The sequence below is a fragment of the Podarcis gaigeae genome (genome assembly GCF_964106915.1).
Source record: "Podarcis gaigeae genome assembly, chromosome: 8".
Taxonomy (NCBI): Eukaryota; Metazoa; Chordata; class Lepidosauria; order Squamata; family Lacertidae; genus Podarcis; species Podarcis gaigeae.
The window spans coordinates 73,493,642-73,636,524 of record NC_139684.1 but is presented as its reverse complement, the minus strand read 5'-3'; the positions used below and the strand labels follow the sequence as shown (position 1 = coordinate 73,636,524).

The 142,883-nt window shown below is 42.9% G+C and overlaps 4 protein-coding genes and 5 long non-coding RNA genes across 12 annotated transcripts in view; 6 read left to right on the top strand and 3 right to left on the bottom strand.

Moving 5' to 3' along the window:
* The window catches only part of USF2 (upstream transcription factor 2, c-fos interacting), a 22,559-nt gene extending 11,742 nt beyond the window's left edge, over positions 1 to 10,817 (bottom strand). The window contains exons 1-2 of one of the 2 annotated variants that reach the window (XM_083754152.1): positions 10,317 to 10,817; positions 981 to 1,027 (exon numbers count right to left, since the gene is read on the bottom strand). In XM_083754152.1, the coding sequence (XP_083610278.1) occupies positions 981 to 1,027; positions 10,317 to 10,369 (100 nt within the window). In that variant the 5' untranslated portion in view covers positions 10,370 to 10,817. The remainder of the gene's footprint in view (positions 1 to 980; positions 1,028 to 10,316) is intronic. The other variant, XM_083754153.1, reaches the window with a different exon arrangement.
* Positions 10,818 to 18,582: 7,765 nt separating this feature from the next.
* Positions 18,583 to 21,491, bottom strand: LOC310851318 (uncharacterized protein C8orf90 homolog). The gene is made up of 2 exons (XM_083753542.1): positions 21,304 to 21,491; positions 18,583 to 19,775 (listed from the first exon to the last, which is right to left on the bottom strand). Exons 1-2 carry the CDS (start codon positions 21,350 to 21,352, stop codon positions 18,940 to 18,942), a joined length of 885 nt encoding a protein of 294 aa, XP_083609668.1. The 5' UTR covers positions 21,353 to 21,491; the 3' UTR covers positions 18,583 to 18,939.
* A 10,075-nt stretch (positions 21,492 to 31,566) lies between these two features.
* Positions 31,567 to 33,817, top strand: LOC310851802. The gene is made up of 3 exons (XR_014567823.1): positions 31,567 to 31,701; positions 32,947 to 32,970; positions 33,760 to 33,817. It is a non-coding gene; the product is annotated as an uncharacterized lncRNA (long non-coding RNA).
* Positions 33,818 to 34,956: 1,139 nt separating this feature from the next.
* On the top strand, positions 34,957 to 41,799 carry LOC310851798. Its single transcript, XR_014567817.1, has 7 exons — positions 34,957 to 35,029; positions 36,946 to 36,993; positions 37,795 to 37,827; positions 39,090 to 39,170; positions 39,861 to 39,890; positions 40,198 to 40,224; positions 41,776 to 41,799. It is a non-coding gene; the product is annotated as an uncharacterized lncRNA (long non-coding RNA).
* Positions 41,800 to 42,269: 470 nt separating this feature from the next.
* LOC310851642 (uncharacterized protein) lies at positions 42,270 to 68,735 on the top strand. Its single transcript, XM_083754249.1, has 29 exons — positions 42,270 to 42,293; positions 43,386 to 43,418; positions 44,397 to 44,423; positions 47,611 to 47,628; positions 49,507 to 49,533; positions 51,102 to 51,122; positions 53,379 to 53,402; positions 54,775 to 54,798; positions 55,765 to 55,794; positions 57,659 to 57,685; positions 58,594 to 58,620; positions 59,398 to 59,448; positions 59,534 to 59,572; positions 59,651 to 59,683; positions 59,947 to 59,979; positions 60,068 to 60,097; positions 60,754 to 60,786; positions 60,992 to 61,024; positions 61,287 to 61,319; positions 61,405 to 61,437; positions 63,299 to 63,331; positions 63,651 to 63,683; positions 64,350 to 64,382; positions 64,468 to 64,497; positions 64,580 to 64,609; positions 64,695 to 64,839; positions 64,924 to 64,956; positions 66,950 to 66,990; positions 68,490 to 68,735. Exons 7-27 carry the CDS (start codon positions 53,379 to 53,381, stop codon positions 64,941 to 64,943), a joined length of 774 nt encoding a protein of 257 aa, XP_083610375.1. The 5' UTR covers positions 42,270 to 42,293; positions 43,386 to 43,418; positions 44,397 to 44,423; positions 47,611 to 47,628; positions 49,507 to 49,533; positions 51,102 to 51,122; the 3' UTR covers positions 64,944 to 64,956; positions 66,950 to 66,990; positions 68,490 to 68,735.
* Positions 68,736 to 68,852: 117 nt separating this feature from the next.
* Positions 68,853 to 71,338, bottom strand: LOC310851832. Its single transcript, XR_014567856.1, has 2 exons — positions 71,272 to 71,338; positions 68,853 to 70,286 (listed from the first exon to the last, which is right to left on the bottom strand). It is a non-coding gene; the product is annotated as an uncharacterized lncRNA (long non-coding RNA).
* A 6,912-nt stretch (positions 71,339 to 78,250) lies between these two features.
* Positions 78,251 to 85,242, top strand: LOC310851806. The gene is made up of 3 exons (XR_014567829.1): positions 78,251 to 81,332; positions 82,523 to 82,534; positions 85,227 to 85,242. It is a non-coding gene; the product is annotated as an uncharacterized lncRNA (long non-coding RNA).
* A 4,725-nt stretch (positions 85,243 to 89,967) lies between these two features.
* Positions 89,968 to 113,621, top strand: LOC310851780 (uncharacterized protein). 2 transcript variants are annotated; one of them, XM_083754463.1, is made up of 13 exons: positions 93,628 to 94,147; positions 94,188 to 95,563; positions 96,422 to 96,439; positions 99,294 to 99,320; positions 100,179 to 100,196; positions 100,619 to 100,645; positions 101,505 to 101,522; positions 102,228 to 102,245; positions 103,258 to 103,275; positions 104,563 to 104,583; positions 106,697 to 108,873; positions 109,960 to 110,395; positions 110,895 to 110,921. In XM_083754463.1, exons 2-11 carry the CDS (start codon positions 95,406 to 95,408, stop codon positions 106,716 to 106,718), a joined length of 345 nt encoding a protein of 114 aa, XP_083610589.1. In that variant the 5' UTR covers positions 93,628 to 94,147; positions 94,188 to 95,405; the 3' UTR covers positions 106,719 to 108,873; positions 109,960 to 110,395; positions 110,895 to 110,921. The 2 variants fall into 2 exon arrangements, 1 of the variants encoding a protein (XP_083610589.1); XR_014567813.1 differs by lacking the exons at positions 93,628 to 94,147; positions 94,188 to 95,563; positions 96,422 to 96,439; ... (3 more) ...; positions 101,505 to 101,522; positions 102,228 to 102,245 and adding exons at positions 89,968 to 90,002; positions 111,771 to 111,797; positions 112,152 to 113,621 and having other exon boundaries at positions 106,697 to 110,395.
* A 263-nt stretch (positions 113,622 to 113,884) lies between these two features.
* Positions 113,885 to 125,142, top strand: LOC310851287. 2 transcript variants are annotated; one of them, XR_014567689.1, is made up of 8 exons: positions 113,893 to 114,791; positions 116,079 to 116,099; positions 118,218 to 120,394; positions 121,481 to 121,916; positions 122,416 to 122,442; positions 123,292 to 123,318; positions 123,673 to 123,693; positions 124,767 to 125,137. It is a non-coding gene; the product is annotated as an uncharacterized lncRNA (long non-coding RNA). The 2 variants fall into 2 exon arrangements; XR_014567688.1 differs by having other exon boundaries at positions 113,885 to 114,791; positions 118,218 to 121,916; positions 124,767 to 125,142.
* The last annotated feature ends 17,741 nt before the right edge of the window (positions 125,143 to 142,883 follow it).

Sequence of the window (142,883 nt, the reverse complement as noted above, 5' to 3'; positions counted from 1 at the left end):
GACTGCGGCTCTGCTTGGTTACTGGGGTTTCCTCCCGCAGGGGAACCCACCGGATTTCGGGGGGGGGGGTGCAACAGTCCAGGCCACACAACACACTCTTGATCTCAGTCATGTAGTGGGTTTATTTATACAACCTACCACTCCGGAATTTAAAACCCTGAACTAGCTTCAACCTCTCTTTCATTTATGTCGTTCTAGAAAACTGCATCCTGTCTGCAAAATGTGCCTTAGTGCAGGCTGCTACTTAGTACACGGTCACTACCTTGTGGGAAGGAGAGCTATTTTGATAACGTTAAATATCCACCAAAGGCCAAGTAGTCAGTTTAGTGGAGAATATGAAGGAGCAAAGAGTATGTTCAGGCTGGGCTCATACAACTTCTATGAAGTGACCTCAGGCCACCCACCCTCTCAGCTGAACCTACCTCACAGAATTGTTGTGACGACAAAAGTGTGTTTGTCTGTGCAAGAGAAAGAGAGAGAGGAATCTCTGTGTATGCTTCCCTGAACATCTTGAAGGAAAAGGAGGAGAGAAATAACAACATCAAGGTGGTGGTCAACTGAAACCTCTCTGGGGCAGGGACCTTTATTTCTTGCTAGCAAAACTCTGTGAAGTGAAAATGCACTAGGACGAGCCCTGATGTACGAATGGCAGGAAAGGATTTCCTTCCCTCCTCTTTCTCTCGCCACACATCTTGTGCATGATGTGTATGAGTGAAGGACAAGATGCTAGAGGGGCTCTAGGGCTGTGTGGGTCTGCAGGGGGTCGGGGAGATTTGGGGTTCCAGCTGCCAACACACTGCCCCCGTGGGATCCAGACAGGAGGAGGCCAGAGATTCAGCTTTGTTCACAGACAGACATTTCGTACGCCTTACTTATCGGGCGGTGCCCTGGCGGTAGAAATCCCTCCCCGAGCGGGGGCTACAACTTGCTCACGCAGGTTGGCTGGGCATTTTCTGGGCCAGCCCAGGACCCCTCCTCACCTTCCTGCAGCTCGACTCCCTCTTCACCTTCTTGACCTTTCTCGTGGCTGTAACACAAAGGGAGGTGGGGGAGAGAGAAGAAAAAGACTGTCAGCCGAGATGGGATCTAAGCCTGCAGAGGTCAGCTCTGGGCCTTGTTCCCTTCTGAAAGCTCATTCAGAAGAACTGTAGTCCACATTCATACCATACCTTTATAGCACTATGATAGTACTTTGAACAATCATAGCTTTCCCCAAAGAAATATGGGGAGCATAGTTTATTAAGGGTGCTTTTAGGAAACCCCTAATCCCTTCACAGAGCTACCCATCCCAGAGTAGGTGAAAAAATCAACCCCTCTTCGCAGGAAGCTCTGAGAATCTTAGCTCTGTGGTTGGGGAATGCATGACACCTCCTTATGATTCTTTGGAGAAAGTTGTGACTGTTTAAAGTTGCATGATGCTGCTTAAAATGTCTGTCGCAAATGGGACCAGAGGAAAATGTAGGAGCAAGAATTGCGCTTTTACTCCCGCAAGATTGAATATAATGCATTTGGCTGTACATGGGGGACAATTCCAAAAAAATTCCACGGTTATGTCCCTGTGGAGATGGCAGTACTTAATCGGTGGTGCATGTCCTTCTGGCTTGCACTCTTTATAAAGATTTGAGGAGTGAGGTTATCACCCCTCTATTATTGTCCACTCCGGGTCGCCCAACCACTGTTACAGTGTCCTTTCTCTTGCCAGATGAGCAGGTGACAGCAAAGGTTGCAAGGTTATTAGCCAGGGCAATTAGAGTAAGAGCCATTATTTCACTATTGACCCAAACCCCCAAATGCATTTTATATAATTGACTTTTTACCTTTATCCTCTATAGTATAGTGTATTTTAAAATGAGATTTCAGAGTTTTTATGTAGTTTTGTAGTAGTTTTATGTAGTTTTTCAATTTCATTGTTCTGCATGGGACAATGACAAAAAAGATATCGTATATACCGCATTTTGATTATTGCTATGGCTGGTGGCTGATGCAAATAAAGATTCATTCATTCATTCCCAATTGCAGAATAGAATTGCATAAAATAAAAGGAATAGAATTGCATAAAATAAGAGGAATTCTGCGCAGACGAGACCAACTTTTATTTGCACAAGACGCTCCAGAATTCCACTGCCTTCCATGCAGAATTTTAACACTGCCTGGGCAACAGAATGCCCCTGAAACATCCTCTGCCAAGCTCTTCTCCCACTGATTTAACAGCCCCTGCAAATCTCTCTCTGTGCAGAGCCTATAAGCCCAGCCCCATTCTCTGGAGTGGGCAGCAACACAGCCTCACTTCCTGCTCGCTATCGGTGACAAGGAAGCTTGATATTCAGCCCGCGCGTTCCTGAAAGCCAGAGATCCCTGCGCTGATGTCTGCCACGAGGGTTCAGTGTTAATATCCTCTTTTTGCTTTGACGGAGACAGGATAAAGGAAGGCACACACCGCCCGGCCTTGCAGCTATGGAGGCGCTGCAAAGCATTTGGCTATCTTAATTCTTCGGGCTGGCAGAGGGAGATAAGGCTCGTATCTCAGCAGGACGTTGGCGCAGAGCAGGAATGGCATCGAGACGCCAAGGGAAGGTGCCCAACGCAGAGGAGAAAGGCTGGGTTAAAGAGTTCAAAAGCCACCTCCATATCCTTCTTAAGGGTTAGGGTTCAGGGTTGTGTTATAGGTATACCATGGACGTGGTGCAGGGAGATGCTTAGGGGCCAGTGACTCCTAGACCATGGTGTTGTTTTTCCTAGACTACACCTCCCATCAGTCCCCGTCAGCATGGCCAACGGTCACTGGAATCTGGACAGTCAACGTGTGAAACGAAAAGGGTCTACATAACGGAAGACTTGAGATGGAAGTGTGTGATGGGCCTTCCTAGGAAGGGAGTGCGAAAACAGTAGTAGAATCATAGAATCATAGAGTTGGAAGAGACCACAAGGGCCATCGAGTCCAATCCCCTGCCAAGCAAGAAACACCATCAGAGCACTCCTGACATATGGTTGTCAAGCCTCTGCTTAAAGACCTCCAAAGAAGGAGACTCCACCACACTCCTTGGCAGCAAATTCCACTGTCAAACAGCTCTTACTGTCAGGAAGTTCTTCCTAATGTTTAGGTGGAATCTTCTTTCTTGTAGTTTGGATCCATTGCTCCGTGTCCGCTTCTCTGGAGCAGCAGAAAACAACCTTTCTCCCTCCTCTATGTGACATCCTTTTATATATTTGAACATGGCTATCATATCACCCCTTAACCTCCTCTTCTCCAGGCTAAACATGCCCAGCTCCGTTAGCCGTTCCTCATAAGGCATCGTTTCCAGGCCTTTGACCATTTTGGTTGCCCTCCTCTGGACACGTTCCAGTTTGTCAGTGTCCTTCTTGAACTGTGGTGCCCAGAACTGGACACAGTACTCCAGGTGAGGTCTGACCAGAGCAGAATGCAGTGACACTATTACTTCCCTTGATCTAGATGCTATACTCCTATTGATGCAGACCAGAATAGTAGGGAACCTGCGACCCTCCAGATCCCATCATCCCCAACCACAGGGATGATCATGACTGCCGGGATCTTGCTGGGATGCCAGAGAGGGCCTTCTCTACGGCAGAGTCTAGGCCAGGACTAGCCAACAGGGCGCCCTTCAGACACCAACTTCCATCAGCGGTGAAGGACAATGGAGTTGAAGACCAACGACATCTGGAGGGCCAAGCTTGCAGGACCCAAGCTTGCAGGACCAGTGGTCAGGGATAATGGGAACTGTAGTCCCAAAACAGCTGGGGACCCAAGTTTGGGAAACTCTGCTCTAAAGCCTGGGTGAAAGGTAGCAAATGTGGTACCTTCCAGATGCTGTGGACTACAGCTCCCATCATCCCTGGCCACTGGCCAGACTGGCCAGGGCAGATGGGAATTGGATTCTGCAATGCCTGGAAGCCACCATGGTAGCTAGTCCCAGCCCAGACTCTGCCATGGAGAAGGTCCTTTCTGGTAGCCCAGGAATGCAGCTCAGATGGACAACCAAGGAGATTCTCAAGGAACAGATGGGTACTCTGGCCTTGCCTTCCTTGCTCTCAGATCCCAAGATGCTCTTAGAATGATAGAATTGTGGGGTTGGAAGGGACCCGAGGGTCATCTAGTATGACGCCCTGCAATGCAGGAACCATCCCATGGTGGGCTCAAACCATCAACCTTCTGGTTAACAGCCAAACACATTGACCCATTGTGCCACAGAGGGGGCACCAGCAGAGCAGGGCAAGGGCAACCTTTCCTCCTGGGTGAGCCATAAGCACCAGGCACCCAGCTATTGTAAGCTGCTTGAAGAGAAACCCCTGGACCTGAGGCAAAATGGATAGGAGATATTTTCTCCACGTGTCTGGTGAGAAACTAGCCTAGCTCATGCCTTTCAGTGTTTCTAGCCAATGAACAAAGCCACACCAATGACTGACATTTTATGAAAAGATCTAGACCAGCATTTCTCAACCTTTGGGTCCCCAGATGTTGTTGGACTACAACTTCCATCATCCCTGAGCTCTGGCCTTGCTAGCTAGGGGGGATGGGAATTGTAGTTCAACAACATCTAGGTACCCACAGGTTGAGAAAGGCTGATCTAGACAATAAAGAGGAGTGACACATCCGCTGCCCAAATACGGAACTCCTTGGTTCATTCAAAAACCTTTTATTTTGGTTCTTCACCACTGGAGAAGTGACTTGCTGCTAACCATCTCCCTGCCGCCCCAAAACTCCAACCATTATGATATCCAGGAATTCAGTGTCGGTGTTGCAATGTACCCACATAAACACAATAGGTAGCAGGAAAGGCAGGAGTCCTTTTTAATTCTAATTTCCCCACTTGAGCAGGATGCTGGACCACTCACCAGATCCAGCAGACTCTTCACCCGTCCCCCAATTTGCAACCCTCCAGATGTTGCTGGACCGTAACTCCCATCACCCGTGATCACGCCTGCAAGAGCTGTTGGGAACTGAGAGTTCAAAACGTTTGGCAGCCGCCATCCTGCAGAAGCTGTCCTGCATTGCAGGGGGCTGGACTAGATGAGTCCCTCTTCCAACTCTACAATACTGTGATTCTAGGAGTCATTTGAGCTTCACTGAGACATCATGGCACCTGGGCCTCTATTCCGTCACCCATCCCTACCCCTGGGGGGCCCTGCCTTTCCACTTCTCCCCATCCCCAATATACTCAGCTGAAAGCATGTAGGGCACACGAGATGCAAGGGTGGTTTTTAAAATAATAATAAAGGATTCCACAATGACTAGAACAGACAGAAAATAGATGGAGCCCTTCGTTTTATTACTGCCTGGTACACAACAAGGTTCTAATTATTCTCACCTCCTGTGGGGATAGCAGCTGAGTTTGGGGAGGTGGCCAGGGGGTGAGGAAGCAATGTCTGTGGATAAGATGTGGGAACTCAAGTACAGGAGAAAGGCACTTCCAGTTTATGGGAGGTCTCATTAAAATTGGGTTTATGTGACTGGCACACACGTCTGGGAAGACCGCTGGTGCAGAGCTGACAATGATGTCAAGGTCATCTTGACTAGCCATGGAAACTCAGAGACCAGATGTTGGGGGCAAACCACAGGGATTGTTCTCTGTCTGCCCTGCATCAGGACTGACCCTCTAGATGCCCCTGGACTGCAGCTCGAAGCTGCCTAGCGCTGTACAGGGCCGTAGCTAGGGGGTGGTGAGGTGGGCCCCCACCAGGGAGGCAAGTGATGGGGGCCCCCCAAAAAATTGGCTAAAATATGTCCATAAATATAAATATTGATTATTGCCTCATAAGAAATATTTTTAAATAGAGGCTAAATTGAATGGGTGTAGGGACGGGGGTTGGAGGAGAGGCGGAAAGAAGAGCTAATTTGTCTGAGGCTGGGGGGGGGGGCGCGCGATTTCGACGGTTCTGCCAGGGGCGCAAGATCACCTAGCTATGGCTCTGGCGCTGTCTAGAGTGCCACAGCCAGGTATGTTCGTCAGGGCCTACAAAGGGGTCCATCAGGTAAGATTTTGCCCAGAGCCCCCCCCCCCCCAATCTGGCCAACCCCTCCCCAATACGCTGAGCGCTAGAACTCGCAAGACTCTTCATCCCCATCTCCCTTTACTGCCTCCTCGATCTCATAAGCGCAGTCCCTCTCCTTGCTTTCATGGCCTTCTCTGGGAAAGGGACAGCCCTGGGGAAAGGTGACAGGTCAGTGGCAGAGCACATATTCTCCATGCAAACAGTCCCAAGCCCAATCCCTGGCCTCCCCAGATACTTTTAAGGGGAGAGAACGCCTTCCTAGAACCCAAGAGAGAGCTGCTGCCAGTCAGTGTGGAGCAAATATGCTTCTCAGATGCATTCCACTCTCTATGCGCCATTCCAGGCATTGCTGGATCCCAAGGACCCATTCCAGCCAGGTAAGAACACCCACGGAGGGTGCAAAGCAGGGCTCGTGAGAAGGGTGGCGTTCTGGGGAGAATCCCAAAAAGGGCTGGGAGGAGGCATTTTTCCTCCTCATCGAGGCCTGAGGCTTCCCCACCCCTGACACTACATAAGCAGCTTCCAATGGTTCTCCTGGCATCACCAACAATCACATGAGATAACTCTGGCATCTCCCGTCAAGTCATGCTCCTCTCTGTTCACAACAGGGCCCACCCCTGTCTAGGAGTTTTCTCTCTCCTTATTTAAACCCCAGTAAATGCCCCCAATCAATTCCGGGAGTTTTAAGAAATGTATCAGCAAAGATGGGAAGGGGAAGAAGAAGAATCTGGGGTAGCAACCCCTATTACGTTTTCTCTTATGTCTCACCAACTGTTGACAGCATCTAAGAGATGCCTGCCTCCCTGTTCACCTTCCGCCGCCACCAAGAGCTGAGGAGCACAGAGGTGGCTAACCTGGGTCCCTCCAGGTAATGGTGGGAGTCTCAAATCCCAGCAGCCTCAGCCAACGTGACCAGTGGTCAAGGGTGATGGGAGCTGAGCCTGAGCAACATCTGCACAAATCTGCCAACACTCTGGTCTAGGAGTGGCTAACAGTGTGATTTTTGAGCCTGAAAGTCAGTATGTATATACATGTACGCCTACCATCAGCCATACACACCACAAAAATGACAAATCTGCAAACACACACACACACCTGACACAGGAGCAAGAAGCACCCGGCTCCTCTTTCTGCAGCCCAACTATTCACTTGCATGAAGTTCCATGGATCACCCTCTTATCCTCTTCACCATGCCTTGGAGTAGATTGAGTAGACCAAAAGGGACTGGCCCAAAGGTCACTCAGTGAATTTCGTGACTGAGCGATGATCTGAGCCCAGGTGTCTCTCCAGGTCCAGTCTAACATCCTGAACAACAAACTCAGAAAAGCCGCTTTTCCTCAAGGAAGCTGTTATCCTGCCAGCCTCTGTGCATCTTTTCCCCGGTGTTCCCCCCACCCCAATGAAATATTGTCTGAATGTACACAATGCAGCAAATATTGCTGAAGGCCTGTGCATAGATAGAAGAAAGGTCCAGGGAACTCTACACACACACACACACACACACACACACACAGAGAGAGAGAGAGAGAGAGAGAGAGAGAGAGAGAGTTCTACTGAAGGAAAGCTCTCTGGGAAGAAGTCATGGGTGATTTCAGGCGAATCAACACATTACATCAGGAATAGGGAGGTGAAGAATATCAACCAATCTATACAGGTCAATTTTAAAACAAGTTGTTGAATATTTTGGGGGGAGCATCTCCCCCCCAAAAAATGTTTTGGTGCTTTTCTTGGATTTACTAAGCATTTAAAAATACTAATACAGTGGAAGTTCGGGTTGCAAACGTGATACATGTGGGATGCACATTTGCAACCTGCAGCGTTTGCAACCCACAGCGGCATGTCTGCACACACGCAGGTTGCAATTTGGCGCTTCTGCGGATGCACAACCCCCAAAACCCGGAAGTAACCTGTTCCGGTACTTCCAGGTTCTGGCGGGTCTGTAACCCGAAAAACGCAACCTGAAGCATCTGTAACCCAAGGTATGACTGTAATAATCGCCCTACTTGCCATACATCCGGGTATTTCTGGACATGTTGCCGTTTCAGCAAAAAATCCGCCCAGAATCAGTGGTTCTCAACCTGTGGATCCCCAGATGTTGTTGGACTACAACTCCCATCATCCCTGAGCTCTGGCCTTGCTAGCTAGGGGTGATGGGAGCTGTTGTTCAACAACATCTGGGGACCCACAAGTTGAGAAAGGCTGGCCCAGATGCCATTCAGCAGCCCGATTCCCAGATGTGTCCGGAAAAACCTGGATGTATGATGGCAGCCCTACATAAGGCTGATCTGCATGTGCAGTAGATCAGCAAAGATTTCCAACTCCCAATGGTTTAACAATAGCAACAACAGCAAACTAGGCAGATGAAATGAAGAGAGCTTGGATTCCCAGGGTTCATTCAGTGGACCACTCCTTTCCATATGAACCCTCTCCTCACACAGTCCCAACAATCATCTAGGGACTTTACTTTTTTACCCTCCCAAATGCGTTCACCCAGGAGGCAAATTCCAGGATGCTAATGTAACCGCCCTTGTTTCTCCGTGACACAACTCAGTTTTGCAAATCGATTCACAAATGTTACTGCCTACAGTAGCTCTTACCAGCCTAACACATAGCTCATGTTAGCCATTTATGACATACCCATGGTTAAGCCCCCTCTCTTCTGAATTATGCAACTTTCACTGACTAGTCACCCAGAATCCAGTTTTGCTCACCATAGGCGAGCGGAGCCAAGGGAGGGAAGTGTCAAGGCACAGCACAATTCTGCACTGGCTGTTCTGCCCAACTGCCACGGAGTAGACGGCCCTCCTTGAAGCAGCGCTGCAACCCGGAAGGAAACAAAGACTATTCCTAGGGTGGCCATCCTCAACCCGGTGCCCCTCCAGATGTTTAGGATTACAACTCCCATCAGCACCAGGCAGCATGGTCAATGCTCACGGAGGATGGCAGCTGCAGTCCCACAAGCGCAGGAGGTCACCAAGTTGGGGAGGGTTGTCCTAATACAGACCGCAATGCACTGCAGTATTTTTGGATTTCCCACCAGGTGTGTATCTTTCTCAAGGAAACGCAGCAGCCAATCCCAGTTCTCCAATAATGTCTGCACCATGCACAGTGGTCACGACCGCATGTCGTAGGTGCTCACTTGATGAACATTAGGTGTTCACACAACACCCACAGAAACAGCAACGGGTGAACTGGTGTTTGGTCCTCTGTTCGCAGTGAAGGAACCATGTTGCCAAGCCAGCCAGGCCTTTTTCTTACTTTGTTCCACCTTTCTACTGAGGCAAGGCTGGGGAACATCTGACCCCTGGGCTGCTGTGATGGAGGACTCCCAGCACCCCTCTCTCCAGCAGCCCCAGTCCCATTAGCCCTCGCTGGGGATGGTGGCTGCTGAAGCCCAAAGCAAGGCTACACATTGCCCATGCCTGCACTAAGGAGCTGGGGGAGGAGAATGAGGAACGCAATGTGCACTCCTCCCCCCCATTTTAATCCTAACAGACCAGTGATGTAGGGTTAGGCAGTGAGAGCATGCCTGGGGGTGTCACTCCAGAACATTCAGGGCAACGTCAGGATTTAACCCCGAGTCTCTAACCACTACAACACACTGCTGGACTCTCAACTTAACAACCTCTCCCCACCCCCATCACTCCCTCTCCTTTGAAGCCCCACAATCGCACCCCCACTTTTTCTGATCACCCTGGCAGCCTCCTTCCTGCTCAGTCACTTACCCTTGTCCCCAGCCCTTACCTGCCAATCAGTGTTTTGTGTCCTCCCTCCCCCCCACCAAAACATTGAATGCTTTCCCCACCCCCACCCCTCTCCAAATGCACAAAAACACAAGATTTATCTTCCCATTCACCAGCCCTCCTGACAATGCATTTCAGATCTTGGAGGGTGCGTGTGCGAGTGTGGGGTTGTTAGGTTTTTTTTTGAGGGGGTGTCCCGTTGCTTCTCACCCTACAATGGCACGGAGTCCTCCTGATGACAACCTCTCCTTTCTCTCTCCACACACACACACACTCTTTTATTCCAGACACCCAGTTCTCAGCCCCAGGTCACGTCCCCTGGAATTGCCGTGCCCCCCCCCCCGTCCCACTTCCCCCGTCCCGGAGAGCCTAAGCTCTGCCTCGTCCTCCATTTTGTTCTCCCCCACTCTCTCTGCGCCGCTGCTGCTGCCGCCGCAGGAGGATCATGGCTGGTTCCCTCTCCCCTCCCCCACCCTCGCTAGGCCCGAGAAGAGAAGGAAGGCTGGGTGCCGTAGCGCCCCCCGCCCTGCTAAATGGGGGTGTCGCGGTATCTTTCCCCCTTACCTGGATGCAGCGGAGGCGGTGGCTGTGTCCAGGCCGGGATCCAGCATGTCCATGGGGGGAGAAGGGAAGGGGGGGAAAGGGAGGGGGGAGGGAGAGGGGGTGGGGGAAAGACCCCCGCAGCACCAGGGGGAGAAGGGGGCGGGAGGGGAGGAGGGAGGGGACGAAGTTTAAATCTCACGCCGGATGGAGGTAGAGGGGACGCGGAGGAGACACGGGAGCCGAGGCGCTGATCACGGGGACAAACACTCGGGTCATGTGAGGAGGAAAGAGAGCGAGAGATTCTCTCTCTCTCCCCTCCTTCCCCAGCTGGGAGCCCGGGACACGTGAGGGGGGAAGAGACGGGAGAGCGTGGGAGCCGGAGGATGCGGATTGAAAGAAAGGGGGAAAGGGCGGAAAAGGATCCGAGGAGCTGCTGCTGCTGCTGCCGATCGAACGTCCGCGGCCTGCTTTGGAACGTCGGCGAGCAAGCAGCGGATGGAACGTTGCAACAATCCGGAGAGGGAGAGGGAGGAGGGGGAGGGGATAGAACGCTGCGACGATCCGGGGCGGGGGAAGAAAGAGGCGGCGGCGGCGGCAGCGGTGGAGGAGGGGTGGAATAGAACGTTGCAAACAAGCCGCCGCGGCGGATAGAACGTTGCGGGGTTCGATCGAACGTTGCGGCAGCGTGGGAAGGCGGTGGGGTGTGTGGGGAAGCGTTCTTTGTTGTTTTAGAACGTGGGCGATTGCGGCGGAATGTTGCAACGGCGGAGCTGCAAGAAAGGGATCGCGCGCGGGGGGAGGAAGACGGTATCTACGCGCGATCGGATACTTTTAAGATCGTAACCCCCCCCCCCAAGCTATTGCGGTCCCCAGGGCGCATGCGTACATGCTCAAGGCTAGAGGCAGCTGGGGTGTGCTTGGGACGGGAGTGGTGACAGCTCAAATGGTAGAAGGGGCCCCCTGAATACTACTTGACTGGCGGGGCGGGAGAGAGAGAGCAGATAGGATTTGATGAACCGCTTAGCTCGGCGCAACAACTCGAAGCTGCGCCTGCAAGGCTGCCATCTCAAGCGCGGTTTGCTAAGAATCAAGGGCCATTGTACTCGATAAGACTTAAGGAGTAAACAAGCGAAGGCTCCGGCTGTGCTGCGTTTCGCCTCCCACCCTTTCCTGCTGCCACTGAGCATGCTCTACGGAGAATATTTGCTCGAGCTGCCAGCCTGTGGACGCTTAATCTGGGCGCGGGCCACGATGGACAGAGTCGCAGTTGCTTCCGAGTTAGCGGCCGTGGGGTGGCGGGCTCGGTGCGTGTATACTCGGAAAAGTAGCGTCCACTGCGCTAGGTGCGGGCTTGCTCCAACCCACCATCCGTGACTAGCTCCCGGAATCTGCTACCCAGACGCTGTTTTAGTCTACTAAAATGGAGTTGTCAGCGCAAAAGCCATGTCTTGACCTACTTTCCGCAAATTAATCCGCTGTTACCTCGCGTGAGTCGTCAGCAAAACTCTTTTGTCCCAGATCGGAGCGGGGAGGGATCTCCCCAGAGACTCCTGAATGGCTGCAGGTTCCCCGTCCCTAATTTAAGGCCAGAGAGCGAGCATGATCCCATTCCACTAAAAAGCGCGCGGGGTGGGTGTGTTAACGACGCAGAGAGGCGAGACCTGCTTCTTTTTTGCATGTTTACTTGGCAGTCGATTCTGTTAAATTGTAATAAGCCCTTTTCCTAAGGAAGCGGGCGTGTCTGTCTGCCTTGTTAGGACTGCAGCTTTCCTTCCAGCGATCTCAGGCGGCTCAGATCCTGTAGCTTGACATCCAGCAAGCCTGGCGATTCAGTTGTCAAAGGGCTACAAAACAACCACCGGGGGGGGGGGGAGGCCTCTCTTGAGCCGTGGTAGGCCAGAAGAAGTCACGCGATTAAGACGCATTTACCAATAAAGGCTTCCGGAGGCGGGCTTACTCTCTTGGAGTGGCAGGAGGAAGGGAATTCTTGTTTGCTTGTTTTCAGGCATGGTGAGAGCCAAATTGCGAGCTTGAGTGAGGAGGGAAACTCCATGCAAAATTGCATGTCAATCCCGCGGGGCGGCGGCGACGGAAATTTGCAAACGGCCAACAGCCCTGCTAACAGGAGATTAATGGAAGGGCTGGGGCCACTCTGTGGATATTGTGCTTAGCTGTGCCAGTCCTTGATGCCAGAGTGAAACCTCATAACAGCTTGCTGCAAAGTAGAGTAAAAACAGCGCACAGTTAAATTATGGCATTTGCTCCCTCAGGAGGCAGTGATGGTCACGAACTTGGACTGCTTTAAAAGAGGACTGGACAAATTGCATAGGGTGGGTGGTTGTTAAGCGCATTAACCACTCAGCTGACTTTATTTATTTATTTATTTATTTATACCCCAGAGGGAGCGAGTCTGGCTTCTCCAGGGAGGGAGTTCCGGAGTCTGGGAGCAGCCACTGATTACCATATATATATTTGTGTGTGTGTTTGTGTGCATATTACTTTTCTTCAATGGAACTTGAGGCAAGGTACATAGAATATGCAGATACAGTGGTACCTCGGGTTAAGTACTTAATTCGTTCCGGAGGTCGGTTCTTAACCTGAAATTGTTCTTAACCTGAAGCACCACTTTAGCTAATGGGGCCTCCTGCTGCTGCCGTGCCTCTGCTGCGCAATTTCTGTTCTCATCCTGAAGCAAAGTTCTTAACCCGAGGTACTATTTCTGGGTTAGCGGAGTCTAACCTGCAGCGTATGTAACCTGAAGTGTATGTAACCCGAGGTGCCACTGTATTTTTCTTACAGGCACAAACCCAGCTCCGGCCTTTCTTAGCTTAAGCAACCTTAGTGTAGGATTGGAGTGGGGAACATTAAGTCAGCAGGGGGTGGGGCACAGCTGTCAACTTTCAGATTTGAAAATTAGGGATCAGCAGCCTCATCTGTCCCAGGGACAGTCTACGGGATATCTAACAATCCGGGATAGCAGCGGGAAACGGCGCTGGAATAAGGGAATTTCCCTCCAAAAAAAGGGAAGGTTGACAGCTATGGGGTGGGGTGGGAGGGAAATGTGACCTTCCAGGTCTCCTATCTGACTCAATCTAAGAGTTAACGATTGGGGGAGCTTCTTAATTATTTTTCTCTGTTATTATGTGGTTATTATGGGAAGCTGTCTTACCGAGTCCGACCATTAGTCCCTTCTGACCCCTGGTCCTTCTGACCCCATTAGTCCCTTCTGACCCCTAGGGATGGTGGGAGTTGTAGTCCAACAAAAGTCAAACAAGTTTTGAGAAACACGGCTCTAGGTCAATTTTGTCCACACTGACTGGCAGCAGCTCTTTGAGGACATTCACACCTTTACCTGGAGATGCCAGGGATTGAACCTGGGACCTTCAAGATGCTCTGCCAATAAGCTACAGGACTTCCCCGAGTGGGTCTCTCTTCCCTGCAGTTCAGGACTGACAGCCTTGTGACATCACCTGCTCTTTTTGGCCTGGATCCCTTCCAGTCGGGATTCAGGCCTTATCATGGGACTGAAACTGCCTTGGTCGCACTGGTTGATGATCTCCGGCAGGCTAGGGACAAAGGTGAGAGCTGTTTCCTAGTTCTGCTGGATCTTTCAGCAGCGTTTGATACCATCGACCATAACATCCTTCTGGACTGTCCTGAGGGGCTGGGAGCTGGGGGCACTGTCATACAGTGGTTTCGCTCCTTCCTCCTGGCCCATGTTCAGAAAGTGGGGGGGGGGAATGAGTGTTCAGACCCCTGGGCTCTCACTTGTGGGGTGCCTCAGGGTTCTGTCCTCTCCCTCATGCTTTTCAACATCTACATGCAGCCGCTGGGAGAGATCATGAGGGGGTTTGGGCTGGGTGTTCATCAGTATGCGGATGATACCCAGCTCTACCTCTCTTTCAAATCAGAACCAGTGAAGGCGATGAAGGTCCTTTGTGAGTGTCTGGAGGCGGTTGGAGGATGGATGGCGGCTAACAGATTGAGATTGAATCCTGACAAGACAGAAGTACTGTTTTTGGGGAACAGGAGGCGGGCAGGTGTGGAGGATTCCCTGGTCCTGAATGGGGTAACTGTGCCCCTGAAGGACCAGGTGTGCAGCCTGGGAGTCATTTTGGACTCACAGCTGTCCATGGAGGCACAGGTCAAATCCGTGTCCAGGGCAGCTGTTTACCAGCTCCATCTGGTACATAGGCTGAGACCCTATCTGCCTGTGGACTGCCTCGCCAGAGTGGTGCATGCTCTAGTTATCTCCCGCTTGGACTACTGCAACACGCTCTACGTGGGGCTACCTTTGAAGGTGACCCACAAACTACAACTAATCCAGAACGCGGCAGCCAGACTGGTGACTGGGAGTGGCTGCCAAGACCATATAACACCGGTCTTGAAAGACCTACATTAGCTCCCAGTACGTTTCCAAGCACAATTCAAAGTGTTGGTGCTGATCTTTAAAGCCCTAAACGGCCTCGGTCCAGTATACCTGAAGGAGCGTCTCCACCTCCATCGTTCTGCCCAGACACTGAGGTCCAGTGCCGAGGGCCTTCTGGTGGTTCCCTCGCTGCAAGAAACCAAGTTACAGGGAACCAGGCAGAGGGCCTTCTCGGTAGTGGCACCCGCCCTGTGGAACGCTCTCCCACCAGATGTCAAAGAGAAAAATAACTACTAAACTTTTAGAAGACATCTGAAGGCAACCCTGTTTACGGAAGCTTTTAATGTTTAATAGGTTATTGTATTTTAGTGTTTTGTTGGAAGCCGCCCAGAGTGGTGGGGGTATAAATAATAAATTGTTGTTGTTGTTGTTGTTAATATTAATATTATCTCTGCCTCTTGGCCTCTCTCCTGCCTCCTCACCTGCTTCAGCTTCCGCCTCTCATTCTATACTGCTCTCTGCCAAAGACTCGCCCCGCTCACTAAGCCCTTCAACTTCCCCTTCAACTTCCAACACCACCTCTTCCCAGTCTTCTCTCTCTTCTCCTCTGACCACTCCTCACTGTCCCACCACCGCTCTCCGGGCTCTGAGCCTTCTTCCCTTGGTGGTTCCCCAGCCGGTTCCTCCCACCGATCCTTGGGATCCAACCAGTCTTTGACGCCATCCAGTTTTCCCCAGCAGAGCTTGTCTTGGGCTGCAACATCTTATTCCAAAGGCGAAAGCATCCTCTGCAGCTCATGCTGACCACACTGCCAAACATTGTGGGGATCAGATCACTCCCATCTGCTACAGCTTGGAATCCACAGTGCGAATCTAGAAGGGATGTCCAACTTTGGTGGATACATTTAATCAGTTGTGTGACGATGAGGGCAGAAGAACAAAGAGGATCTATTTCCTGTCCACCCTCCCTCACAGCACTTCTGAATTTTTAAATTTATTTTAAATGTTTGTTGCTTTTCTACAAAGCACTCTTGGTGGTGTGCAGCAAAGCTAAACTAAAATGACCAACGGAAGAAATAGAAAACCATTTACAAAAAACAAAATCCAGCACAACAAGGAAATTATTGGTAAGAGCTAGAGCAAAAAACCCCAAACACAAATCAGCGGATACTTTGTGGAGGGGTTGGAAAACAGGTTTGTCTTCATTTTCTGGTAAAACATGAATAGTAAAGAGAACAAGTGATCTTCTCTGGGAAGATTCTTCCACAATATAGGTTCTACCACTGAGAAGACCCTCCATTCAGTGAAGCCACACCTTCCTAAAGGATGTTACAGTTGCTGAGGTTTCATAGAATTGTAGAGTTTGAGGGGACTCAAAGGGTCATCTAGGTGACAGGACCATCTAAGCTCTGCTTTTTTTTTTTTTTTAAAAAAAAGATATTTATTGAAATTTTAAAAGTTATACAGAAAAAGAAGGGGGGGGGAAGCAATAGCAAAAACAAAACACAAACAGAAAAAATAACAGATAAAAAAGACAAAATACAAAACTAAAAACTATTTAAAAACAAAGTTTCGTTCCCTTATTTTCTTATAACTTATTTCCCCAACCACCTCATACCTCCCCTTTCTGTATTCCAATTTCTAATTATTAATTCAGCAAATCCTCTCCCTTAATTTTCATTTAATTTTTAACCTTTCTTTTCTTTTTACTTAATCATTACAGCTGAAAACCACTTAATTTCTAAACCAACATCATTCTAACATTCAATAATTTTGCAATATTACTTAAAATAGTCCTTAAATTTCTTCCAATCTTCTTCCGCCGTCTCTCTTCCCGGTCTCGGATTCTGCCAGTCATTTCTGCCAGTCCCATGTAGTCCATCACCTTCATCTGCCATTCTTCCAAGGTGGGTAGATCTTGTGTCTTCCAATACTTTGCGATGAGTATTCTTGCTGCTGTTGTAGCATACATAAAGAATGTTCTATCCTTCTTTGGCACCAATTGGCCGACCATGCCCAGGAGAAAGGCCTCTGGTTTCTTCAAGAAGGTATATTTAAATACCTTTTTCATTTCATTATATATCATTTCCCAGAAAGCCTTAATCCTTGGGCACGTCCACCAAAGGTGAAAGAATGTACCTTCATTTTCTTTGCATTTCCAACATTTATTATCAGACAAGTGGTAAATTTTTGCAAGCTTGACTGGGGTCATGTACCACCTATAAATCATTTTCATAATATTTTCTCTTAGGGCATTACATGCCGTAAATTTCATACCGGTGGTCCACAACTGTTCCCAGTCAGCAAACATAATGTTATGACCAATATCTTGTGCCCACTTGATCATGGCTGATTTAACCGTTTCATCCTGCGTATTCCATTTCAACAGCAAGTTATACATTTTTGACAAGTTCTTAATTTTGGGTTCTAACAATTCTGTTTCCAATTTTGATTTTTCCACCTAGAAGCCAATTTTCTTGTCCAACTTGTAAGCCTCCATTATTTGATAATAATGAAGCCAGTCTCGCACTTTATCTTTTAATTTCTCGAAACTCTGCAATTTCAGTTTATCCCCTTCTTGTTCCAGAATTTCCCAATATTTCGGCCATTTGGACTCCATATTGAGTCTTTTCACAGCCTTTGCCTCCATTGGCGACAACCACCTTGGAGTTTTATTTTCCAACAAGTCTTTATATTTAATCCAAACATTGTACAATGCTTTCCTGACAATATGATTTTTAAAAGCTTTGTGAGCTTTAACCTTGTCATACCACAAATATGCATGCCACCCAAAAATATTGTTAAAACCTTCTAAATCCAAAATGTCTGTATTCTCAAGAAGCAGCCAGTCTTTCAACCAGCAGAAAGCTGCTGATTCATAATAAAGTTTAAAATCTGGCAGGGCAAATCCCCCCCTTTCCTTTGCATCAGTTAAAATCTTAAATTTTATTCTGGGTTTCTTGCCCTGCCAGACGAATTTAGAAATGTCTTTTTGCCACTTCTTGAAACACTCCATCTTGTTCACAATTTGCAATGTTTGAAACAAAAACAACATTCTAGGCAATACATTCATCTTTATAGCTGCAATTCGACCAGACAAGGAAAGCTTCAAATTTGACCAAATTTCTAAATCTTTTTTTCACTTCTGTCCAACATTTCTTATAGTTATCTTTAAATAGATTCACATTTTTAGCTGTCATGTTAATCCCCAAATATTTCACTTTCTTAACCACAGTTAGACCTGTCTCATTCTGAAACCTCTCTTTTTCAATAGCTGTTAAGTTTTTCTCTAATACCTTAGTTTTTAACTTGTTCAGTTTAAATCCTGCTACTTGACCAAACTCTTGAATTAATTCTAAAACCCTTTTAGTACTAGATTCTGGCTCTTGTAATGTAAGTACAAGATCATCTGCAAATGCTCTCAATTTGTACTGTTTGGCTCCGACCTGTACACCTTTAACCAGCTGGTCTCTTCTGATCATGTTCATCTAAGCTCTGCTTAAAAGCCTCAAATGAAGGAGAGTCCATAATCTCCCAAGAGAGACTCTTCCACTGTCCCTGGATCTGAGAGCAAGGGTAGGAAGAAGTGGGAGGATGTTCTCCCTAAGGCATGCTAGGCTCAAGACTGCTTAGGGTTTAAAGGTAATTGCAACCACTTTGAATTGGGTCCAGTAGCTTGGTGGCATCCTGGACAGCTGTGGCAATACAAACACCTTCTTTTTGTGGTCTTTTCTGTTGGAAGAATCAGGCCACAAAATTCTATACCAGCTGCCCATCTTCAAGGGCAGCCCCTGCATAGAGCACATTGCAGTAGTCCAATCTACAGATTGGTGTATAGGTATTTTTACATAAAAGCAAGTGACTATTGGACAGCGCCTGCCCCCATCCCAATGATCTCGACACCAAAGCTCTACGGAGTGGAAGACAGAAAGCTTTTTTTATTAATGTCCTCTCTAGGGAGCCAGACTCGGGTTGCAAGGTGGACATCTGTAGCTGTACGCAAAGTGTTTAGCAACTCAGCTGCTAGCCTCAGTTAGATGTTCAGAGCACCAATGCTGAGAAGAGCTGGGATGAAGGTGTTGGGTCTTTTAAAAAGTCTTTAAAATACGTCCTGCTTGGGGACTATTGCTAACATCTGGAATAGTGGTGGTCAACATGATGCCCTGCAGATGTTTCCATCACCCCTGACTAATATCCAAGCTACAAGGGCTGATGGGAGATCAATACCTGGAGAGCACCAGGTTGCCTTCCTTTGATCTAGAATGTCCAAGAGGACTAAAACTGCCCATGGTGCGTGGGGCTCATGAACTGGAGGTTGATGGACTGCATTGGCGCTGAGCTTGGGATAGCTATTGGGGCAGGTTGGATGTTCCTGTGGCCTTTGCCGTCTTGCAGGAGGAAAGGTGGCTCGCCGGGAGCTGCAGCGGCAGCCACGCAGGGCACGCTGGTGATGACCATGATGTCTGGCCGCAAGGTGGGACTCGTTTCTTGCGTCGTGGGCAGCCCAGGAGCGCCGGCGAGGGACGCTTTGCTGGCGTAACTGAGAGCCAGTTGCTCCAGACGCCTCTTCTTGAAGAATGCCTGGGTGGTGGCATGCAGTGGCTGGAGGACGTGAGGGACTGGTTGCCCTGGGTGCAGGAAGAAATCGAAGCCGGAGCAGTCCGAGGGGTCGTATGCCAGCTGCCGGGACGCCTCGCCCTTGCTGGGCCAGGCGAAAGGGAACGGGAGGGTGAAATCTTCAGTGAGCACCCGGATCGCAAAGTCATCCTCTTTGCCAAACTCTTTGTAGGCTCTCTGGATGCTGCGGAAATGGTCCTCCCACCTTTTCATGTCTCCATCGTAGATATCTGGGAAGGAGCCTGGGAGTGTTTGGACCAGCCTCGGGGGTGATGAGGTGGTTGCTGCAGTGGAGCCCGGCAGGCTGTAGACAACTCCGGGAGAGGTGTTGTGTGGAGCCGCCTGGCTAAAGAGATGGGGTGACGGCAGAAGAGGTGGAGGAAGCAGGAAGTCTTGCGAGGGGTTCCCTCCCCCAGGCTTGGTACCACTTCCTGCAATGGGGAGGGGCTTGCCCTGTTGCAGCGGGGCAGGGAGACCTGGGATCCCTTCATCACCTGTGAGTGTACAACCCAAAGGGTCAGGATCGAATGGCAGCAAATCCACTCATTTGCTTGCTGGAGACATCCTACTCTGAGTCTCTGGATACTACAGATATCCTCCCTAGAGATCTCATTTGTGCTGTGATTTAGAGTAAGTATGAAACAGTGGGGAGCTCCTTTAGAACAGTAGGAGAGATTGTCACTTTTGCTGACTTTCTCCATACTCCAGCACAAATAAGATAAGACGCATGCACACACCCACACCCACAACTCTCTCTCTCAAGTCTAGAGGACTTGTTTGAGAGGAACATAGTGACGACCCAAAAGAATGACTAGTTTAACTAGTAAGCTAAACTGACCACCTGTAGATCTCCAGATAGATTGGGCAATAGTTTTGCAAAAAGAAGGAAAGGAAGATCTCTGTAGATGCAACCAGTGCTTTTTTTCTGGGGGGACGCAGGGGTACACATATCCCTAAACATTTTGTGAATCTAAGTTTGGCCTCATTGAGGGGCAGTATTTCAATATGAGTAGGAAAATGAGAGCACCCCTGAACTGTTTAAAAGAAAAAAAAATCACTGGATGCAACATATCTCCACACAAAGCTTTTTCAATAGTGGCACTTATTCTACCCGACAGTTATTACTCCCCACCCCTTTCCAATAAAATTTACTGATAGGTCCAAAACCTTTTACCAAGGCCTTTTAAAGGTGAACTGGATGAATGATAGGCCTTTTCTTACTGGTTTTCGTCTTGTGCTTTATCCTTGAATTATTTGAAGTGTGTTTTATTTTTTTTAGGCAGGATGATTTTATTGGGGAGGGGTGCATTGATGTGTATAGCTGAGGTCAATCCTATTGGGCCAGGCAGTTTATTAAGGATAATAATAAGCCAGCCAACCAGCCATTCGTTCAAACTTGACCTTGAGAGAGTCAAGATGTGTAAGCTTGGAAGTGGGCTTGGCAAGTGAAAGCAGGGGGAAAGATGATGACCGTCAAAAATAAAGGGATGGATGGATAAAGGAACTGAGAGAATGTGACAGATGGAGAGTGGCTGATAGGCAGCAAAGAAGCTGATGAGAAAGGTGAAAAACTTTGACAGTCTACATGGGTCCAGCTTTCTTATGAGTGGCATTGATTTGTGGAGTCCATCAGCCTTTGCAGGCCTGGACCATTCCAGATGTTTAGGGCTGCCACTGCAGCTGCTGGGAGTTGTTGACCAAAACCATCTGCAAAGCTCCAGGTTGGCAAAAGTGGGTCTCCATCATTCCTCTGTACTTCATTTCAACTACTAGTTCTTGAAGATCACATAGTGTTCAACCAGGCCCCTTCTTCTCAAAGAGCTCCACCAAGGGCTTCCATTTTGAGAGCCACCACACCTTCCTCTGGGTTGTCCGTTTAGGGTCAGCCAGCACAATTTAGGAGGCTGAATTGGGCTATAGAACTCCTGGTTCCCGGTCTCAACTCTCTTTTGTTTTTCCTACAGCTAGTTGGGCTCTGGCTTTCCCTCCCAGACCCTGCAATATTCTTCCCAGATCCATCACCTGAAGGCCGAGGTGGGTTATCCAAAGTCTCTGGAACTAAGGAAGCCATTGTAACTCATGGGAGGTGGATACGGAAAGGGGTTGGGGGAACAATTGTTGACTATAGTCGCCTAGGAAACTACAATGGCTCTGTGATGACATCACAACAGGTGAATGGGGACGAAGGGGGCAGCATAGTGATGCAAACAATGAGTGCTGAATGGGGGGGGGGAAATGGCTCTTTGTTTTATTCTGGTGGTGGGGAAATAAAAATATTGAGGGCTGATGATGCATGGGGGGTGGGCAGGTGGAGGAATTAATTAAGGGGTGCACGCAAGTGTTAATTTTGTTATATTATTTAATTTATAACAATATTTATTAACCACCAACTCATAAAAAGAAAACATGGCTGGGCACCATGAAACCACTACAACGTCTTAAAATAAAGAACAAATGACCAACACTGAACTGGATTTATTATCTTAATTGCATACATAAACAATAATGAATATTATCCCTGCAGTCTTCCTGAAGATGTTTGGACTAGAACTCCCAGTATCCCAGACTGGGCACCTGCATGAGAGTCTGAGGCATATTCTAATTGTTCTCTAGCTGGAGGGGAAGAAAAGGGTGGAGGAGGAAATAGAATAAGATAAAGGATATTTCCAAGCCCTCCTCAATACCCTGCAGTCAACTAAAGACAACCAAACATATCCTGCCCCTCGCCCCAACCTCCCTCACTGCCAAGGGAAAACAAAAAATGAATAGAAAGAGAACCTACTCAAGTGTTGCTGACACACAAACCTCCCACATACACTAAGTAAAATAATATAAGTTTACTATACCCCTCTTCCCCCTACCTCTCCTCCCCAAACCTTATACTGTATACAACACTGAGGTTTCACCCGGCATCACCATGACCTGTGCCTGACAGCATAAAATTTGTTTTCATTCTTAAAGGTAAAGGACCCCTGGATGGTTAAGTCCAGTCAAAGGCGACTATGGGGTTGCAGCACTCACCTCGCTTTCAGGCCGAGGGAGCCGGCTTTTGTCCACAGACAGCTTTCCGGTTGTGGCCAGCATGGGTAAACAGCTTCTGGTGCAACGGGACACTGTGATGGAAAGCAGAGCGCACAGAAAGGTCCTTTACCTTCCCGCCACAGTGGTACCTATTTATCTACTTGCACTGGTGTGCTTTCGAACTGCTAGGCTGGGACAGAGCAACAGGAGCTCACCCCATTGCAGGGATTTGAACCACTGACCTTCCGATTGACAAGCCCAAGAGGCTCAGTGGTTTAGACTGCAGTGCCACCCGCATGCCGGTTGCTTTTCATGTAGGTTGAGTTAAACTGATCCTGTAGAACAGAGAGACTTTTCTGACTCAGGCATCACCTTTAGTTCCATCATTTAACATGGGACCTCGTTCTTTTTTTAAAAATGTGTGCCTTTTCTCTCCTGTTTTTCTCCCTTTAGAGGAGGGGCCATACCTAGGATGTAGAGCATCTGCTTTGCATGATAAATAGCCCAGGTAAAACCTCTGGCATCTCCAACCTCTGGAAAGAGTTTTATCCAAAACCTTTTAAAGTTACTGGTTGGGCCAGTGGTCCAACTCAGTTTATGCCGGCTTCTTAAATTCCCTTCCTTGCCAGCTGTGAACACTGCACAAGCACGTTGCTGTTGCGTTATAGACCCTTTCCCCCTGAAATATTCATGCCTCCTTTTCTTGATTACATCTCTGAACCATCAAAAAAATAAAAATAAAACGTCAATTGAAAACCAATTACTTACAATAACAAGTAGTAGCTTGCTAATCTATCCACTAGGTGGCAGTCATAGACCTCTATTTTGCCTCTCCTTTGAGAGTTCTCAATTTCTAAAGTGAGACTGACAGCTCCATTGTCCAGATACAAGACATGTATTTAAATTTGCTCTGTTCCCAAGCAAAAAGGTGTTGTAAATAAAACTGTCCCTTCTCTTCTAAATCAGGCTTTTATTTCTGGTGGGAAAAGTCTTTTATTAAAAAAAAAAAAAAAGCCATGTAATATAAATTTAAGCACAACCCATTGTTCGACTCACACTGGGGTAGCATGCGGCCAAGAGTGACTTACAGAAGATGAGGAGGTGAGGCTGGGATGGTGGTTTTCAGCAACTCTGAGATGCCCAGGGTGGCTTGAGCAGCAGAGCTGCAGGTGTTGTGGCGGCTGCTGCCTGGCCGTAGTTTAGACCAGCGGTTGCTAAAGGGGGCAGTACCACTCCCTGGGGGTGCACTAAAAGGACAAGGGGTGGAAATCTTGAGAGAACAGCTGCTGCCAGCAGGGTTCTCAAAATTTAGCAGGCAGAGGGGTGGTGCTGTGGTCTAAACCACTGAGCTTCTTGGACTTGCCAGTCAGGTCGGCGGTTCAAATCGCTGTAACGGGGTGAGCTCCCGTTGCTCTGTCCCAGCTCCTGCCAACCTAGCAGCTCAAAAGCACACCAGTGCAAGTAGATAAACAGGTACTGCTGCAGCGGGAAGGTAAATGGCATTTCCATGCACCACTGGGATGAGAGAGTTTGGAATTGGCGGGTTCTTGGTTGGGCGTTTCTGGCTGAGCCAGGGCTGCGCCAGCAAAAGCCCCTCCCCTTGGCTGAGCCAGAGATCTGATGGCATAACTCCCTCAACCTGGATCAGAACAGAAGCCGGTATAAGTCCCCAAAGGGGGCATCCTGGCGTGTGTGGTGGAGGTGACCCAAGGACAGCAGAATCTTACACCTGTTCAAACCCTACCAGCTTGATTATGTGACCTGCCAAACCAGAGAAATGAAGCAGGTGAAAAGGGCTGTGTAAATCAAGCTCCTTGTGAACAGAGTTTGGAAGTGGAGTTAAGTTAACCCAACACGACACAGCAGCAGCAAAAGTTGTGCCAGCTTTCTATTGTTAGGATTGTTCTGTGAATATTTAAAGGAATGTATTTGGCCTGGCTTTTTGCTGATGGTGGCATTGTGTGAACACTGTGGGGGATGGGACCTGTGTCCATGAGTACAGTTGTGCCTTGGTTCATGAATGCCTTGCGACTCAAACATTTTGGCTCCCTAATGCCGCAAACCGGAAGTGAGTGTTCCGGTTTGCAAACGTTCTTTGGAACCCGAACATCTGACGCGGCAGAAGCTCCTGTGGCCAATCGGAAGCTGCGCCTTGGTTTTTGAATGTTTTCGGAAGCCGAACGGATTTCTGGAACGGATTCCATTTGAGAACCAAGGTATGGCTGTAGTGGGAATTCCACAATCAAATCACACCTGGAAGTACCCTTAGTCTTCAAGAAACCACAAGACCCCATGGCACTAACTTCCAGATGATGGACACTAGCTTTTAATTTAACTAACTAACTAACTAACTAACTAACTAACTAGATACTGCAAATCTTAAAATTGCTCATCCCTGGATTAGATTAGACTAGGCCTGTGAGTTATTTTGTTAGCTAATAAATGAGCACAGTTGTGCAGGCATGTGTGCAAAAAATTTGGCCGATACTATAGTTCTTTTGAATGGGTCCAGTATTAAGAGTTTCCAATCTGGAACCAATCCCAGGCGGTGTCCTTTTAAAAGAAGGTTGGTTTTCAAGTCTTAGTGGGTGATAAGGTCTAGTTTCATTCCAGGAAGAAAAGCCACTGCTGATTTCTGCAGATGGCATCTCTGATAAGCACATACAAGGTCAGTTACCCAGATTCCACCCCTGCTTAGTTGGCACGGCTACCTAGAGTCCGCTGAAGCCATCAGCATTCAGTGGAACAGGCCCTGTTACAGGTGTCACATAATACTTTTCCCGCTTTTGTAAAGAAATAATGGAATCATAGAACTGTAGAGTTGGAAGGGACCTTGAGGATCACTTAGTCCAACCCACTGTAATGCGGGTGTTGCTGTGGTCTAAACTAATGAGCCTCTTGGGCCTACCGATCAGAAGGTCAGCAGTTCGAATCCCCACAATGGATTGAGCTCCCGTTGCTCTGTCGCAGCTCCTGCCAACCTAGCATTTCGAAAGCACACACCAGTGCAAGTAGGTAAATAGGTACCACTCTGGCGGGAAGGTAAATGGTGTTTCCATGCACTCTGGTTTCCATTACATTGTTTCATTGTGCCAGAAGCGATTTAGTCATGCTGGCCACATGACCTGGAAAGCTGTCTGCAGACAAACGCCGGCTCCCTCGGCCTGAAAGTGAGATGAGCGCCCAGCCCCAGTCACCTTTGACTGGACTTAACTGTCCAGGGGTCCTTTACCTTTTTTACCTATGTAGCAATGCAGAAATATGCAGCTGTCTCATATGGGGATCAAACCTGCAACTGATCTTTCCATGTGGTAGCACCTAATTCATACTATGATAACACTGGTCAACAACAAATTTGTTGTCTGCGTTTTTTCAGTTGATTTAGGACGAACCTGATGTGCTGAATCCAAAAATCACATTGGTTTTGCTCAATCAGGTCACGTTTTTGAGCTATGGCCACATGTGTTTTTTTTTACATTTTTGTTCACATGTACGCTTGTGTGGGGACGCAGGTGGCGCTGTGGGTTAAAGCCTCAGCGCCTAGGACTTGCCGATCGAAAAGGTCGGCGGTTCGAATCCCTGCGGCGGGGTGCGCTCCCACTGCTCGGTCCCAGCACCTGCCAACCTAGCAGTTCGAAAGCACCTCCGGGTGCAAGTAGATAAATAGGGACCGCTTACCAGCGGGAAGGTAAACGGCGTTTCCGTGTGCGGCTCTGGCTCGCCAGAGCAGCGATGTCACGCTGGCCACGTGACCCGGAAGTGTCTCCGGACAGCGCTGGCCCCTGGCCTCTTAAGTGAGATGGGCGCACAACCCCAGAGTCTGTCAAGACTGGCCCGTACGGGCAGGGGTACCTTTACCTTTTACCTTACGCTTGTGTGGAGCATTTTAGAAGAAGTTGGTGGGGGTAAAATGCCGTGTTGAATAATTGTTTTGATTGGAAATGACTATTTTAATGACAAGAAGTATTCAGGTCTGATAGTTCTGGGTGATTATGTCGAAAAGGGATCAGTTTGAAGTCATAAAACCTCGAAATCCTCCATAAATTGGTGCGGCTCCATAAATTGGTGGGATCAACAGATAGAACCGGAGCAGCCTCAAGTATCCTGATCTTCAATCAGCATGTCGTCCTGTAGCTCATTGGGATGAAATTCCAGTGCCTATCTTCGGAGAACTTCCTGACATTAGTGACGAAGATGCCTCCAGTGTTGAAGGACATGAAGAAGTGGTTCTTGAAGATGATGCTCCACATCCATTTTCCCAAAAGGAGTTGAATGATCTAGTTCGCGACCTCAGCTTGTCAAAGAACTCTGCTGAACTGTTGGCATCCAGATTGAAGGAAAAAAACCTCCTCTCTGACAGTGCTCGCATCAGCTTCTTCCGCAACAGGCATCAAGAGTACCTCCGTTTTTTCTCGGAAGAGAAGGACTTAGTGTACTGTGCAGATATTGCACAGCTTCTGCTCAAGCTTGGAGTGCCACAGTACGAACCCAAAGATTGGAGACTGTTCATTGACAGCAGCAAGCGATCACTGAAATGTGTTCTGCTACACAACTGCAACCAGTTTGCCTCTATACTCCTGGCTCACTCGACTACACTGAAGGAGAACTATGAAGCGGTGAAGTATGTGCTGGAGAAAATTGGTTATGATCAGCATAAGTGGTTTATTTGTGTTGACCTGAAGATGGTGAACTTTTTGTTGGGACAACAGTCTGGCTTCACCAAGTACCCATGTTTTCTGTGCATGTGGGATAGTAAGGACCGTGCTCAGCATTACATGAAGAAGGACTGGCCTGTGCGGGAGGAATTGGTGCCTTGCAGAAAAAGGAACGTCATCAACGACCCTCTGGTGGACAGAGACAGAATACTCTTCCCAGCGCTGCACATCAAGCTCGGCTTAATCAAGCAGTTCACCAAGGCTCTGGACAATGATGGTGACTGCTTCACTTACTTGTGCCAGGCTTTTCCAGGATTGACCATGGAGAAGTTGAAAGCTGGCATCTTTGACGGTCCTCAGATCCGTCAGCTCATCAGAGATCCAGAGTTCAGAAACTCAATGAACGAAGTGGAACTGGAAGCGTGGAAGGCATTTGTTCTGGTAGTGAAGAACTTTCTTGGCAACAATAAGGCCAGAAACTACGCAGAACTTGTCAACAACTTGCTAACTGCTTTCAGAAACCTGGGCTGCAACATGAGCGTCAAGATGCACTACCTATTTTCACATATGGCCCGGTTTCCTGAGAACCTGGGTTCAATGAGTGACGAGCAGGGGGAGAGATTCCATCAGGACATGAAAGAGATGGAGACCAGGTATCAGGGACGCTGGGACGCAGTCATGATGGCTGACTACTGTTGGACTCTGAAGAGAGACCTCCGTGCTGCTGAGCATTCCAGGAGTTCCAAGAAACAGAAGTTCAAGCCCTGAAGTTTGAAAAATGGTGAAGCAACATGCAATTTACATGTACTTACCTTTATCAAGAAGTAGATGCATCTACTTCTGCTTCATTGACTATGCAAAAGCGTTTGACTGTGTCGACCACGGCAAACTATGGCAAGTTCTTAAAGAAATGGGAGTGCCAGATCACCTCATCTGTCTCCTGAGAAATCTCTATGTGGGACAAGAAGCTACAGTTAGAACTGGATATGGAACAACTGATTGGTTCAAAATTGGGAAAGGAGTACGACAAGGCTGTATTTTGTCTCCCTGCTTATTTAACTTATATGCAGAATTCATCATGCGAAAGGCTGGGCTGGATGAATCCCTAGCCGGAATTAAGATTGCCGGAAGAAATATCAACAACCTCAGATATGCAGATGACACAACCTTGATGGCAGAAAGTGAGGAGGAATTAAAGAACCTTTTAATGAGGGTGAAAGAGGAGAGCGCAAAATATGGTCTGAAGCTCAACATCAAAAAAACGAAGATCATGGCCACTGGTCCCATCACCTCCTGGCAAATAGAAGGGGAAGAAATGGAGGTAGTGAGAGATTTTACTTTCTTGGGCTCAATGATCACTGCAGATGGTGACAGCAGCCACGAAATTAAAAGACGCCTGCTTCTTGGGAGAAGGGCAATGACAGGCCTAGACAGCATCTTGAGAAGTAGAGACATCACCTTGCCAACAAAGGTTCGTATAGTTAAAGCTATGGTTTTCCCAGTAGTGATGTATGGAAGTGAGAGCTGGACCATAAAGAAGGCTGATCGCCGAAGAATTGATGCTTTTGAATTATGGTGCTGGAGGAGACTCTTGAGAGTCCCATGGACTGCAAGAAGATCAAACCTCTCCATACTGAAGGAAATCAACCCTGAGTGCTCACTGGAAGGACAGATTGTGAAGCTGAGGCTCCAGTACTTTGGCCACCTCATGAGAAGAGAAGACTCCCTGGAGAAGACCCTGATGTTGGGAAAGATGGAGGGCACAAGGAGAAGGGGACGGCAGAGGACGAGATGGTTGGATAGTGTTTTCGAGGTTACCAGCATGAGTTTGACCAAACTGCGGGAGGCAGTGGAGGACAGAGGTGCCTGGCTTTCTCTGGTCCATGGGGTCACGAAGAGTCGGACACGACTAAACGACTAAACAACAACAACCTTTATCAATGCCCACCATTCAGTTTACAGTAAACCTAACCTGACGGAGAGAAACGGATGCCATTTCCTGATTCAGCAGTGCAAAAATACCCTAAATCAGTTGTAGAAATCTAGACAACATTCAAAAAGTAAAAAATTGTTGCCCAGTGTAATCATAGAATCATAGAGTTGGATTGGACCAAGTGGATCAACTAGACCAAACCCCTGCAATGTAGGGGTTTTTGCCCAATGTGGGGTTCAAACCCACAACCCTGAGATTAAGAGCCTCATGCTCTACCAAAACAATACAAGACATCCTTTGAAACTCACTCTTCTCTGAATAAACTTGTGTGGAGCGTGGAATCTCAGCCAGCTTGGATTAATCTCAAATTTCTTTGTAGAGAACCAAATTTCTGTTAGTTATGTATGCAGTTGGCTTTCCTTCTTTTTCCTTTGTCTTCAGACTGCCAGTCTTTGTGCAAGAGGGGTTTCAGGGCATACCAGAAAGTTACTTTTGCACAATTAAAGTGCATTACAGCACTCTGTTACCCTAGCACAAGAAATCCACTTCAAAACAAAACAAAAACCCAGTCATTTTATGGTAAGGAAAGTGAGAAGTGTGAACTAAACAAAGGATTTGCAGGAAGATGTATAAACTCCACAGAAGCAAATTATTGTAGTATTGCCCCACAAACAAATGAGAATGAATGCTCAAGGAAGACCAGACATAACGGGGGCGGCATATCCTGTTTCACCACTTGAGGTGGAACAGGAAGTGCCATCCTAACCTGCTGCCATCACACTTCCTGTGCCACCGCCGCCACCGGTGTTGAAGTGGTGTCGGCACTGGTGCCGATTTCCAGTGAGATCTCGCAAAATCTCATGAGACTTTGCCAAACTCTCATGGGATATTGTGGAGTGCATGAGATCTCACAAGATCTTGGTGAGATCTTGCTGGAAATCAGTGTGGCTTTTCTGCGAGTGGTAGAGGAGGCAGGGTGTGTTGTGCCTTGGGGGCCCTGTTTTGGGGGGCTTCCAATGCCCATAGCGGCTACTTCACCCCATTTCATGGGTGGGCCAGCCCTGTGACATAGTGTAAGCTTTGTGCAAGTTTCCATACAGAATTCAAAGTGCTGGTTATGACCTATAAAGCCCTATATGACTTGGGCCCAGGCTGCCAAAAAGAATCCTAAATTCTGAGTGCAATGTCAATAATAAAGGGTTTCCAATAACCCTTAAAGTTTCTGGGACTATATGGAATCGGCTGAAATGACTGGCAGAATCCGAGACTTGGGAGAAGAAACAATGGAAGAGGACTGGAAGAAGTTTAAGGACTATCTACAAAAACAATATAAGTTGTATGAATGTTAAGTATCTGCACAATTTAGAAAACTTCAGTTCCAGCAAATAGATTTTGTAAAATAGAAAATTAAGTTATAAGTAAGAAAAGGTCGAAATTTAAGGCAACAATATGTTTAAACTTAAGGTATGAGTAATTGATAAAAATTATCTTAAATTTAGAAGTATAATATTTGGAAAGTACAAAATAAGGTATGAAACAAGGTAATAATTTGCTGATATTTTTATTATAAATAATGCAGGGTAAAGGAGATGTGAGGAAGTCCAGTTAGTTATATAAAAAAATTGTATTGAACGGTTGGTTTTATTCTTTTCTTTTTTCTTTCTTTATTTTTTACTTCTTTCTTTCTATATTGTTTTTTGGTGTATTTGTTCTGACTCTTTGGTGTATTATTTTTTGGTGAAGGGATCTTGTATGTATATTGTTTATTATGTATTTGAAAATTTAATAAAATATTTATAAAAAAAATAAATAAATTTAAAATACATGAAACTAAAAATAAATAAATAAATAAAGTTTCTGTTTGGGGTTTTCAGTAAACTAACAACTTCACCAAACTAAGTCGTTTATCTTGCTAATCATAAGCTTGGTCGAGTTTGCAGTTTTTATGTCACTGCAAGTATTAGGTAAGGTAAAAGTAAACGACCCCTGCATGGTTAAGTCCAGTCAAAGGTGACTATGGGGTGCAGCACCCACCTCGCTTCAGGCCAAGGGAGCCAGCGTTTGTCCACAGACAGCTTTCTGGGTCACGTGGCCAACATCACTAAGCCACTTCTGGTGCAATGGAACACCGTGACAGAAACCAGAGTGCATGGAAACACTGTTTTCCTTCCTGCCACAGTGGTACCTATTTATCTATTTGCACTGGCATGCTTTTGAACTGCTAGATTGGTAGGAGCTGGGACAGAATAGCGGCAGCTCACCCCTTCTCAGGGATTTGAACCACCGACCTTCTGATTGGCAAGCCCAAGAGGCTCCGTGGTTTACACCACAACGCCACCTGCATCCCTTTTGCAGGTATTAACTATGCTGTGGTTAAACTGCATTAAACATGGTCTTGAAAATCAACAAAATGTATCTGTCCCACATAATGAAGTAAAAATATTAAGGGATCCAAATGTGGTTGTTGAAGAGAGATTAATATTTCATTACAGGGGCATTTAAGAGTCCACGTAGCAGTTGGCTCTGGAAGCAGGGTGTCCTTTCCGCAAGAGTGTCCCTGTGATGAATCATTTCCTCTGACCTTTCCTTCCAGATAAGGTAATTTGGTGACACTCTCAATGGGCGCTTTAAGTTTGGGCAGTGTGGCTTGTGGTGATGGGTCAATAAATAGCAGCTTCCGAGCCACAGTTCACACCTTTGAACGATTTCGCACCCGGGACGGAAGCCTGATCCCGGGCTAAAATGAAGCTCCCGGTTGTAGCCGCCGTTCTTTTAATCTCTGCACTTTGTGCAAGAGAAACGGATGCACAGGTGAGATGGAAACGGACTTCTAGGAGAAATGCAGCATCATCTTTTAATTGGATGCTAGTGGGGGGAGGTGGAGTGGGGAACCTAAACCAATGTGAATCAAAAGTGTCATGTTATTTATTGACCAGAAGCCCCATACCCAGCATTGCTTGGGAGTTATAAGAAACAAAAATAAAAATTGGAACCAGTGGTTAAAATCAGGACAGTTTTTAAAGGTTCAGTTTGCCCTCTTGATTCAAAATATCATCAGGTCCAAACAGATGAAAACCTGCTCCTTGATCTCAGGAACCATCATGCAAGATTTAGTTATGGTAGCTTAAGAAGTGTCCAAATACATAGCGAACAAACAGTTTGCCAAAATAATTAGTAGATACCTGTGCCTTCCTTCAGTGATGGAAGTCAAGGGACTGTTTATAAAAACCAGAGAGTTTTGAGAGGGCATTTTGCTTGTAAGAAGCAGCAGTGGGGGGCCAGTGTACTAACTCTGCACCCCACCCCACCCCACCCCACAATTGCTGTGTTAGTTGACTTATCTCAGTTTCTCATTTCTCTTTAGCTCAGTTCTCCAAGTAGATTGCATTAAAGAAAAATGTAATTTTGAAAATTCATCAGCATTTCGTTACGAATTTCTCCTAAATTTTACATGTTTGCATGCAATTTCCCCTAATAGACACATTTCTGCAAGGCAGTACCCCTTAATGTAATACATTCTGTATGCTATTTTCACTAATGCTCACACTTTACCCTGGTGTTGTGCATGCATGTTTGTACACATTCCCTGGCTGGTAATTTGGAAGGGTAACTGCATTTCAGTTTGCGCATTGTTTTGGAAAGGGCAGATTAGGATGGTTTGCTTTTAAATACAACCGAGTTGAATTTCGTCCCCACTCCTTCTTGCAACATGGAAGGTGACTGTCTGAATTTGGAGCTTTGGGTTAAAACCTTGTTTTCCCGTTTGTTAATGTCTCCCAATTGCAGACAGGGCTTGAGTCCACATACAGTGCTTCCAGGGAACGCAACAAACCCTTTCGTACTCAGATATGAGAGTAACTAAGGCAGAACTCCTATGCGCACTTACCAGGGTGTAAGTCCCATTGAACTCAATGGAAGTTACTTTTAACTCTGAATAGGAATGAATAGGATCGTACTGTGAATCCTGCATGCAAATAATGGCTTATGTCACAGAGTCTATTTCAAATTAAATTCATGGAAACTAACAGCATCGTTTCAATTGTTTTGTTATATCAGTGGAATCCTGGTTTTGGTGCCTCCGTAAGTACGACACATTTTGTCCATCTGCTTTTGTTATGCTTTCTCTCAAAAAGGATGCTACGAGAGTAGGATCTGCGACAAAACACCCTCACCTGTTTAACAGGACCAGTCCTGTTCTGGGCTAGAATTAGCCATCTTCTTCCTGGGTCCTACTTGATCAGACCAAAGACCCATCTAGTCCAGCATCCTGTTCTCACAGTGGCAGATCAGATGTCTTTGAGAAGCTCCAAAGCAGTGCATGAGTACAACAGCAACTCTCCATACTTGTGATGCCCAACAACTAAAGGCAGTACACAGCCCTTGTGGCTAGTAGTCACAGAAGCCTTGGCCCTCCACGAATTTGTCTAACTCCCCTTTTAAAGCCATCCAAGCTTCTAACCAGCACTACATTCTGTGCTAGCAAATTCCATGCTTCAACTATGCACAGGGTGAAGCATCCTCATGCTGGGGAGAAGAGTGGGCTGGAAGTGTTGCACTCATGCCCCGCTTGTGGGTTTTCATGAAAAATAAAATTTATTTTATATTTTTATTTTAAAAGAAGGCATTCCACCTCTTCACACCCCAGGCAGGGATTATCAGCTTACAGGATCCTATCAAAAGCACTAGACCTGCCTAAGCTTTTATTTTCCTCCTGGAAAGGGCTTTTCCTGGAACAATCAGTTTATGTGCAAATAAATTTCCACGTGGAGGCAGCCAAGGGCTATAGATAGGGATTTTTGGTTTCGTTGTGAGGATGTAAGGCGGGCAAGGACAAGGACTGAACCACCTTTGTCTCTTGATCTTTTACAGGTTGGTTATTCGGGCCCAAATGTACCTCCTCCGCCTCAGCCTCAGCCTCCTCCTCCAGTAAGTATGAGAAAGTTTTCCTCGAATCATTGTGACTCTGTGCTATGGGGTATTAAGCCGCATAGCTCAATATATTAATTGGTAGTACATTATTCAGGGGAGGGTGTTTATCAGAGGGTGCAGCTGGAGCAAGGTCTGAGGTGGTCTCTGTCTTCATTCTGCTCTTTGTTGCTTATACACCATGTATATAAAGCAAATTTAAAGCTCACACAACCCCCAAATCTTGGGAATTGGAAGCATGTTATGGGTTCTGGGAATTGTAGCTCTGTGAAGGGTAAATTACAGTGCCCAGGGTTCTTGGGTGGTGTTGGGGATGTACGTTTATGCAGCCTTAATTTTTTAATGTTGAGGATGTACATTTATGCAGCAAATAAATAATATTTGAATAATATTTGAACAGGGAGGGGATTCTGGGACAGGGAGCCACCACTGAAAAGGTTCTCTCTCTCTCTCTCTCTCTCTCTCTCTCTCTCTCTCTCTCTCTCGTCTTCACTTGGTGGTTCTGCTTGGCATCACTGTAATTTCATTTTGAAGATGTGAGTGTGACAAATAAGCTGTGCATCTCGATCTTTTTCAGGGTCCTTACGATGGCCAAAATTCGGTAAGTATGAGAAACGCTTCCTTGGACACTTCAGAGTATAGGGTATCAGACAATTTCGCTCAACTTATACACCCTCTGATAGCTACTCAAAAGGTTTTCTCTCTGACCTCCAGCCACCACACTGCAGATGGAGGGGGAATCTGGAGAACGACCTTTTCCAAGGCTGATTTGATTCCCCACCTCGTTCCCAATCTTCACTCCCCTCTTGTTCCTGATGTAGATCTTTATTTCTCCCTTGCTTGTCATGTCGCTCTTCACCCACCCCTTCTTCCCTGGCAGGGCAGGTGGGCCATTTTGTGGTTTGGCTCTGGTGGTGAAATGTCTTAGGCCGACCCTGGCTCCAGAGCACACTTCATGCTGAATTATAGCTGTTTGCGGCTCCCTGTCATTGCATGGATGTGCCAGTACTGACAGTGGCTGGCCCCAGTTTTTTAAGGACCTGGACTTGGCTCGTCAATACTTGCTGTGGTTCTGCTTGGTTTCCATTGTGCTTCTGTAGTGGTGACGTCTGGTGGGCAAGAGACAGGACTGAGCAACTTGCTTACGTATCTTGGTCTTTTTCAGGCCTATCTCGGTGTCCAAGCCCAACCTTGGCAGCCTCAACCTGCCTCAGTAAGTATGAAAAACTATTATTTGGAAGATTCTAGGCTCTTTGATATGGGGCGTTAGACTATGCGGCTCGGTTTAGATATCACTTAGTAGTACATGGCTCAGAAATTGAGCATTGAGAAATCAGCTGGAGCGGACTCTGAGGCAGCCTTCACTTGTATCCCTCTCTTCGCTCTCTTAGTTCTTCAGAGTTTTTGGTAATAATGGTAATGAAGGCACCAGGAGGGATTCCCTGGAGAAGGCAGGGAGTCACCATCAAAAAGATTCTCTCTCTTGTCTCCACCCACCACACTTCAGATGGAGGGGTTGTCCGGAGAAACGCCTAAGGTGACAATCTCAGTTGATACAAGAGAAGGCAGGCAAGCAGGTATTTGGGTTAGCGCTTTTAAGGCTAAGAGAAGCACTTTGAATTAAGCTTGGAAACTCATTTTAAATGGAGCGGAACTATGTAAGGATGCTTAAAACAGAGTTCACAGACCTTTTTGCGTGTGAGGGCCACATTCCCTGTTCATCAGCCCTCTGAGGACCGCATGCCAGTGGTGGGCATGGCCAAAACGAAACCCACACAGGTGCTCCAGGTTTCCCTGCTTATTTGGTTTATTTATATTGTATCCAAGGCACTGATACCCCCAGCTTTAAGTCAAAAAGAGTGACGTGCAGCAATCTCCTTCAAAGGCAACCCTTGCCCCCAGACTCACAATCTAAAAAGACATGGCAATCTAAAGACAATCTAAAAAGACCAGAGATTTACAGAAGATTGGAAGAAGTAGATGAATTATTTGAAGAGCAACTGTAATCAACAAATTATGCTAGTTGGACTACAAGAAGTTTTGTAAGGAGAAATATACGAAGTGTTACAAAGTAGAAAAAGATAGAGATATTGGTTATGAGTTTGAAATGTAACAGGGAAAATAAGAAATGCATACTAAGAGATTAGATTGGAAAATTTTCAGACAGGACTGATGGAAGTCAAAAAAAATTGAATAAGATGTAAAAGTATGTTTAATTACTGTTGAAAATGATATGTTAAAAAACCAATAACATTTATATATATAAAAAATAAAATAAAAAGACATGGCACATGAGGAAAGAGGACTGGGGAGGGATGAGGGAAAAGCAAGCTCAAGCACAAGTTCTTCAAGTTACAGTTCCTATAGTTCTGCCCATGAAGTTATCTCAGATAACAACCAGAGGATGGTTATAATGTTTATTTAAACACGGCCCTGTTCTGTGCTAGCTGCCTCACGCATAACTCACACATGCAGTCTGCCTCTAGCTGAGCAACAGCCTCCTGCATAAACTGCACGGCAGGCTTTCATTTGAAATATAATAAACCTCTTAAAGGACTAACACCACACTCCCTAGGTGCAGAGTCTATCTGTCTAGAAGAGCACCAATTCCTCTCCAAGGTCCCTAACAAGAAGACCCTGGGAAGAGCCTGCTGGATCAGGCCCCTCTACTCCAGCATCCTCTTCTCACCAGATGCCTATGGGAAACCTACAAGCAGGATCTGAGCTCAAGAGCCCTCTTCTGTCCCATAGTTTCCAGCAACTGGTATTCAGGAGCAGTTTATGGAGATGTGTGTCAGGCCAGAACTGTGTGTCTTGATCTTTTCCAGAATTATGGCGGTGGCCCAAAGGGTTGCCATCTTGTGGTTTGGCTCAGGTGGCGAAATGTCTTGGGCCGACCCTGGCTCCAGAGCACACTTCATGCTGAATTATAGCTGTTTGCGGCTCCCTGTCATTGCATGGATGTGCCAGTACTGACAGTGGTTGGCCCCAGTTTTTTAAGGACCTGGACTTGGCTCGTCAATACTTGCTGTGGTTCTGCTTGGTTTCCATTGTGCTTCTGTAGTGGTGATGTCTGGTGGGCAAGAGACAGAACTGAGCAACTTGCTTACGTATCTTGGTCTTTTTCAGGCCTATCTCGGTGTCCAAGCCCAACCTTGGCAGCCTCAACCTGCCTCAGTAAGTATGAGAAACTCTTCTAAGTTCTTTCATATGGGCCATCAGATTATGTGGCCCAGTTTAGTAGTTCATGGTTCAGGGTGGTCAGGAAGTGCAGCTGCAGCAGACTTGTGAGGTGGTCTTCCCCTCTCTTTGCTATCAGTTCTCAAATGTCACCTGTGTGATATCAATAACAGTGCCAGGGGAGCCTCTCTTTTAAAATGTGTCGGGGAGAGGAGATTATTGGGTTGTTCTTCTTTTTATTTTGATTATGTGTTTTGTGTTTTTATATTGTGATTTTATGTTGAGAACCGCCCTGAGACTTGCAAGCATAGGGTGGCATACAAATTTAAATAATAATAATAATAATAATATTAATAATAATAATAATAATGGCATTCCAAGGTGAGGAGCTGCCACTGAGGTCTCCAGTAACAGTATTGGATCCAGGTTTACTCTAAGTCCACAAGACTGTTCTTCCAAGGGAGTACAAGCCTACAAGGCCTCCATCTTCTCAGGATTCAACTTCACCCTATTGTTTGTCATTTAGCCCGAAACTAAACCCAGGACACCAGTCCAGGGTTTGACCTGTGGACCCTGAAACCCGCCCCCCATGGGAATATTTGGCCCTCTGTGGTGATAAGTTCCTCACCCCACCATATTTATTTATTTATTTTTATTTCACAATGTTTATAGGACTCTTTTGATTGTCGTAAAACCTCTAGGCAGCTTGCAAACCTTAGGGAAGGCGTGTCCATATATTCAGTTCTGATTGCTGTGGGGGAAAGCAGGATCAGTGAATTTATCTTTTAATTTTTGTAGCAGGTGGGCTTGTACGTTGGCTCCCCTGGCCCCGTGAGTATGACCACTTCTTTGGCCTCCTTGTGTAATATCCCCATTTTAACTTATTTCAGCTGGGTGGATACACTCATGAGCTCTTGCTCGATTTTCTTGGAAGGTGGAGCTTTCTGACTGGCATTAACAATTTCTATCCCCCCCCCCCCAAGTCCAGAAGAATCTGCTTGAGACTATATTCCTTGTGCAGGAATGAAATTTGTGCAGTGGGAATCAGTGTGCTCTGAGCTGACCTGACGCCTTCTTTGAAACGCATAGATTAGTGAAAACACGACACAAAATACGTTCTGCTAAGTAAAATTGTACGCAAACATGAACATTCGGGGCACTAAAATACTGATTCATTTCCACAAGCACTTTTTCGAAAATTGCAAATGTTCAGAACCGAAGTTTCAAAAAATGACAAGCTGATATTGACAGATTTGCCTATCCCGAACTACAAATCCTCCCTAACAGGAATAGGGGCTGGGTTATTTATTTACCATCCAAAACATTTATACCCTGCTTTTCCTGACCAGATTAACTCAAAAGCTGGGCTTGTTGGAACAGGGATGGGCAAGGGAAATGTGTTGGCAACGTCAGGGGACGTTTGGGTTGGCCATGGTCAACAGCAAAGCCAGGCGTCTTCCAGCCGTGCTGCCTTGCCTTGTCTCGCCTCACCCAACAAGCACAGTACTGCCACTGCCTTCACCCCACCACTCACAAGCCACTTCTGCATGCTGGCTTGGGCTGATGGGAGTTGGAGTCAAACAACACCCCGAGGTCACAGGTTCCCCATCCCCACTGGGCCCTCTTTGCTGTAATGGTTTGGTAATAAACCAATCTCTTTGGAGAATCTGCAGTCACCCAAGTGTTGCCCACTGTAAGCCCCATCATCCCTGGCCATTGACCATCCTGAATGGGGCTGCCAGAAGTGAGAGGCCAACAAAATTGGGAGGACCACAGCTTCCCTATCCTTGGCACAGGTGGAAACACACCTGTCCACCAATGATTGAGTGTCATGGGACACCTGCAACAACTTGGGTTTCTGTGAACAGGCTTCTTTTTAATTCGAAAAGGGAAAGAGTATAAATTACAATTAGAGGGAGGAAGATGCATTTCTCTCATGCATCCAAACACGTTTTATACATATGCGTGTGTGTGTCTAGATACACAAACACCCCATCACTAATATTTTCAAAGCTGGGAAGAGGAGGTGCCATTTGTTTTCTAAAAAGAAGTTTGTGGAAACAAAATCAACAATTCTTTCTTTCTTTCTGTAGCAGGGCTCTGGCTACTCTGGCAGTCCAGGGGCTCGTCCTTACCCTCCTCCTCCTCCTCCCCAAAATGGCTACTCTGGCTCAGTGAGTATGAGAAGTCTTTTTCTGTCTTCCCTATCTTTTCATAGAAACCATGTGAGCCATCTGACCCTAGTCCTACCGATTTCCATGTCATCCTTCTGTCCAAACAAGTGCTGCCTAGGACCCCAGCCCAAAGCTTTGGGCAAGGGTCAATTATATAGGCTCACCAATCAGTGTGGTGTAGTGGTTAAGAGTGGTAGTCTCGTAATCCTGGGTAACCGGGTTCGCGTCTCCGCTCCTCCACATGCAGCTTCTGGGTGACCTTGGGCCAGTCACACTTCTTTGAAGTCTCTCAGCCCCACTCACCTCACAGAGTGTTTGTTGTGGGGGAGGAAGGGAAAGGAGAAAGTTAGCCCCTTTGAGACTCCTTAAAGGGAGTGAAAGGTGGGATATCAAATCCAAACTCTTCTTCTTCTTCAGTGATCCACTGGGTTGCCAGGCCAGAAGTATCCCAGACCCTGAGACTTCAGGCCCCAAACCTGAAACCTAGGGGTGGTGAAATATTGCTTGAGGGATTCCATGTCAGCTACAACTCCTAAACAGATCTACCTGAAACCAACAAGCATGTTTAATATGCATAGGGATTGCTTCCAAGAATAAGACTGTGTTTAAGGTTCAGGGCACCTAAGCAGTTTCATTTCTGATGCGGAAACAAACAAGACCAGATGACATTTTGTATTTGTGTTTTTCTAGGATGACGGTGGACAGAGTGTTGACGCATGGGTAAAATAACCTTTATTTACATGAAGTTGTGAATTCTCCTTGCGCCGGGTCTCAAGCGGATGTTTAGGTCTGTGCACCAGGCGCAGCTGAGTCCTGAACCAATTCAAGGGGAACTGGGCGTTGCTTGAGTTGGGCTGAGATAGGCCTGGATGACTGTGGACCTGTCTGGGTAGCTCAAAGCAACCTGGGGTTGTCAGGGGGAAGGGCATCAAGTGGGAAGCAGATGCAAGCACGGGGCAGGGAACTGGCTGGATTTTCCTGGGAGAAGGTAGCCTCTTTGAATAACCAGTGTCTCTTTCCTTCCTAGTGGGAAGAGCTCATCAACAGTGTAGAAGTAAGTATTGAGAAGGGTCTTCTTTCTCTGGCTTTTTCATACAATCTCAGTGCTGAGAAAGAGGTTAGCTAAACAAAGAGAAGTGAAGTTGGCTATTAGATTAGATTGTGTGTTTATTTGAGCCACTCCCATCTAGCAGGTAGCATGCCAATACTTGTATCAAGATTAAAGGTAAAGGTAAAGGTACCCCTGCCCGTACGGGCCAGTCTTGACAGACTCTGGGGTTGGTGCGTCCATCTCACCCAAGAGGCCGGGGGCCAGCGCTGTCCGGAGACACTTCCGGGTCACGTGGCCAGCATGACAAAGCTGCATCTGGCGAGCCAGCGCAGCACACGGAAACGCCGTTTACCTTCCCGCCAGTAAGCGGTCCTTATTTATCTATTTGCACCCGAGGGTGCTTTCGAACTGCTAGGTTGGCAGGCGCTGGGACCGAACAGCGGGAGCGCACCCCGCTGCGGGGATTCGAACCACCGACCTTTCGATCGGCAAGCCCTAGGCGCTGAGGCTTTTACCCACAGCGCCACCCGCGTCCCTAAGTATCAAGATTACCTGGGTCCAAATCTCAGCTAGGAAATTCCCTGTGTGACCTCTTGAGCAGCCGGGTCTACCTCACAGGGTTGACATGATGATTAATAGGGAGGATTAGTTAGCCTGTCCTGAGCTTTTTGAAGGAAGGCAGGATGAAATGGAACCACCTTCTTCTTCTTCTTCTTCTTCTTCTTCTTCTTCTTCTTCAATCACTCGTAGCCGAGTAAGATTGTCTTCCATAAACATGGTTTTAACAGTGAGTCCGTAAGTGACTGTGGAGGCCAATCCTGGATCTACACGTCCTTCCACAGTAAGGATACAGTGGTACCTCAGGTTACATACTCTTCAGGTTACATACGCTTCAGGTTACAGACTCCGCTAACCCAGAAATAGTGCTTCAGGTTAAGAACTTTGCTTCAGGATGAGAACAGAAATGGTGCTCCGGCGGCGCGGCAGCAGCAGCAGCAAGAGGCCCCATTAGCTAAAGTGGTGCTTCAGGTTAAGAACAGTTTCAGGTTAAGAACGGACCTCCAGAACGAATTAAGTACTTAACCTGAGGTACCACTGTATAGGTTTCCGGATGGGAGTTGATCATGGTGAAGGTTTGCCAAGCGTGCCTTCCTCTTAGCACGTTTTTCCCTTTCGTCCTGTGTTTGAGCATCTTCAAAACTCATGACACCTTTGGTAAAGGCTGTTCTCCAACTGGAGCGCTCACAGGCCAGTGTTTCCCAGTTGAAATGGAATATAAGTGAATGGAAACCATCCCTTTTTAGTACTGCTGTTCAGGATTCCCTGGAGCTGTTATTTACATAAGAAAAGACCATGGGCTTCAAGTGAATTTGTGCAATTAGTATTTTGTCCAGTCTCTGGCCAAGGCCCTTAGAGTCCACAAGCAATTCTTTCTGGGGGTATGTGTGTATGAGCCTGAGCTTCTCATTTCTCTTGTGAATGAAGCCAACAGAAACAAATGATGAATTTTTACATGACTACTACTACTACTACTAATACTGCTATTATTTGTAGAACGAGTTTGGCGGCAAAAGACAAGTGAGTATAAATCTCATTTCACCAATTGTGAAAGCTGTAACTTGGGGAGGAAAAACTGTGCATATAAGTAAAATGTCTTAAGACTTTATCGGGCTGGTAAGGGACTAAACATTAAATGAAAAATAATGGAATGGGAATCTTGATGTGGCTGGATGACTTGCAGCCTTCCTTAGATTTGGCCACTGCTCCTGGAGCTGTATGCAAATGGAATTTTTTTGGGGGGTGGCCGACACTTTTTTCAAGGGGGAAGGGGGAGAAAATAATGCACCTCAGACATATTTTCAGAAAATGCATCTTCTGATATATTCTGTCCCAGTTCTATGACCTAAACTTGAAACTAAAAAGCCCATTGTGTGCTTAAGAATCAGTGTGTGCTAAGGGGTCTGGGTGCCTAGGCAGGTTCTTTTCTCATATTGAAACAAACAAGATCAAAGAACATTTGCATTTCCCCCCCTTTTTTGTAGAGTTCTTCGAAGCAGTCAAGCCCAGGACTGGTAAAATACATTTTGTTCAATTAAGGTTGTCATTTCTGTATCAAGCTGGCACTAAGATTGTGGTCCCCTTGATTCTAATTCAACTCCCATGCTTAGAATTGTGCTCTAACAATGCAGTGCTATGCATAACCTCAGAAGCAAGGCTGTCTGCACACTGTACCTTTAAAGCCCATTCAAAGCACCTTCTTTTCCTCAAGGAATTCTGAGTACTGTACTTTGTTAAGGCCTTGCTGGGAACTGCATTTCTGTGAACGGCAAACTGTGGTGTGTTGAGTGTGCTTTAAAGGTATAGTTTGCACACAGCTTAAGTCCCATTGTTTTCAGTGGAGCTTATACTCAGGTCAGTGTCCATAGGATTCTAGGCTAAACATATGTCCCAATGCACAATCCTGCACATGCCTATTCAGATGTAAGACCCGTTGAATTCAATGGACCTTGTTCCCAGGAAACTGAGTACAGGATATCACCCACAGAGCATCAAAGGAAAGCCGCAAGAGGGAAGTATGAGGACTAGGGGTCTATTTTGGTGGAAGAGATGGAGTAGGTACACGCATAAAAGACCCACGGGTACAACCCAACAATAATTTGTGATGAATCCCCATTGAAAAAGCTCTATATACAAATAGCTAAGAGTCCTTTGGTCTTAGTTGTGACTTCCTTTTTGCTGGGCTGTGGAATTAACTGTTTTAATGATCGTCACAGTTTTGTGCTATTGTTCTTGCAAGGGTGCGATTTTGGGAAGGGTTCTTGGAACAAACATGAAGAAATGCATTTACATCTGGGATCTAGCTGACCCCAGGACCCTTCCGCTGACATTGTAAATGGGCTAACTGACCCCCTGCCCTCACCTCTGCATTCACTTGCTGGATGAATGTGGAACCATGTGATATTCATGTGGAAATTGGTGCTGTGAACCAACGCTGTCTGGCCAGTTCAGGTGTTGGATTTGTACACATATAGCGCTCACGAGAGCTCTGACCATTGAGCCAACTGGCTCCTTTCAGGAGGAGCCTGAATTCAGCTTCTTCTTTTGCTGGAGCTGCACAAGAAGATCCAGTCTCTTTGAATAACTGATGTCCCTTTCCCTTCTAGCTTGCAGGAATATTTGGAGGCAGCAGAAAACAAGTAAGTATATGGAAGCAGCTTTTTACTCTCTTTGGCTATTTTGTATAATCTCAGTATCTAGTGAAACAGGGGTTAGCTGAAGATGGAACATAAGTGTACACAAACCATTGCTTTTTACTTGGGGCCTGCTTAAACATTCAGCGGGATCAAGGCCACAGGCATTAATTGCATTTGTGCAATTAATATCATGTCTTAGAATCATAGAATTGTAGAGCTGGAAGAGACCCCTAGGATCATCCAATCCCCTGAAATGCTGTCCCATACGGGGATCAAACTTGCAACCTTGGCACTTTCAGCACCACGCTCTAACCAGCTCAGCCATCTGGTCTTGTTTGGGACTACGCCCCTCAGATGCTCAGGCAATTCTTGCTGGGGATATGCGTTTATGAGCCTGAGATTCTGTGCCATTTATCACATGGAAGCCAACAGGAATGAATAATGTCTATTTTATTTTGGTTTTGGCCCTGACTACGGGTGGCGATGAGCGACAGAAGTCTCATTTCTCTCAATTGTGAAAGGTGTAATTTTTGGAGGGGGAAGTGCACATATAAACATGTTGAAATGTATAAAGATTACATTGGGCTAATAAGGGCTAAACATTTAAATGAAGCATAATGGGATAGGACTTTTGGCTTGAACTGACTACATGTAGCCTTCCTTAGAAGTGCAGGCTGCTACTAAACTGTGTGAAGATGCTAACTTGATATAGAGTAGGGAGATAAATTTACAAAGTGGGCTTCTTTTTCAAGGGGGAAATGATAAATCTCAAAAAAATAATAATCTCATGATAACCCCCCCCCCCCCGCCGAAGGAACTCTGTCTCAGCTCTGTGACCTAAACAGGTTTAATTGGAAGTAATAAGCCCATTTGATTACAAAAAAATAAATGTGTGCTTAAGGGTCTGTGCCCCTATGCAGTTTCTTTTCCCATGTGGACACAAACCAGATCGAATAATATTTTTATTTTTATTTTTTGTAGAGTTCGTCAAACAGAAACCAAGGATGGGTAAAATAACTTTTGTTTTCCTGAGGCTGTGATTTCTGTGTCAAAATGCCACTGAGATCCTAGTTCCCTTGAGTCCGATGCTGCTCCAAAGGCATGTGTGCTTAGAACCATGCTCTAACAATGCTATCCAATGCACATCTCCTGGGAATTAAGTCCTACTGTGTTCAGCAGGGCTTATTCCCAGGTAAGCATCTATAGGATTGCATCCTTAATATATGAATTGCTGCACAATCCTATGCATGGGTGCCTACACAGACAAAAGGCTGCGTACACAACATATATTTAAAGCACATTCAAACCACATCTTTCCCTGTCAAAGAATCCTGGGAATTATAGCTATGTGCGGAGTAAAGTTTTGTTCCCTGGACTCTTTAGTGGGGAACATGTGCTTTAAATGTATGGTGTTCAATGGGACAGCTATAGAATTTCACCCTCAGAGCATCAATGGAAAACCTCAAGAGAAAAACGTAAAGGCTAGTGGTCTGTAGAGCAGTGTTTCCCAACCTTTTTTGGGCAAAGGCACACTTGTTTCATGAAAAAAATCTCGAGGCACACCACCATTAGAAAATGTTTAAAAAATTAACTCTGTGCCTATATTGACTATATATAAAGTAACTCTCTTTAATAGGAATCAAATAAACACAAAGAAAGTATTTTATAATTACTTTATTATGAAATAGTAAGTAAACAGAAATATGAAAAATTATAAAATACTTTATTCAGTGCGCAACCTGGGCCTGTTTGGCTGAACACAAAGCTGCAGAATTCTGCAAGCAGAATAAATTCCACAGCCCCGATGCATTGGCACCTCGTGCCGTTTGAGTTGCAGAATTTATTCAGCACACAGAAAATGGCCTTTTGGGGGGTGAATGTGGATGAAGCAGGAAGAGAACTTAAAAAAAAAAGGCATGCATGAAATCTAGCCCCAAACACACACACGCACACTTTCCCCAAAGTGGTTGATGACGCAGGATATTTCCACATGCTTCAAAAATGCACATTAAATAAAATGAGAGAGAGGAGTGCACGCACTCACCTGCCAGCCTCGGAGCTGTGGAATGCAGCGACATGAAGCAGTCTGTGTCCTTCCAGGCGCCAACTCAGACCTGCCGCGCTGTTTCGTTCCCCCGGCGTCGCTGCCTTCATCCAGCCGGATGCCTCTCCTGCCCAAGGGACGTGTCAGCAGCCACCCGGCGCAGGACGGCCCCACTTCCTGCTGCCCACAAGGCTTTGGGGTGAGAAACACGGAGGGGCAGGAGAGTGGAGGTTCCCTTAATTGGAAAAAGCAGGGAGGCAGGCTGCTTGATGCCTGCTGAAGGGAATCCCGAAGGCGCGATCGCGCACGCGCAGGCCCAGTAGCGAGCGGCGATGGGATGTGGTAGCAGCGGCGGCACACGAAGTCCCCCAGGCAGCGGAGCAGCTCGCCCGTCGAAGCCTGCACGATCACCCGCCGCGGGGAGCCGGGGGCGGTGGCGCGGTTGCCGGGCAGCGGCGGGGGTGGTGGTGGCGGTCGCTGCTTGCTGCCCTCCTGGGCGGAGGTGGGCACGGTGGGCACCGGCACGGCCAAGGGCCCCTGCTTGGTGCCGTCGGATGTGGGAGCTCGCTCGCTCGCCGCCCCGCGTGTGCTCGCCGAGCATGCGCAGGCCCAGTAGCGAGCGGCGTTAGGATGTAGCGAGCGGCGATGGGGCTAACCGGAGAGGGCGAGCCCCCTCCGCTCCGGCCCTAAAAAGGGCAAGCCACGCCCCCTCCAGCCAGCCGATTGCCTGGCCAGGAGGCGTGGCCGGATGGGATTCCCCTGCTCTCGCGGGGGCTGAGATGGGATTCCCCGCTCACGTGGGGGCGGAAGAGAATCCCCGCTCATGTGGGGAAGGGCGTGATGCCCGCAACCCCACCTCCTGGGGCAGGCCCAGTAGCGAGCGGATGCGCAGGCCCAGTAGCGAGCGGCAATGGGATGTGGGAGCTCGCTCGCTCGCCGCACCGCGTGTGCTCGCCGCCGCCGCCCCGCCTCTCACTGCCCGACTCGCCCGCCTCCACGGAACACAAGGCAAAGTTCCACGGCACACTAGTGTGCCGCGGAACACCGGTTGGGAAACACTGCTGTAGAGGGGAAGAGATGTGATAGGGACAGGCAAGAAAAATCCAGAGTGCACATACATAATGAGAAGTAGTGGACACAATGCATCACAAGAAATAAAAGGTACAATGCTTCATGAAGAGCTCCCCTTGTAAAAAAGGCAAAATGTGAGCTTCCTATCTCTTAAGATCTAAACTGATTTCCATGGGACTTAGCTATGACTTCTTTCAGATGGATTTAACTTGCCTTAACTGCTTTGATGATTAGGTGTTAGGTGTTCTACCCGTCCTATAAGACTTCCCCTCTTTGCCCAATGGTAGGGCTGGCCCTGGCTATTATGTGGTGTAGTGGTTAAGAGTGGTAGACTCGTAATCTGGTGAACCGGGTTCGTGTCTCCGCTCCTTCACATGCAGCTGCTGGGTGACCTTGGGCTAGTCACACTTCTTTGACGTCTCTCAGCCCCACTCACCTCACAGAGTGTTTGTTGTTGAGGAGGAAGGGAAAGGAGAATGTTAGCCGCTTTGAGACTCCTTTGGGTAGTGATAAAGCGGGATATCAAATCCAAACTCCTCCTCCTCCTCCTCTTCTTCTTCTATTGAATACAAAGTGGGAAAGCTGCACAGATGAAGACAGGATGGGGAGGCAGGGGCGCCAACTTGAATAAAATATTGTGGGGGGCCAGGTAAACCCCACCCCACATAATCACATGATGCAGTGCACACAAATCATTTGAATGGGAATGCCCATCAACTTTGTAGGGCCCCGGCCACTTCAAATATTTTATGGTGGGGAACAAAGCCCCCACAGCCTGTAGGAGTTGGCTCCTAGGGTGTGGTGTGGGTGCTTTCCTGCCCAAGTGGTTCAGGATATATGAAACCCCAAAGCGAGAAAGGCAGGGGTGGGGGAGTTGCAAGGAAAAAGTGAAGGCAGCAAATAGATGAGAATTCCCCTTTTCCTTGGAAGAAGTTGCCATAGAGGTTCCAAAATGCATGGTTGTGTGAGGCATTTCCCATCTATATGCCACTTACTGTTACAAATAAATTGTGAAGCGGTTTGCGAAAACACACACAAAAAGCCTTTTTGAATAATCTATGTTTTCTCCCCCCCTTCTAGTTGCAAGATTTTACACCAGTAAGTATACAGAAGGGTCTTTTTTCTCTGGGTGTTTCCTATCACCTCGATATCTAATATTGAAACGGGTTAGCTGAATGGAAAGGTGAAGTTGAGTATTGGGCCAAATTACTAGCATGTCACAACTTGAAGGAAGAAACTGCAAAACATGTCACATGTAAGCTGTTCTGGTTAGAAGATTATGATGAACGTTACTAAATGCCACCCATCACCAGCCAGTCCCCGAATTTAAAATTCATAACTTAAAAGCAATTAAGCTACAGTATAGAATGAGTCCTAAAAGCATACATCTCAAGGATCAAAGGCCAAGACGAAGGCATGCATGATTAATCTTAACATATGTGAACATTAAGAGCAAAGCTTTGTCCCCATTTGGCTTTGGAATAGGACATTCCTGGACCAAATCAGACTGGGATATTTTTTTCTCCTTGCTTGGTTGAAGGTGAAGAGAGAAGAAAACTATGTTCTTTGCTCTTCAATTAGGATTTTGTTCATCATGCCACAAGCTGTAATATAAAATCAGCATCATAAATTAATTAGGCAGGATTCTTTGAGAAACAGAGAGTTAAATTGGAATGATCCTCTAACTTGGGAATTGGCAGACTTTAGGCCAGGCTTCCTCAGCCTCGGCCCTCCAGATGTTTTGAGAATACAATTCCCATCATCCCTGACCACTGGTCCTGCTAGCTAGGGATCATGGGAGTTGTAGGCCAAAAACATATGGAGGGCTGAGGTTGAGGAAGCCTGGTTTAGGCTGTTGGGATCTACTTTGTTTTTACTAAAATCGCAGGAGCCACCAAACAGAACCAGACACCCAACGACATGCACTTAGAAATAAATACAGTCGTGCCTTGGAAGTCAAACAATTTAGTTCCCAAATATGTTGGCTCCAAAACATCGCAAACCTGGAAGTGACTGTTCCGGTTTGTGAACTATTTTGGGAAGCTGAATGTCTGATGGGGCTTCCACAGCTTCCGATTGGCTGCAGGAGCTTCCTGCAGCCAATCAGAAGCCAAACTTCGGTTTCTGAATGTTTTGAAAGTAGAACAGACTTCCAAGGTACAGCTGTAATTCCACATCTCAGAATTTGTTCTGAGCAGTAGTGGTCTGTGCAGAGAGGCAAGGGTACCATATTTTTTGCTCTATAAGACGCACCAGACCACAAGACGCACCTAGTTTTTGGAGGAGGAAAACAAGAAAAAAAATATTCTGAATCTCAGAAGCCAGAGTAGCAAGAGGGATCGCTGCGCAGTGAAAGCAGCAATCCCTCTTGCTGTTCTGGCTTCTGGGATAGCTGCACAGCCTGCATTCGCTCCATAAGACGCACACACATTTCCACTTACTTTTTAGGAGGGAAAAAGTGAGTCTTATAGAGCAAAAAATACGGTACTTACCTGACCTCTTATTGCCAGTGTACTTGCAGCTTACTTGGAGACTGCAAGGGAGAGGGGAGAACTGTGTGATGCAAACAAACCAACTGAGCAAACCTGGAGCTCCTGCCAACCTCCCTGCCACCTCAGCCCTCTCCCTCCTGGTAAGACACAGCAATGCCATTGGCAGAAGGTCCGGGAAGCACTGTTCTGCCTCCACTTCTGGCTCCTCCCGGTTCTGAGTATAACTGCGCTCACCATCCTTCCACTCACAAATCCATCCCTGCCTCCCCCCCCCCCATCCCAGCTTCAGGTTTCTTCATTTCAGCAGTTTAAGCCAGGTGACTGTGATAAGTCTCGTTTTTTTCTGGTTGTGAAACTGTATGTTTTGGAGGAGAAAGTGTCACATGCAGGGGGAAATGTGCAAAGGTTGTATCAGTTTAATTTCTCATGCGGAAGCCAATAGGAAAAAAATAACATCTATTCCCCCCCCCCTTCCTTCTTGTAGTTTGGTTGGTTCGGCAGAAGGAAACAGGTATGACAGGTTTCGTTTCTTTGATTGTATTCTCTTCTCCTTGTCCTTTCTTTGAGCCAGCACCTTGAATATGTGAGCTTATGATCCATATTCATGCACATGGACACACACAGAGAATTATTGTGTCCTTTCTTTCCCTCTTCAATTATTGGATCTAAGTTAAGCATGTATAATCCTGGGTACAATGCCTTGTGCTGAGGTTGCTACTTACATATCATAAAAAAAGATGATACAGACCTGCATAATTTATTTGTAGAGTTGGAAATTAGAGATCATTTCTCTAATTTATTTGTAGAGATCATTTATTTGTAGAGTTGGAAATTAGAGATCACAATCTTGGGGAAGATTGTGGCCAGGTGGCCTGTGTGTCTGCTCAGTCTGATGTCTGAGGGCTACTTCAAAATATCTGCTTTCCCTTTTAGCAGTACAGTGGTACCTCGCATGACGAATGCCTCGCTAGACGAAAAACGCACAAGACGAAAGGGTTTTTCGTTTCTGGAGTTGCTTCGCAAGACGATTTTCCCTATGGGCTTGCTTCGCAAGATGAAAACATCTTGCGGGTTTGCTTCCTTTTTCTTAAAGCCGGTAATACCCAGGGAATCCGCACTCCGCAAAACGAAAAAATCGCAAGACGAAGCAACTCGCGGAACGAATTAATTTCGTCTTGTGAGGCACCACTGTACTTTTTCTTTAAACTGGACTGGACTGGTTTGAGAGTCCCTCAAACAGAAGATTGAAAGGCAACAACACAGCAAAAATACAAATTCTGTAGTTTTAAAAGACACTGTATGCAACATATTGCCACTACACTGGTACCTCGGGTTACATATGCTTCAGGTTACACACGCTTCAGGTTACAGACTCCGCTAACCCTGAAATAGTGCTTCAGGCTAAGAACTTTGCTTCAGGATGAGAACAGAAATTGTGCTCTGACAGCGCGGCGGCAGCAGGAGGCCCCATTAGCTAAAGTGGTGCTTCAAATTAAGAACAGTTTCAGGTTAAGTACAGACCTTCTGAACGAATTAAGTACTTAACCTGAGGTATCACTGTATATAGGTCAAGTTAATTGTCCCCCCCTTTTTTAAAACAAAACCCCCCTGAAACTGTAATTTTGGAAGGTAAAAGCGCACATACTAAAGAGAATATGCAAAGATTGTATCAGGCTAGTAACAGGCGAAACAATAAAATAAATACAATAGGGTGAGATTGAAGTTGATGGATTTACTTTTGTAGGCCTTCCTTAGATGCTAAATTAGAGTTGTGTGCAGATGGCCTCTTAAGACTTGATAAAGTGTGTGCAGAAAATTCTGCAAAATGGCCTACTTTTTCTGAGCTTGGGTGGGTGAGAAAAAAATAAATCTCAAAAATGTTCTTGGAAAAAGAATCTTCTGAGGAATTCTGGCTTAGCTCTATGACCGAAACATAATAAGCTCTTTTAATTTTATTGGGGGTTGCTTCCAATAACTAAGAGTGTGCTCAAAGATCTGTACACTTAAACAGTTTCATCTTTGATGGGGAGAGCAACAATATCAATTAACTTATTTCTTTCTTTCTTTCTTTCTTTGTAGACTGACGACAGCCCAAATTGGGTAAAATATTTTTTTTTAAAAAAAATGTACCTGGCATTGTGATTTCTGCATTAAGTTGACACATATCCCAGTCCCCTTGATTTCAATGCAGCTCCCAAGTTATATGTGCTTATAGGTAAAAGGTAAAATTAAAGGATCCCTGGACAGTTAGGTCCAGTCAAAGGCGACTACGGGGTTGCGGCGTTCATCTCACTTTCAAGCCGAAGGACCTGGCGTTTGTCCACAGACAGCTTTCTGGGTCACAGACAGCTTTCTGGCCAGCATCACTAAACTGCTTCTGGTGCAACGGAACACTGTGATGGAAACCAGAGCGCACGGAAACACCGTTTACTTTCCTGCCGCAGCAGTACCTATTTATCTACTTGCCCTGGTGTGCTTTCGAACTGCTAGGTTGGCAAGAGCTGGGACAGAGCAACGGGAGTTCACTCCATTGCGGAGATTCGAACCAATTGCACTCTAGCAATGGAATCCTACGTATTCCCTCTCAGGATGCAAATGCAATAAATAGATAAATAAAGTAAGCCCCACTGAGTTCAATGTAACCTAGTCCAAAAATACATTGGGTGTAGAATTTTACCTTCAGAGCATCCCAGAAGAAAATTTTCTAGGCTAGTGGTCTGTTGGCAGATGAGACAGGCACAGAATATGCACCTATACCTTAAGAAAGAGTGGGCACAACACAATGATGTGTGACAAATTCCCATTTAAAAAGCCATAAGAGAGAAACCAGGGCTGTGTACACATTGCCATTTACTCTGGCTTGATTGTACCCCCGCTGCTGGTTTTTGACATTAGCCACATCCCCCTATCTGTCCTGTAGCTTCTTGAGATATACTGCCATTTGACACACCTCCTCTCAAACCAGCTTCTATCCGATTTGAAAATGGCAGCCACATGCCTTTTGCACCTAAGCTGGGCTGTTTAGATTTTGGGGCAGCTGTTGTGAATGCACAGATGACAGCTTCGTGAATAGGAGTGAGGTAGTGGGCTTAAAGGACGCAGGTGGCGCTGTGGGTAAAAGCCTCAGTGCCTAGGGCTTGCCGATCAAAAGGTCGGCGGTTCGAATCCCTGCGGCGGGGTGCGCTCCCGTTGTTCGGTCCCAGCGCCTGCCAACCTAGCAGTTCGAAAGCACCCCCGGGTGCAAGTAGATAAATAGGGACCGCTTACTAGCGGGAAGGTAAACGGCGTTTCCGTGTGCGGCTCTGACTCGCCAGAGCAGCGATGTCACGCTGGCCACGTGACCCGGAAGTGTCTCCGGACAGCGCTGGCCCCCGGCCTCTTGAGTGAGATGGGCGCACAACCCTAGAGTCGGACACGACTGGCCCGTACGGGCAGGGGTACCTTTACCTTTACCTTTAGTGGGCTTAAAGCAGCAGGGATGCCAAACAAAGAACGTGCATTGGGTGAAGACATCCCGGCCTCCTCTTTAGCATGTACAGCAACGTGCTAATGTGACTTGAAACACAGTGGGTTGGTGAGAATAACCTTGTTGCATTTTAAGTCGCTAACATGTACAAAGCAGGAGTTGTTACTTCCTTCTCTGGTGGGTCATGGTGCTATTTGTTTTCACGATTGCCACAGTTTAAAGCTCATTGTTATTCTTGCAGGGCTGCTTGGGGAGAGTTTTCGAGACAGACATGGGGTCTCCCTGACCCCCAACACGCTTCTGCTGAAATTGTAAATGGGGGAACTGACCCCTGCCTTCCTCCAGGGATGTCCTAGGAGGGGCACCTTGCTAGCTCAGTGTGTGGAAGCATGCAATACTTACGTGGGAATGGGTGCTGTGCACAACGTACACGTCTGATTCCACACATGTAGCTTCCTTGATATATTTATCCTTAGAGCCAACTGGCAGCTTTGGAGATGGAGAGGCTAAACTGAGGTTCTCCTTTCTCATATTGTTGAAGATCCCACCTGGCTTGCAGGTGTGCATTGCAGCCCTTGCTGCATGAGCTGCTGGATCTGGGCCTTAGGCAGGGCTTGCTATAGACATTTTCCTGGCAGAGGCAGAGCACAAGGTGTGTGTCTCTCCCTCCTCTACCAACAATTTCTACCTTTTCGTGACACCCAAGACCTGACGTCTGAAGTGGCTACCTCACTTTGCCTAAAGTTATGAATGGCCTGGCTGTAGAACACAGAGTAGGTGGGTGGGGCAGGTCCCCAAGCTGCATTTTTGGTTCTGGATGTGAATTTACCATCTTAACCCCATGTCTGGAAGCTCTCCTCTTTGAATAACCTACATTCTTTCCCCTCCAGATGAAAAGATTATTCGAGATGCCGGTAAGTAAATGGAAAGGATTTTCTTCTCTGGTTGTTTCATATAATCTTAGTGCCCAATACTGAGACGTGTTAAGCGGAATGAAAAGTTGTAAAGACAGCTACTGGGCTAAGATATATATACTGTATATATTTAAAGTCTGGTATACCAGGCAGCATGTCAAGATCTGGTGAGATGACCGGGATCCAGATCTGAGCCACAGTACTCCCTACATGACTTCTCTCTTAGCCTGGTCTACCTTAGAGGGTTGATGCAATGAATCTTATTCATTGAAGAAAAGTGAGATAAAAATGTAATATAAGTGGATATAAACCATGTGGCGATCACACAGGGTCCCCGGACGTTTCACCGTCTATTGATCCCTGTGCCACCACTTTATTTCTCACTGCCACCACCCAGGCCCTACCTGGTACAATACTGAGTCCAGTCAGGGTTAAATTGGAACATAAACTTCTGTTTATTTATTGCAGTTTAACAAGTGTGTGGTTTCATAAATGGTATCAGTCAATTACAATCATAGGGTACCTATTCAGACCTATAACTTCTGTTACCTGCTCTCACTCACTTAACCACCTCTCAGATATTTACTTGTCTTCCTAGCTCCTAACTGTTCCTGACTCAGCCTATTTCGCTACACTAACTCAACTTACCCACAGGCTCTATCCCAATTCACTCCCACTCCAACCAACCACCCAATTCCCAACAAACTCCCCTTTCGCCCCTCCCAGAGCTGGTTTTATAGTTCCTCTGACTCCACATGCCCCCCCCCCCCGGTTCTGATTGGGTAACTTCTTTAACTATTTCACCTCCAGCACTCTCATATGATCATGTCACAAACCACCCCTTATCTCTCTTCCCACCGCCGGCCCTGGGGCAGTTTATACATTCCGTGGAATCAAATAGGGCTGTCCCACTTCAGGCTACAAGTGGTGGGTGGAGGAGTTTACATCTGAATGCTCCTCTAACTCAGACATGGCTTTGCTTCCGCTAGAATCCCAAGACCCACCAAATAGAACTAGGTGCAAAAGACATAGATTTAGAGTTAAGTAATTCCAAACCCAGGAATTTGTTCTGAGAAGTAGGGCTCAGCTATTGTACATAGATGTTAAAAAACTTGGAGACCAGTGTGAAATCCTGAAATGTCCCATTGTATAATGGAATTCCTCAGTAATTCCTCAGTGTTGCCTTCCGGGATATGTTATCTACGTTGGAGTAGGATGGCTGAAATACAGTACCCCTAATCCCTAAAGACCCTCTATCTAGAAGGTAACCATATTTAGTGATAACAAAACCCACCAAGAGACCCAGAAGGATGTCTTGTTCGCACTTACAAAGTTAAGAAACTCTGAATAATTTATTCCTTTTTCCTTATAGATGGAGCTCGTAGAAAGAGTGAAAGTAAGTACAGTATATGGAAAATGCTTTCTATATTAACAGATTCATATAATTTCAGTGTCTCATCCTGAGCCAACGGAGTGTGTGTGTGTGTGTGTGTGTGTGTGTAAAGATTGGTACTGGACTGGATTTGAGCCAGTGTGATATATAGAATGACAGAACTGGAGTAGTGAAACCTTGATTTAAATCTCTGATTAGCCATGTATGTACCCATGTAAACTTTTGGGTCAAAGATAAAATACTCAGAAATACCGGTAACCTATTTTCGGCATTGTATTTGTCCTATAACACAGCTGATCAAAAACCACAACAAAAACTAACAATGGCAGACACAAATCATGCAAACATACATACGTCAAATTATTTATGCATTTTGTAACTTAAAATTAATGCTAAGATCCACTGAGTTCAATGAGACTGATTCTCAGGTTTGCATGTATAAAATTTTTACCTAAATCTGTAAAAGTTAAGAATTTCTAGCAACCTACTGAAATTAAACCAGTCATTCCAATACATAAATATGGCTGTGCTGGCTGAGGCTGATGGGAGTTGTAGTTCAACAGGTCTTAATGTTACCACAGTGGGAAAGGGGTAGCACACAAGACCCCCATGTCTCCAACACAGCCAGACAGATGTTTCCTGCCTAAGCAAAATTCCTGGGTAGAGTTATTCAACCATGGGTGGTGTTCTCAGAAAATATGACAGGTCTATTTCTTGTCAATGAGGGCCCATCCACAGTTTCATTTGTCCCATGATTTCAAGTGATTTCAAGTCACAAATTTGAGAGGTGGCTGTTTGTTTTTGTTCCGCCGCTTTCCCTGGGGAAACCTCCTGCTGAATCGGAAGAAACAGAATCCACAGAAAACCCAATGGGCCCTGAAATAATGGGCACCTTTCTGCTACCTTAGGAATCATTTTAATGAAGTGCTACTTAAAGTAACTCCTACTGCCCCCCTTTTTATTTTATAGGAAGCGTTTTCTAGAAAGAATTCTCAAAATGTAAGTACTGCCGGGGGGGGGGGGGAGGATGTTCGCAATTTTGCTATTCCAAAGGCAAGCAAGGAATGTGAAGAGCCTTCCAGTTCTCTTCTTAAGTTTGCAGCTAGAGCAATTCCACAGCTTTTTGTCCCAGAGAATGAAAAGGTCACATACCGCCACGGTCACCAGATGTGTTGGATTTGTCAGGTTGACTTTGATACTCCTGGGCATGGTCAATGAATTGGCTGTGGGCAAAGGAATTGGGCATTTGTGTCTTTCTAAAACAACAGAGGGAATCGGTTTGCCAAAGATGCTGCGGTTGAAACATTCAAACACACCGGGGATCAAAAATCTGTTTGATTTTAGTTCACGGTAATTGGAAATGTACATGCAGCTGTCAAATCAAATTCTTTGAGAAAAGGTATTGGATCTCACATAACAAGTGGGCAGAAGGTACACAGTTTTTCCAGCCATCCTCTGGAAAAGCTGCCAGACTTGTTTAGATGTTATAGTGTTTATGTTGCAGTACAATCTTTGTATAAAAGACTGGTGATTGCTGACAAGGTACTGTATATGGCAACATTGGCACATTTCCCCCTAGAATAATAGGTCCTGGTACTCACCACAAAGTTGTTACGGTATGTGTCACACTTTTTAACAACAACAAAAAGAGGTACCATTGAGTACCCCCTGAAAAAAAGGCACTGGGCAAAATGATAGCAAGAGGAGGCAAGGTACTATACCAGTCTGTGATACAAATATTGTACTGCAACAATACTGTCTGAACCCAAATAAATCACAATCAATGAGTATTTTAAAAAATATAGGAAGGCAATATGCGGTTAAAATGTTTGCAACCAGTATTGTTTGGATTTTGCAGAGTATCTGAGAGAACAAATGGTACCAATTCAGGGGGGAAATGGCTATAAAAGCGTTGGTGAGGAACTCAGGTTTACCAGTGCACAATGGGTAAAATAACCCCATTTAATGAAAGCAACGATGAAGAAAATTATTTAAATTATTTATTACCTGCCCTCCAGCCCAAGGTCCTAGGGCAGGTCCCAGCAATTGAAAAAAAATGTTAAAAACAATTTAAAACATATTACAATCATAATGATAGAGTGGGTCCCAAAAATATAGAGCTCAAGTGTCTAAGACAAGGGTAGAATGAAGTGTCTCCAGGATTCTTCAAGAACTGCTTAGTGAAGGCACCAGATGCACCTCTGTGGGGAGGGAATTTCAGAACTTAGGGGCTGCCATGGTCTGAGAATGCCTTTTCTCGCTCACCACCACTGAGCTTCTGAAGGTGATGAAACTACCAAGAGGTCTCTCTCTGCAGAACTTAATACTTGAGAGGGACTGTAAGGAAGAAGGTGTTCTTTCAGATATTTGGGGCCCAAGTTCTTTCGAGCATTAAACACTAGTGTGAGACCTTCGTTTGGGGCTGGGAACAAACTGGCAACCAATGCAAATGTTGTACAATGAAACCCCAGCCAGCAATCTGGCTTCATTTTGAACCAATTGAAGTCGTCTTCAAAAGCAGCCCCACCTAGAGCACATCACAACAGTCCAGGCTGGAAGTTAACAGAGTACATAGCACAGTGGGCAAAATGGGGCCAGAGCTGGGGAACCAGCTGAAACTGGAGAAGGCAATCCTAGCCAATGAGGCCACCTGAGCCTCCGGTGAGAGCATTGGATACAGGAGAACCTCCAAGCTATGGACTTGCTGCTTCTAGGAGAGTGCAACCTTGTTCAGAACAGCCCATCTCTCCACCTCCTGGATTTGAGAACTCAGGACACCGAATACCTCCATCTTTTCATAATAGCTCTCTTAAGGAACTGAAGTAATTAACTCTTCATTTGTTTCTTATCTTTTTCTTTCAAGAATAACCGCTATCAATGGCCGTTCCAGGTAAGAAGTGCCAATTTTCTTTCCTGATTTCCTGAGATCTTTTGATGAAGGGTGGTATATAAATTTGACTAATAATAATAATTGCATTAAAGTAAACATTTGTGCATAAAGCACAACAAACAACTCCTGGCTTCTTTGTTTATTACTTTTCTTATGACCAATTCACATGTACTATATGTACACTGTTAGGGACAAAATGTTGGAGTTCTTTTTTTAAAAAAATTATCCCATTCATGAGAAGATCATTCAAGAGGCCACCACTGCCTTATACGGAGTCAGATCATGTGCACCTACAATATGCTAGCAAATTCTATCTGCTGCCTTGAAAAGGGGTGAAAATACAAACATAGCTGTTTTTAGATTCCCCTATTATAGTGCCTATTATAGTGAATTATAGCACCTATTATAGCACCTATTACAGTGGTACCTCGGGTTACATACGCTTCAGGTTACATATGCTTCAGGTTACAGACTCCGCTAACCCAGAAATAGTGCTTCAGGTTAAGAACTTTGCTTCAGGATGAGAACAAAAATCGTGCTCCGGCGGTGCAGTAGCAGCAGGAGGCCCCATTAGCTAAAGTGATGCTTCAGGTTAAGAACAGTTTCAGGTTAAGTACGGACCTCTGGAACGAATTAAGTTCTTAACCTGAGGTCCCACTTTATAGTGAATGGGGAAAAGTTGGGCCTTGCTTTTAAGAGACTGTATTTGGTCCTGATCCCAAGTTGAATTATAAAGATGCTGAAACAGATCAAGCTGCCTCCCAAAGATACAAGGCATATCTTGTGGTTGACACACGCGCCTAATGCCTATATAAGCCTGGACTTCTGCCATGCTTTTTTTAAAAAAATAAAACAAACAAACGTTTATTAGAAAACTAACAAAACTTTTTAAATTACTGTTTCTGTAGAGTAACGCTGGTTCTTACCAACAACAGGTGAGTATGACAAATTTGGTTTGCCGCCTTGTTTCATATCCTATGGTAGCTAAGTGAGCTACCATATATATAAGTCATAGAGCCATAGAGCTGCACATGATCCAAAGAGTTGAAAAGTTATTTCCATGTGCCTAAGAGGCCTTTGGACTTGTTAGGCAGCAATCCATCACTTCCTCATGTCTCAGGATATTTCATTTTTGGAGTAAAAAGTGTGTTATATGGCAAAGGAATCCAGCCCTGAAGCGGGGGGAATCCAAATTTCTCTGGGTGCTTATATTTAGACTGGGCTTGCTTAAAATATTTATTTGGAATAACATGCTCCAATTGACTCTATTAAACAAGTATGCCCCCTACTTTCTGGTACATGTCACGGGCAACCCATCACCTTACAAACTCTTGCATGATACCCGTGTTCTTCACAGAACTCATCATTAAAAAGCTGTTATTGCATCATCTTTTTTTTAACCAAGACTTTATTATGAAGCTAAAATAACAATCCAGTAAGGAATATGAAATAAAGGAAAATGAAAAAATATAAAAAAACAGGGTTCACAGAGACTACACAGTGAATCTGAAATAGTACAAAACAAATGTTATGAACACCAAGTATAGCCGTATTTCATTGGGACTTGCCTTCCGCATGTTTGGCCTATCATGTAAGTAACAAACGGCAGACAAATGGAGGTAAAATCCATAGGTTTAGCTGCACCCTTAATTTATACACCAGTTTCTCAGAAATGAAAATGATGCAAACAGTTCCTTCCTTTTCTTCTTCAGCCTCCCCAACAACCTCAGCAGAATCCAGGAGCAGCCGTATATTTATATGCTGTGAGTATTAATTTACTACCAACAGGATTTCACATCATTTGGGTTGTTTTTGAAATGTAAGCATTTCCTTCCCTTTCTCATTTAGCCCGCTCCTCCACCACCAAATCAAGGAAATGGACAGCCTGTGAGTATTAGTTTCTTAGAACAAAATTGTAAGTCTTTTTATTTTATATGCAAGCATTTACTTTTCTTTCTCTTTCAGGGTTCTCAGCCATATCCAAGATATGGACCGCCTGTGAGTATTAGGCCACTTCAAGGCTGATTTTATTTTTGGAGGGGGCTCACTCACAAACTAGCAAATTCAGGTTGCACAGTTAAAGCTGATTTGAAGCCCTTGTACAACATTCCTTCCTCCACCCCTCTGCAAATTCGACTGTTTGCAATAAGGAAAGTAACAGGAAAAGCGTGGGATGACACTAGCTTGACACACTATTTTATAACCTCCCAGCAAACAAACCATAATGAATGCCCAACATACATTCCTTCCTTCTCTTTCAGCCTCCGCCACCATATGGACCATATGGACCACCTGTGAGTATCAGTTTCCTAGAAACAAGATTCTGCATGATTTGCATTGTTTTTTTTGAAATGGAAGCATTTTCTTCCTTTTCTCTTCCAGCCTCCTCCACCCAGTGGAAATGATCAACCTGTGAGTATTCATTTCCTACAAGCAGGATTCTTTAAATTTTGCCCTCTGTTGCTATAGGACAACAAATCCACTTTATAAAAGAATTTGAGGCTATGTCCACACTTCCATTGATCATACATTCACTGCATTTCCAGTACTGTTTTTTTTAATTCCATATTCACATGACAATATATTAAATGCATGGGCACCCTGTAAATTGTTGTGAAATATTACCGTTTGATGCATTGTTTCTCAAACGAGTTTCAGGATGATTGGATTAAGCCATTCATATGACACTAAGCTGTGCTCATGTCAACAGCTAGATGGAAAGTGCTGTGAAATGCTTTAAGGTGCTAATGTGAACACACCCTGACCCTTTGTGGTTTGGAAAGTGAAATGCAAGGAAGAAATGATTAATGGGAAGATGAAGGGAGGGGGGGGGAGCAAACCAGGATAAATGCAGGATGAATGCTCATTATCGTTTAACTGCCCTGCGGACAAATCAGAGCAAATGCTCAATAAAGGCCAGGCACCATTCGCAAAAGCTTTGAAGAAGCAAATCAGGATGAACACTCAGTAAACAAGTAATCTGGAGAAGCACTTGATTTCCTACAAAAGGTATTTTATATTTGAGTATTGGTTTAGAATGCAAATGTTTTCTTCCTTCTTTCTTTCAGTCTTCGGTATCATTTGGAATATATGGACAACCTGTGCGTATTATTTTCCTACCAACATGATTTTACATCATTTGCATTGTTTTTGAAATAGAAACATTTCCTTCCCTTTCTCTTTTAGCCTCCTCCCCCACCAAATCAGGGAAATGGGCAGCCTGTGAATATTAGTTTCTTAGAAAAAGATTTAAAGTCTTTTTTAATTGTATTGGAATGCAAGCATTTTCTTCCCTTTCTTTTTCAGGGTCCTCAGCAATATCCAGCATATGGACAGCCTGTAAGTATTAGGCCACTTCCAAATTGATGCTATTTTTGAATGGGGTTCAGTCACATACCGACAAGTTCAGGATGAACAATTAAATTGATTTGATGCCCTTGCACAACGTTCCTTCCTCCACCCCTTTGCAAATTTGACTGTTAGCAATAAGGAAAGTAACAAGAAAAGTGTGGGATGACACTAGCTTGACACACAATTTTATAACCTCCCAGCAAACAAACCACAATGAATGCCCAGCAAATATTCCTTCCTTCTCTTTCAGCCTCCCCCACAATATGGAGGATATGGATCATTTGTGAGTATCAATTTCCTAGAAACAGGATCCTGCATCATTTGCATTGTTTTTGAAATGGAAGCATTTTCTTCTTTTTCTCTTCCAGCCTCCTCCTCCACCCAGTGGAAATGACCAACCTGTGAGTATTAATTTCCTACAAGCAGGATTCTACATGTTTTGCCCAATAAACAACTGATGTTGTTTTCCAACCCCCCCCCCCAACTTTTCTGCAGATGGTTCAGGTTGAATGTTAAATAAGGAGGCTGGCTGCAACCTTAACTTCTTACAAATCAGTTTTGCAATCATTCCCATCCCCTTCTCTTTCTCCTCTTCTGTATTAGGGTGCCTCTGGAGTGTCAGTATTTTACAGGAGGGATTCACGCACATAGCAGAACTTTAGTTTAGAGCAATTAAAGTAGATTAAAGGCATCTGTTGCTACAACACAACAAATCCACTTTATAAAAGAATTTGAGGCTGTGGCCACACTTTTGTTTATCATACATTCTCTTCATTTCCAGTGCTGGTTTTTTATTCCATATACACATGACATTATATTAAATGCATGGGCACCCTGTAATTTGAAATGTGAAATATAGTGGAACCTTGGGTGTTGAACGTAATCCATTCTGGAAGACCATTTGACTTCCGAAACATTCGACAACTGAGGCACAATGGGCGGTCTGCAATTTCAATGGAGAAAATTGAGAAATGCACCTCGGAAGCCATTCGATAACGGAAGCAATTACTTCCGGGTTTTCAGCGTTCGTAAACCGAAACATTTGGCTTCAGAGACACTTAAAAACTGAGGTTCCTCTGTATTACCATTTGATGTATTGTTTCTCAAACCAGTTTCAGGACAATTGGATTAAGCCATTCCTATGACACTAAGCTATGCTCATGTTATCAGCTAGATGGAAAGTGCTGTGAAATGCTTTCAGGTGGTAATGTGAACACACCCTGACTCTTTGTAGTTTGGAAAGTAAAATGCAATGAAAAAATTATTAATGGGAAGATGGGGGGGGGGGAGCAAGCAAATTGGGATGAATGCACGACAGATGCTCATTATCATTTAATTGCCCTACAGACAAATCAGAACAAATGCTCAGTAAAGGCCAGACACAGTTTGCAAAAGCTTTGAAGAAGCAAATCAGGATGAACATTCAATAAATAAGTCCTCTGGAGGAGTACTTGATTTCCTACAAAAAATATTTTCTATTTGTGTTTTGTGTTGGAATGTAAATGTTTTCTTCCTTCTTTATTTCAGTCTTCCGTATCAGTAGGAATATATGGACCACAAGTGAGTATTATTTTCCTACCAGTGTGATTCTACATCATTTGTATGTGGTACTCTGGTTACGAACTTAATTCGTTCCGGAGGTCCATTCTTAAGCTGAAACTGTTCTTATCCTGAGGCGCGCTTTTGCTAATGGGGTCTCTCGTTGCGTGTGCACCTCTGGCGCGTGATTTCTGTTTGCATCCTGGGGCAAAGTTCACAACCAGGAGCAGCTACTTCTGGGTTAGCGGCCTTCGTAACCCGAAGCGTTCGTAACCAGAGGTACCACTGTACAAGAATTTCCTTCCCTTTCTCTTTCAGGATCCTCAGCCACATCCAGGATATGGACAGCCTGTAAGTATTAGGCTACTTCCAGACCAATGCTAAATGGGGTTCACTCACATACTGAGAAGTTCAGGTGGCACAAATTGATTTGATGCCCTTGCAGAGGAATCTTTCCCCCACTGCTCTGCAAACTGGACTTTTTGCAATAAGGAAAGTAACAGGGAAAGTGTGGGGTGACACTTGCTTGACCTAATGTTTTATTACCTATCCGAAAACAAATCAGAATGAATGACCTATAAATATTTATTTCCCTTTATCTTTCAGCCTTCACCAGCTGGTGAAAATCAGCAACCTGTGAGTATTAATTTCCCTACAAACAGGAATTTACAGCTTTTGTATTGTTTTGAAAAGCAAATATTTCTCTTTTTCCCCCTCTTTCAGCCTCTCTTGCCATATGGAGGATATGGACCACCTGTGAGTATCAATTTCCTAGAAACAAGATTCTGCATCATTTGCATTGTTTTTGAAATGGAAGCATTTTCTTCCTTTTCTCTTCCAGCCTCCTCCACCCAGTGGAAATGATCAACCTGTGAGTATTAATTTCCCTACAAACAGGAATTTACAGCTTCTGTATTGTTCTGAAAGGCAAATATTTCCCTCCCCCCCCTCTTTCAGTCTCCCTTGCCATATGGAGGATATGGACCACCTGAGAGTATCAATTTCCTAGAAACAGGATCCTGCATGATTTGCATTGTTTTTGAAATGGAATCCTTTTCTTCCTTTTCTCTTCCAGCCTCCTCCTCCACCCAGTGGAAATGATCAACCTGTGAGTATTCATTTCCTACAAGCAGGATTCTACATGTTTTTCCCAATAAGTAACTGATGTTGTTTTCCAACCTCCCCATGAATTTTCTGCAAATGGTTCAGGTTGAATGCCAAATAAGAAGGCTGGCTGCAACCTTAACTTCCTACAAATCAGATTTGCAAGCATTCCCATTCCCTTCTATTTCAGCTCTTGTGAAAGGTACATCTGGACTGTCAGTATTTTACAGGAGGGATTCAGGCATGTAGTGGAATTTTAGCTCAGAGTAATTAAAGTACATTAAAGGCCTCTTTTTCTATAGCACAACAAATCCACTTTATAAAAGAATTTGAGGCTGTGTCCACACTTCCATTTATCATTCATTCACTTCATTTCCAGTGCTGGTTTTTTTTTATTCTGTATTCACATATTATATTAAATGCATGGGCACCATGTAATTTGTTGTGAAATATTGCCGTTTGATGCAATGTTTCTCAAACGAGTTTCAGGATCATTGGATTAAGCCATTCCTATGACACTAAGCCATGCTCATGTCAACAGCTAGATGGAAAGTGCTGTGAAATGCTTTCAGGTGGTAATGTGAACACACCCTGACTCTTTGTGGTTTGGAAAGTGAAATGCATGAAATGGTTTTGGAACGCAAACGTTCCCTCCATTCCTTTATTTCAGACTTCGGTATCAGCTGGAATAAATGCACCACCTGTGAGTATCAATTTCCTAGAAACAGGATTTTACATCATTCAACTTGTTTTTGAAATAAAAGCATTTCCTTCCTTTTCTCTTTCAGCCTCCACCACCTCCTGGTGGAAGTCAACCTGTGAGTATCAATTTCTTACAAACAGTATTCTAAATATTTTGCAGTGTTTTGAAACAGAAGCATTCTTCCTTTTCCCTTTCAGCCTCCACCACCACCTGGCGGAAGTCAACCTGTGAGTATCAATTTCCTACAAACAGGATTTTTGCGTCTCTTGCATTGCTTTAAAATAGAAACATTTCTTTCCTTTTTCCTTTCAGCCTCCTCCACCACCTGGCGGAAGTCCATCTGTGAGTATTAATTTCCTACAAACAGGATTTTTGCGTCTCTTGCATTGCTTTAAAATAGAAACATTTCTTTCCTTTTTCCTTTCAGCCTCCTCCACCACCTGGCGGAAGTCCATCTGTGAGTATTAATTTCCTACAAACAGGATTCTACATCTCTTGCATTGCATTGAAATAGAACCATTTCCTTCCTTTTCTCTTTCAGCCTCCTCCACCACCTTTTGAAAGTCAGGAACCTGTGAGTATTAATTTCCTAGAAGCAGTATTTTGCATCCTGGTTGAGCAGTCCAATGAGAAAGGGGGAATCTGTGCTGGTAGTACCAGCAAATCCTGAGCCCTGCCAGTCTTGCCCCAGTCAGCACAGCTAGAGCTCAAAACAATTTCCGTTATTAGGCACTGTACTAAAATGTACATAAGTTCATTTAATCATGTTTATACTTCTTATTGGCTACCACGTATATATTTAATTTTTAAATTGCTGCATATATAGGTGAAAGAAATATATCATGTTCAGGTTTTTTGCATTTAGTGATTGGTCAGGAATTATATCCTCTAAGTTTGGTCTTCTTACTCAGGAAAAGAAGTATACCAGCTTTAGGGTTGTGTTATGTCTTGCCTCTTTCAGAGTTCTTCAGGGTCTCTGTTCCCCCCACAGAACATTCTTAGTAATACAATGCAATGCTTCTTGTCAGTTTTAAGAATGCCTCCTATGAATAAGCAATGGCAGAAATGAAGCAGAATCGTTTTAATTAATTTCAACCATTAATTAATGTGTTTTCATTGCTTTCACTTAGAAACAAGTTAGACATAAACGGGAGTGCATTCTTTTCATTATTCATCATTTCCGAAACGAAAGCGCACTTGTTTGGTTTTCTTTTCCTTCACCCTCTTATGTAGCGTTGAAGTACAGTAATACAGGGGAAAGCTCAGTTCAATGCACTTTTATAGCTTTCAGCGAACAGCCATTGTAACTTTCCGGAGAACACAAAGTTAAATTTCAGAAGTACAATTTCAGTTTTTTACTGGGAGAGCAACTTTCCTTTCCAACTGCAAGGACTGTGCAGCCAACAAAGAGATACAAGTGATCTGGATGTGGCTCAGTTACCCCTTAGGTGAGCTGGCAGGTGCAGCTATTAACAGCATAAGCTGGAAGACTGGATGCTCATGGTTCAAGTAGCCCTGTGAATATGAGCATAATAACATCAACTTGGGATAGTAGTAGTTTATTGAGATTAATTGTGGCACACTGGTTAGAGTCACTCCACTTTAGCAAATGCACCGCCCTTGATATTTGTTAGAAGGGGCCCAGCCCCTTTCTGTGTTGAGGGGGCCCAGCACGTGTGTGGGTGTGTGGCAGCTTCAGTGCTCAGCTCCTCCAGATGTCACACACGTGATGCACCCCAGACCCCCCTAAAACTTGGAGGCAACCTGGCGCCTCTGTTATCTTCAGTTGGCAGTTACATATGTGGCAATAAGGGGAAGGGGATATGGGAAATATAGCCACATGGCAATGAAATGCAAAAAAGAACAGTCTGCAATGATTCAGTATAAAACCTGATGAACAAAATGGTCATTCACAGCAGCTGTAATTGTGAACACAATCACCCCCGCTCTGCTGTGGGGCAGGAAGTTATTAATATTACATCTGCAGTGGATACGGAAAAGAAGTGTTTTGCAGTACAAAATAAGGTTTTGTGTTTTGAAGGACCCGTCTGTTTCAAGCTCTCTTTAAATATTTATGAATTAAAGCTTGAAATAGATGGATATTTCAAAATGATCTTGTAATCTACCCAAATACTTTGACTTTTTAAAAGCAAACTTCCCCTTCAAACCGAAGCACCTGCTGAAAGATTCCTGACACCCACTCAAAAAAGAAACAGCAGATTCTCCTCAGATCTAGTTGTTTCTTATTGTAAAACAGGGAAAGTACACATTATAACATGCTTATATGTCCATGCCCTTATTGCCCTATCCATTCCTCCTCAAAAGCCTAGCTTGAGTATTTCCTGTACCTTTTCAGGATGCAATCATTTGTAGGATCCACTTGATGTCCTCAGTAGCCTATTACTTAATCTTTTCAAGTGCATTCTAAAATAGTGACTTAATGATGCACCCTCACCCACTCCTTCTAGCAATTACATGATGATTTTTCCCCCGTGAGTTCAAGCGCATCAACGTTCTTGTTGTTTTGCACTTGGTCTGAGATGGTTGCCTGCATTTTGTTTTTCCAGGCACCATAAACCTGACCATTCAACCTGGGAAATATACTCAGGTGAGTACAGAGGGTGCTGCTTTCACACCAAGAGAGACTAAACTATGCTAGTTTGTCCAATGACGTTCGTATATGGGTTACCTTGGGGTGTGGGTATAAAGGACTATTGGCAATGAATGTAAGAAGTGGAATGCAAAATGTGAAATACCAGCTGCTTAATATAGATGGCTTTTTGCAATATGCATGTTTCAAAACTTGAGTTGAAGAATAATCTTTTAGTTCAGAGCATCAGTTCTTGGTGCCATTTTAAGATGATCCCATATTTCAGATAGCTGTAGCTCCAAAGAACAAATAGAAACCATAGATTTGTTGTTAGCCATACTTTGTTCTCTGTACCAGAAGTTTCTATCAAGCATTTAGGCATGAATCCTAAATGCTACCTGGTGGGTTATACTGTTGTGAACCTAATAAGAAAACCTCCACCTATAGTACCATATTCTCTTGTCTGTATTTCCTTGTAACTTTTTAAATATTGTATTTTTTGTTGTGGTAACCCACCCAGGGACATCATGGTGAAGGGTGGGCAAGAAATTAATGGAAATAATATTATTACACATATCCATCTCCTCTTGGGTCAGATTTGATATCAAGATGACAGCCTGCTGATCCTGAATTTTTACTGCATGTCCATAGGTACCGTGGGGCTTAAACATTGTGCAGAGCAATGTTTTAACACACAGAGGGAAATATTTATACGTATAAGAGTAACACTAGTTAATTTCCCCCCACAAACCTGAATAGATAATGATATAAAAAGCATAAGCAAAGTTATATTTCTGAATCTTGTCAAGACACAATGTATATCTGATTCCCAGCTACTGACTTCCACAGGAATCATTGACAAAGAAGAAGTCTTGATTTGGGGATCATTTGTTTTATGCATTAATTTTTTAAAAAAATAACAAGTTCTGGTCCCAGAGACCAGAATTAGGGAGAGGGAAACACTAGGATGATTTTTCTACCTAAGGTGGGTATCGTTGGGTACTTTAAACCTTGAATTGGGGAGCAATTCCATTTGCTGCTCTGCCTCAGGCAACAAAAAATGTATGCACAAAACCAGCCTGCTATTCCTGCTGTGTCCAGCCTCCCTAAATATTTATATGCATCTTACAACACACATGCCCATGTCTCTTCAGATATGTGAAAAAATGTAACTTGGAAATGTAGATAAGCCTGTTTCAAAAGAAGAGCCATGCAGGTAAAGTGCAGTGCAATCCTGTACGTATCTTGTTTCCTCAGAAGAAGTTCCTGCCATGTTCATCAAGTCCCATTCCCTAGTCAGGATGTTGAGGAATTAAGCCTGAGTCTCTGTGAAAGAAAAGCATCTTATTCATCCCGTAGGCTCCAAATGTGTAGTGCAGCTGCCTCACCTGTTATGTTAACACTTGATGTGGTGTTCTTGTGCTGGCGTCATTAACTAGCAAACAAGGTGAAATTTATGTATGCACATGTAGGAAATACCCAACCTTATTTCACTCGTTTTTTATTGCCGTTTTCAGATTGGCAAGCTGGATCAGCTGAGAACCATCTTCAGTGCCTGCCGCTACGCTTTCCTTCTACAAATTTCATAACTTTATTACCAATCAGGTTTCATAATGCGAACCGCAACTTCCTTTTAACCGGGGTCTGCTAACTGTAGTTTTTTCTGTTGATTTTGGGTGCCTTTACTGTAACCCAGGGTAAGGGAAGACTCGTGAACACTGGTTGCTTTGCCGTAAAATAAAAAATATGTTATTACATCACAACATTTTGCCTTTTTAATTGTATTGCTGCAAAATTAATTGATTTGCAAGTTGAAGACATTATGCACCCCATTCTAATGCTGTGGCCTTTGTGTCAGGTAAAAACTCACCACTCTGAAAAAAAAAGCCATATATATTTTGAAGCGCTTACTCCCACCATCCTTTCCCCCCAGGTCTCTTGTTATCATTTTTTAGAAAAAAAAAATATAAGCAATCCTTGCACATGACACAATACCATTAGTTTAAGGAAATAACAACAAATCACAATTGTATCCCATATGGCTTCCCTCAGATCTTACATCAAATTGCCAAAATGTCTACAAGGCCTTCTCTCCAACTATATTCTGTGCAGCATAAGCCCATTTAAATTGGTCTGACTTTGAATACAACCCTTGATTTCTTTCCACAAATGTTTTGAATGCACCAATCTTTTTTATTATTATTATTATTATTACTTGTATACTGCCCTACACCTGCAGGCCTCACAACATAAAACCACAATATAAAAACAGAAAATACATAATAAAAATAAACAAGAGCAACCCAAAAATCCTCCCTTCTGTCACACATTTTTAAAGGGTATCAGATATCAATCAGCCAATCAGGCCTGGTTAAAGAAGATTTTCGCCCGGCGTCAAAATATATAATGAAGGCACCAGCTGAACCTCTCTGGAGAGAGCATTCCATGTTACTTATTATCAAAAAAATTCCTAGTCTTTATTTATTTACTATATTTCTATACTGCATTCTCCAGAAATGGTCTCAGAGCGATGGACAACAAAATAAGGTGATATTTACAAGCAAAGATAACATAAGGAAGAAACATTCTCACAAATTACACAAATGATGTTGCATTGTTTTACAGTCAAGTGACTCAGAACGGCTCACATGGTAAAAACAAAAGAACAAATAACACAATTAACAGTGGTGAAGGTCAAATATGTCTTAACCTTTCGACCCCCCCTTCCCCCCAAAAAAAACCCTGACAGAAAAGGTGTTGTTTTTAAATCTGGTGTCTCGATGAATATAAAGTGAGGGAGAGGTATGCTTTTATTTTAAGACACGAACCACTAGCCCAAGCATCAGCCGTTGAGCTTAATTTTGTTGATAATTTATTTCATGGATTTATTTCACACTTCTCATCTGAAGTAGTCAAAAGAGCTTGTGATTAAAATTGACAAAAAACACTTATGTGGCTCAGCCGCTTGTGAGGGGCCTGGTGCAACTGCAGAAGAGGGCTGAGGGAAGGCTTCTCCCTCAGAAGATTTTGGAGGGAATCCTGAGGAGATTCTGAGGAGACTTGAAGGCCCGAGAGAGAGGAGGGAACCTGAGGAGATTCGAGAGAGGGAAGGAAGGGAAATGAAAGTCTAGGGAGGGCCATGGAGGAGAGAGTAGCCTCCATCCTCTGCCCTGTCTCCCTCAGCGGCCAGGGAGTGCAACAGAGCTTGGGGTTGAGACTGTGTGGAGCCAGAAACAAGTCTGAGAGAGACTTTTAATGGCTCAAGTTTGACTTAGCTACACTATTGCAGTCCGTCTACATCTGTTGCTTCAAGACTTCCCAGGCTTGGGGGGGGGGCGGGGGGATTTTTTTACATGAAATATCCAGGTTTTTGTGGTTGGTTGGTTTATTTTATTTTTATTATTTACATTTGGGGGCTGTGCCAAAGCGGAAGGGTGGGCTGGATCCTTTTGGGTAAGGGATCAGGCAGACAGTGGATGGCAATCCCCCCCCCCCAAAAAAAAAGCTCCACATTTTTTGTGTCTGGATTATTTATACTTCTTGAAATATGGCAACCCTATTTAATGTGATAACATATATATATATATATATATATATATATATATATTGCATTCCTCTTGCTTCCTATCCTCTTTTTCCCTTCCCCAATTGAATAAATCCTGGTTCACATCTCCCTCTGAAGGGTTTTGCAAACCCTGTTAGGAGGTTGGAAGCAAAGCTCTGTTGAGGAAGAGAAGTAGAATTTGTTGCCCTCTCTTCTCCCCTTTAATGTTTGTTTGTTTGAAGTCATTTCTGCACCAGGTAAAGTAATTTTAAGCCCTCAATCACCCGCCCCCTCACCAACCTGTCCTTTATTTTGCCTGCCAAATAAAGCACTAAAAGGCAAAACAGATATTTAGAGCTCTGTGGATTACTGTTGCCTAGTGTCCAAAACAAACACTCATCAGTAGCACCTCTGAATTCACTCATTGGTTAAAGACAGTGAAAGGCAAGGTGAAGCGGTGAAGCAAGGCTGCGTCCTGGCTCCCCCTTTTAAAAACTTTTATAGTAATGATTTGGTAGTGGCGCCCTCCCTGTGGAATGCCCTCCCTTCAGATGTCAGGGAAATAAACAACTGACTTTTAAAAGACATCTGAAGGCGGTCCTGTTCAGGGAGGTTTTTAATGTTTCATGTTTCATTGCTTTTTATCATTATTATTAATATTCTGTTGGGAGCTGCCCAGAGTGGCTGGGGAAGACCCAGCCAGATGGGCAAGGTATTAATAAACAAAGATGATGGTGATGATGATGAAATTTCACCTCTACAGTAATTAGGAATAGAAAGATCAAAGTCTTGATGTAGACAGATGAGTTAGTGCTCCTCTCCCTTTCCCGGCTGGACCTCAAAAAACTATTGGAAGTGATCAGCACATACTGTAAACAGGAAAAGGTATCTATCACTTACTCTAAGACCAAGATTATGATTTTTAGCAAACACAGCCATAGATTTAAATGGTGTAAGCTATAGGACAAACTTGCTCACTTAGATATCTGGGTGTACTCTAGTGAAACCCTTGCTTGGAATTGTCATATTTAGGCAATGAAAGTCAAAGCACATAAAACTATAGGGGCACTGAGGAAGTTCTATTACAGGGCGGCAGAAGGCTAAAAGGGAAAAAACCGAGTCAACGCTCAGCAGGAGCGGCGCACACACCCTCACTTGACGCAGTGGCGCATGCACCCAGGCGCTGGGCTTTGCTCTGTTGCTGCCTCGTGCTCTGTTCTGCTGTGAGGCGGCTGGCCCTATGTGAAGAGGGAGGCGGGCAATGGCAAAGAAGAAGAGAGGCGCCCCCCAATTTGCCCACTTTCTTCCTCCTCTACCTGGGCTGCAACGGTTTTTGAGATCAATGCAAGCTAAAAAGCATTGCAGGGGGTTGGGCTGGATGACCCACAGGGTCCCTTCCAATTCTACGTTTTTCTGAAAAACACACACGCAAAACCCAACTATGGTCCCTCTGCAGTCCTCACCCCAAGCAACTGTGTGTGAGACATGCTCCCCAGAAAGTGTGCCTTGTCTCGCTACCTGTGGTTTTGTCTCGCTACCTGTGGTTTTTACCTGTCCGCCCCCTCCCCCCAATCTAGTCATATTCCTTTCTCCCTAATCTCCAATATTACATTTTCCTCTGGTTGAGACTTAAAACAGAAAGCCCTAATCCCCAACTGTGCTTCTTGTTGCAGTCCTACTGTCTATGCAGAAGTAAGGTCCTATTAGATTCAGCACGGCTTACTCTTAGGTAAGTGCAGTCAGGGCTGCAGCCTTTGTGACTGAAGTTTTGGGTCCTTTTTAGGTTCAGGATGTCACTGCTTTACACCCACACCCACCCCACTCCCCACAATATTTGAAAACGTCAGCTTTGTACTTAAACACATATTGGCCGCGAACTTCATTGTCTGTGTCTTTATTAATTTATTTAAAGAACAACAAACTGGTGATCGCTTTAACTTTTTGATATGTGGCGATTTGAATCATGAGGATGAATTAGAAGAATTGAGGACTTTCTTCTGCCTTTTCATTAGATTTAGATTTAGAATTAGAGTTTCTTCTGCCTTTTCATTTTATTTTGTTCTAAGGGCTTCAGAGATAATGTGTAAGCGTGGTGTTAGCTCCCTAAAAAAAAGGTTAAAAACTCTGGGGAACCTTCCTAAAAAAGGTCGGAGGAATCTTTTGCACCACAGCACCTGAAATGCTTAAGATGGCCCTGCTCAGGAGCCCAGCTTATCACCCCTTGCCTGCAGAGCTAGTAGCTTCTCACCCTTTTTCAAACACCCTCCCCTGTGAAGTCTTCCCTCAGACTCCTCTCTTCTCCCCTCTCTTTTGGAGTCCTCGGTGAAGCCGCTGCTGCCCCCCAGTCTTTGAGCTGCCCCCCTGCCCCAAAGAGAGGTGCCCCCTCACACTGCCCCACAGGAACCTGGGAAACACCCCCTGGGCTGCCCCAGAGGCACCATTTGCCCGGGGAGCTTGTAGCCAGGGCTGCTGCAACAAACAGCTGCCAAGCCTTTGGGGGGCAGAGATGTGAGAGGGCATCAGAGGAGGGAGATAAGGAAGAGGGATAGAGGCCAGTGTTGCCCACAGCACCCCTGACCATCGTTCAAGGCACCACAGGGTGCCATGGCACACTGGTAGAAAACCACTGCTCTATGGTGTTGAAATCTGGGGCTGTGATTCAAACTCCATTAAAGTTACAGGACATTGAAGGTGCCACACCATTCAATTCTCATGCAGTTCCACCTCAATTTAGTAATCTCAGCTTCTACTGTGTGGCATATAATGCAAGAAATTACTGCCCAAGTACTTTCATTGATGTTTGTGCTATAATTACAGGCTTGCTTATGCAAAACCATGTTTTTCTTTAAAGAGAGATACTGCCCAGTTGCTTTTCTAGTACCATCGGTTTTCATAGTTTTGTTTATTTATTATTTACAGAATGTGGAGCCCAACCCCCGTCACTAATTATCTCTGCACACAACACAACAATTTAAACTGCCATTACCAAAAAAGACCAAAAGTAAAATTCAGCTAAGATAATGCTCACCAATCTATCTGTTAAATATTTTAAAGAGCATGGCTACATTGCCCCATGCATAACATACATATGCACAACCAATTCAGAAGACAGGGCAGAAAGTTGCAAGAGGACAACCCCAAGGGATATGCAATCTAAGCTTTAACATGGGTAACAACAGAGGAAGGGGTACATAGGGAAGCAATGTGTAGTTGTTTCAGTTACTCATCTTAGGTTCTGTTAGGGGTAAGGATAGGTAGATACAAACATAATTTCACATTATGGTTCTTGCCAGCTCTTGTTGCAAACCTTCCTTCACCATGAAAGTACTCAGCTGCATAGATACAACTGCACATTTCAAAATTAAACAATCCTAAAAGATGTTTATGGGGTAGAAGGACTATTTCATTTGAGAGGTAGGAAGTGAAATGAATATATTAGTGGAACAGCTGAATGCTTGAGAGAATTTCATTGTCAGTTGAATTCCTTGGCAGACACGGTACTGAGGCAGCAGTGACCCCTGCCACCTCATTTAGCTCATGTATGTTCACACCAAAAACTTTGCTTTAATTTTAAAATTTCTCCAGTTATGTAAGGCCAATAATCTCTGGTTAAGATAAGCCACTATTGCCTCTTCAAAGTATAATGAAAGATGTGTTGGGCAGAGATCCAATCATGTTCACTTTACAAAGATTATTTTTTAAAAAAACATTTTCTGTCCTAGGCTTTTAGGACATTGTACCTGATAGATATATAATGGTGTAGCTGTAAATATGGCAACCACGTGGAGACATTTTCAGAGTAGGGAGGTTTGGAGTTGCAAGGAAACCAACCTTGTAAAGTGTAAAAAGTGCTCCACCCACTGGTGTGAACAGACAGCATTCAATGTGGAAACATAACAAAGTGTACCAATGTATATAATATGGAGCAATTTTTATTGTGCTGTGGGGTATGTGTGTCTGTGTGTGAGACCTTGCAGCATTTCAAGTGTTCGAAACCACTGTCTTTTAACCTAAACAACCTCACAGGGTTGTTTGTGGATAAAATAGGAAGAGGGGAGAACCATGTACGGCAGCTTGAGTTACTTAGGGGGAAATGGAATATAAATGTAATAATAAATAAATAATAAAATAGCTAGCCAATACAACAAATGCCAGTTGAAGCCGTAGAAGTATAAATTGACAAGAAAATATGGACTGTAGAAACATACAGATACATTTCTACAATACGGTGTGGTAGCATGAATAAAAGAATCAAAAGAGATTCACTTGATGAGAAAGACATTGTAGCATAACTCAGGCCCCTTTCAGATGTTCACAGAAGCATAATGAACACATGATAGGCTGCCTTCAGAGTTTATAATGAATACATGTAGGGTAGGACAGAGGTCCTTCACCCCCAAAAAACCCTCACACGATAAAGAAAAAGAAGGTGGAACAGCTTGAGTGCCTACTTAAGGCAACTTACCAGCTTTAGAAATGCTTAGCATGAGAAAATGAAAAGAAAGACAAAGGAAAACAGCCATCTTATATCAAGACAGGAAAATGGAATGAAAGAAAGATCTGTAACTGAGAGGCAGAGAGGTATAAATCACATGCGTAAAAGTGAGACGTTATCTTAAATAAATGAACCGCTGTAGCTAAAGCGGAAAGATAAGCAGAGACAAACCTGGCATAGCCAACTGCAATATTATTCTTACCTGTACTGGCACTGGTGTGTAAAAAGTGGGCACCCATGCCAGATTAATTGCACACAGAGTGACAGAGAAGAAGTGGCTGAATGCCACTCTCAAAAATGACCTTGATTATCATTTTCAATATCACACACCATTGCATGGCAAGATTTAGCATTAAATTCAGGTAAATTGTTGCAGTTCTGAAAGTAACGGACTGATTATGCATCGCAATGAACGTGGGGAGATGGGCTACCAAGCATAAGCAGAGTCTGCTGGAGCAGCCCAATGGCCCACCAAGTCCAGCATCCTGTTCTCATCAGATGCCCGTGGGAAGCCCACAAGCAGGACCCACAAGGGCACTCTCCCGTTCTGTGGCTTCCAACAACCAACATATGGAAGCATGCAGCCTCTGAACGTGGAAGCAGACCTGTCACGACCAGTAGTCGTTCATAGAATTTAACTCCATGAATTCCTCTAATCCTCTTTTGAAGCCTTCCAGGTTGATGACCTTCCCTGTCTCCTGTACGAATAAATTCCATAGTTTAACCACAGAGTTAAACTGGGAAAATTGACAGAGGAACACTACTTGTGGTAGGTGATCAAATTTAGGCATTTCATGCAGCACATTATGAGTTAGCTGCCAAATAGATAATAGGCTTCAGGTAGCTGTATAGGTTGTTTAAAATTGTTCTGCAGGCCAAAGCCATGTTTTTGCATTATATCTGCAGCTTTCATCCCCAGTCAGTCATTAAAAACTGAATTCCATTAATACATTTGGGAGCATACCTCTTTACTGTGATTTTGGTGAATGGTATGTCCAGATTAGTCTATTCTTTTCAGAGCTGTGACAATTCCCCTAAAAGTAGCCAAAAGACCTACAACCAACCAGCTCTCCTTTGCCACCCTGTTCACTATTGATCTGACATAGGTTTCTGATTCAACACACCATCAGTAACTCATTTTTAAAAGCACTTTTTGGATGCTGGCTAGCCTACTGTTAGGATCATAGAATCATAGAGGTCAAAGGGACCCAAAGGTCATCTAGTCCAACCCCCTGCAATGCAGGAATCCCAGCTAAAGCATCCATGACAGTTGGCCATCCTACCTCTGTTTAAAAACCTCCAAGGAAGGAAAGTCCACCACCATTGTAGGAGTCTGTTCCACTGCTGAACAGCTTTTACTGTCAGAAAGTTTTTTCCGAATGTTTAGCCGGAATCTCCCTTTTTGCAACTTATAGCCATTGGTTCAAGTCCTACCCTTCAGAGCAGGAGAAAACAAGCATGCCCCCTCTTCCATGTGACAGTCCTTAGATATTTGAAGATGACTATCATATCATATCTCATCTCAGTCTTCTCTTTTCCAAGCTAAACATACCCAGCTCCTTCCAGTGCTCCTCATAAAGCTTGGTTTTCAGACCCTTGATCATCTTGGTTGCCCTCCTCTGCACACATTCCAGCTTGTCAACATACTTCTTAAATTGTGGTGCCCAGAATTGGACACAGTATTCCAAGTGTGGTCTGACTAAGGCAGAATAGAGTGGAACTATTACTTCTCTTGATCTGGACACTATACTATTATACCAATAATAACCCCATCATAATATTCATTATAACATTACCAATTTATAAAATAATTATTAATACCAATCATTCAAATATCAAATTATATAATTTAGTTATGTTGGCCTCCCGCATGCTAGATCTGATGATTTGATGTTTTTCTTTATTTCTGTGTTCCAAAATCTTATTAGTTTCAATTACATTCTGGTCATAATAATAATCTCTTTTACAACAACTGCAATATTAATAACTTCTATTCGTGTTGACAATTAAATGATTTATAAAACTACAAGTGAGGAACTCAAACCATATCCTTGTTCTTCCTTTGTGTGACTATTATTCTGTCCATGGTGTTTCTTCCGATCCTTGTAAGATGTTATGTTTTTCTTTCCCCAATTATTGCTGTTATCCATCATGCCTTGAGCAGAGCTGATATCCCATTGTTGTTCCAGAAATTTCTCCATGCTTTGTTTTTTTTTGCACTGAGAAATTTAACAACAGCTGCAAAAGTCGCTCTGTCCCAGTAAATAGACTTGTCATCATTTCCCCCTCTGCCTGGGAAGAAGAGTTGTCTATCGAACTGCAGGTGACTCAATAAAGAACCTTATCATTTCCTTCACAGACTCCTTTCACCCTTCCTTCCAGCTGAAGATATATGGCCAATTATCCTTCCAATTAAATTAAATTCCAAATCCTTTTAGCATTATTCAGTTCACTTCATACATAATAAAGGATGGGGTAGAGCCAGCTCTAAGTTTCCATCGTAAACATTTTGCAAAATAGAGCTTCTCTCCCTTTTTCCTTTTTACATACACAGTTCTTTTTGACGTTATATACCATATTTATAATCCAAGTTCTTCCCTCCTCACTTGTACAAATTTAATTTGAACTAACATTCAGAGGAGGGTTGCCAAATCATAAATATAGAGAAGAAAACTTTAAATAAAGAAACCGTAGGCTCCCATCCAACCCACTGTCCTTTGCACCGAATGAAGTCTTATCCCAAATTCAGACCTTAAAGTCCTTGCAGTTGATTTGTTCTTCAGTTTGTGATCTCATCCCTTCCAGCATGCACCTGTACTTTAGTCCAATTAAGCTCTAATTAACAGGAGAACTTCTGCTTCTTACTCCTCATATTTACTTTCTTCAACGAAATTGCCGTATTATTTGCCCTATAGGACGCACTTTTTCACCTCCAAAAATGAAGGGGAAATGTGTGTGCGTCCTATGGGGTGAATGCAGGCTTTCGCTGAAGCCTGGAGAGCGAGAGGGGTCGGTGCGCACTGACCCCTCTCGCTCTCCAGGCTTCAGGAAGCTATCCGCAAGCCTTCCAAGCCCGGCAGGAGTTCCTGCTGGGCTCCCTAGGCTTGCGGATAGCTTCCTGAAGCCTGGAGAGCGAGAGGGGTCAGGGGAAGCTCTGGCCTGGGGGGGCAATAATTTTTTTCTTTATTTCCCCCCAAAAAACCTAGGTGCGCCCTATAGGGCGAAGAATACGGTACTTCTAGTGGCAAAAGTCACCATGGTGTTTTTTGTTCTAACATATCTTTATATTTCTCCCAGACTTTAATAATGGATTTTCTTATAATATGATTCTGAAACCCCTGCGTACTTTGATTTTATCGTACCATAAATACACATGCCATCCAAATCTAATATCATGTCCCTCTAGATCTAACAGGTCTGTATTTTTTAATGTCACCCACTCCTGGATTCAACAGATGCAGGATGCCTCATAATATAGTCTTAAATCTGGTAGAGAGAAACCTCTTTCAGGGAACCAGAAGCCAACATTTTAGAATGTTTTAGGAATAAAAGAGGCGGTTGGAATTTTGAGTGGGCCATTAGAATGTATCCAATTTCACTTTGCACCTCTTAGGTATGTGACTAGGCAGTCAGGTGGATAATAAGTGAATTAGTTTGAACTCGAAGCTTCAGTAGGAACATGGGAAGTTGTATTCCATTGGTCTATCTAGCTCAATACCGTATATTCTGGTTGATGGTAGCTCTTTGGGGTTTCATATAGGAGTTTTTCCCAGCCTTACCTGGAGATGTTGGAAACTGAATTTAGGACCTGAATGCAAAGTGTGTGCTACTTTCTGTAGCCTATAGGTATGAGCTGGAGGGCTTATGGATACTTGTTGAAAGTGTCTGTCATGCAGGGAGCACAGGCACATGAACTGCAGGGGCAGGGGAACCCTGTCATTGGCACATAGCCTTCTTTGATCATGAAAGAAGGCATTCTCAGGTGATATCCGGACAACTTGTTCTGACATTCAAATGCTAATCTGCAATGTGCCTTGGTTGTGTAGGTCAGGTGTTTTGTTTTTGTTTACAGAAAAAAGAACATACTTCCATTTCTCAGGAGCCAGAAGCTGGATCAAAGGCCTGTTATCAGTTGCAATAAATGCTGTTAAAACTTATTGCTGAAGCAGAAGAATGGGATCTACTGAGACACCAAGTTCCTGGAAAGATTGTTCTATCATAGGCAACAGCAGATAGCCAAAAATAACCCAGGCAACTGATAAAAAACTGACAGTATCCAGATTGTCACATTTACTTGCCCTTTGCTGTTCTGGCAGGTTATGTTCTGATTAGTATGAATAAACATATGTAGAAAGGTCAGGTAAAGGACAAGCGTAAGATGGTGAATGGCTGGTTTGCAGGTAGAGGGTGTTCTGTGATGTAAAATCATAGGATAGTTGCAACATACTGACTTGTGACTCTAGAACAGACCTAGAACAAAAAAATAGTATCTATCCCATGCTACGTCCAGAACACAAGTTACCAGCTGTTTTGTTTTTCTAGTGTAGTAAGACCCCTGCCACCAACACTATCATATCCCAGACTGTGAAGCCCAAATAGGGGCCTATCTGTGTAGCAAAGTGTGAATGCATGAAACAGAATCACTATATTGTGGCTATAAATTTTTGAGAATCACTATAATGTGGTCTAATCTTTTAGGAGAGTTACATTTAGTGGAGATTACACTTCATACTTCAGTTTTTACTCATTGAAGAAACTTTTTGCTTTTGTTGAAAGGAAACTGACGGCACAAGGGATAGAAAAAGGATGGAAAAGAATATTGTTACTACAGTTTATACTTGGAAAAAAAGCGTAATTGCCATCTAGGTTTTACTCAGAGTAGACACATTTAAATGAATTGACCTAAATTATCCATGTCAGTTAATTTCAGTGGGTCTACTCTGAGTATGAATAATATTGGCCACAACACATAATTTTTGGGGGGTTTTTTTAGTGGTGGTTTGTAAATAGACTGATAAAACACTGCACAAATAAATAATGAAGTTATGTGTATCACATCAAAATTGCTTTTGCAGCAGTGTTTTAACAATATCAACTTGTGGAATTGACACATACGATAGTAAGTGGGCTACAACTCTACACTCTTGCAAGTCTGATCTGAAACATTCTTAATGATTTGAACTCAACTTCCCCAAATTCAGTGTGGGTATACATGCAGCTAAGGCAATGACTAGGGACCACCTAGTCCTGCTAGCCAACTCTAATGGATGACAGCACCCTGGCTCCAAGCATTGAATCAGTGATATTCATCAATGTTTAAAAGGGAAAAAATAGCAGGATAGAAGTCATTTGAAGCGGATGTCAAGTGGACGATGCTACTTAAGTGGGAATGTAAATAGCATCAAATACACATTCAACTCAACTGCAGACATCCCCCATTTATGCCGAAAGATCCTTAGGCTAAATAAAACCAGTCCTTGACTCACTGATATGATGTGCAGGTTAGGATAGGAACCAAAAACTCTGACTCAGCCCCACTGGGTTACACTTTGAAATTCACGACCTTGTTTTGGATTGGGATTTAACGTAGTGAATTTCAAACATTTGCACATATTAAATACTGGAATTGTAAAGGTAGTAATATCTAAGCAACTTGCTGAACTCTGTGGGACAGGCTCATGCAGAGCTCGTCTAAAACCCGGGGCGGGAGTCCTTGGTTGTCTGGGAGGAACAAGGTGTTATTGGCATGACAGTGTAAGTCTGGCAGGCCCAGGGCAAGTGTACCAGGCTGCCCCACTGCTTTGTAGACCACCTTATTCTTTGAATTTGCTTAAGAATTGCCACCTCAGAAATTCATTCCATCTTCATAAGGGTCTCCTCAACTATACTCAGAAATGTAGGCATTATCCATGTCACAAAGAGGTTCTGGCACATCCTTCATTGCACATAGTTAGAAAAGGTCAATTTGGGCCATTTTAACACCCAAGTTAGGAAGAATAATGCCGCCTATTCTTTGTTGCCAAGTTGGCCCCTGGTGTTTGGAACCAACCACTACTTTCCGTGTGATGATAGCTATGATGAATTGACCTTTCCTTATTGACAAAAGACATAGGTTCCCTTGACAATAGAGGTATTACATTTGGTCAACCAGGCTTGAAAATTGAGGACAAAATTATAGTATAAATACAGCAGTTAAAAGTGCTCATTCTTCACCTTGGTGACTTCACTCCTGAAAGACACCAACGCAAAGCCAAGATGCATCTCCAGGTTGTGACCACTGCTCTTCTTGTCTTTCTCCTTTGTCCAGATGGGAGCATCTCGGTAAGTCTGTTTTTGCACTTAAGGGAGCCATGTAGAATATTTCAATACTGCTTAGCTAGATATTCAGTGAGCTGCAAGTGCATGTTTTTGTAGGACATAAATGCTCCTTGAGGCAAGATCGTATGAAAACTCCTTGCATTTAGGGGCTATTCTACACATGGGATCTAAAACCTACAATTAAACTTAAGGGATCAATTTAATTGTAAATGTTTTCCATTTGGATAAAAATGAGGGAAATTCACTTCCTTTTAGGATTCTACACCATGGAAAAATGGAAGGAGCTGGCATAGAAACTATAGCTTCCTGAATACAAAGGATAACAATGGCAGCACAAGCCTGTTTTGTTTTGTTTAATAGGAAGTAACTCCCATTAGGTTTAAGAGGATGTATTATCATGTAGTATGCATGGGATTGCATCCATAGTGACAAAATGTGTTTTTCACACATAAGGAACTTTATACAGAGAAGTTTAGCCTCCAAGTCTAGTGTTTCATCCTTCTTTGTGCTAACAAAATAGAGAAACTGAATTCATATAGCAAAATGTTTCAAGCCTCCTGAAGGCAGAAGCTGAAACATTCTGCATATATGAATTCAATATCTCGGTTTTGTTTGATGCACATACTCACACACATGAGCTGGGAAAATTTCCTGTTTGAAACCCTGGAGAGCTGCGACCAGTCAGTGTAGACAATACTGAGATGTATGGGGCAGTGATATGGCTCAGTATAAGGCAGCTTCCTATGATCCAATGGCTCTAAGATCAGGCTCAGAGGCCTTCTCATTGGCTTGACCTTGAGAATGAATAGGTTGGTGGGTTCTAGGCACATAGCTTTCTTGGTGGTGGAACTTCCTCCCAACAGAACATTTTTTTGGCTTTCTGAGTTCAGATCTTTAAGTGAGCCCCAGAGATCTCTCCATTTTGCAATGCTTTTGAGTGAACTGTTGCTGGCTTCAATCTTTTTTATATATTGCTGCTGCTTCTAATAATTTCTTTTATGGATTTGCTGTATTCTTTGTTTAAAAGAAGGTAAAAATTATTTTGTCCTGTCCCAGAAATTCAGCCAGACCAGCTGAGCCACCACTTGAATCAGCTTTTGTTGAAGGGGTGGAGGGGGGCTGATGGTATTTTATTTGTCTTAAGAGGCTTGCAGACCAATCAATCTAATTGCTGTTTTTGTTTTTAAATTTAGGCCCCTCAGCTTGTAAGTATTACAAATCTTTTATGCATTGAGAGAACTGAATGACTAAAAAAAAAAAAAATCCCCTTTAGCTAAAAATGGATGTCATTTTCATGTTTCTAGTGGATAAATAAAAGGGTTTCCAAGATTCCTGCATGCTTGGGAACATCTGGATGCTGGCTAGGATCCATGTTGGTTCAACACACACCCTCTAATTTCCAAATTGTTTTCAGGTCTAATAAAGTGATTAAAAGAAAAAATAGAATAAAATGAGAATTTGCATACATGCCCATAAATGGATTTCTGCAGTTTTAAAATGTTCTACAGTAAGGATGTGGGACGTGGGTGACGCTGTGGTCCAAACCACAGAGCCTAGGGCTTGCCAATCGGAAGATTGGCAGTTCAAATCCCCGCGAGGGGGTGAGCTCCCGTTACTCGGTCCCTGCTCCTGCCAACCTAGCAGTTCGAAAGCATGTCAAAGTGCAAGTAGATAAATAGGTACTGCTCCGGCGAGAAGGTAAATGGCGTTTCCGTGTGCTGCTCTGGCCAGTAAAGCGAGATGAGCACCGCAACCCCAGAATCGTCTGCGACTGGACCTAATGTTCAGGGGTACCTTTACCTTTACCTTTACAGTAAGGATGAGGGGCCATACTGAGAGGTGATCAAGCATTTGACTTTCAAGATCATAAGGATTATAAGAACACAAAAATACCAGGCCAGCATTATGGTCTCATAGTGGCCAACCAGATCCACATAGGAACCTTGCAAGCCAAACCTAAAATATAGTGTGGTGGTGATTTGCAAATCTTCTCTGTATTGTCTGAATGTTTCTTCCCATGAGGCACCCTTGTCTTTTATTGCCTGGTTTTGCACATTAGTTTGTAGAAAAGCCACACAGAAGTGACAGACGAGAGCCACAGAGAAATACTCAGGCTCTGCTCACGGCAAGAGTGGTGCAAGATTTTGAAAATTCGTTCATTGACGTGTCCCTCAGTATTGGGTGATTAGATCCCTCCCACAATACTGCTGTGTAGCTGAAATGGTTAAACTCGTTAAAGCACCTTTGCTGCATGACATGGCCCTAATACTTACAAAAACAAATACTTTACACAAAGTATAAGAAGTTTTGATTTCTGGAATTTTAAAATGTCTTTTTGATAGGTCTAAGATTTAAAGGCTGGGCAAATTTTAAGGACTGTAATGGGACGTTTAGGGTTGACCTGGCTGAAGCCGAAGGGAGGTTGACTGTTCTTCTTGGCTGTACCCTTATGCCTTTTCTGCTGGGGCAACTTTCACTGAGACTACAGTGTAGCGAAAAGAACAACTGTTTCCCCCTGAATACCATGGTTGTAGTACTTGAAGGTATTTGAAACACATATTTGATTTAGATGATATAGGGCATTGCAACCATTTTCCTGTTATGGCCTTTTACTAAAAGAGTTACGGGAACACTCCTGAGAAGGAGATGTTTATGCCAGAAGTGTGCCCAATTTTCTATACTTCCACAAGGGTATTAAAGGTTGTTAACTAATGGTAAATTGTTTAAAAGAGATGATTGTAGCAAAATCAATTTCCTCCTTTCTGTTTCAGCTTGGTGGTTTATTAGGCGTAAGTATTGCACATCGCTTTTAACGGGAATATCATTAATTATTTTTTAAAAAAACAACAATATTGAGCAATCAAATCAACTGCATGTCATAATTGCCCACAACTGTTTATCCCAGATGCCAGTTGCCTCTTGTTTCTGTCAATCACAATCTGTCTTTTAGGATCAGGCAGTCTTGCAGAGGCCACAGGCAAAAGTGATATGAGTTAGATAAGGATCGCTGGGATGATGCATCAAGGAGGATGGTGCCACTGACAATATGGGGGAGGGGGGGAGAACTTGCCAATATTTTTTCTGTTCATTTTCAGAAAACATGTGTGCCTGACTTTGAATACTGCCAAAAGGGTATTAAAGGTTTTTAACTAAGGAAACATTGCTTAAAAGAAATGTTGGTTGTAGAAATATTGATTTCATCCTTTCTGTTTCAGTGGTGGTTTTCTAAGTGTGAATTTAGTATATTAGTGATTTTATATCTTTAATCTTTGAAGGTATTTAACAATATATCTTCATTCTTTGAAGGTATTTAACACACACACACAGAGAGAGAGAGATGGGGAGAGAGAGAGAGATTAAATGTGACTGTGGCTTTAACATAAGGAGTAGTTTGTCCTGGAGCAGCATCAGAACAGGTGAAGGCTGAGTTGCAATGGCTGCAAAATGCAAAGCAGTCCCAAAGGTACAAGTTCCAAAGTTGTCTTGAGAAATGTTGTTTACTGCAAAGTTCTTCATCAGTTCCAACAAGATTCAACAGCTCTAGGAGTTATTTGGTAGGTTTTGTTGGGAAAATGCCCGGGAAGGCCGCCACCTTCATGCTTCAAAGTTCTGTATGCTAATAAAGCGATGCCAAGGTTTACAGCAGATAAAGGATCTTTTATACAGCCTACTTGCTCCCTTGCATACTCATAAGAGTACCATGGTTGTGATCCTTGAAGGTAGTTAAAACACACACACCCCACAAACACACAAAGATAGATGAAATGTGCCTGTGGCTTTAACATAAGAAGTAGGTTGCCCTGGACTAGTTTGGCAGTGTGAAATAATCAAAAAGTTCACTATGTTTATCATGTTCATGAAACATGAAGGAATAACATATTGCTTTATCTTGTTTAGGGCACTGGTAGCAGACGTGTGAGTATTGGAAATCCTCTATGTAATGCTTAATGATCCACAACATCCTTCAGTGGGGGAGGGGCCTTGTCCTTACTGCAAGATATTAATGATTAGTGAAGTGTCCCTCAATATTGGCTGATGAGATTCGTGCCACAATACTGCTGCATGATTGAAATGGCAAAAGCATGCTGGCTGCATGACATGGCCCTTATACTTGCAAAAACAAATACATAAACAAAAGTGTTGTGTGAAGGCATATTACGTTATACAAAAAAAGGGGGGGAACCAGCCTGTTAGGTATCTTATTTTTGATCACCTAGTTAGTGAGTCCTGGGTCTAAAAAAGGTTGGAGATACCTGATGTAGTTATGAATGCCAATGCAGCACTTTCCTTACTATGGCTATTCACTGCACAAACTACCCAAACACTTCTGGGAAAGAGATGTTTATGCCAGAAATGTGCCTGATTTTCTATACTCCCACAAAAGTATTAAAGGGCATTAAAACTAAGGAAACATTGCCTAAAAGAGATGTTGATTGTTTTCCTCCTTTTTGATTGAATTGCTCCTTTTTATTTCAGGGTGGTGGTTTACTAGGCATGAGTATTGCATGTTACTTTTAATTGGACCATCATTGATTGTTACCGGGGGTCAACAGGGGAGGAGGTTACAGTGATGCCTAGGTTTACACCAGATGAAGTATCAAAAGGGCCACAAAGAATAAAAGATTGCATCATCTGGGGCTTCTGTAGTTGCGTGTTGAGGTCCCCAATCCACCCCCCAAAATAACTCACAACGGACACGTAATTTTTGTTTAAGATTTTTGGCATGATTTTGGCCACAACTTTATTAAAATACAAACTGTGAGTGGTTGTTTAGGCATTGGTTAAGACTATCTGTCCCCCCGCCTGGGGACAGAACTGACTTCCGGGCACCACCGAAAGACAGTGCGGGGGAAAGCAAGTCGGGGAAGAATTGGAGCTGAGACACAGACCCTCAACTCTCACCCGCCTGCTCCCCGAAGGCTTGCCGGCCCTAGTCCCATTCCAGGGATTGGACGAAAAGATGGCAAGCCCCAGGATTCCTTTAATGGAATTCCCTTTCCGCAGCAACCATGGAGGGGCAGGCCCAGCCTATCCTGAACCCCTCCATGGAGGGGTAGGCCCAGCCTATCCTAAACCCCTCCTCCACCAGATTTATAACCAATGCCTAACCACAACCTTACAAGTTGTGACGATTTGCTACGCAGTAGGCAAAAACCACCCAGCCAGCCAATTTGCCAGGTGGAAAAAATTCCTACCAGGCCCCTGCTCAAAGGCAGACGACCCCATGACAGGCATAGCAAGGTCAATGCAACAACCCCTTATTCTAGGGCGGGTGGGCGGGTGATCCGTTGCACACAGCAAAAGAGAAAGTACAAGGCTGCGTGCAGAGTATTTAAACCTTTTACCCCTCCCACCAAAATTGCAACATAACTTTTGCCCCAGCAACTCGGCAATCCAATCAATGCCCCCTAGCCATCTTGGAGAACTTACCCAGCAACAAAGGGGTGGCTCAGTAGACCCCACCGCAACACGTGCTCTCCCTGAAGGAGAACACGCTTTGTCTCTCCAGCAACAGGCTGCCATTTGAAGAGCTTCAAATCCAGGCAATGATGCTTTCTAAATAGGGAAGAGATTCCATGTAGGCGAGACATATGTAGAACAGACAGTAAAGCCCTATTACTCTGCATAAAAACCAAAATAATGTATGTTATATTTGGTCACTAAGTTAAGAAGTGTCCCTCAGGTCCTAGATGCTTTTTATTGTAACTGAAGTGATCCACCGAGCCATACTAGGATTCCATTCAAGTAGATGATAATTATTTGCCGTGTGAGTAGTAGAAATCTAGCCTCTCCAGACAGACTTGATGTGTTCAACTATTCATAAGTTGTGATAGAGACCTTATTTAGGCCCTTCTTGGTGGAAATGTGAGTACTGAAAATCCTATGTAATGCCTTAATGATCCACAACATCCTTCACTGCGGGAGTTGGCCTTGCCTTTCCTGCTTATTTCTCTATCTTCTTTATCTGCTTTAGGGCCTTACTGAGGGACTTGCTGGTGGAACTGTGAGTATTGGAAATCCTCTATGTCATGCCTTAATGATCCACAACATCCTTCACTGGGGGAGGGGCTTGTGTTTCCTGCAAGATTTTGCCAATCAGATAATGGAAGTGTCCCTTAGTGGAAATACTGATTTCCTCCTTTCTAGTTTGTAGTAATGGTTTACTAAGTGTGAGTATTTTATATTACCTTTAATTAGAGAGAGAGAAATACCTTCAACCTCTGAAGGTATTTAACACACACAAACAGAGAGAGCGGGAGACATTAAATGTGATTTTGGCTTTAATAGAAGGAGTAGTTTGTCCTGCAGTAGCATCATAACAGGTGATGGGTGATTAGTAATGGCTGCAAAATGCAAAGCAGTCCCAATGGTAGAAGTTGCAAAGTTGCTTTGAGAAATGCCGTTCTAATGAAACGTCAAGACTCCTTGGCTGCAAAGCTCTGTCCTCAGGTCCAATGAAATTCAACAGCTCTAGGAGTTATTTGGTATACAAAAAAACAAAAACAAAAACCTGTTTGGTATCTTATTTTTGATCACCTGGTTAGTGAGTCCTGGGTCTAAAAAAAGTTGAAGATACCTGATGTAGGTTGTGAATGGCAATGCTGCATTTCCCTACTATGGCCATTCACTGCACAAAAAACAAAAAAACTTCTGGGAAAGAGATGTTTATGCCAGAAGTGTGCCTGATTTTCTATACTCCCAAAAAGGTATTAAAGGGCATTAAAACTAAGGAAACATTGCTTAAAAGAGATGTTGATTGTTTTTCACCTTTTTGATTGATTTCCTCCTTTTTATTTCAGGGTGGTGGTTTACTAGGCGTGAGTATTGCATGTTACTTTTAATTGGACCATCATTGATTGTCACCGGGGGTCAACAGGGGAGGAGGTTACAGTGATGCCTAGGTTTACACCAGATGAAGTATCAAAAGGGCCACAAAGAATAAAAGATTGCATCATCTGGGGCTTCTGTAGTTGTCTCTCCAGCAACAGGCTGCCATTTAAAGAGCTTCAAATCCAGGCAATGATGCTTTCTAAATAGGGAAGAGATTCCATGAAGGCGAGACATATGTGGAACAGACAGTAAAGCCCTATTACTCTGCATAATAAAAAAAAATGTATGTTATATTTGGTCACTTAGTTAAGAAGTGTCCCTCAGGTCCTAGATGCTTTTTATTGCAACTGAAGTGATCCACCGAGCCATTCTAGGCTTCCATTCAAGTAGAGCATAATTAATTGCCATGTAAGCAGTAGACATCTAGCCTCTCTAGGCAGACTTTGATGTGTTCAACTATTCATAAGTTGTGTTAGAGACCTAATTTAGGGCGCTCTTGGTGGAAATGTGAGTATTGAAAATCCTATGTAATGCCTTAATGATCCACAACATCCTTCACTGGGGGAGGGGCTTGTGTTTCCTGCAAGATTTTGCCAATCAGATCATGGAAGTGTCCCTTAGTGGAAATACTGATTTCCTCCTTTCTAGTTTGTAGTAATGGTTTACTAAGTGTGAGTATTTTATATTACCTTTAATTAGAGAGAGAGAAATACCTTCAACCTCTGAAGGTATTTAACACACACAAACAGAGAGAGCGAGAGACATTAAATGTGATTTTGGCTTTAATAGAAGGAGTAGTTTGTCCTGCAGTAGCATCATAACAGGTGATGGGTGATTAGTAATGGCTGCAAAATGCAAAGCAGTCCCAATGGTAGAAGTTGCAAAGTTGCTTTGAGAAATGCCGTTCTAATGAAACGTCAAGACTCCTTGGCTGCAAAGCTCTGTCATCAGGTCCAATGAAATTCAACAGCTCTAGGAGTTATTTGGTATACAAAAAAACAAAAACAAAAACCTGTTTGGTATCTTATTTTTGATCACCTGGTTAGTGAGTCCTGGGTCTAAAAAAAGTTGAAGATACCTGATGTAGGTTGTGAATGGCAATGCTGCGTTTTTCCCTACTATGGCCATTCACTGCATAAAAAACAAAAAACTTCTGGGAAAGAGATGTTTATGCCAGAAGTGTGCCTGATTTTCTATACTCCCACAAAGGTATTAAAGGGCATTAAAACTAAGGAAACATTGCTTAAAAGAGATGTTGATTGTTTTTCTCCTTTTTGATTGATTTCCTCCTTTTTATTTCAGGGTGGTGGTTTACTAGGCGTGAGTATTGCATGTTACTTTTAATTGGACCAACATTGATTGTTACCGGGGGTCAACAGGGGAGGAGGTTACAGTGATGCCTAGGTTTACACCAGATGAAGTATCAAAAGGGCCACAAAGAATAAAAGATTGCATCATCTGGGGCTTCTGTAGTTGTCTCTCCAGCAACAGGCTGCCATTTGAAGAGCTTCAAATCCAGGCAATGATGCTTTCTAAATAGGGAAGAGATTCCATGTAGGCGAGACATATGTAGAACAGACAGTAAAGCCCTATTACTCTGCATAAAAACCAAAATAATGTATGTTATATTTGGTCACTAAGTTAAGAAGTGTCCCTCAGGTCCTAGATGCTTTTTATTGTAACTGAAGTGATCCACCGAGCCATACTAGGATTCCATTCAAGTAGATGATAATTATTTGCCGTGTGAGTAGTAGAAATCTAGCCTCTCCAGACAGACTTTGATGTGTTCAACTATTCATAAGTTGTGATAGAGACCTTATTTAGGCCCTTCTTGGTGGAAATGTGAGTACTGAAAATCCTATGTAATGCCTTAATGATCCACAACATCCTTCACTGCGGGAGTTGGCCTTGCCTTTCCTGCTTATTTCTCTATCTTCTTTATCTGCTTTAGGGCGCTCTTGGTGGAACTGTGAGTATTGGAAATCCTCTATGTCATGCCTTAATGATCCACAACATCCTTCACTGGGGGAGGGGCTTGTGTTTCCTGCAAGATTTTGCCAATCAGATCATGGAAGTGTCCCTTAGTGGAAATACTGATTTCCTCCTTTCTAGTTTGTAGTAATGGTTTACTAAGTGTGAGTATTTTATATTACCTTTAATTAGAGAGAGAGAAATACCTTCAACCTCTGAAGGTATTTAACACACACAAACAGAGAGAGCGGGAGACATTAAATGTGATTTTGGCTTTAATAGAAGGAGTAGTTTGTCCTGCAGTAGCATCATAACAGGTGATGGGTGATTAGTAATGGCTGCAAAATGCAAAGCAGTCCCAATGGTAGAAGTTGCAAAGTTGCTTTGAGAAATGCCGTTCTAATGAAACGTCAAGACTCCTTGGCTGCAAAGCTCTGTCATCAGGTCCAATGAAATTCAACAGCTCTAGGAGTTATTTGGTATACAAAAAAACAAAAACAAAAACCTGTTTGGTATCTTATTTTTGATCACCTGGTTAGTGAGTCCTGGGTCTAAAAAAAGTTGAAGATACCTGATGTAGGTTGTGAATGGCAATGCTGCATTTCCCTACTATGGCCATTCACTGCACAAAAAACAAAAAAACTTCTGGGAAAGAGATGTTTATGCCAGAAGTGTGCCTGATTTTCTATACTCCCAAAAAGGTATTAAAGGGCATTAAAACTAAGGAAACATTGCTTAAAAGAGATGTTGATTGTTTTTCTCCTTTTTGATTGATTTCCTCCTTTTTATTTCAGGGTGGTGGTTTACTAGGCGTGAGTATTGCATGTTACTTTTAATTGGACCATCATTGATTGTCACCGGGGGTCAACAGGGGAGGAGGTTACAGTGATGCCTAGGTTTACACCAGATGAAGTATCAAAAGGGCCACAAAGAATAACATATTGCATCATTTGGGGTTTCTGTTGTTGTCTCTCCAGCAACAGGCCACCATTTAAAGAGTTTCAAATCCAGGCAATGATGCTTTCTAAATAGGGAAGAGATTCCATGAAGGCGAGACATATGTAGAACAGACAGTAAAGCCCTATTACTCTGCATAAAAACAAACAAACAAACAAGTATGTTTGTTATATTTGGTCACTTTGTTAAGAAGTGTCCCTCAGGTCCTAGATGCTTTTTAATGTAACTGAAGTGATCCACCGAGCCATACTAGGGTTCCATTCAAGTAGATGATAATTATTTGCCGTGTGAGTAGTAGAAATCTAGCTTCTCCAGACAGACTATTCATAAGTTGTGATAGAGACCTTATTTAGGGCCTTCTTGGTGGAAATGGGAGTACTGAAAATCCTATGTAATGCCTTAATGATCCACAACATCCTTCACTGGGGGAGGGGCTTGTGTTTCCTGCAAGATTTTGCAGATTAGTTCATTGAAGTGTCCCTCAGTATTGGCTGATGAGATTTGTGCCACATTACTGCTGTGTGATTGAAATGGTTAAGGCATACTGGCTGCATGACATGGCCCTTATAATTTGCAAAAACAAATAAGTGAACCAAAGTATTATGTGAAGGTATATAATATACAAAATCAAAACAAAAACAAAAACCTGTTAGGTATCTTATTTTTGATCACCTAGTTAGTGAGTCCTGGATCTAAAAAAAGGTTGAAGATACCTGATGCCAATGCTGCGTTTTCCCTGTTATGGCCATTCACTGCACAAACAACCCAAATATTTCTGGGAAAGAGATGTTTATGCCAGAAGTGTGCCTGATTTTCTATACTCCCACAAAGATATTAAAGGGCGTTAAAACTAAAGAAACATTGATTAAAGGAGATGTTGATTGTCTAAAAATTGATTTCCTCCTTTTTATTTCAGGATGGCGGTTTACTAGGCGTGAGTATTGCAAGTTACTTTTAATTGGAACATTATTAATTGTCGTCGGGGGTCAACAGAGGTGGAAGGGCATAGCCATTCTCTGCAAACCATGATCAGACTTCTTGTTGTTTTTAAAGACACTTTGAATGATATGTCAGATACAATCTGGCTGTATGGTCACAGTTGGAAGTCTGACATTGGCTTCAAAGTTCTGCATACTCCTTTCTCCTTTCTATCTCATAGTAGTGGTTTACTAGTGTGAGTATTTTATATTACTTTTAATAAGAGAGGGGGAAATACCTCTAACCTTTCAAGATATTTAACACAAAGAAACAGAAAGAGTAAGAGAAATTAAATGTTATTGTGGCTTTAGCATAAGGAGTAGTTTGTCCTGGAGCAGCATCATTACTGGTGAAGGGTGAGTAGCAATGGCTGCAAAATGGAAAGCAGTCCCAATGGTAGAAGTTGCAAAGTTGCTTTGAGAAATGCTGTTCCAATGAAACGTCAAGACTCCTTGGCTGCAAAGCTCTGTCATCAGGTCCAACGAAATCAACAGCTCTCTAGGAGTTATTTGGTAGGTCTATCAGGCTTCAAAGTTCTGCATGCTGTTACATTGATGCCCAGGTTTACAGCAGATAAAGGACCTTGTATACAGCCTACTTTCTCCTTGCATACTCATAGCAGTACCATGGCAACAATCCTTGATGGCAGATAAAACAGCCCCCCCACACACATGCACACAAACACACAAAGATAGATGAAATGTGCCTGTGGCTTTAAACATAAGGAGTAGGTGGCTCTGGACTAGCATCCTAAGAGGGGAAAGATCAATAGCAATGGCTGCAAAATTCAAACCAGTCAAAACTGTAGACGTTGCCAGTTCAGTAGGACGTCCAGTCAATGATGCCTTCTATTGAAGAAATTTGACATAAGCGAAACCTATTTAGAACAGGCAGCAAGTCCACATTTGTCTGTGTGAAATCATCAAAATGTTCACTATATTTATCATTTTCATAAAACATGGACTAACTTATTTCTTTATCTTCTTTAGGACCTTACTGAGGGACTTACCGGCGGAACTGTGAGTATTGGAAATCCTCTATGTAATACCTTAATGATCCACAACATCTTTCACTCAGGGAGAGGCTTGTGTTTTGGGCAAGATTTTGCAGATTAGTTCATTGAAGTGTCCCTCAATATTGGCTGATGAGATTTGTGCCACATTACTGCTGTGTGATTGAAATGGTTAAGGCATACTGGTTGCATGACATGGTCCTTATAATTTGCAAAAACAAATACGTAAACCAAAGTATTGTGTGATGGTATATTACATTATACAAAATCAAAACAAAAACCTGTTAGGTATCTTATCTTTGATCACCTAGTTAGTGAGCCCTGCGTCTAGAAAAGGTTGAAGATACCTGATGTAGGTTATGAATGCCAATGCTGCGTTTTCCCTGTTATGGCCATTCACTGCAAAAACAACCCAAATATTTATGGGAAAGAGGTGCTTATACCAGAAGTGTGCCTGATTTTCTATACTCCCACAAAGATATTAAAGGGCATTAAAACTAAAGAAACATTGCTTAAAAGAGATGTTGATTGTCTAAAAATTGCTTTCCACCTTTTTATTTCAGAATGGCGGTTTACTGAGTGTAAGTATTGCATATTATTTTTAAATGGAACATCATTAATTGTCACCGGGGGTCAACAGGGGAGGAGAGGTATAGCCATCCTCTGCATGCCATGATTAGACTTCTTGTGGTTTATAAAGAGAGTCTGAATTATATGTCACATGTAATCTGCTTGTTTGGACATAGACAGAAGTTTGACATTGGCTTCAAGGTTTTGCATGCAGTTACAGTGATGCCTAGGTTATAGCAGATGAAATATCAACAGGGCCACAAAGAATAACAGATTGCATCATGTGGGGCTTCTGTTGTTGTCTTTCCAGCAACAGGCCACCATTTGAAGAGTTTCAAGTCGAGGCAATGATGCTGTCTAAATTGTGAAGAGATTCAATGTTGATGAGACTTATGTCGAATAGAGAGTAAAGCCCTATTACTTTGCATAAAAATGAAAAACTATTATGAGTGTTATATTTGGTCGCCTAGTTAAGAAGTGTCTCTCAGTTCCTAGATGTGTATTGCACGTGACTGAAGAGATCCACAGAACTATACCAGGGCTCCATTGAAGGCAAGGGTATTTAATTGCAATATGCGTAGTACAAATCTAGCCACTCCAGACTGACTTTGATGTGTTCAACTATTCTTAAGTTGTATCAGAGACATTGTTCTCTGTAATGCTGGAGAGTTTTGAATATGATTGTATTATGTCCAGATGAACTTCCACGTTCTCACTAAGATATTTTGATAAGACAGTTGTCTTTACCCAAATTAACAGAGCATGGGAAACAAGCAAGACCAATTACAGCTTTTAATTCAGCTTGGCAAAAGTGACCTAGCAGGCAGTACTGGACCCTGGCAGGATAAGGCTCATGACTGGAATGTAGGAACTGAGTGGTATATACAGTTTAAAAGGAATAGACCAAACAGGAATGGAGAAGGAGCAGCATTATATGTAAAGGATGTGTACACTTCTGAAGAAATCCATGACCTGAAGCATGGAAAGCAGACTGAGATGATATGGGTGAACTGTAGGAGAGAGAAACAACAGTGACTTTCCTGTGGGGGTCCACCTTTACCAGTGAGAAATAATCAAAATGTTTGCTATATTTATCATTCTTGTGTTCAGAAAACATGATGGAATAATTGCTTTCTTTATCTTTTTTAGAACCTTCTTGGAGGTGTAAGTACTAGAAATCCTCTATGTAAAGCCTTAATCCTTCGTTGGGGCAGGGGGGCTTGTCTTTACTGCAAGATTTTGCAGCTCATTTCATTGAAGTGTTCCCCAACGATGTCTTATTATGTTGATGAGTTAAATAGTAAATTCATGCTGATTGAAAGAGAAAAGTGGCTAAACCTTTAAGCTTTAATTGTGCACAACTATTCATATGTTGTGCACAACCTGTTTTTACAAAATGATGTTTTCACAAAGCACACTGGTTTCTATTTTAGGGCGTGCCTGGACTTTCTGTAATTGTATTGAATTACTTTTCTTGGACATTCATTAACTTTAGGGAGATCAGAAAGAGGTGTAGTGGCACAGTGGTCGCCGCCCCCCACACCTGCACCTCTTTCCCCGGCTTGGACTGTCCTCTTTTTTTGCTCTTTAAGATACGGCAACCCGAATTCTAAATACATTCCTTTAGTCTTAAATAGCACACTTCCCCATATACCTCATAGGTTACAATTTCTGTACATGATATCAAAGACAGACTTAAAGAAGCTTTTGTGACTTCTGATGATGTCCAATATATAAAAAGGTGACTGGGCTTACAAATGCTCTCAGGAGCTATGTTCCCCTTCATTCTGGAGAGCCATAGATATATTAGTGTTGGGAGGCTTACCCAGTTTTGCTTCTTTTTGTCCCAAATGATGTTTTCACATAACTTACTCCTTTTGTGTTTTAAAACTTGCCTGTCCCAACTGACGTACTTGTAAGTTCTCTATATTACTAACCTTTGGGCAATGATTATCCATGTGCTTTATAAGCTCATTAAGACCAGTGCTTTGATAGCACTTGGATGTCTTTTAAATATATGGTGTAGATGTAATCCAGTACTGTATTTTCTATGTTATGGCTACAGATCCCCCAAGTGTAACGATTTTCCAGGGACATCCCTGATTTAAAGAAGCCATACCGGTTTCTGATTTTATCCCGGAATGTCCCACTTTTCTTTAGGACATCCCTATTTTCATTGATCATTGTTGGAGGGTGTGGAGACATCCGACCCCTGTGCCATCTGAAGGCAATCCTGTAGAGGGATTTTTTTCTTTATGTTTCATGTTTCTAATATATGTTGGAAGCCGCCCAGAATGGCTGAGTAACCCAATACGATGTGTGGGGTATAAATAGTAAAATTATCGTTATGGAATGAGACATCCTTATTTTCATTGAAGAAATGTTGGAGGGTATGCAGCTATTGCCTGAAAGAACTATGCAAGCACTCCTATGCAGGGTTCTGCCTGAACTATGCTGGCCTGATTACAGTCCGATTAGGATACTGTGATTATCTACTGAGGAAACACCTTGCTTTGCAGAGTGATTGCCTACTGTTCCCATTTACATTAACCTCTGAGGAACTGAGCCCTTATGCTGCATATTTAGAAACTGGTTTTATGTTTGCATTGTGCATTTTATTATATTTTGTATATTTTTATGATAACACTGTATGCCACACTAGATACTTTTACTAAAAGAAGCGGTGTGTGTGTTTTTGTGTGTGTTTATTTATTAATTATACTGATTATGTTATATTGATTATGTTAAAATGGATTCTTGCTTTCTATTTTAGAGTGGCCTGCCAGTGTCTGTGAGTATTAGACATTACTTACCTTTAGTCTTATTTAGCCTTAGCGATATCCAAAAAGTTTCTTTTTCCTTTTTAACGAGAAGAGAAAAACACCACAGCTTGGCTCTTCCTTTTAGAAGTATGAAAATTTGGTTCAGGGCCCTAATCTTTGCAACTAAGTTTAAAAAAGCAAATATATACAGTAATATTTTATATTTTAATTAGGGTTGTACAGTCAGATAGTGTCTCTTCTTTCCTAGAGGTGTCCCACAGAAGTAGCTGTTGTGATTTAATTGCCTGTGAATACCCCCAAAACCACCCCCAAAATAATGTCACAATTGACACAGAATTTTGTTTAAGGTTTTTTGGCATTAATTTTGGCCACAACTTTATTGATTACATCATGTGAGTTGTTGCTTAGGCATTGGTTCCAGATTATCTGAACCTGCACAGTGGCAGGAACAGGACTGACACTGGGCACCACCGTGTCAGTAAGGAAAAGCATCCTAGTGGAGCAAGATGCTTCAATCTCATAGCTCACCCCAGATGCTCCCAGTAGGATATCCAGTCAATGATGCCTTCTATTGTGGAAATTTGACATAAGCGAGACCTTTATAGAACAGGCAGCAAGTCCACATTTGCCAGTGTGAAATCATCAAAATGTTCACTATATTTATCATTTTCATAAAACATGGACTAACTTATTTCTTTATCTTCTTTAGGGCCTTACTGAGGGACTTACTGGTGGAACTGTGAGTATTGGAAATCCTCTATGTAATGCCTTAATGATCCATTTTCCCTAATTTGGCCATTCACTACACAAAGTAACCAAATACTTCTGGGAAAGAGATGCTTATGCCAGAAGTGTGCCTGATTTTCTATACTTCCACAAAGATATTAAAGGGCATTAAAACTAAGGAAACATTGCTTAAAAGAGATGATTGTCTAAAAATTTATTTTCTCCTTTCTGTTTCAGGGTGGTGTTGGAGGAGAGGTGAGTATTGCATATTACCTTTAAATGGAGCATCATTAATTATCACTGTGGGTGAACAGGGGAGGAGAGGTATAGCCATTGTCTGCATACCGTGATCAGACTTCTTGTTGTATTCAAAGAGAGTCTGAATTATACGTCATATGTAATCTGCCTGTACGTTCATAGATGGAAGTTTGACATTGGCTTCAAAGTTTTGTATACAGTTATAATGATGCCTAGGTTTACACTATTTGAAGTATCAACAGGGCCAAAAAGAATAACAGACTGCATCATCTGGGGCTTCTGCAGTGGCCTGTCCAGCAGCAGGCCACCATTTGAAGAGTAGGAAGTCCAGGCAATGATGCTGTCTAAATTGTGAAGGCATTCAATGTAGGGATGACATATATAAAACAGACAGGAATGCTCTATTACTGTACACAAAAACAAAAAACTATTATGTGTGTTATATTTGGTCGCCTAGTTAATAAGTGTCTCTCAGTTCCTAGATGTATTTTGCACATGACGGAAGAGATCCACAGAGCCATACTAGGGCTCCATTGACGGCAAGGGTATTTAATTGCAATATGCGTAGTACAAATCTAGCCACTCCAGACTGACTTTGATGTGTTCAACTATTCTTAAGTTGTATCAGAGACATTGTTCTCTGTAATGCTGGAGAGTTTTGAATATGATTGTATTATGTCCAGATGAACTTCCACGTTCTCACTAAGATATTTTGATAAGACAGTTGTCTTTACACAAATGAACAGAGCATGGGAAACAAGCAAGACCAATTACAGCTTTTAATTCAGCTTGGCAAAAGTGACCTAGCAGGCAGTACTGGACCCTGGCAGGATAAGGCTCATGACTGGAATGTAGGAACTGAGTGGTATATACAGTTTAAAAGGAATAGACCAAACAGGAATGGAGAAGGAGTAGTAATATATGTAAAGGATGTGTACACTTCTGAAGAAATCCATGACCTGAACCATGGAAAGCAGACTGAGAGGATATGGGTAAAACTGTAGGTGAGAGAAACAACAGTGACCTTACTGTGAGGGTCCACATTTACCAGTGAGAAATAATCAAAATGTTCACTATATTTTTCATACTTGTTTTCAGAAAACATGATGGAATAATTGCTTTCTTTATCTTTTTTAGAACCTTTGGGCACCAGTGGTAAGTACTGGAAATCCTCTATGCAATGTAATAATCTTTCGCTGGGGAACGGGGCTTGTCTTTACTGCAAAATTTTGCAGCTCATTTCATTGATGTGTTCGCTAGCAATGTCTTATTATGTTGATGAGTTAAATAGTAAATTCATGCTGATTGAAAGAGAAAAGTGGCTAAACCTTTAAGCTTTAATTGTGCACAACTATTCATATGTTGTGCACAACCTGTTTTTACAAAACGATGTTTTCACAAAGCACACTGGTTTCTATTTTAGGGCGTGCCTGGACTTTCTGTAATTGTATTGAATTACTTTTCTTGGACATTCATTAACTTTAGGGAGATCAGAAAGAGGTGTAGTGGCACAGTGGTCGCCGCCCCCCACACCTGCACCTCTTTCCCCGGCTTGGACTGTCCTCTTTTTTTGCTCTTTAAGATACGGCAACCCGAATTCTAAATACATTCCTTTAGTCTTAAATAGCACACCTCCCCATATACCTCATAGGTTACAATTTCTGTACATGATATCAAAGACAGACTTAAAGAAGCTTTTGTGACTTCTGATGATGTCCAATATATAAAAAGGTGACTGGGCTTACAAATGCTCTCAGGAGCTATGTTCCCCTTCATTCTGGAGAGCCATAGATATATTAGTGTTGGGAGGCTTACCCAGTTTTGCTTCTTTTTGTCCCAAATGATGTTTTCACATAACTTACTCCTTTTGTGTTTTAAAACTTGCCTGTCCCAACTGACGTACTTGTAAGTTCTCTATATTACTAACCTTTGGGCAATGATTATCCATGTGCTTTATAAGCTCATTAAGACCAGTGCTTTGATAGCACTTGGATGTCTTTTAAATATATGGTGTAGATGTGATCCAGTACTGTATTTTCTATGTTATGGCTACAGACCCCCCAAGTGTAATGATTTTCCAGGGACGTCCCTGATTTAAAGAAGCCATACCGGTTTCTGATTTTATCCCGGAATGTCCCACTTTTCTTTAGGACATCCCTATTTTCATTGATCATTGTTGGAGGGTGTGGAGACATCCGACCCCTGAGCCGTCTGAAGGCAATCCTGTAGAGGGATTTTTTTCTTTATGTTTCATGTTTTTAATATATGTTGGAAGCTGCCCAGAATGGCTGGGCCACCCAGTACAATGTGTGGGGTATAAATAGTAAAATGATCATTATGGAATGAGACATCCTTATTTTCATTGAAGAAATGTTGGAGGGTATGCGGCTATTGCCTGAAAGAACTATGCAAGCACTCCTATGCAGGGTTCTGCCTGAACTAAGCTGGCCTGATTACAGTCCGATTAGGATACTGTGATTATCTACTGAGGAAACACCTTGCTTTGCAGAGTGATTGCCTACTGTTCCCATTTACATTAACCTCTGAGGAGCTGAGCCCTTATGCTGCATATTTAGAAACTGGTTTTATGTTTTCATTGTGCATTTTATTATATTTTGTATATTTTTATGATAACACTGTATGCCACACTAGATATTTTTACTAAAAGAAGGGGGATGTGTTTTTGTGTGTGAGTTTATTTATTAATTATACTGATTATGTTATATTGATTATGTTAAAATGGATTCTTGCTTTCTATTTTAGAGTGGCCTGCCATTGTCTGTGAGTATTAGACATTACTTACCTTTAGTCTTATTTAGCCTTAGCGATATCCAAAAAGTTTCTTTTTCCTTTTTAACAAGAATAGAAAAACACCACAGCTTGGCTCTTCCTTTTAGAAGTCAATAGACGACCCACAGGCCAAATTTCTACCCCAGCAACCGAGGCGCAACCAAGGGGGTTGTTGTGGCTATCCAAACGGTCCTGCCACATAACATGAGGCAGTTTAGGTGTTCTCACCGCAACACGTGCCCTCCATGATGGAGGACATAATTTGTGCACAACTATTCACAAATGCTATCAAGAGCCATGTTCCCCTTCATTCTGGAGAGCCATAGATATATTAGTGTTGGGAAGTTTGCCCAGTTTTGCTTCTTTTTGTCCCAAATGATGTTTTCACATAACTTACTCCTTTTGTGTTATAGAACTTGCCTGTCCCAACTGACGTACTTGTAAGTTTTCTATATTACTAACCTTTGGGCAATGATTATCAATGTGTTTTGGAAGCACATTAAGACCTGTGCTTTAAAAAGCACTTGGAATGTCTTTTAAATATATGGTGTAGTTGTGATCCAGTACTGTATTTTCTATGTTATGACTACAGACCCCCCAAGTGTAACGATTTTCCAGGGACGTCCCTGATTTAGAGAAGCCATACCGGTTTCTGATTTTATCCCGGAATGTCCCACTTTTTTAGAACATCCTTATTTCATTAGACCAATGTTGGAGGGTGTGGAGATATCCGACCCCTGAGCCGTCTGAAGGCAATCCTGTAGAGGGATTTTTTCTTTATGTTACATGTTTCTAATATATGTTGGAAGCCGCCCAGAATGGCTGAGTAACCCAATACGATGTGTGGGGTATAAATAGTAAAATTATCGTTATGGAATGAGACATCCTTATTTTCATTGAAGAAATGTTGGAGGGTGTGCAGCTATTGCCTGAAAGAACTATGCAAGCACTCCTATGCAGGGTTCTGCCTGAACTATGCTGGCCTGATTACAGTCCGATTAGGATACTGTGATTATCTACTGAGGAAACACCTTGCTTTGCAGAGTGATTGCCTACTGTTCCCATTTACATTAACCTCTGAGGAACTGAGCCCTTGTGCTGCATATTTAGAAACTGGTTTTATGTTTGCATTGTGCATTTTATTATATTTTGTATATTTTTATGATAACACTGTATGCCACACTAGATACTTTTACTAAAAGAAGCGGTGTGTGTGTTTTTGTGTGTGAGTTTATTTATTAATTATACTGATTATGTTATATTGATTATGTTAAAATGGATTCTTGCTTTCTATTTTAGAGTGGCCTGCCAGTGTCTGTGAGTATTAGACATTACTTACCTTTAGTCTTATTTAACCTTAGCGATATCCAAAAAGTTTCTTTTTCCTTTTTAACGAGAATAGAAAAATACCACTCATTGGCTCTTCCTTTTAGAAGTATGAAAATTTGGTTCAGGGCCCTAATCTTTGCAACTACTTTTAGTAATCAAACATGTTATACCATATTTTTCCACGTATAAGACGAACTTTTTTGACCTAAACTTTTTTGACCCAAAAATGAGGTTCAAAATTTAGGGTTGCCTTATACACTGGTAGTGCCAGGGGCGAAGGGCGAATGGTTTTTAGGCGCGAGCCCGAGATTGTAAGCAATGCGAGGGGTTGTGTGCTGCATTCTGTCGGGTGAACAATTTTTGGCATCCCCCCCAAATAATCCTTCCCAAAAGCTCAATCTCCACCTATTTTCTAAATTTTGAGGCCCCCAAGATAGGCGGCATCTTATAGACGAAAAATACGGTATATTAATTGTGATCATGAAGTCGAGAAGTATCCCTTAGTTCATAACAGTGTCCCACAGAAGTGGCTGTTGTAATTTAACTGTGTTCAACTATTCATATGTGCTCTCTGGAGCTTTCTTTCCCTTAAATCTGGAGATCTGTAGATATAGTAGTGTTGGGAAGCATGCCCAGATTTGCTTATTTTGTCTCAAATGATGTTTTCACAAAACACACTGTTTTCTATTTTAGGGCCTGCCTGGACTTTCTGTAAGTATTGTATTACTTTTCTTGGACATCCATTAACTTTAGGGAGATTTGAAAAGCTAACCCCCCCAAAAAAAATTAGGGACCCCTTCCTTGCTCTTAATCTTGGTGTTTCAGAGACAAATGATTGAAGTGGTATGCTATTTGATACATATTTTTGATAGATTGATAACTGTGTCTGTATTATGGATAACAATGAGACTTTTTCAGTATAATGTAAGCAGATACTGCTACCTCCAGGAACTGCAGTTGCCAAAGCAGGGTGCAGGCTAGGATTTGGTTCCTGATAGGCCATGGGGGCTTATGGCCCCACGGTCCAGCAGGAAAAGCTCTGAAGGTTGAGTTCCCTCTCCCAGTGAAGCCTCTGCCATCTAGGAATGCCACACCATTCAGCTTTACTCACTTGGCAAAAAGTAAATAAATAAGGGTGGAGGGTTTTTTTTGGGGGGGGGGACTTTGGCAACCCCACCTTGGGAGAGTGTTTGGAGGTGCAGGGAGAATGTGTTTTGATTATACACGATTTTAGCTTTATGAGTTGTCCCTAGAACATTACCCTCATGTATGTTGACAGTTGAATGTACAGTGGTACCTCGGGTTACAGACGCTTCAGTTTACAGACGCTTCAGGTTACAGACTCCGCTAACCCAGAAATAGTACCTCGGGTTAAGAACTTTGCTTCAGGATGAGAACAGAAATCGTGCAGCGGCAGCGGGAGGCCCCATTAGCTAAAGTGGTGCTTCAGGTTAAAAACAGTTTCAGGTTAAGAACGGACCTCCAGAACGAATTAAGTTCTTAACCAGAGGTACCACTGTGATATAGAGATTGAACAGAAACAGAAGCAAATATAATGTGTTCCTCCTGTAATATACTCAGTAACGGATGTGAATAGAAATAAATAACAATTTGATCTTTTCTGTATTTTCTTTGAATATATTTAATGACAAAATATATGAAAAACAAAAAAGCAAAAAACTAAAAAAAATCACTATTGTTTTCCTTTGTAAAATAACAACAGAGGAAGAAGAGATCTCCAGTAAGTATCCAGTATTTGTTGTGACTTTTCAATTGAAATTTTTATTTATTTATTTTTTAACATTTAGTTGTGTTGTAGTTTCCTGATTGATTCTGGAAATCTGAAACTAACACAAAAAGCCCCGGAATCGGTGGAATTTATTCTGGGCTCAGTCATTATACTGTTATTGGGGGGGGGGGGGTTTAAGGGGCATTGGGAGCCTGTCCTTCTCTTTGGGATTTTTTTTATACTGGAAATGAAAATCAATATTTTGAGTGGAGGCTAGAAAAAAATTCTAGTTATTTCCTGAATGAGACTTTTCAAACATTATGTCCCTCTGCTATCCTTTTGTCCCTGTGAGTTGGTTTGTCTGGTATCCTCTCCTTTGGGAAAATGAGGATCTGAGAGAAACCAGAAGGGACATATTTGGCCATCCCCTGTCTGATGGCAACTGTGAACCACATCTAATTGAAGCACTTGGGATCCATCCTAAAATAGGTGCCTCAGGATGGCTTTGAAGTAATGTAAGAAGAGTAGTCATTGAAACCAAAAAAGCATACGAAGCAACACCCATGCAAACTGCCAGCAATGACAGACATGGGAGAAATATCACTTATCTAGTATTGAAATGTACACTTAAATTTTGTTGTGTTTAGCTGATGCCCAAGAGATGGAACTCTTCCATGACTGAGTTCCATAACCTGAGCACAGCCACCAAGAAGACCCTATCACCCATGCTCACCAAGCACACCACAGCTGGTGATGGATATTCACGTGTCTTCCTGTGTGCTCCACCCCAAATAAGACCACTCAGTACAGGGCCTGAACTCTTTCTCTCTGTATTTGCTTGGGGGAGCTGATCTTCTTAGCATCCACTTTTCCTTCTGTTCAGAACATTGTTGTAGTGGAAGTGAAAATCCAGAAGGTTTCTTAGGAAACATATGGGAGCAGGATCTGGCTGGCAAATAGTATACCCAAATGAACACCCCAATGATTTTTCTAAAAAGGGTTTTCAGATTTTCCGCATTATGCCCCACCTCCACTATTTCCTTCTCTTTGCAATTTGGTCGGACTCCTCTCCTTTGTTATGGAATTGCTCTGTAAAGAAAAACGACTAATATGGAGGCAGCTGTGATGCACATGAGACTGAATCAGTTCAGATCGCTTCTGCTTTCTCTTCTGATGTTTCCTTGATGAATAGGGGAATCCTTGCCTTAGGACCTAAATATGTGTTACATGACATTTCCACATGTCAAGCAGTTAAGAGAACATGACAGACTAACAAGTTGAATTTCCTTTTCAATTTAGCTTCTGGGTGGAGCAACTAGTGTGAGTATTGAGAAATCTTCATACCCCAAGATTTGTAGTGGGAGGGAGAAGGTCTTCTGTTGCTCATAGGATGATCCCACTGGGGGGGGGGGGGAATTCACTACGCTATAATGTTTTCCATTTGTGAAAGCCAGTCATTATTACTCAATGAAGTTTGAATTCCAAACCAAGGAATTATAAAACTTAGCCTCATCAATAACTTATATTATCCTACTGGCTGGCAACCAGTATAGCAGAATGTCCAAGCAATTCCATGGAAATATTTTCAAATTTTACATAAGTTACTTTTTGTTGTTGTTGTTTTACACACTTTCCACTATTACCTTGTCTTTGCACGTTAGACTGTCTGCTCTTCTTTATCTGCTATTCTAACCCTAGTTTGCCTGTAAATTCTTTAGTTTGCCTGTAAACTCTCTTTTCCCCCCACAAAGTGGGAGAATCCCTGCCTGAAGATAAAACATTCATGTCTTCTGGGGATCTGAAACTAAATCAAAGAGCCCAGGCGTGGGTAGAATTTATTCTGGGCTCCTTCATTATACTGTTCTTTGGGGAGGTGTTTTTTGGGGGGCCGGGGGGCCTGTCCTTCTCTTTGGGAATTTTTTATACTGCAACTGAAATCACAATTAAAAAAATTAAAATTAAACAATTAAATATATATATATCTTTGATGTAGGCTGGAAAACATCTAGTTATTTCCTAAAAGAGACCTTTTTGATGTTATGTCCCTGTGCTATATTTTTGTACCTGTGGGTTGGTCTGTCTGGTATCCTCGCCTTTGCCTACTGTCCTAAGCCTTTTGGAAAATGATGTTAGACATTTCACTGAATCTGTTAGCCCTAAATATTGGGGAGGGGAACTTCAGGAAATGATGAAGAAAGCCAAGGGGAAGAAAAATTCCAGTCTGCTGTAGAGATGAGGGAGAAATTAGATTCAGCTATCATTTTAAAGTCCACTTACCTACTTCTCACTTTCTGAAACAAAATGCTATACCAACTGGAACGTATCAGCCCTTCTGAATTCAACATTCACTGAATGTTGCAGTGCTGCTCTCCAGGCAAGCAATGTGTACAAGAATGCATGGGGCAGGGTAAGAATATGCGTTAAAATGCATTTATTAGTTAAAGTAACATACAAAAAGTGCATTACATTACAGATTATTTGCAAGAATTTAAAATCCAGAAGGTTTCTTAGGAAACATATGGGAGCAGGATCTGGCTGGCAAATAGTATACCCAAATGATTTTTCTGAAAAGGGTTTTCAGATTTTCCGCATTATGCCCCACCTCCACTTTTTCCTTCTCTCTGCAATTTGGTCGGCCTCCTCTCCTTTGTTATGGAATTGCTCTGTAAAGAAAAACGACTAATATGGAGGCAGCTGTGATGCACATGAGACTGAATCAGTTCAGATCGCTTCTGCTTTCTCTTCTGATGTTTCCTTGATGAAAAGGGGAATCCTTGCCTTAGAACCTAAATATGTGTTACATGACATTTCCACATGTTAAGCAGTTAAGAGAACATGACAGACTAACAAGTTGAATTTCCTTTTCAATTTAGGTTCTGGGTGGAGCAACTAGTGTGAGTATTGAGAAATCTTCATACCCTAAGATTTGTAGTGGGAGGTAGAAGGTCTTCTGTTGCTCATAGGATGATCCCAATGGGGGGGGGGGAAGTCACTATGCTATTATGTTTTCCATTTGTGAAAGGCAGGCATTATTATTCAAGGAAGTTTGAATTCCAAACCAAGGAATTACTGTATAAAACTTAGCCTCATCAATAACTTATCTTATCCTACTGGCTGGCAACCAGTATAGCAGAATGTCCAAGCAATTCCATGGAAATATTTTCAAATTTTACATAAGTTACTTTTTATTGTTGTTGCTTTACACATTTTCCACTATTACTTTGTCTTTGCACGTTGGACTGTCTGCTCTTCTTTATCTGCTCTTCTAACCCTAGTTTGCCTGTAAATTCTTTAGTTTGCCTGTAAATTCTCATTTTCCCCCATGAAGTGGGAGAATCCCTGCCTGAAGATAAAACTGTGTTACGTGATATACTTGTGGCTGGAGCTCCCATCATGGAGTTTGCTAATCATTTCAGTTTGTTGTTCAATTTAGAATCTTGGTTTGTCTGATGTAGTGGACATGAGTATTGTGGAACTTTTGTTTATTTATTGTATGCTCTGGAGTGGGAAACTGGGAGGGAGGGAGAGAGTGAGTACTTTTCTGCCTCAAAGTATGATCCCAGCCAGGCAAGTATATGACAATCTGTTCTCCAGTTCTAATCAGTTTGCTACAGAAGGAAGCTTTGTTTGGTTGAGTTCTCTCTTCTCTTCATAGTACTGTTCGATCCTTGTGTGTGTTAGATTCAGTCTATATTTCCAGAAAGAATATATTGAAAGGTTTGGTGCAAAAGCAACAAGCTTGATCACATTTTTCTTAGAGGTTCTGGTATCTCTTTGGATCTTATTAGGCAGTTTATGAAAATATGGTAAAGTTCTGCCTTTTGAATGCTGAAGTCTCCTATTTCAGGCACTTCAGTGATGAATGATTTAGCTGTTGAGTAAGGACTAGCTAATAAATTAAATTTTAGGCCCACCCAGGAATTTAAATTGCTTTATTGAACCCCCACATCCTGGGCTCTAATTTCATATCCTTTTGGGGGCAGCTGATCGCCTAGGGCAAAGGCATCCTCTTCTCTTCAGAAAATTGTTGTACTGGAAATAAGAATTGAGGGTTTTTAATAAAGGTGTTTTTTAAAGGAAAGGTCTGTAAGCAGGACCTAGCTGGTAACTAGTATAGCTGAACCTCCAGGCAGTTTCATGAAAGCACTTTCAAATTTTCCATGTTATGCCCCATCTCCACTAATACTTTGTCTTTGCCCGTTGGACACTCAACTCTCCTTCATCTGCTTTTCTAACCTTAATGGAAAAGGAGAGTGAAGTCCACACCAAATCTATCAGCCTGGTTACTTGAGAGGGACCTTCCTTTCAGGAAGGTATGGAATTACCCAGGAAAGGAGATTGGCTAAAATGAAGACATGTGAGACTGCCTTTAGATCTGTTTGCTTATTTATTCTGATCTTTCCCTCAGGAAAAGAGGGAATCCCTGCCTGAGGATGAAACTATGTGCTATGTGCCATTTCAGTGTCTATATCTCCCACCATGCCATTTTCCACTGTAGGCTTTGAAACATCAAATATTCATATAGCATCCTTTCATGCTATGATATGATCCTCAAGATGGGCAAGAACTAGAAAGAGAAACAAAACAGGAGGCCCCCGCAAGCCTCCATTCTCCAATTTCTGTATCCTTAAACAGGACTTTGGCCAGGATACCTTTACATCGAGTTCTGTGTACTCGTGGCTCCTCAGAAAAGACAATTGTCCTCTGTAAAGTAGCACAAATTATAAGGTGTCCAAATAACTTGTCTAATAAATTCAATTTGCTTTTCTATTTAGAAAATTGGTTTGGGAGAAATGTTGAACATGAGTATTGTGAAACCTTTGTGTGTGATTACTATATGGTCTGTAGTAGTAATATGAGAGGAAGGGAGGGAAGGAAGGCGGGATTTCCAAGAAAGGTCATACAAATATTTCCACTATTACTTTAACTTTGCAAGTTGGACAGTCTGCTCTCCTTTATCTGCTCTTCTAACTTTAATGAGTAGGCGAGTGAACTCCATACCAAATATATCAGCCTAGCTGTTAGAGAGGGAGCCTCCTTTCGAGAAGGTATGGAAGAATTCAAGAAAGGAAATTGGCAAAAATGAAGGCAACTGCACAACACGTGAGACTGAATCAGCTTCCATTGGTTTGCCTTTATATTCTGATCTCTGCCACATGAAATGGTAGAATTCCTGCTTGAGGATGAAATTATGTGTTAGGTGGCATACCTGGGACTGGATCTCCCACCATACCATTTGCTAATCAGTTCGATTTGCTTTTCAGTTTAGGGTCTTGATGTGAATGCAGCCATGAATGTATTGTGATTCTTGAGTGGGTTTCCTATATGATTTATAGCAGGAAAGTGGAAAGGAGATGGGGAGGAAAGGAAAAGTTATTCTCTGTCACAATATATAATTTCAGCCAGGGAAAAATTCACAGAGCTAAAATGCTTGCCATCTCCAAAGCCAGGAATTAAATTTTAAACATTCAGATATAATCTGCTGCCCCTTGCAGGTCTCCTTTTTTACACTTCTGTTTCCTTAAATCCTGGACCTTGGCCAGACATGAATGTCTAATAAATTCAATTTCCTTTTCTATTTAGAAACTTGATTTGCAAAAGACGTTGCAAGTGAGTATTGTGAAACCTTTGTGTGATTGCTCTATGGTTTGTAGTAGTAAAATGGGAGAAAGAAATGGATGGAAGGAGGAACTCTTCTGATGATCCAAGTCATGGAAGAACTCATTAGGCGATAATGTTTGCCATTTGGCTGGCAACTAATATTATTTGCCAAACCCATCCAGGGTCTAAAATTGCCTTAGTTCTACACTCTCACAGCCTGGGCTCAGTCTCTATATCTTTGTCTTGGGTAGCGGATCTCCTTGGCAACATCTTCTATTCAGAAAATAGTTCTACTGGAAATAAGAATCTTGGGTTTTTGTTTTTTTAATATAAAGGCTTTTAGGAAATGTCTGCAAGCAGGAGCAGGCTGGCAACTGGCATAGCAGAACTTTCAAGCAAATTCATAAAATTATTTCCACATTTTCCATGTATGCCCCATCTCCACTATTACTTTGTCATTTCAAGTTGGACAGTCTACTCTTCTAACCTTAATGAATAGGAGACTGAATTCCACACCAAATATATCAGCCTGACTGTTAGAGAGGGACCCTCCTTTTGGGAAGATACTGTATTATTCACGAAAGGAAATTGGCTAAAATGAAGGCAGCTGTGCAACACATGAGACTGAATCAGTTTCCGTTGGTTTGCCTTTATATTTTGTTCTTTGCCACATGAAATGGTAGAATTCCTGCTTGAGGATGAAACTATGTGTTAGGTGGCATACCTGGGACTGGATTTCCCACCATTTGCTAATCAGTTTGATTTGCTTTTCAGTTTAGGGTCTTGATGTGAATGCAGCCATGAATGTATTGTGATTCTTGAGCGGGTTTCCTATATGATTTGTAGTGGGAAAGTGGAAGGGAGTTTGGGGTGGGGAGAGGAAAGGTTATTCTCTGTTACAATATATAACCTCATGCTGGGAAGAATTCCCAGAGCTAAAATGCTTGCCCTTTCCTAAAGCAATGAATTCTTTTAGGCGTTCAGATATCATCTGCTGCCCCCTGCAGGTCTCATTTTTTACATTTCTGTATCCTTAAATACTGAACTTTGGCCAGACACTAATATCTAATAAATTGAATTTGCTTTTCTATTTAGAGCCTTGCTCTGCCAGAGAAACTGCAAGTGAGTATTGCGAAAGCTTACTGTGTTTACGATACCGTTTGTTGCAGTAAAATGGGAGGAAGAGAGAGAAGGAAGGAGGAACTCTTCTGTGACTCAGTGGATGACCCAAACCATGGAAGAACTCAATAGGCGATAATGTTTGCCATTTGGCTGGCAACTAACATTATTTGCCAGCCCTCTTTTTCAGAATGTATGGAATGATTCAGGGAAGGAAATGGGCTAAAATCCTGGACTTTTGGATAAACATTCTCTCAAACAGAGGACACTTTTACACAGTGGACTGTGTGCTGATGGTTCTTCAGAATAAACAATTGTCCTGTGTCAAGTATTGCAAAATATATGTCGTGCAAAGAACATGAAAGCCTAATGAATTTGCTTTTCTCTGTAGGTTGTAGATCAATTGTTGAAAGTGAGTATTGTGAAAGCTTTCTATGGTTGTTCTATGGTTTGTAGTGAGAACTTTCCATTTATTTCCATTTAGGGTGCTGTTGAAAAAGTGAATGTTTGAATTGTGAACCGTTGTTTTGTCTGCGTAGTCCATAATGGGAAAGTGGGAGGAAGGCGGGGAAGAAAAGAGTACCCCCCCCAATAGAATCCGAGTCAGGGAAGAACAAACAGAGCTAATATGATTGCCCTTTCTTAAAGCTAGGCATTTGTCAAAGCATTTGCTGCCCCCCTACATTCTAGCTACCATTAAGGAAATGAAAGCTGGGGCGTCTCATTGTAGATCTCCCCAAGCAGTGTTTCATATGTATCTGGACTTTGATTAATCTCCCTTCATATAGAGAGCACTTTTAAATAGCTGACAACCCTTCAAAGTAGATGATTTTCCTCTGTATAGGTGGGCATCTGACATAGTGTTAAGAGTACATAAAAGCCCAAGTAATTCCATTTGCTTTTCAATTTAGGATCCTCAGGTGCATTCGACACTGGAAGTGAGTATTTTGAAGTCTTTGTGTACTACCTATATGGTCTGTTTTGTTTGAACCTCCCCCTGCAAAATGCAATTCTAGGGCCCATCCTGGGTCTAAAATTGCCTTCATAAATCCCTGCAGCCTAGGCTCCGTCTATATATCTTTGTTTTGGGCAGCTGATTTCTCTTTTGTTCAGAAAATAGCTTTATCTTGAAAATAAGAATTTGGGCTTTTAAGAGAGGCATTTTAGGAAACCTCTGCAAGCAGGAGTTGGCTGGCACCAGAATAGCTGAACTTCCAAGCAATATCGTGAAAATATTTTCAGATTTTCCTTGTATGCTCCAACGCCACTATTATTTTTTGGCCTTGCCAAACTACACAAACACCTTAAAAGCTCAACCCAGAATTCAGATATATCTAAACTAAAAACACCAATCTCTTCAGAACGCCATGGTTTTCAATATTATATGTTATATGATGTACTTACTTTAGAGTTTCAATTTTAAAAAGTAATTAAAAATTATTATAATATACATCTCCACCTTATGGGGTTCTATTTAGGATAAATGGGCCTTCTTGGAGTAAAATATAACAGAATAAACGAGACCTCAAACTATAATAGCACTTACTTCAGGAATTTCTTTAAAAAGTTTTTTATTTAAAAGATATCTGAAAAGCTAGTCAGGCTTTTCTTTTAAAAATGTGTTCCAATGCTGAGTTATAGCTTGCTGTAGCATGATAGAATTAACACTTCGAAAGAATTCTTGTTAGTACTTGATATGTATTGACCCAACTATGTGTTACGTGTCATATCTGTGCCTGGATCTCCCATACCATTTGCTAATCAGTTCAATCTGCTTTTCAATTTAGCGTGCTGATGTGAATGGAGCCTTGGCAGTGAGTATTGAGATGTTTTCTTTTCTTTTTAGTGGGAAAGTGGAGATGAGGAAGAAAGGAAAAGTTACTCTCTGTCACAATATAACCTCAGCCAGGGAAGAATTCACACAGCTAAAATGCCTTGCCTTTCCAAAGGCAGGAATTTTGAACGATTATATTTTAGATATAATCTGCTGTGTCCTGTATCCTTAAACTGGACTTTGGCCACATATTCTCTCAGAGGACACTTTTACATAGTGGACTGTGTACTGATGGTTCTTCAGAATAAACAACTGTGCTGTGTCAAGTGTTGCAGATTATAAGGGGCACAAACAACATGAAAGCCTAACAAGTTTTATTTGTTTTTCACTGTAGAATGTGCAAAGTTTATTGAGCGTGAGTATTGTGAAACTTTTGAATGATTATTATATCGTATGTAGTGTGAAAATGGAAAGCAGGAAGGGAAGGAAGGAGGTGGTCAGAGGATGATCCCAGCAAGGGAAGAACTCATTGGGCTATAATGTTTGCCATTTGTTACAGGCAGCCAACTTTTGATACCCAAGGAGAGAATTATAAAATTTAGCACAAAAACATAGGAAGTTCAACTTGTTATTTCCATTTAGTTCTTTTCTTTTTCAAAATATGATCCAAGCCAGGGAAGAACAGAGAGAGTTAATATGATTGCCCTTTTTTAAAGGTAGGCATTTGTGAAGAGCATTTGATTATCATTTGCTGCTTCCCTACATTCATTGCTAACATTAAGAAAATAAAAGCTGGGATGTCTTATTGTAGGTGTCTCCAAGATAGTGTAATATGTAACTGGACTTGGATTGACATCCCTTCATATCTCTCCGGAGCCTCCCACAGCCTTCCAGAGACCTTGCACAACCTTCCCAGAGTCTGGCAAGGTTGTAGCAGGCCTTGAGCGAATGGTTCCATGGGGCCTGCCTCACTTTGCATGGTTTTGCCTTTGTACGTAAACGCCCGAAACATGACGCCCATGTCAATTGCAGATCTACTGTACTGTATATTGTCACTTCATATGACAAGTCTTGGGATTCCTGTTGGTGTAAAGCTTTTGGGAACATTGGGGTGTGAATGCCACATGAATAATTGGAGTATCTGAATTCTTCTAGTGCTCTATCTCTTGAAGCCCATGTAATTTGAGTTGTATTAAAATGTTCATATCTCACATATCCTTCCTGGAAAAGGTCCCTTAGTATTGCTAAAAGCTGTAATAAAAGCAAGAATCTGTGAAGGAAAGGAAGCATATGAAACAAACAAGCAGCATGTAATATGAACCTGGACTTGATTCCATATTGTTGAACTGGACTTGGACCAGGCATCCCCTCTAAGAGAACACATTTTAATTGAAGACTGTCTGGTGATAGTTATCTATTTTCATAGGCAGTCATCCGTAATGTAGGGCACCTGAAAGCATAATAAGTTCAATTTGTTTTTCAATTTAGGGTCTTGATTTGAACAACTTACTGAGCGTGAGTATTCTGGAACTTTTCTGTATTTTTTATATAGTCCGTAGTGGGAAGGTAGTAGGGAGGCAAGGTGGAAGTTCTTTTCTGCCTCAGAATATGATCCTAGCCAGAAAAGAATATGACAAATAATCGATTCTCCTGTTGTAAGCAGCCTACTATAGAAGGAACCCTTTGCAGCTGAATTATCTCTTTTCTTCATAGTAGTGTTAGATCATGGTATATATTAGATTTGGTCCACATTTCCAGAAATACTGTCTTGAAGAGTTTGGTACTTAAGCAACAAGGTTACTCACAGTTTCCCGCAGAGTTTCAGGTGTCTCTTGGGATCTTAGTAGGCCACTCCCTTCCCAGTGTGGGGAGAGAGCCAGTGTGGTTAAGAGCGATGGACTTGTAATCTGGGGAACCGGGTTCGCGTCTCCTCCTTTTGTCTCAAATGATGTTTTCACAAAACACACTGTTTTCTATTTTAGGGCCTGCCTGGACTTTCTGTAAGTATTGTATTACTTTTCTTGGACATCCATTAACTTTACGGAGATTTGAAAAGCTAACCCCCCCCAAAAAAATTAGGGACCCCTTCCTTGCTCTTAATCTTTGTGTTTCAGAGACAAATGATTGAAGTGGTATGCTATTTGATACATATTTTTGATAGATTGATAACTGTGTCTGTATTATGGATAACAATGAGACTTTTTCAGTATAATGTAAGCAGATACTGCTACCTCCAGGAACTGCAGTTGCCAAAGCAGGGTGCAGGCTAGGATTTGGTTCCTGATAGGCCATGGGGGCTTATGGCCCCACGGTCCAGCAGGAAAAGCTCTGAAGGTTGAGTTCCCTCTCCCAGTGAAGCCTCTGCCATCTAGGAATGCCACACCATTCAGCTTTACTCACTTGGCAAAAAGTAAATAAATAAGGGTGGAGGGGTTTTTTTGGGGGGGGGGGACTTTGGCAACCCCACCTTGGGAGAGTGTTTGGAGGTGCAGGGAGAATGTGTTTTGATTATACACGATTTTAGCTTTATGAGTTGTCCCTAGAACATTACCCTCATGTATGTTGACAGTTGAATGTACAGTGGTACCTCGGGTTACAGACGCTTCAGTTTACAGACGCTTCAGGTTACAGACTCCGCTAACCCAGAAATAGTACCTCGGGTTAAGAACTTTGCTTCAGGATGAGAACAGAAATCGTGCAGCGGCAGCGGGAGGCCCCATTAGCTAAAGTGGTGCTTCAGGTTAAGAACAGTTTCAGGTTAAGAACGGACCTCCAGAACGAATTAAGTTCTTAACCAGAGGTACCACTGTGATATAGAGATTGAACAGAAACAGAAGCAAATATAATGTGTTCCTCCTGTAATATACTCAGTAACGGATGTGAATAGAAATAAATAACAATTTGATCTTTTCTGTATTTTCTTTGAATATATTTAATGACAAAATATATGAAAAACAAAAAAGCAAAAAACTAAAAAAAAAAATCACTATTGTTTTCCTTTGTAAAACAACAACAGAGGAAGAAGAGATCTCCAGTAAGTATCCAGTATTTGTTGTGACTTTTCAATTGAAATTTTTATTTATTTATTTTTTAACATTTAGTTGTGTTGTAGTTTCCTGATTGATTCTGGAAATCTGAAACTAACACAAAAAGCCCCGGAATCGGTGGAATTTATTCTGGGCTCAGTCATTATACTGTTATTTGGGGGGGGGGGGTTTAAGGGGCATTGGGAGCCTGTCCTTCTCTTTGGGATTTTTTTTATACTGGAAATGAAAATCAATATTTTGAATGGAGGCTAGAAAAAAATTCTAGTTATTTCCTGAATGAGACTTTTCAAACATTATGTCCCTCTGCTATCCTTTTGTCCCTGTGAGTTGGTTTGTCTGGTATCCTCTCCTTTGGGAAAATGAGGATCTGAGAGAAACCAGAAGGGACATATTTGGCCATCCCCTGTCTGATGGCAACTGTGAACCACATCTAATTGAAGCACTTGGGATCCATCCTAAAATAGGTGCCTCAGGATGGCTTTGAAGTAATGTAAGAAGAGTAGTCATTGAAACCAAAAAAGCATACGAAGCAACACCCATGCAAACTGCCAGCAATGACAGACATGGGAGAAATATCACTTATCTAGTATTGAAATGTACACTTAAATTTTGTTGTGTTTAGCTGATGCCCAAGAGATGGAACTCTTCCATGACTGAGTTCCATAACCTGAGCACAGCCACCAAGAAGACCCTATCACCCATGCTCACCAAGCACACCACAGCTGGTGATGGATATTCACGTGTCTTCCTGTGTGCTCCACCCCAAATAAGACCACTCAGTACAGGGCCTGAACTCTTTCTCTCTGTATTTGCTTGGGGGAGCTGATCTTCTTAGCATCCACTTTTCCTTCTGTTCAGAACATTGTTGTAGTGGAAGTGAAAATCCAGAAGGTTTCTTAGGAAACATATGGGAGCAGGATCTGGCTGGCAAATAGTATACCCAAATGAACACCCCAATGATTTTTCTAAAAAGGGTTTTCAGATTTTCCGCATTATGCCCCACCTCCACTATTTCCTTCTCTTTGCAATTTGGTCGGACTCCTCTCCTTTGTTATGGAATTGCTCTGTAAAGAAAAACGACTAATATGGAGGCAGCTGTGATGCACATGAGACTGAATCAGTTCAGATCGCTTCTGCTTTCTCTTCTGATGTTTCCTTGATGAATAGGGGAATCCTTGCCTTAGGACCTAAATATGTGTTACATGACATTTCCACATGTCAAGCAGTTAAGAGAACATGACAGACTAACAAGTTGAATTTCCTTTTCAATTTAGCTTCTGGGTGGAGCAACTAGTGTGAGTATTGAGAAATCTTCATACCCCAAGATTTGTAGTGGGAGGGAGAAGGTCTTCTGTTGCTCATAGGATGATCCCACTGGGGGGGGGGGGGAATTCACTACGCTATAATGTTTTCCATTTGTGAAAGCCAGTCATTATTACTCAATGAAGTTTGAATTCCAAACCAAGGAATTATAAAACTTAGCCTCATCAATAACTTATATTATCCTACTGGCTGGCAACCAGTATAGCAGAATGTCCAAGCAATTCCATGGAAATATTTTCAAATTTTACATAAGTTACTTTTTGTTGTTGTTGTTTTACACACTTTCCACTATTACCTTGTCTTTGCACGTTAGACTGTCTGCTCTTCTTTATCTGCTATTCTAACCCTAGTTTGCCTGTAAATTCTTTAGTTTGCCTGTAAACTCTCTTTTCCCCCCACAAAGTGGGAGAATCCCTGCCTGAAGATAAAACATTCATGTCTTCTGGGGATCTGAAACTAAATCAAAGAGCCCAGGCGTGGGTAGAATTTATTCTGGGCTCCTTCATTATACTGTTCTTTGGGGAGGTGTTTTTTGGGGGGCTGGGGGGCCTGTCCTTCTCTTTGGGAATTTTTTATACTGCAACTGAAATCACAATTAAAAAAATTAAAATTAAACAATTAAATATATATATATCTTTGATGTAGGCTGGAAAACATCTAGTTATTTCCTAAAAGAGACCTTTTTGATGTTATGTCCCTGTGCTATATTTTTGTACCTGTGGGTTGGTCTGTCTGGTATCCTCGCCTTTGCCTACTGTCCTAAGCCTTTTGGAAAATGATGTTAGACATTTCACTGAATCTGTTAGCCCTAAATATTGGGGAGGGGAACTTCAGGAAATGATGAAGAAAGCCAAGGGGAAGAAAAATTCCAGTCTGCTGTAGAGATGAGGGAGAAATTAGATTCAGCTATCATTTTAAAGTCCACTTACCTACTTCTCACTTTCTGAAACAAAATGCTATACCAACTGGAACGTATCAGCCCTTCTGAATTCAACATTCACTGAATGTTGCAGTGCTGCTCTCCAGGCAAGCAATGTGTACAAGAATGCATGGGGCAGGGTAAGAATATGCGTTAAAATGCATTTATTAGTTAAAGTAACATACAAAAAGTGCATTACATTACAGATTATTTGCAAGAATTTAAAATCCAGAAGGTTTCTTAGGAAACATATGGGAGCAGGATCTGGCTGGCAAATAGTATACCCAAATGATTTTTCTGAAAAGGGTTTTCAGATTTTCCGCATTATGCCCCACCTCCACTTTTTCCTTCTCTCTGCAATTTGGTCGGACTCCTCTCCTTTGTTATGGAATTGCTCTGTAAAGAAAAACGACTAATATGGAGGCAGCTGTGATGCACATGAGACTGAATCAGTTCAGATCGCTTCTGCTTTCTCTTCTGATGTTTCCTTGATGAAAAGGGGAATCCTTGCCTTAGAACCTAAATATGTGTTACATGACATTTCCACATGTTAAGCAGTTAAGAGAACATGACAGACTAACAAGTTGAATTTCCTTTTCAATTTAGGTTCTGGGTGGAGCAACTAGTGTGAGTATTGAGAAATCTTCATACCCTAAGATTTGTAGTGGGAGGTAGAAGGTCTTCTGTTGCTCATAGGATGATCCCAATGGGGGGGGGGGGGGGAAAGTCACTATGCTATTATGTTTTCCATTTGTGAAAGGCAGGCATTATTATTCAAGGAAGTTTGAATTCCAAACCAAGGAATTACTGTATAAAACTTAGCCTCATCAATAACTTATCTTATCCTACTGGCTGGCAACCAGTATAGCAGAATGTCCAAGCAATTCCATGGAAATATTTTCAAATTTTACATAAGTTACTTTTTATTGTTGTTGCTTTACACATTTTCCACTATTACTTTGTCTTTGCACGTTGGACTGTCTGCTCTTCTTTATCTGCTCTTCTAACCCTAGTTTGCCTGTAAATTCTTTAGTTTGCCTGTAAATTCTCATTTTCCCCCATGAAGTGGGAGAATCCCTGCCTGAAGATAAAACTGTGTTACGTGATATACTTGTGGCTGGAGCTCCCATCATGGAGTTTGCTAATCATTTCAGTTTGTTGTTCAATTTAGAATCTTGGTTTGTCTGATGTAGTGGACATGAGTATTGTGGAACTTTTGTTTATTTATTGTATGCTCTGGAGTGGGAAACTGGGAGGGAGGGAGAGAGCGAGTACTTTTCTGCCTCAAAGTATGATCCCAGCCAGGCAAGTATATGACAATCTGTTCTCCAGTTCTAATCAGTTTGCTACAGAAGGAAGCTTTGTTTGGTTGAGTTCTCTCTTCTCTTCATAGTACTGTTCGATCCTTGTGTGTGTTAGATTCAGTCTATATTTCCAGAAAGAATATATTGAAAGGTTTGGTGCAAAAGCAACAAGCTTGATCACATTTTTCTTAGAGGTTCTGGTATCTCTTTGGATCTTATTAGGCAGTTTATGAAAATATGGTAAAATTCTGCCTTTTGAATGCTGAAGTCTCCTATTTCAGGCACTTCAGTGATGAATGATTTAGCTGTTGAGTAAGGACTAGCTAATAAATTAAATTTTAGGCCCACCCAGGAATTTAAATTGCTTTATTGAACCCCCACATCCTGGGCTCTAATTTCATATCCTTTTGGGGGCAGCTGATCGCCTAGGGCAAAGGCATCCTCTTCTCTTCAGAAAATTGTTGTACTGGAAATAAGAATTGAGGGTTTTTAATAAAGGTGTTTTTTAAAGGAAAGGTCTGTAAGCAGGACCTAGCTGGTAACTAGTATAGCTGAACCTCCAGGCAGTTTCATGAAAGCACTTTCAAATTTTCCATGTTATGCCCCATCTCCACTAATACTTTGTCTTTGCCCGTTGGACACTCAACTCTCCTTCATCTGCTTTTCTAACCTTAATGGAAAAGGAGAGTGAAGTCCACACCAAATCTATCAGCCTGGTTACTTGAGAGGGACCTTCCTTTCAGGAAGGTATGGAATTACCCAGGAAAGGAGATTGGCTAAAATGAAGACATGTGAGACTGCCTTTAGATCTGTTTGCTTATTTATTCTGATCTTTCCCTCAGGAAAAGAGGGAATCCCTGCCTGAGGATGAAACTATGTGCTATGTGCCATTTCAGTGTCTATATCTCCCACCATGCCATTTTCCACTGTAGGCTTTGAAACATCAAATATTCATATAGCATCCTTTCATGCTATGATATGATCCTCAAGATGGGCAAGAACTAGAAAGAGAAACAAAACAGGAGGCCCCCGCAAGCCTCCATTCTCCAATTTCTGTATCCTTAAACAGGACTTTGGCCAGGATACCTTTACATCGAGTTCTGTGTACTCGTGGCTCCTCAGAAAAGACAATTGTCCTCTGTAAAGTAGCACAAATTATAAGGTGTCCAAATAACTTGTCTAATAAATTCAATTTGCTTTTCTATTTAGAAAATTGGTTTGGGAGAAATGTTGAACATGAGTATTGTGAAACCTTTGTGTGTGATTACTATATGGTCTGTAGTAGTAATATGAGAGGAAGGGAGGGAAGGAAGGCGGGATTTCCAAGAAAGGTCATACAAATATTTCCACTATTACTTTAACTTTGCAAGTTGGACAGTCTGCTCTCCTTTATCTGCTCTTCTAACTTTAATGAGTAGGCGAGTGAACTCCATACCAAATATATCAGCCTAGCTGTTAGAGAGGGAGCCTCCTTTCGAGAAGGTATGGAAGAATTCAAGAAAGGAAATTGGCAAAAATGAAGGCAACTGCACAACACGTGAGACTGAATCAGCTTCCATTGGTTTGCCTTTATATTCTGATCTCTGCCACATGAAATGGTAGAATTCCTGCTTGAGGATGAAATTATGTGTTAGGTGGCATACCTGGGACTGGATCTCCCACCATACCATTTGCTAATCAGTTCGATTTGCTTTTCAGTTTAGGGTCTTGATGTGAATGCAGCCATGAATGTATTGTGATTCTTGAGTGGGTTTCCTATATGATTTATAGCAGGAAAGTGGAAAGGAGATGGGGAGGAAAGGAAAAGTTATTCTCTGTCACAATATATAATTTCAGCCAGGGAAAAATTCACAGAGCTAAAATGCTTGCCATCTCCAAAGCCAGGAATTAAATTTTAAACATTCAGATATAATCTGCTGCCCCTTGCAGGTCTCCTTTTTTACACTTCTGTTTCCTTAAATCCTGGACCTTGGCCAGACATGAATGTCTAATAAATTCAATTTCCTTTTCTATTTAGAAACTTGATTTGCAAAAGACGTTGCAAGTGAGTATTGTGAAACCTTTGTGTGATTGCTCTATGGTTTGTAGTAGTAAAATGGGAGAAAGAAATGGATGGAAGGAGGAACTCTTCTGATGATCCAAGTCATGGAAGAACTCATTAGGCGATAATGTTTGCCATTTGGCTGGCAACTAATATTATTTGCCAAACCCATCCAGGGTCTAAAATTGCCTTAGTTCTACACTCTCACAGCCTGGGCTCAGTCTCTATATCTTTGTCTTGGGTAGCGGATCTCCTTGGCAACATCTTCTATTCAGAAAATAGTTCTACTGGAAATAAGAATCTTGGGTTTTTGTTTTTTTAATATAAAGGCTTTTAGGAAATGTCTGCAAGCAGGAGCAGGCTGGCAACTGGCATAGCAGAACTTTCAAGCAAATTCATAAAATTATTTCCACATTTTCCATGTATGCCCCATCTCCACTATTACTTTGTCATTTCAAGTTGGACAGTCTACTCTTCTAACCTTAATGAATAGGAGACTGAATTCCACACCAAATATATCAGCCTGACTGTTAGAGAGGGACCCTCCTTTTGGGAAGATACTGTATTATTCACGAAAGGAAATTGGCTAAAATGAAGGCAGCTGTGCAACACATGAGACTGAATCAGTTTCCGTTGGTTTGCCTTTATATTTTGTTCTTTGCCACATGAAATGGTAGAATTCCTGCTTGAGGATGAAACTATGTGTTAGGTGGCATACCTGGGACTGGATTTCCCACCATTTGCTAATCAGTTTGATTTGCTTTTCAGTTTAGGGTCTTGATGTGAATGCAGCCATGAATGTATTGTGATTCTTGAGCGGGTTTCCTATATGATTTGTAGTGGGAAAGTGGAAGGGAGTTTGGGGTGGGGAGAGGAAAGGTTATTCTCTGTTACAATATATAACCTCATGCTGGGAAGAATTCCCAGAGCTAAAATGCTTGCCCTTTCCTAAAGCAATGAATTCTTTTAAGCGTTCAGATATCATCTGCTGCCCCCTGCAGGTCTCATTTTTTACATTTCTGTATCCTTAAATACTGAACTTTGGCCAGACACTAATATCTAATAAATTGAATTTGCTTTTCTATTTAGAGCCTTGCTCTGCCAGAGAAACTGCAAGTGAGTATTGCGAAAGCTTACTGTGTTTACGATACCGTTTGTTGCAGTAAAATGGGAGGAAGAGAGAGAAGGAAGGAGGAACTCTTCTGTGACTCAGTGGATGACCCAAACCATGGAAGAACTCAATAGGCGATAATGTTTGCCATTTGGCTGGCAACTAACATTATTTGCCAGCCCTCTTTTTCAGAATGTATGGAATGATTCAGGGAAGGAAATGGGCTAAAATCCTGGACTTTTGGATAAACATTCTCTCAAACAGAGGACACTTTTACACAGTGGACTGTGTGCTGATGGTTCTTCAGAATAAACAATTGTCCTGTGTCAAGTATTGCAAAATATATGTCGTGCAAAGAACATGAAAGCCTAATGAATTTGCTTTTCTCTGTAGGTTGTAGATCAATTGTTGAAAGTGAGTATTGTGAAAGCTTTCTATGGTTGTTCTATGGTTTGTAGTGAGAACTTTCCATTTATTTCCATTTAGGGTGCTGTTGAAAAAATGAATGTTTGAATTGTGAACCGTTGTTTTGTCTGCGTAGTCCATAATGGGAAAGTGGGAGGAAGGCGGGGAAGAAAAGAGTACCCCCCCCAATAGAATCCGAGTCAGGGAAGAACAAACAGAGCTAATATGATTGCCCTTTCTTAAAGCTAGGCATTTGTCAAAGCATTTGCTGCCCCCCTACATTCTAGCTACCATTAAGGAAATGAAAGCTGGGGTGTCTCATTGTAGATCTCCCCAAGCAGTGTTTCATATGTATCTGGACTTTGATTAATCTCCCTTCATATAGAGAGCACTTTTAAATAGCTGACAACCCTTCAAAGTAGATGATTTTCCTCTGTATAGGTGGGCATCTGACATAGTGTTAAGAGTACATAAAAGCCCAAGTAATTCCATTTGCTTTTCAATTTAGGATCCTCAGGTGCATTCGACACTGGAAGTGAGTATTTTGAAGTCTTTGTGTACTACCTATATGGTCTGTTTTGTTTGAACCTCCCCCTGCAAAATGCAATTCTAGGGCCCATCCTGGGTCTAAAATTGCCTTCATAAATCCCTGCAGCCTAGGCTCCGTCTATATATCTTTGTTTTGGGCAGCTGATTTCTCTTTTGTTCAGAAAATAGCTTTATCTTGAAAATAAGAATTTGGGCTTTTAAGAGAGGCATTTTAGGAAACCTCTGCAAGCAGGAGTTGGCTGGCACCAGAATAGCTGAACTTCCAAGCAATATCATGAAAATATTTTCAGATTTTCCTTGTATGCTCCAACGCCACTATTATTTTTTGGCCTTGCCAAACTACACAAACACCTTAAAAGCTCAACCCAGAATTCAGATATATCTAAACTAAAAACACCAATCTCTTCAGAACGCCATGGTTTTCAATATTATATGTTATATGATGTACTTACTTTAGAGTTTCAATTTTAAAAAGTAATTAAAAATTATTATAATATACATCTCCACCTTATGGGGTTCTATTTAGGATAAATGGGCCTTCTTGGAGTAAAATATAACAGAATAAACGAGACCTCAAACTATAATAGCACTTACTTCAGGAATTTCTTTAAAAAGTTTTTTATTTAAAAGATATCTGAAAAGCTAGTCAGGCTTTTCTTTTAAAAATGTGTTCCAATGCTGAGTTATAGCTTGCTGTAGCATGATAGAATTAACACTTCGAAAGAATTCTTGTTAGTACTTGATATGTATTGACCCAACTATGTGTTACGTGTCATATCTGTGCCTGGATCTCCCATACCATTTGCTAATCAGTTCAATCTGCTTTTCAATTTAGCGTGCTGATGTGAATGGAGCCTTGGCAGTGAGTATTGAGATGTTTTCTTTTCTTTTTAGTGGGAAAGTGGAGATGAGGAAGAAAGGAAAAGTTACTCTCTGTCACAATATAACCTCAGCCAGGGAAGAATTCACACAGCTAAAATGCCTTGCCTTTCCAAAGGCAGGAATTTTGAACGATTATATTTTAGATATAATCTGCTGTGTCCTGTATCCTTAAACTGGACTTTGGCCACATATTCTCTCAGAGGACACTTTTACATAGTGGACTGTGTACTGATGGTTCTTCAGAATAAACAACTGTGCTGTGTCAAGTGTTGCAGATTATAAGGGGCACAAACAACATGAAAGCCTAACAAGTTTTATTTGTTTTTCACTGTAGAATGTGCAAAGTTTATTGAGCGTGAGTATTGTGAAACTTTTGAATGATTATTATATCGTATGTAGTGTGAAAATGGAAAGCAGGAAGGGAAGGAAGGAGGTGGTCAGAGGATGATCCCAGCAAGGGAAGAACTCATTGGGCTATAATGTTTGCCATTTGTTACAGGCAGCCAACTTTTGATACCCAAGGAGAGAATTATAAAATTTAGCACAAAAACATAGGAAGTTCAACTTGTTATTTCCATTTAGTTCTTTTCTTTTTCAAAATATGATCCAAGCCAGGGAAGAACAGAGAGAGTTAATATGATTGCCCTTTTTTAAAGGTAGGCATTTGTGAAGAGCATTTGATTATCATTTGCTGCTTCCCTACATTCATTGCTAACATTAAGAAAATAAAAGCTGGGATGTCTTATTGTAGGTGTCTCCAAGATAGTGTAATATGTAACTGGACTTGGATTGACATCCCTTCATATCTCTCCGGAGCCTCCCACAGCCTTCCAGAGACCTTGCACAACCTTCCCAGAGTCTGGCAAGGTTGTAGCAGGCCTTGAGCGAATGGTTCCATGGGGCCTGCCTCACTTTGCATGGTTTTGCCTTTGTACGTAAACGCCCGAAACATGACGCCCATGTCAATTGCAGATCTACTGTACTGTATATTGTCACTTCATATGACAAGTCTTGGGATTCCTGTTGGTGTAAAGCTTTTGGGAACATTGGGGTGTGAATGCCACATGAATAATTGGAGTATCTGAATTCTTCTAGTGCTCTATCTCTTGAAGCCCATGTAATTTGAGTTGTATTAAAATGTTCATATCTCACATATCCTTCCTGGAAAAGGTCCCTTAGTATTGCTAAAAGCTGTAATAAAAGCAAGAATCTGTGAAGGAAAGGAAGCATATGAAACAAACAAGCAGCATGTAATATGAACCTGGACTTGATTCCATATTGTTGAACTGGACTTGGACCAGGCATCCCCTCTAAGAGAACACATTTTAATTGAAGACTGTCTGGTGATAGTTATCTATTTTCATAGGCAGTCATCCGTAATGTAGGGCACCTGAAAGCATAATAAGTTCAATTTGTTTTTCAATTTAGGGTCTTGATTTGAACAACTTACTGAGCGTGAGTATTCTGGAACTTTTCTGTATTTTTTATATAGTCCGTAGTGGGAAGGTAGTAGGGAGGCAAGGTGGAAGTTCTTTTCTGCCTCAGAATATGATCCTAGCCAGAAAAGAATATGACAAATAATCGATTCTCCTGTTGTAAGCAGCCTACTATAGAAGGAACCCTTTGCAGCTGAATTATCTCTTTTCTTCATAGTAGTGTTAGATCATGGTATATATTAGATTTGGTCCACATTTCCAGAAATACTGTCTTGAAGAGTTTGGTACTTAAGCAACAAGGTTACTCACAGTTTCCCGCAGAGTTTCAGGTGTCTCTTGGGATCTTAGTAGGCCACTCCCTTCCCAGTGTGGGGAGAGAGCCAGTGTGGTTAAGAGCGATGGACTTGTAATCTGGGGAACCGGGTTCGCGTCTCCGCTCCTCCACATGCAGCTGCTGGGTGACCTTGGGCCAGTCAAACTTCTCTGAAGTCTCTCGGCCCCACTCACCTCACAGAGTGTTTGTTGTGGGGGAGGAAGGGAAAGGAGATTGTGAGCCGCTTTGAGACTCCTTAGAGTAGTGATAAAGCGGGATATCAAATCCAAACTCTTCTTTTTCCCACCGTGTTCAGCGGGGGTGTGGCAGTGCCCCCACATCATGGGGGAGTCCCAGCCGCGTCACACCCCCACTGACCAATCCAGTTGGCCGGGGGCGTGGCTTATAGCATTTATGCAGCCACATGACCTGGTTGTTCTCCATCTTGGTTCCTGCCTCAGAACATCCACAGGGCTCCCCCTACTGGTGGTTGACCCTTACTGGACTAGCTGCATGGCAGGCAGGAGTCAGATATAGTCAGTTCAATTCCAATGCTAATCCAATACCACTCACATTCTGTGACCAATTAAGTTGTGGCCTTTATTAGCCCATTAACCTAAAATACTGGTGTCCATGTGTTTTATTATTCAACAAATGGGGGAAGGCTCAGGGCCTTCACATGCAATGCAGCACATGGAAATATGGAACAATGCTGCCTATTGGATGTTGAGGTCCTCTCCCTTATACACCTCAGTGATGAATGCTTGAGCTGCTGAGGAAAGACTAACTATATACACACTTCTATATTTCAGGGTGTTACTGGTGTAGTTGTGAGTATTGCTGATACTTTTAAATGAGCAATATTTTGGTTTACAACGAAAGGGGCATTATTACTATTATTAATATTATTTAACTAGATGATACCCAGTAACTTCTGTTGCATTTGTGTGTAATCTTTGCTTGTGGCCCTAGCGACATTAGTGCGGTCTGAGTAATAGCAGTACTATGGTTCTCCAAGTGGAAATGGAGAGAAGCAACAGGTTGAGCCTCTGCATAAAGTTGTTAACCCCATTCCCACCCCCTAGTGCTGCATTTCATGTGGGGACCCCAAATGCTTCCCCCTCAGAATAGTGCCTCATTTCCCACCCCCCCAAACAGGGCTGGAAGGCAGGAAAAATGGCACTGAGCATGAAATGCAAATCTTACCCCCTGGGGGCAAGGGAGGCACGGTTGGGGAAAGGAGTGGTATTCAAGAATCCATTTAGCCTTCTGATATCTTACATGGCTGAGTTTTCTACCACAAGCCTAGAATGGAAAACAGACAAATGTGCAGATTGGTGCCTCATTATTTGCATTTTTATCTTGTATTTACATCTTGTGGACCACCATGAGATCTTCTGATTAAGGGCAGTATATAACAAATATATTAAAAATAAATAATCGTAAGAAACGTTTTACAGTAGCTATGAGCCTACAAAAGCTTCCCTCTGTGCTGAAATGGTTGCCTTCCTTGGTCTATTTATTCAGAGGAGACCGATTGAAATTAATTACCTAAGTTAGTCATGTCCATTAATTTCAGTTGGTCTTCTATGAACAAAATGTATATTTCTTATTATTTTGCATTGGAAATATAGACTAACTCTTTCAGAAAATGTATATTTCTCAGTGATAAGCAAATCTTTGTTCTGGGTAGCCTCTCCTTCCTTTCAATTAAATGCCTGTTTGCTAGTCATTTAGTGACCTGTAGTGACTTACTTAGTGCCCTAAGGAAACAGAGAAATAACTTGTGTCTTTTGCTTCTTTTTCAACAACAATCTACCTGAGCAGTAAAGAATTGTAAGTATTTCTATGTACATAGTCTACATATGGTTCATCTGTGTCATTAGCAATATCATGGTGGGACTGAAATACTTCAGGGGAAAGGATTACCTTTCTTTTAGAGCCTCCTATGTGTGAAATATTTTCTAGTCTGTAGAGAAGCTATCACATTAGGGGGTAGGATGGGTACCCTGTCACCACTGAATATGCTTTGACTCGAATCCACAGTATAACATATATACTCCGTCATGCAAAATAAAATCAAGACCCTACTAATAAAACTTCAGCTCTGTTGACTAGATAATGTACTCAACTCTGATGATAAGCTGGAGAGTTAAAGTTGGTCCTGTGGTGATACCACTCAGGGCCTGGACTCCAGAGAAATGATGCTCTGCAGATATTGTTGGATGCTAAGTCCCATCATTGTAGACCATTGGCTATGCTGGCTAGGAAAGATGGGGATTGGGTTCAAGAACACTGGTAGGTTGTCCCTCAATTCCCTTTAGAATAAGATTGTCATCGCTAGATTAATTTATATGATTTACTTTATTATTTCCAGGTGTATTACGGACTGAACATACCTACGCTCCTGGACCAGATTCACAATGACTTCTTGCTCCTGCGCATTCCACATTGCCACTCCAAAGCCAATCAAGTGAAACCAGAGAATCACGAATCATACTAGTACACTTTAGATAATTTCTGTAACTGATTTTGTTGCCTTTGTAATAGAGGGCAGAGGGCACTAAAAACTGCCCCACTACCCCCCTGGAGGATGGCAACCGCTTTGCAAAAATAAAAGAAAATTGCAATGACACTGAAATGGTTTGCTTGCTTTTTATTAACGGTCCAACTAAGAAATCATAACATTCATTACTGTTGAAACAAGATCCACTCACATGTCACACATGTCACCACATATGTTTGCTTTTGTGATACATGAATTCAGTAAATACAGGGCTGATGGCAACTAGGCAGTGGCTCGCTACAGAATGGCCCATTTTCACTACGAGGTAGTAAAATCACAGGACTCCACCTATTCATGAATTTTCTGCAAACCCGTTCAGGAATCTGGGCACATGATGACTTCATCCTGCAGTTCGATTCCCGGGTTGGGAATCTCGTTGGAATAAAGTTAAAAACTCAAACCAAAAAGCAGCCGGTCCCTGGTGGGGTCCCCTAGCCACCTTAGTCTTCTGAGGTCCAGGAAAAGTGTGCCAGACTGCTCCCTCCTTCTGCTCAGGCCTGCCTCTCTTTAAATTGTGGTGGAAGCAATGCAAGCTGGTCCAAGCTGGAGGTGCATATAAGCAGTTGTTATGGGAATTAGTGGAGAAACTAGTGGTCAGAAGGAAAATTAGGGGAGGAGATGGGTGGAACTGGTGGCAGGGGCTGGGCCAACCTTAGTTAGGATTATGTGGTTAACTTCCTTGGTGTAGAAACAGCTTCCTTTTCCTGAAATTATGGAAATTTCATCATATGCCCACTCAACCAAAGCTGCATATGACAGGCCAGGAGAAAATCAATTTTAATGATTTGATTTGTTGTATTTCTATGCTGCGTTTCATTCAAATGAATCCCAAAGTGCCTTACAAATAATAAATAATAATAGCGTAATAAAACATAAAAGAACATTACAAATACAGCATAAATAATATAAAACAATTAACCAATCATCAATAAAACAATTAACCTATAAAATGCTATTAAGAAAGCTAAAAACATAGGCTAAACATCACAATTACAGTAAAAGTCATATGATTAACAAATCAACACAGCATTTACAATCTGTAAAACAATATTGAAAACAGAATAGCAACTTTAAAAATAAGCAAAGCACTGTTAAGGTTATACACAGACACTGCATGCCCTCATGACTCATAATATTTCACTCTAGTCAGTTCATTAAAATACACATAAAACACAGATGCTGCCCATTGTTACGCCAGCTCAGCCAGATGCTGGGGTCCCTGGGCAGTGGATCATGGTGGAGACAGTGGGGCTCTGGGCCTACTGCCAATGGTAAGGTGGGCATTGACTGAGTAGCCTGCCCAGGCTTTGTTGACAAAGAACTTGTCTTCCTCACTCATGATAACCAGGAGGTCAATTCCCACTTGAGGAAGTTTGAGACAAGCCTCCTGAGCAGTGAGTCATGGATGCACTTGGTGTGGAGGCCGACCAGGAGGTCCAGCAGTGCCTCCAATCTCAGTATGTTTCCGCTGCACTGTGTTCTGTCCACCACCAGCTGCCCCAGCTTCTGCAGCCTCACCCTGGCCGACAAGTTGGTGAAGGAGGAGGTGGACGCTGAGGGGAGCAAGTGCAGCGGCTAGTTGAGTCCACCAGGCAAGAGGGAGAGGCTGTGAGAAAGACGTTGAGTGAGGAAGCAGGATCCGACAGCCCTGATGAGCTTGCAACCGGTGACTCGGAGCAGCAGCTTGGTCTCAGCATCCAGGCTTTTGCCCATGGAAGGCATGAAAGCAGAGCATGTCAGCTGGCAGCGGTTGAGGATGAGATGCAGGGGTGGGCAGAGGAACTGGAGAGTGTGGAAATGAACATCCTTGCATCTCTACCTGGCCACAGTGATCCATGCAACGGTCATCTCCAGGCTGGACTACTGTAATTCGCTCTATGCGGGGCTGCTTTTGAAGCTGTCCCAGAAACTCCAGTGGAGTACAGGGTGGAGTACAGGGTCAGATTTAAGGTGCTGGTTTTGACCTTTAAAGCCCTTCATGGCCTAGGACCCTCATATCTACGGGACTGCCTCTCCTGGTATGCCCCACGGAGGACCTTAAGGTCCATAAACAGCAACACACTAGAGGTCCAAGGCCCTAAGGAAGTTAGATTAGCCTCAACCTGAGTCAGGGCCTTTACAACACTGGCTCTGGTCTGGTGGAATGCTCTGTCTCATGAGACCAGGGCCCTGCGGGATCTGATTTCTTTCCTCAGGGCCTGTAAGACAGAGTTGTTCCGCCTGGCCTTTGGCTTAGAATCAATTTGATTCCTTCTCCCTCTTTCTTTTTTCCTTTCTCCTCCTGTGAAGAGGCTGCATCTTAGTGTTTTAATGTTGTATTTTAATCTTTTTTTTTTTAGTTGCATTTTAATCAACTTGTTTTTATTATTGGTTGTTAGCTGCCCTGAGCCCGGTCTTGGCTGGGGAGGGGCGGGGTATAAATATTTTTTTTAATTATTATTTATTATTATCTCTGGGTCCTTGGGGCCAATTAGCTGTTCCTCCCCAGGCTTCTGCTGCTGCTAGTGGTGCTGCCAGACTTCTTTCTCAGCAATTGATGGAGTTAGCAGGATGAGCAAAATGGTCTATAAAACACAAAACGAGATGCTAGGAGTCTGCCAAACACTTGCTTGGTGCCCTTACTGTCCTGAAAACGTGCTGAGAAGCCTTACCCAAACAACCTCACCCCTAATCCTTTCCCTGGGAATTGGGGTACAGAAATTACATGTAAGCCTTCAGCATTTAGCAGTTTTCTGTTGTGCTTTGTGTATAGCACCACCACACCAACCTTCTAAAAATGAGTAAATACATGGATACAAATATTCCAGAAATGTTCTGATTTACAACCAGTTCTTAATTTTGCACGACTCACCCGCAATGGACTGAGTTGCAAAGCAGCATGCACCAGGCAGCTGCCTTGCATACAGAAGTTCCCAGGGGCTATCCCTGGAACCTCCAGAGATGGCTGGAAGAGACCGATGTCTGAAATCCTGAAGGGACGCTGCCAGTCAGTGTCAACAATATAGAGCTAAAATGTATCAATGGCGTGACTTGGTATAAGGCAGCTTCCTGCATTCCTACATGGCTATCCTATCCGGAGGAGAATCAAACTCTGGATTGCCTAAATCAGACCTGTTTTTGAAAGGGTATTATTACATTTCCATTATTCTGTAAATCTTACTTGTAAACCCCATTTAAAAACACTATGGGTTAGAGAGCAATATATTAACTCCCCTCAAGTCTTTCAGCAAACTTATAACAAAACACCTAAATCAATTTGCAAAGCTTAGATCAGTGATTATCTGATAACAACACCAGTGTCCAGCTGCTTGAATCTCTCAAGGAGGTGAGCTGCCACTTCCAGTTGCAATGAGCTCTCTGGAGGACATTTTTTTGACTCTCTGAACTCCCTATGACGAAGTCAAATTGCAAGTGCAACTCTTTTAATAGTTTCAGAATGTTTTGATTCTTCACAATAGCAGCTTCAACAAAGTGTATTTTATTGAATGGCATTAGCTGGGACGTCACCTACCAATGCTTGTCTTGATTTCCTTGTCCTTGGCATAAAGGACACTCCACTCACCAAACAACTGAAGCAAGTTACATGCTGCTTTTTCTCGTACAGTATTGTCTGGTTCTTTATGGTGAACCAGGCTAAGATATAGAACCTCAGGATCAAATTAGATTAGACCCTTCTCTTGTCTGACCTGCTTCTTCCTCCTCTTCTTCTGACTCATCCTGTGCACCACCTGCCAGCTCTGAAGCTTCCCCTGCCTTCAGCTTTTGCCTCCTGGCTGCTACAGTAGCCCACAAATCACTAACCTCTCTCAAGTCAGTGACACCTCCCCTTGCCAGTGTGAACACTTGTCAGCATCCTTCTAGTTCCTGACACACAGTGACCAGCCTCCCCTGCTGTGCTGTGTGAATTGGGCCGCATCCAACTGTATATTTAAAACAGTACGATGCCACTATAAACAGTCATGGCTTCCTTCAAGGAATCCTGTGTGTTTGTTAAAGGTGCTAAGAGTCATCAGGAGACCCTTATTCACGTCCCAGAGCTACATTTCCCAGAGCTTCCTGGGAAGGGGGCTTGACTGCGAAGGCACTCTGAGAATTGTTGCTTTCTGAGGGAAATAGGTATTCCATAATGACTGTCAGTATAATGAGTGGTTTCTGCATGTATTCCTAGACTGTATTGACCCTTCCTAAGAGCGGCCAAACCTCCCTGGGGAGAACATTCTACAGATGGGGAGTAACCATAGAAAAGTCCCATCCTGTCCCCAGGATACTTTGGTGGAAGATTCAGGAATCTCACCATTGGTGTCCACCTCTTCCTATCCATGACCCAGCTGCCAAGTGACCCAAACCAATGAACCAAATGATTCAGTTCCCACTGTGAGTTACTCCTACTTGGCACTACTGTATGAATTAGGCTCCAAAGGTCACCCCCACCACTCATAGAAGCTATGGTAGTCAGCTGAGTTCACACTGTTTACTTGACACGAGCTTGACAAGGGATTGCCCTGTCACAACAGGCTTAGGAACCTTAAAGAAGATTTGTACAGTTCCTGCCCATGGTCTCGTTTCCTTTAGGCACTTCAGAAATTCTTAAGGGATAGTTAATCAAGGAGGCCTATTTACAACTGCTTATCTTGCTTCTTGCCTGCTTATTTCTAGTTTCCTGACACAGCACAGTTGTCTGCAGTTTTACCTCCACAAGCCTTTCCAACTCTGCAAGAGAATCCTCAATTGTACTACGAAGAGGGGATGTTGTGTGTATGGACCATGCACTTACCTCACCGCACATACCTGGAAAAAGGTCAAGCTGAGCAACTTGGCTTAGCTGATGATTAATACGGTTGCATTGTTTGCCACCCCGTTGGTCCCTGTCTTTGAGATCTACAAAACCTTTCCATTTGATGGTGGTTTCTGATAAGTTATGCTTTCCTCATTGACCTAAAGAGATTGGTCCTCTTGACAATGGAGCTTTTACACTGAGCAACATGGGCTGCAATTTCTGGAAAGAGCCATGCCATAAATAGAGCAGCTGAAGGTACCCAGGCCTCACACCAGAGACTTTACAGACTTCCAAGGAGAAGCCAAGATGACTCCCCAGATTTTGGTTACTGTTCTTCTCTTCTTTCTCCTTTGCCCACAGGAAAGCACTGCGGTAAGGTGACTTCTGCTTTGAAAGGAGCCATGCAACACCTTTCTTCCACAATGATCTTTCTCTTCAAGTAGATGACAGAATGTGCTTCCTTCAGCAGTACCTGAGGACTATTATAAGAGAATCCTACTACAATATCAGAAATGTCCATGTGGAGACAGCAGTGCCCAAACAGTGATTCATATATTGTTGTTTTGCTCTTTGTACAGGGATTCATGCAAATGGTGAAATCACACCACTCTTACAGTCTCTGCCAGGGCATCCAGCCAACTTTTTGTGACTTTTCTTCTGGACTTTTCCTTTTTTTTTACAATAAAGCTGTTCCACAGTTAAGCAACCATTTTGGCCTGGCTCATTCTCAGAAATGACCTGGCAATATCCCACTTTTCATTGTAAACCCCCACAAGGAATACACAGTACAATGCAGTACAGCATTTTAGCCAGTGGACTGAGCTGTGAATTAAGAAGTCCCTGGTGTGAACTGGGGATGTACGAAGGGATAATTTTTCATTTTATCCTGTCTTCATCACAATTAGTGCAGTTTCTGTTCTGCTGCAGTTGGGCCTCTGCAAAAATGCTACATTATTATTGTCTCTGTCTACTATTAAACATAATTTAGGAATCAATGCCATAATTATGCCCACGCCTTCCATTTTACTGCAAAGAAACACAGTTTTAAATGGGTGGGGGCACCTCATGAATTACATATCTTTGTGGTCCGAAAAAAACAACCACAGTGGTCATCTGTTTGTCATTCCATTAACTTGTCACTTTGCTTTGCTTTTTTTATCTGAAGGGACTTCGAAGCAAGAGATCTCCTGTAAGTATATGATCTTTTTCATGACTTGCTGTATTTTCCTTTTTTCCCCCAGTATGCACAATGCCAGAGATGAGCTGGAAGGTCTAGCATTTAGACCTACTTTCAAGGTCATGCAATTCTTCCTTGCCCTCACATCTTTAGGGCTCATGTCTGCAGCAGAAAGCCTTTTGTATCCATGGAAGCTCTGGACTCCCTTAAGAGCCTTGGTTATCAACTGTATCCATGTTCTTCTTTAATTCAGCAACACTTGAATAGTAGGATAGAAATGGGGGATCCGTGGCTGCCCAGATGTTGTTGGACTCCAAATCTCATCAGCCCTGCCAGCATGGCCAATGGTCAGGAATGATGATAGGAGCTGTAATCCAACACCACTTGGAGATCAACTGATTCCCTATCCCTGCAGTAGTGGACCTTCACCCATCAGTCCAAGACCAGGGCTTTAAGGTCACATGGATGTGGTGAACTAAATTTCACTTACCCACAGATATGGCTGCATTCTGTCATGTTTTTATTTTATCTTTTGCAATGTCAATGTACAGAGGGGTGCATTGCTGCCAACACAGCCAGCATGTTCTGCAAGAGCATCATGAAATTAAGTAATTTTCAATCTACTAATTTTCACTCACTGGTGCAAATCTCTGGATTATTTCTCCTGTTGTGGTCCTATGGTTCTCCCTAGAGATGGATGAATGTGCAAATGTAGGTTTCCCTCTGTTTTCCATTTAACAACTTTAAATTCACTTCTATTTACTTCTGCTGCAATCTGGGGTGGGCGATGGGAACCTCATGAAAATTCTATGTGTGAATTCTATGAAGGCTTTTGAATTGGTTCAAGAGGTACAGATTAGGAACTTTCTCATGAAAATGCAAATAATAGTGAATTTATCCTCCATCCCTAGTCCTACATACTTTGTAGTCTTGAGTAGTGACTTGCCCCATGGATTCTAGTTTCCAGTTCATAGCTCACTTCAGTTTAATGCTCACAGCCCAGGCCTGACTCTTGCCCAGTTCAGTGACTCTACCCTTTCCCAACTTGCTTCCCTGATGGATGGATTGTCTCCCTATTGTTGCCTTCCTCTCCTATTGGTTCAAATTGCTCCTCAAAATACCCATTGTCTGTGGAGTCTTTGACACAGCCCCATGGTACAAATTCCCCATTAACACAAGTCTAAAAACATGCAGCTGAACAGAATGAACCTATTTGCCTCATATCAGCACTCCTTTTATCATACCTTCTACCTTCCTCTGCTCCCTCTGTTGCCTCCCCTGTGTCAAATTTTATACTGTCACTTCCTGGAGTAAGATTTTTATTTTTATTTTACACTGAAATGTGCTGAGAACCTTCATGATACGGCAAATTACAGTAAATACCAATGGTTGTGCCCATGGTGGTGTAGTTATGTGATGTAAAATAAGAGCAATAACTAACCGCAATATTCTACTTTCTAGATTATTCCTGCCAAATTTGTGAGTATTGCTGATAATTTTGCATTGTCAATATTACATATTAATTTGGCATTGTCAATATTACATATTACATAGGAACACCTGGTACTGGGACAATAGCTTCAGTGATGCATAGGAAACTGAGGTGGTGCTGCAGAAACCTGTTAAAGGGCAAGCAACTGCAAGAAGGAAGCAGCTGGAGGGAATGATTCATGGTTTCAGTTGCCTCTATCCTAATGTACAGAGCAGTGCTTTTTTCTGGGGGGATGCAGGGCTACGCATACCCCTAAACATTTTGTGAATCTATGTTTGGCCTCATTGAGGGGCAGTATTTCAATATGAGTAGGAAAATGAGCGTACCCCTAAACATTTTTTAGAAAAAAAGCACTGGTACAGAGTATAGGAAACAAGCAAGATGAATTTGAGCTTTTAATACCGGATGGCAAAGATGATCTAATAGGCATTACTGAAACCTGCTGGGATGAGACTTATGACTGGAATGTAGAATTTGAGGGTTATATCCTGTCCATTGAATGAGCAGAGTTTGTGTAGTCACAATACACTGGTACCTCAGGTTAAGTACTTAATTCCTTCCGGAGCTCCGTTCTTAACCTGAAACTGTTCTTAACCTGAAGCACCACTTTGGCTAATGGGGCCTCCTGCTGCCGCCGCGCCACTGGAGCCTGATTTCTGTTCTTATCCTGAAGCAAAGTTCTTAACCCGAGGTAATATTTCTGGGTTAGCAGAGTATGTAACCTGAAGTGGATGTAACCTGAAGCGTATGTAAGCTGAGGTACCACTGTATATCAATGCATGAGCAGCATCTGGTTGAAGAATGCATCCATCCCTCCCAACCAACCTCTACCATCCATGGCAGGTGGGGGAAATATATATTTGCTATATTGTGTATGTTTTCCCTGTAGAAATGCTATAACATACAACACAAATGTAGCAGATTTACTTTGATACTTTGGAAGTTTGGGTATTGCTCAGGGCCTTAGAATGGAATGGAATGAAATGATGGTGGAAGAAATGCTGTCTGATGGATTTTCAGGTTCTCTACTCTGTACACCTTAATGGTGGTTCTCTGCCCCTGTTGGTGAGTAATACTGGTGGGCTGAAACCTCTTCTCCAATTTCCTGACATTTTTCTTGCCCTGCAGAAGAGGCTTCTGCCTTACTGACTGAGAATGGTAAAATAAAATTTGGAGAAAAATTCAGCACAACACTAGTGAGTAAGACTGTTTTCTGAAATCTGTTTGTATGAAAGAAAACCCCCTTGAACTAAATAGGGCTTACTTCTGAGTAGGCCTGGTTAGGCATGAACTTGATTTCTGTCCTGTTGCACTGCTTGCATTCCACTGCAGTTTGTCTTTCACCCAAGCTGACAATATTATTCTCACCATAACAAAAATTCAATTACAGCAGTGAATTTCGTTTTTCAGAGGGATCTATTTGGAGAGCTTCTCCTTGTGTGCAGACTGTTACTATGTGAAGTTGTTGTTGTTGTTTAAAAAAGCATGAAATAACTGTGCACTTTGACATTTCAGGGTATTATTGCTGCAGCAGTGAGTATTCACATAATTTTGTTTATATTTTTCTTATTATTTTGCATTGGAAATATAGACTAACTCTTTCAGATCGGGAACACTTTTGGCCTTCTTATGTATTCATCCAGCAGGGTCCCATGTCCCCAAGTGACCCAGAGAAACAGGGACATCCCATTTTCTATCCCAAGAGAACTGAGGCCATTTTGATTGCTATGATTTTGCATGATTTTGTGGTGTGATTACCCCCCAAAAGTGTTTTTAGCAGGGCTGCAATCTCATGCAGTGTGTCAGGGACTGGACTGAAGAGGAGGAGGAATGGTGAAGATCGACCCTCCCCATTTATCTTGTAGCTCTCAGAGAAGAGGAAGGCAGTCTCGAGTTACAGCTGAGCTTTGAGGAAGATAACAGCTCAGAGACAGGCGAACAGCAGAGTTATGAGATGTTAGGAGAAGGAAGAGGGGAGGCAGAGTAGCTAGCTGACACGTCACTGTACAGCATAACTGACCCCCCTTCTCCTAAAATGTGGCATTCGTTACATGTGCAAGAACAAAGGGCACAGAGGCAGTTGACCATGGACAGATGCCATAGAGGCAGGTGTTGTTGCTAAAAGGGAAGGAGGAGGATCTCAGTGCAAGCAACGCCATCATTGAGGAATGACTGGATTCTTTGTCTTTCACTGTCATACTGAAATAAATCATAACTAAGAACTTTCCTGTTTCCTCCCTGCTTCTTGGTGCCATTGGGGGTGGGTGGGAGAGAATTCCTCATGCCTAACAGAGTGCCGCAAAATTCACATTGGGAGGGGGGTCAATATATGAAACCGTGTGAAATCATGGCAGTCAAAATGGCCATCAGGCTCTTGCAATTAACAAAACAGGAAGATGGCATCCAGAAAGGGGCCATCCTGGATGTGGGTTTCAAGGTGTTGGATGGTATGGGGTCCTGGTTGCCCTGGGATGAAGGAGATATGGTAGCATATCCCCAGCTGAGCTGAAGATGGGGAGTTATGTTGGCACATCACTGCTCAGTCAAGAACATTCTAGTTCACCTAGAGAGCTGCTGGATCCCAACCTTGCTCATCCCAGTGGATCTACCTGTAAGATTGCTCTGGTGGTCTGCTAAGAATAAAAGGAAATCTCCCTCTTTTATATTGAGAATCTGTTTTATAATATGTGAAATAAGAAGCCAGTAAATAACTGTGTATGTTGACATTTCAGGCTGGAGCTGTACCTGCTGTTATACCAGTGAGTATTCACATGATTGAGTTTACATATTTCCCAAGGAGTGCAACTAATTATTTTGTACTAGCACAATATATGCCCTGCTAGTCAGCAGGGTACCATACCCCACCACCGTCTTGGAAAAACCAGGACATCACATTTTTTATTGGCAGCAAACTGCGGCCATTTTGGTTGCTGTTGTCTTGCATTAATACATGTCACAATTTCCCCCCAAAAGCAGTTTCGTATCTTGTGTGGCACCCTAAAATTCACATTTTTGGCACCATGCCCAAGAAAGCACTTTTTTGATAGGGGAAACAATGGTGCAAAACTATGCAAGTTCATAGCAACCAAAATGGCCGACTGCTCTAGTGATGAAAAATGGGAAGCTGGCCTCTAGAAAGATGGTGTCCCAGATTTTGGCTTCAGAGTGTTAGAGGGTATGGGGTCCTGAGTGTCCTGGGATGAGGGGGATATTTTAGCATATCTCCAGCTGAGCTGATGATTGAGAGTTACAGGTAGATTGGCAGAGCCATGAACTTTCTGGTTCAGTGGAGATCCCCTCAATCCCTCCCCCCTTCTCTCATCCCAGTGGACCGTGCAGTAAAAGCACTTTGTTTGTCTCACTAACAATGGGCAAATTTCCCCTTTCATAGTGGAAACTATAGTGTTACTTTTTGAAGTTTTTAAAAAATCCCATAAAATAACTGTGCTCTTTGACATTTCAGGACCCGGCTACTTTGACTGTGAGTATTCACATGGTTTTCTTTATATTTTGCTAAATATTTTGCATTAATCTCTTAGATCAGGAGCATCTTCTGCCCTGCTATGTTTTCAGTAATTTCTCATACCCTGCAAGTGTCCTGGAAAAATTGGAGCATTCTGTTCTTTTTATTGTAAGAGAATTGCGGCCATTTTGGTTGCTGTAATCTCATGCAATTTCACCCTTAAAAAGTGCTTTTGGGGAGCCACAGTATCACAAGGCACCCTGAAATTCACATTTATTGGCATTGTGCCCTTGCTATAAAAAACAACATCCCAGGAAGATGGAATCCAGAAATATTGTGTCCTGGATTTTGGCTTCAAGGTGTTGGAGGATATGGAGCAATGGCTGTCCATAGATGAAAGAGATATACAGTCAAACATTGGTTGTTGAGGCCTGTTCGGGTTCCCAAATGTTCGACAACCAAGGCGCGGCTTCCAGTTGGTTGCAGGAGCTTCCTGCACTCAAGCGGAAGCCGCATCAGATGTTTGGCTTCTGAAAAACGTTTGAAAACTGGAGTATTTACTTCTGGGTTTTTAGTGTTTGGGAGCCAAAACATTCCAAGACGAAGGCATTCGGGAGCTGAGGTTTGACTGTAGTAGCAAAGTTTGGACAGCGCTGAGGATGCGGAGTTACATTAGTGCATCACTGCTCAACCATTAAATTTTTGCCTCAGCTGGATCCTAAGCTTGCTCTTCTCAGGGGATCTTACTGTAAAATTGCTGTGTTTGTCTGGATAATAATGGATGATTTTCTCATTTTATACTGAAGGTTCCATTTGTTACAATGTGAAGTAAACAACCTAACAACCAAACACGAAATAACTCTGCACTTTGACATTTCAGGATGTTGCTATTTCGACAGTGAGTATTCACATGGTTTTGTTTATGTTTTCTACATATTTTGAAATGGCAATATAGATTAAGATCTTTTAGATCAGGAGCACTTTCTGCCCCGCTATACATTCAGCAAGCAAGATGCAATACTCACAAGTGCCCTGGATAAGCTGAGGCACCCTGTAATTTAATGCAAGAGAACTGTGGCCATTTGGGTTGATATCATATTTAATGATTTTGCAGCACGATATCCCCTTTTAAAAATTGCTTCGGGGTGGAGAGACAATATCACACAACACCCCCAAATTCACATTTATGGGCACTGTAACCCCCCAAAAACTTTTCTGTTTAGAGAGGAACCAAGGTGCAAGATCACACAAGTTCATGACAAACGAACTGACCTTTGTACTCTTGCGATAAAAAAACCAGGAAAATCACATCCTGGCTATCCCAAGATGAAAGAGATATAGTAGTAGATCTCTGAATGAGCTGAAGATGTTGGTACAACACTGCCTGAGCTAGATCCTAAGCTTGCTCATTGCAGTGGATCTTACTGTAAAATTGCTGTGTTTGTCTTGATAATAATGGGTAATTTCCCCATTTTATACAGTGGTACTTCGGGTTACATACCCTTCAGGTTACATACACTTCAGGTTACAGACTCCGCTAACTCAGAAATATTACCTCGGGTTAAGAACTTTGCTTCAGGATGAGAACAGAAATTGTGCTCTGGCAGCACGGTGGCAGCAAGAGGCCCCAATAGCTAAAGTGGTGCTTCAGGTTAAGAACAGTTTCAGATTAAGAACGGACCTCCGGAACGAATTAAGTACTTAACTCGAGGTACCACTGTATTGAGGTTCTATTTGTTGCTATGTAGAAGAAAAAAACAAGCAAACAAGCAAGCAAGCAAGCAAGCAAGCAAGCAAGCAAGCAAGCAAGCAAACACTTTGTGCACTTTGACATTTCACGTCCTTTCTCCTGTGCCAATGGTTTGTTTATATTTTGCTAATTATTTTTTGCATTGGCAGGATAGATTGAGAATCTCCTAGATGAGGAGTCCCCAAACATTCAAGCCTTGTTTTAAAGGCTCCCCATCCCCACCTGCACCCCGTCAGACTTTAAAATCAATATGCATATTTAATACAGACAGGCAGCGGACTGACCGATTGAAGCGTGCTGACCACTCGTGATCCAGAAGGAAAACAACATTTGCCAAACTTTCTGAAAAAAATGTTTTTCATTTCTTTTTCTTTTTCTTTTTTAAGCAAAGGAAGTAACAATTTGCTTCTGCGTTTTTAGCTGACTGCTGGAATCGGTGGAGCTCATGTAAGTTTTTCTATTTAAGTGACAGCACAGATGGTAATGTATTCGAGCATTCAAACCATCTAAGTTTGTTGATATTGGTTGGCTTTTTGAAAGTGCAGAAAACCAGGTGGGCAAACCAAAGTTCCCTAGCTGGTGGCATGGTCTGTATAGCAGCAAAACTTGTTTGTGCAAGTGGAGCAGTGTCTCAAGCAATTCACTTGATATTCATCATGTGGGATATTTATCTTTCACTGAAATGGCTACAGCAAGTAACTTCCTACATCCATTCATCTCTATATAATTTAGTGGGGAGTGTAGCAAATCCCTTAATATTTTCACATCTACCTGATAGCTAAGTAGCTTCTCTTGTCCTTCAAGGCATACTTTTTGTCTACTGACTAGTATGTATGTCGCTACGTCTGAAGCTACAGTTGTTTCCAGGTGACCTATTCATTGAACATCCCCTCTGATTTGCTTGCAGAATGTTGCAAAATTCTCGTCTGTTGGTTGAGCAGTTATTCTCCTTTGTTTGTGGAGAGCTGGGGTTTAAGCTACTTCAGCAACAATATATTTAAAGCACTATCATACCAGTTTGAACAGTCATGAGAGCAATAGTTTCCAAAGTTCCCTGGGAAGAGAGGTTGATTGTTACAGCACTCTTGGAACTGTAGCTCTGTGAGGGAAATGGGGGTCTTCTAACAACTCTCATTACCCTTAACATACTACAAGGTTTCTTTGGGAAAAGCCACAATGTTTAAAGCAGGGGTGCCCAAACTTTTTTCAAAGAGGACCAGATTTGATGAACTGAACGTGTGTTAGGTCTGCCCAAAGTTGTTGAGCTTTTTAAAGAATTTAACCCCAAAGTTTGAGCTTGTTTTTGGATTAAAGTTGCTGAGCTTTTTTTAGGATTTTTCCTCAGGACATATACTGCCATGGGGCCAAATTACGCCCTCAGTACTGACTTGGACATGCCTGGTTTAAAGTGTTGTGATATTTCTAGACAGTGTATTGTACCAATTTAAACAGTCAAGGCTTCTGGGAGCTGTAGGTTTGTTTGTTTTAAGGCGCCGAGAGTGGCAAGGAGACCCATCTTCCCCTCACAGAGCTGCAATTGGTGGAGTGGTTTAACAGTCAATCCCTCTTCCCAGGGAACTGTGGGAATTGTAGTTCTGTTAAGTGTATGTTGATTGGAAGCGTATTTGTTGCAGAAGAGCCCAAGTTCACCTTTTTGCACATCTTGAAATTGATGGCATGCAATTGAATCACAGCTGCAAACCTGCAATAGTCTAGAAGCCCCTATGAAAAAGACAACATACACAGAGATAACTTATGCCTTCTCTTATTTCACTAAGGTTAAACGGAAGAGAAGATCTGTAAGTATGATGATTCTCAACTTAAGGATGCTCTGTTCCTTCAGCAAAGTCATGTGGTAGAAGTAGGGATGGAGAAGAAATGTGTTCTGCTTGCAATTTAAAGCAAACTGATCTGATTTGCCAATCCTAGATTTATATGTGGATGACAGCACAGATGCCCCTCAGGTTATGTACTTTTGTTGTGGTATAGTTTTGGTTCAAAAAGCATGCAACAAAAATGGATATTTTATGGGGAAATGTATACAAAAATATTTAAGGGGGAATCTCAGTGAAAAGCAAGTATTACATATAACATGCACACAAATGTGTACAGTTTAAATGTGATTAGTGCATGTGTGTGTCTTTAGTTCTACAAAAATGGGACAGAATTGTCTTGTGACAGAGTGGATGAAAATCTGGCATTGAATCTAAAAAACCTGATACATTAGTTGCTATTACTAGTGGCAAGCTCCTACGTACATGGAGGCAAGATGATGGATTTTGTAAAGAAATATTTCCCCATGTGAAATACTCTCTTGCCTGTAGAAAAACCTGGCCCATCAGTGGAGGACTTGTAGTCCTTATGATCTGGCTGAAAGTGTGCCTCAACTTGAGCCCAGTGTGTCACAAAGCACCTACAAAAAAGCAAACATTAAGTCATGCTATTCTTTGAGTCTTTAAAAACAACTGTATTAGTTAGGTAATTAAAGTATACATAACAACAGGGTGTGGAATCTCCATCCCATCGTCCAATCTTGACCCATTTTTAAAATTTCCTTCTTGGAATGTTCTT

Coding starts and splice junctions, on each gene's coding strand:
- LOC310851642 (XM_083754249.1), top strand. CDS start 53,379: ATGAAAAGATTATTCGAGATGCCG. Junction 59,684..59,946: donor ATCCAAGATATGGACCGCCT/GTGAGTATTAGG, acceptor CTTCTCTTTCAG/CCTCCGCCACCATATGGACC. Junction 64,610..64,694: donor CACCTGGCGGAAGTCAACCT/GTGAGTATCAAT, acceptor TTTTCCTTTCAG/CCTCCTCCACCACCTGGCGG.
- LOC310851780 (XM_083754463.1), top strand. CDS start 95,406: ATGCTCTCAGGAGCTATGTTCCCCTTCATTCTGGAGAGCCATAGATAT. Junction 104,584..106,696: donor TTCTGGGTGGAGCAACTAGT/GTGAGTATTGAG, acceptor TGTTCAATTTAG/AATCTTGGTTTGTCTGATGT.
- LOC310851318 (XM_083753542.1), bottom strand. CDS start 21,352: ATGGCTTCCTTAGTTCCAGAGACTTTGGATAACCCACCTCGGCCTTCA. Junction 19,776..21,303: donor TAACCCACCTCGGCCTTCAG/GTGATGGATCTG, acceptor GTACACTCACAG/GTGATGAAGGGATCCCAGGT.